Genomic DNA, 121,200 nt, shown 5'->3' on the forward strand with positions numbered 1-121,200 from the left:
ATACAACAGTCCCCTATTTGGTGTACAATGAGGGTAACCACAGCTATTCTTGCCATGTTGCCTCCAACAGATGGCGCTGTAGATTTGAAATGCAGACATAAGTAAACAATCCCATTAAGTGCCATATATGATAGCAATCCTGCTTTTGTCGAGAGATGCTGGGCAAATATGAGGAGCGATGCTTAGGAATAATACATGGCTGCTTTAACTGTACAATTTGGAGTTAAATAACACAATAAGATTAATATTAAATACATTAATTTGCCAGTAAACAGATGGATTTATGTAATGATGGCTTTTTTTTAATTCATGCAATAACTAGAAGAACTATCTAAACCAGAATTTGTTCAAGTGTGGTTCGACAAAATCAGTGATATTACACATTATTAACGTAAAGTGTCCGGTTTGTTTTCAAGATGACGCGTCTGTGTGAACTGTTTATCCAGTTAAGATAAATGTATGCATAAACCTAGATCTGTGTGTGTTTCATTATTATTTTCCAATTCTAATATTTTTACGGTTGATCCCGACTTTACAAAGTTATTCATATTTTCTTACTGTTGATGTTTTCTGTATCGCATATTGATTGCTGAGTTCGTGCTGAACAACATGTGTTCAAGCACTGACCCTGTCTGGCATTGTTGCACAATGACTTGGTTCAATTAGGGGAGAAAAAAAGAAAAAAAGCTGATGAAGAAGAGCGATGCTGGTGCAGCAGCAGCAGCAGCAGCAGCAGCATCGCTCAGCAGTTTTGACCTCCCACCGGAGGAGTGGCGTTGACAGAAGGACGGTCCGGCACAGAGACGGCAGCACAGTGAGTGCAGCCGCCGTGCAATGCCGTATACAAACTCATCCGAGCAGGGGAAGTAGACTTCTTTACCTTCATGCCACCGCAGAGGTGACAACGAGAGCCTTACAGAACCAAAGATCAAGATTACAGCGGTAGGTTCTTTACTCGTGTTCCCTCTTGAAGTTGTTGACGACAGAAACTCATTTTTTCAGACCTTGTGTCAAGAGGCGACTGGAACATGAATCACCTTAATTTCATTGTTCGCGTGTCACTGTTGCCTTCGGGAGCTTTTTTTTGTGCTTTATGTAAACTTTCACGTATTTCGAGTCATGCTTTCAGCGTAGTGTAAAGTTTTACTGAAACGCTTCAAATTTGATCACACGTTTGTTTGAAGGGTGGCTTGTGCGTAAAAGCGCATCTGGAGCGTGCTTTGTTTTGGTCACTCGGTTCATTGGGCCAGCTGGTGTGATTTATAACGCTGTTTCGCGGGCCTGTGCTGCTTAGACTTTTGTCTTCATATTATAAGCCTAAGATCTGTCGTTGCTCTGAAAGTGTCCTGACATTATATATATATTCTTTTTAGCGTGCCCGGAGTACTCCTGTTATCACAATTTGCATTACTGTATTTTTAAATGACCCACAGGTGGCCCATGCAAAGTTTACTGTCACACCCGTGCTGTGTAATACCCTTCAGTTTTTTCCATGGTCTTGTTGTAGCTGTTGTAGTCTTTCCTTTCAGTATGGCACTTTGGTTGTGACAGAGAGCAGAGAAATCACCTCCCTCATGTGTCACTTTGTCAGGTCGGACATCAGCAGCCGCTCCGGTGATCCACGCTGCTCAGCGCATTCGGTCAGGAGTTTTATCCCACGTAACCTGGAGAGATGAGTGGCAGCAAGAAGTAAGTGACAAGTTTTACACGAGTGCTTTTCGCACTACTCACACTGCGCAGAGCTATGTGAAGAATAGCCTTTGAACGCCTGCTGGTGTTTAATATTAGCAGGAATAAATATTTGTAGATCAGGTGCACTTCAGGAACAAGTGGTTAAGGAATGAGGTTGACAAATTACAACATGTGTTCTAACTACCAAGATTTCATTTATACTTTCAAACATTGCTTTGCAGACAAGGTGGGCTGAAGCTGACTTAAAATGATTTCAAATTTAAATCATAGCTGACTTAATTGTGAGCTACTCTATATATTTGCCTGAGGAAACTATGCAGGGTTATGACTTGACAACCTCCTTAAAGGTCATTTGAAGCTTGAACATGTTAAAGTTTAAGCATTAACACACAAACAGTCATGTAATTGCCTTGAAGAGATTCTTACTCTGGGGGAAAAACATACCACAGATACAATATTGTATAAACTAGAGTGACCCAGAACACACCGTCATTTTTTAATGCTACACAGTCACAGCAGTTTTATAGAAGCATGACCTGTTGGGTTTAGGAGGAAAACAGGTTGACACTTGATTTATTCATGCATCCTTAAAAATTGACTGCTACCAAACATGCAGGAAAGATTTTTTATCTCAGCAGCCAGGACCAAAATTTTGTCTCTTCTAAATAAAAGCACCAGCAAGGGTTTGAATTCAATCATCTGGATCCTGCTAATTTTTCTGATTTTGAAATACACAAAACATGCTTGTGTTCAAAAATTTAAGTCTACTGTTCCACCAATAATATGGATACCTTCGAATCAAGTGTGGCACAGAGGTCCAAAACACAAGAGAAAAGTTAACTACTAAGTAAAACTTGCCAATGTCCAAATCACAGTTAGAATAGCATCTATTGAGCAGTTCAGACAACTATTGGACATTCCAGGATGATAAATCCCAGAGGAATTCAGATAACTAGACAGATACATACATACACAGATAGATAGATGACTTTATTAATCCCCAGAGGGAAATCAGGTTGTCACCGCTGCTCGGTACATTCACATGCCAAACAACAGTACAAAAGTAAGATCAAAAGTAGTTATAAATAAAAATAGAATAAAGTACTTATAAATAAGATAAAGAGACAGAGAATCAGTCCTGTTCAGTGGTCACAGATCTGGCATGAGCAGATGAGTTGTAAAGCCTAAAGGCACTTTTTGCAGGAATGATTTGCTTTATCACCCCTTTAAGCAGCGGGGTTGAATGAGCCTGTTGCTGAAGCTGCTCTTACACTGTCCAGTGTTTTATGGATGAGGTGGGGTGTGTTGTTCATAATTGCCAGCAGCATTCTGTCCCTGACCACCTCCTCCCAGGTGACAAGCTCAGTGCCAACTACAGATATAGCATTTTAAATAAGTTTGTTCAGTCTGTGGGCGGCACGGTGGTGCAGTGGTTAGCACTGTCGCCTCATAGCAAGAGGGTTCCAGGTTCGAATCCCGGTCTGGGCCCTTCTATGTGGAGTTTGCATGTTCTCCCTGTGCCTGCGTGGGTTTTCTCCGGGTACTCCGGCTTCCTCCCACAATACCAAAAACATGCACTTTAGGTTAATTGGCTACTCTAAATTGCCCCTAGGTGTGAGTGTGAGAGTGTGTGGTTGTCTGTCTTTGTGTGTTGGCCCTGCGATTGACTGGCGACCAATCCAGGGTGAACCCCGCCTCTCGCCCGTAGTCAGCTGGGATAGGCTCCAGCTCCCCCGCGACCCTGACGGATAAGCGGTATAAAAAATGGATGGATGGATGGATGGATGTTCAGTCTGTTGGTGTCCTTTGCTCTGATGCCTGCACCCCAACTCAGCCCCGCGAAGAAGATGGTGCTTGCAACAACAGACTGGAAAAACATCCATAGCATCCTGTTGCATACGTTGAAGGACCTGAGCCTCCTCAGGAAGTAGAGCCAGCCCAAGCCATTTCTGTACACAGCAGACTACAGCAGACACTTAATACCACAACACAGTCCGGATGCCTTCAGTCTGTTGGATGTTTCCGAGGTTTGGTTACACAAATGACAGTTGCATGACCTCAGGTACAGAGATCACACTCTCCTCTCCAAGTAGATAGTGAATGTAGGCTACATGCAGAGTGCTGTAGGTCCTACAAGGACAGGAAGACTGATATGTTATCTGTGAAGTGAAAGACAGATAGCAGCTAATATGCAGTCAGGAGTACAAAGTAACAGCTTGTTAAGTTTTGATTAGTTGCACAGCTTGCAATAAGGTTGTTTGAAGGTTTAGCTATTGATTGTCAATATGTTTGTAAAATAAAATATTGATTAAAGGAAAAATCCACACTGAAATACTCCCCCTTTGTTCTTTTTTCACTTTCTTCTTTCTTTCACTTCAACATAATAGAAAGAATAGACTGTGCAGCTGTAAGAGATACTGATAACAGAAATTGTTTTTTATCATTACAATAAAATCAAGTCACAATAAAGTGAATTTCAAGGTCTGTTACCAGTCTTGGACTTCAGCATCTAATAAGCATCTAATCTAATAAGCAAGTAATACTGTATAGTTGATAGTCGAAGTGACTTGTAAGAAAACACAGTTCTGCCTCATAGATTTCAAAGTACATTAAGGTCACAAAGGTTGTTTAGCATAAAAAGCTGCTCTGCATTGAGACATTTTGATTTTCAAGAAGAGCAACAGATTTATTAAAAATCTTTTTGTGTTTTCTTTAACATTTTGTGGCACAAAATATTTTTGAACCGAAGTTGTGTACTGCAAAGCACCAGCCAATATTAGCAGCCTGCAGACTGCACAGACATTCAAAGATGTGATTTTGCTCAATACTGCTCAATCCGCCTCTTTTGTGTTACAGCCTTTGCATGCACAGCTTAGTAAAACAAATGGCAATCATTCACTAGCTTATATTTTAATATGCTGTTCTCGCTTCTGTTTTATTGCTTTTTATTTTTGTGGTACTAAAATGCCTCCCCAGACAGTCCCTGTTAGGATTTATTGTTTTGCCTCAAATTGAAATTCATTCTGGCCAAAAAGAATACAAGAGAAGGTACAGGTGATCACCAGTGAAATGTAACAACCTGAAGGTCAAAGCAAACTGCAAAGGATCTATTGTAAATTGTCTCCTGTGCAGTGTTTTGATTAAGTGGCAAAAGGCATTCTGGGAAATGTAGGAAAATATGTAATTACAGTTTCTTTTCATGACACAATAACTGTGGGAAGGCACATAACATCACACACGGGTGATATGCAATAACAAGAGTGGATTTATTCTCTTAATGTGTTATTATGTGTGGGTGGTCAGCTCAGGCAGAGGGGAGCTTGGCCTGTTATGTCCATGATTGTTCCATAGGTGGCAATGGAGCAAGTAGGAAAGCCAGTATTAGGAGGAGAACTGGTTGAAGGGGGTAAAAAAACAGTCTTTAACTGTGGCTGAATCATGATGCTGTTGCACTCTCTGCAAGTTGACCCAGAACAGACAGAGTTCCACTTCAGACCTAAAGCTTGACATGTGGGCGTATTCTTAATATGCCTTTGAGTAAAAAAATAAGTCTGCTGTACCTGAATTTTAGAAACCAAACATTCTCCAGAATCAAAATGTGGTATTTTTATCAGTATGTTGCCTTCTTTTTCTTTACATTGATGAAGGAATGCAAACTGAGTATATATGTTTAGTTTAGAGGAAAGATGTTTTCAGTTGGTAAAGTTGGTGTGTTCTAAAAAATGACCAAAAATAATATATTTCTAGAATAGCTGTAGTTTGTGTGTTTGAGAGCTCTTTCATCTAATTACATGAAGTGTTGAAGCGTTAATTATTATTTCACAAGTGTTGATTACAGAGTTATTTGTCCATACATAGAGCTGATGTGCTGACAGCGTGGCTGATCAAAGCTGTTAGCAAATGTTAAAACAACTCTGACTGCATGGAAATACTTCGTGTCAGAGTTAAAATAACAGTGATGATTTGACAGTGGTACGATTGTTGCAGACATACTTCCCTTCCTGCTCTGCCTTTGTGACTTGTAACAAAACAAGACACTGATGAACTGAATCTATTTGTATATGTGAAATGGAGATAAGGGGCCTGTGAGCAGAGAATGTCTTCTAATGCTGAGCAGGACGCTGAATCTCGACCAGCTGGAAGAGTATTGTTCTGTTCTGACCTTTGACCTCTGAGACCGCTGTGTCCAGGGTATGTACCCACCATGCTGTCCAGTCCCCTTTGACCTAGAAAGGACTACATTGCTGGAGGACATTACTGAAAATATTAATGATGTTATACTATCAAATGTGTATCTCTGCAGTTCTTGACACAGTAATATTAAATGACTGCCTCATTAAAAAATAAAGAATTATTAATATGTGAGTGGGTAAACAACTTTCCAATCAACATTTCACATTAATTCAAGTACTCCTCCTCTTGTTTTGTTTCATGTAAATATTTGAATTTGCAGCCACTCAGCTGGCATGCAAATAGCCGACTTACAACACTGTGTCGAGCCCTCCACAAAAACAAACAAGCTTCTATACAGCCGCTGAGCCAGTCTGAATGAAACATTTATTAATCCTTTTTCACGTCAGTGTTTGCTGGGAAACAGTATAAGGTGAGGATAAACGTGTGTGGAGGAGTCTCGGAGAGCAGAGGAGGCTCCGGCACGCCGGCCTGTCATGGACTTGTGTGCGTCTTGTCACTTAAGTAAAGCCAGCGTAATCCTGTAAGGGCGGATGAGTAGACAGACATGTGATGCCCCACTTGTTTCTTAGGTGGAGGGCACTGGAGGGGAGGGGGGCTGGCAGGCATTACCGACCAGATGGAGAGGCTTTGTATTGTGTGTGTGTGTTTTGTGTGTATGTGAGCGTGTGACTGATTATGTGACACAACACTAACTGATATTTTTTTCTATAATAAAACACAACACCTTGATTCAGTGTCAAACAGGTGAGACAGAGACAGATTCTGGCGGGTTCAAGTCTCAGTCAGTCGAGCGATTTCTACGCATGAGCAGCACCGCTCTGCCCATCACACTCAATTAACAGAGACTTCCTGTCTGCTCCCTCATCCCCCTCCGTCAGATTAAATCCATTACATCGTACCTATCGACTGCGCACTTTGCCCTCAAGGACGACGCGCATTCTCACACTTAGTTTATTCACTGAAAAGCAGGTCTTTAAAGGTGCTATCTCAGAGCTCTGAGGTCATCACATAGCCTGTCAATGAGTCTTTAATGGGTGGAGATGAGCGCCACCAGCAGCACCAGACTGAGCCCCAGTCCAAACTTACTGCAGGTGAACGAGCCGAAGCGCTATGGCTCCACGTTGTCACTGGAAGAGAAGTGTGAGCAGTCTTTCTTCCTCTTTTACTACTACAGGATGGAGGATGAGGCGGTGCTGGACCGCGGGGCGTCCTTACTCAAGCACATCTGTGACGAGGAGGAGGTAGAGGGTAAGTTTACTTGTTTCTGTACTTTTCTGTGTGTTTTCAGAAGAGTCTGTTTTTACCCCATGTGATGTAGACTGCAAAGCAATATTAACACAAATGCCAGGAAAGATTAAATATGATGTGTTTGTTCTCCAAGGTTCAACTTAGTTCATGAAATATTTTGTCAGTCCCAGAATCTCACCAACAATCACTTGTGTTGTAGACTTTATTCAAATTGGAGATTTTTTTTCTTCTTTTCCCCTAACAACTCAGTTCTTCTGAAAAGGTTTTTTTTCAGAGCAAATACTCTCCTTGAGAGAAACAGGAAGAGCATCATTTAGCCTTTTATAAACCGCCAAATTTCACGCACTTCCTGCATGTACACTGTGACGCTCACCTGTTTAACGAGCTGGCACGAGAAAGATGTAGAACACGAAGCGTGTGATTCTGTGTTTACCTCACTAATCTCTTCAAAGACCTACAGGACAACAAAGAGAAAGCAGAGGAAACCTTCCAGTACACTAAAATGTCTTAAACAACTGCCTGCTGATCATTTGTAAAGAGCTGAACTAATGTAGTAATATTCTAATTTTAATTTTACATGTCAAGCTTTTAAATGGATAAATTCCATCATTCAATGCACAGAAATTGAACTGCAAATATTTGAATTTCTCATCACACTGAAATATAATTTTTATGTGATAACTGAAGTGGAAAATCTTGTTTGTAGAGCAAATATCAAAATTGATTCAAAATAAGGGTGCACAGTGGTGCAGTGGTTAGCACTGTCGCCTCATAGCAAGAGGGTTCCAGGTTCCCGCGACCCTGATGGATAAGCGGTATAGAAAATGGATGGATGGATGGGATTCAAAATGAGCAGACAATTAAATTTAAGATCTCCCTTAATAACACAGAAAGGCATGTGGAGACTTTTTTTTGTAATTGCTTTAATATTTCTAAATATTCTATCTCTGTTGTATAGGACCCTGCTTTTCTTAACAATTTCTTGTAGCTTTTTCTTGAAAACTGTCCAGGGTCCAGGCATTTGTTTCACTATATCCCCAGCTGGCATATAGCCAGCTAATTGTAAACTGATTCACTGAGCCATTTCCATTTTTCAAACCTCTAACTCTCCTTGCTGCTCATGTTGCTTTTTGTTGGGTAGGAGCAAGGTAAGGTTTACATGGTGATGACATTAGCACCCAACATCACTAGTTTCTTGGTTCTAGTCGAGCAGATTAAAGTTTTACTATCCACGAACCTCATGCTGTACTAATTTGTTGTTGTCAATAAATTCCTCAAGTTTGCTTGAATAAACGGCTTTAGCTTTTCTACAGATAATTATTATATTATTATATATACATTTTTGCCCAAAAATCTGAAATGCAACGTGTAGCATTCAATTGTTTTTATGGGAAACCGTTGGCTCTCATCCATTTCATTAGAGTATGAGTCTGTTAGACTGAACCCATCACACTGAACCTAAAGTTTGTGTAATTTTTAAGTTACATCAGTGCATGCATATCATGGCATGATAATGCAGAGCTGACTTTTCAAATCAGACCATGCAGATGTATTGTAGAATTTTTGTATTCTGGCTGTGATGAATATTTAAGTCTGCTAACCGATTGTTTGTAAAAAAACGCAAGAGTAATACTAGCTGTCAGTTGTGCTTTAAGGTATACTAATTTATAATAAATTGGCTAAAGAAAGCTAAACCACTGGTATGATCTGTTAAGCAACTCTTCCATGAGGTCAACATTTTGTCAGGTGTCACCTCAGTTTGAACCCTGCTTCAATCTCTCTAACTTCCTGTTTGTAATCAAGTGTCTCAGCTGTGTCTGCGTGTGTCCTCAACTGCTGGCTAAATCTCTTTGGAGTCTCCACTGAGCTCAGTCTCCTCCCCGCTGCTCACTCAGAGCCGACTGCCTGACTCAGAGGCTGACTGATAAAGAGAAAGAGATGAGGTAGCTTGACATTTGTCACATTGTACACGATAAAGGTCTTTAAGAGGAGCTTTGCTCCAATGGCCACATTATCTTTATCTGACACTGATTAGTCTGCAGTGTCACTCAAGCAAAATATTTGGTATCTGAATTCTGCGTCACAGGCAGTATTAATGCTTAAGATAGACGATTGAGTTACGCGGTCCAGACTCCCCTTCCCCTAGACACTCATGTCAGGCATTCTCCTAAGTGAAAGTGATGCGTGTTTGCATTTCAGTGATATAAATCAAAGTTTCAAGATAATGCTTGTTATAGCAGAGTCAGAAGTAAACAAGGAGAATAACAGTGCCTTCAGACAAAAAGCCCAATGGTCACCATAATCCCCCCCACCCCCAACCCATGAGTATATGCTTTGAAGCTGTTTTGTATTACATTGCTGTCAGTGTTGTGTGGCATGCTGCCACTCTCCCCACTGGTCTGGGCAGGTTCCAGCAGCGCAGTTACTGGGGAAACTGGCGGTGGCGTTGCCTCTCCTCAGAAATCTAGTGGGTTAAACAAACCTCCCAGCATACACCAGGATTTTATTTCATTCAGTGTGTGTTTACGGGCAGCTCCAAAAGAACTTCTTCTTCCACACAAAAAAAGAAGAGGAAGTCGTTGCACAAAGCTGCTCTGGCAGTGTGCAAATCTCCCTTTCCAGCTCCTTGACTTGACTATTTTTTATTCTCTCTCCTTCATCACCGTCCTCTCATTCTCTCACCTTCTTTCTTTTCGTCGTTCAGTCTGTGCAAACGTCTTCACGCTTTGCTTTAGTGCTCATCTGCCAGCCCTAATAGCACTGTGGTCTTTATTTCTTTTTGCAGGTCTGTCTCTGTACTCGTTTATTGTTGCTGTTCAGCCTTCTACCTAATGTTGCTCAATAAATCAGTGCCAAGGTATATGTTAACACAGACTATACTGGGCATTTATGGGAAGGTATATTTTTTCCAAGGTCTAAGTTTGCATTGCTTACACTATGTTAATCTTTCCATTGGAAGGAAAGGAGAGATAAGCTGCTTATCTACAAGAGTTCTGAATTATTTACCTGTGAAAAATGACAGTGATGATGTTTTCGTAGCCTACATTAATTTTGCCTCAAAACTTACAGTACTATATTACAATAAACCAGAAATCTAAATCAAGGGCTTGAAATAAATCATATAATCTTGAAGACGAAAAGGATTCTGATGTTTAGTTTAAATCATGCACAGTTGACGTTGTTAAATACGCTTATATTGCACCGCAGAGATGTTTACTTGAGTTGCATGCTATCCAGCTAGCCCCGGCCTGTCCTGTTTTGTAATACAACTAGTTCGACAGCCCCTCCAGTTTCAACTAGGAGGTGTAACTAATGCTAACTCGACAAGGCAAACAAACTTCATTCAAGCTCAACTAAAATGATATATATTTCAACCAGAACTGTCTTGGTTTGTCTTTACACAATCTCATTCAGTTTGGTTGAAATAAATCCAATAAATCAGAGTAAGAAGGAAACATAATGTCAGTCTCCACACTGTATTCGCTTGCTTCTCTGCCTCACACTCCAGCTGTATTCCTATGGAGGCGTTTTCACTTAGTCCTGAGAAGTGGTCAAATCAGCCAAACCGTGGTGTTTGTAAAGACTGGGCTTGATTGACAACTCGTGCTCTCTCCTGTTTAATAGTGTAATAGCACGTGCTAAGGTAGGACAACTTGCACTTTAATCTCTAACTCCAAGGTATTGGTTTAGTCAGTCAAGTGGATGTAGTTTCTGCTCAATTTCAGTTTTGCACAAAAAGTGGCTCATGAATGCTTGGGCTGCATGTTAACAAAATACAGTAAAATTAAAATACTCTTATGTTCTGTGATGGTTCCCAAATGGAAAAGATCCTCTAGTATACGGTCTCTGTCAACACTCAAAGATAAAAAGGTTAAAGTTCAACACTACCTGCTGATTTCTTACAGGTGATGGAGATTCAGCATCAAACCTGGATCTCTAGGCCATCTGCACTGCATTTAAGTATGTTTTCTTGCCGTTGCTCTACAAACGGGACATTGCCCCGCCAAAACAGATTGCAGCCATTCTCATTACTGCATTATCTGTGGCTCAAATCCATACTGCAGGGGCTTTTAAATATTGTGGTGATTCACTTTAATGGGTGAAGTGAGTCATGGGCAAAATTACAGATATTAAAAACAGGTACAAAATCTGTAGTTTCAGAAGCAAAATGTTTGCATAAGCCTTCAAAAATGCATACTGATACAACCATTTGAATGATATGTATGGAAAGAATGAACGCAGTCCATATAGATTACAAGTACAACATGCCATTTATTCACTGATCCAGTCTCCAGTTTAATCTGCTGTCATCTGACTCAACTTTGGGCGACTATGAGTTTTGTTTCCTAAAGTAAATAAATTCAGCTTTTTTTCCCCTTTCTTTTTAGCTGATGATGCTGGCAGGATTTTAGCCTGATTGATCTAGTGTTTTTATGTTATCCCATAAACATGGGACAGGTACCATCTTTGTTGAACCAAAAGCCTAGTGTGCAGCAGCTAAGGTGTGGGTGATGCAGGTCTGTCTCCAACTGTTTGTCTGTTTTCTTCTGCAGAAATCCTGTGTCATTTGAGGGGCAAAGTTTTATAAAGTGCTCTGTGCTCGGGCCCTGCTGACTGATATTTGTTATCCGACAGGCAAATATCCTCTCGGTTTATCCTCACTCTGTAAAACCCTCACCCCATCCATTGAAAATTTTACCATCAATAGAGCAGCATAAAGCTTGAACAAACAAATATTCCCTCTGACTGAGAGTTCCCGTTCATGTCTTATGTAAGGCAGTTCAAAAAATTTTTAGATCTTCTTGGTCTCTGATGCTCGGCATTAACTTGGTGTGTTGAAACGTCGGTGTCTCTGAATATAGATGAACCCTTAAAAAACAAGGCATTGTGGTATGAGTGAATGATGCATACTGTTGTGGTTCAAGAGAGATCATTGTTTGTTGTGTCGAGGAGCTCAGTCGCTTCCTGGTTGGGTCATGTGCAGTGCTTGGCTCAGCATTACCCAACAAGCTCTAAAAGGCGACGTTAAACGCTGATTGCATAGAGCCTTTTGTTTTAGGAGGACATTTGATGTTTTCTCTGAAAGGTTGCTTTCTTTAGTTTTCCTCTGCTTTGGAAGGATAAATATGTGGAACCAATGAGACTTGGAGAGTTAAACTTAATGAAAAGTATCCAGTATTAGAGTAAAGGTGAAAAATTAATGAAGGTTATAATGATGATGATTGTTAGTGTTAGAACAAACCCTGAAATCTAGTAACAATCTAGAAGCCCATTTCAACTGCAGGAATTTTTCCAGGGTCCCAGGGACCATTTATCTTAACTGGAGAAAGCAAGGTCTAAATTTAATATTCCTGATGCCAGGAACACATGTGAACAAATTTGCATTGATGCATGTCACTGATTGGTCAGAGACAAAGTAATACACCTTGCATACAGCTTCCTTTACACAGCAAATAATTTTAAATTATGTTGAATAATAGTAAGAGGTGTTCCTAATATTATGTCAAACCCATTTATATCAGTGAGGGTAGAGTAAATAATACAAACGGCTCTCAGGATAAGGCAGTACAATTAATATATCTGAATCAATACCTTTCTAAAACATGAGTATTATAACCATTATGAAGAAAGGATTTATTGCAGTTTCTGTTGTATTAGACTGCAACAGTTGTAGCTATGTGTACAAACAAATTTGCAAACTAAGTGCATGCAAATTTTTTAACTTAACTGGAAATCAGTGAGTAATTGCATTGTTTGCATCTTTCCTCCCAAGTATGTTTATTATGTTTTGTCCTTTTTTTGCAAACAGAAAGCAATGACAAATTTGTCCCAAGTATATTATGAAAAAACATAGTACAAACAATATAACATGTAGGTGCTTTTTAACAAACAACCAAATAAATAAGAAAAAACAATGCATACTGACAAAAACACAAATGACAAAGAGAGAAGGTTTGCTTTGGTGAGAGTTTGGTCAGTTATGACACCAACAATATTCTTTATCTTTACCTTTTTTTAATCCTTGCATATGCAAGGATATTGTTCGGTCTGCCAGACTAGCAATAACACTTGAGGATTGACTCAGCTGACACCGGAACAAAGAGAGAGGGTTCATATGCAAAGACATACCACATATTTTTTCAGTATCTTGTAAAATATCCATCCAATATGCTTGGACCTTAGGACAGGATTTTGATATTCAATGTGTGATATGACAAGATATCTGTGCAACAGTCTACCACAGTTGCACTGATATCTTGTCATATCACATTTCTTTTACAATGTTTACGTTAAGTTCATTCTGCTGTGTGTACCACATCCTGCACATTCAGCACGTCAGTCTTTCTTAAGACGAGATGGATTTTTTAGTTGAACCAAAGAGAAATAACTGCTCTAATGCTGATGACATCGATATTGAAGGTAATTTTTGTAGTTATGAAATACAGAATCTGCAGCCACTTGAAAATTACAGGGAGATTACATTTTTCAACAACTTGAAGGATGCACGCTTAAATGAATGGTGACTGTCCTGACCCACCAAGTCAACCTGGAACAATCTTGGGATGAGACTCAAGAATCATCTGTCTCACACATTGCACTCTTCAAATATCTGATTTAATATAAGAGTAATAATAATAATATACAGGTACACCCAACTTCACATGGACCAATGAAATGGAAATGAAACTAGGAAATTAGTTGTTTCTCTGAGACTTCCCATTAACATATCTAGGGGTTAAGAGAAATTGATTTTGTAACCAGAAAAGGAGACAAACAGACTAATGATATCATCAAGATGTGGAATGCAAGTAAGAGGCTGGCACAAACAGCAAAGCATCATCTGCATAAAAGGTGTTTGGCTCTACCTAGATTCATATCCCTTTGTTTGCACAGTTCCAGTGCAAGAAAAATATTTCATTGTTTATAGAAATTGGTCTAATCACTCCTGCTGTGTAGCCCATGTCTTCTCTGTCCATCAATATACGTAGTATTTTTAATAATTCCTATACTACATATCTAATAATAATAATAATTGATTTGCTGCTTTATCATTAAATTGTTGATCCTAGCGGAGCTTCAAATCTTTGATATTGTCATAAAAGAAAGTGGGTTTCCAGTATGGTTCAACAAACTAACACAGTATATCAGCCAGGAGTGTGAGGATTAAATTGCACCTGGAATTTCACACCAAGATTAGTAATAAGTTAAAATAAAGTAAGTTAGAAATAAATGGCATGAAGCAGGTGTCATATCTAAATATCAGCCAAATTACCAGCATCTGTGAAAATAGATGTATAGACTGTTGGCACGAAATCCACATCCATCTGAATTTCATGTTATTAGCAAAGTGTCTGGTATGGATGAGATTATTGACCCTGCACCAGTCAGCTACATGTGAAACTGCATATCCTGTTGGCATTATGCCAACATACATAACAGGGATGTAGTTGTGCAAGCAGTCTTGGCATCTTCACTATTAAGTCTTACTTCTTTTTCTGTCCAAATATTTATTTTGACGGTGTACTGCAACCCCTATAACCCTGCCCTGCTATGCTGTCTTGAAGATGTGAGAATGTTCCTTGTTTAACTGAATTGACAAGTGGACAAGACTGTGTTAGGGTAGTGTTGTCTTTTACTTTCTTTGTAGATCTGTGGTGGCCACTTCATGACTTCCTAAATGTTGATGCTTCTGAATTTGTACTTCTGACAAGGATTGTGCAGTTCATGTTCTGTTTTGCTTTTTGCAGGTCACCACACCATTTACATTGGTGTGCATGTGCCCAAGAGCTATCGGCGTCGTAGGCGTCACCGTCGGAGAACCAGCCACAAGGACAGAAAGGAGAAGTTGACAGAGAACGCCTCTGACAAGTCGGACGCAGAAAACAATGATGAAGCCAGCAACAGCATCCTCAAACCTCTCAGTAAGTTCTGATGGACTCTCTGTCAAGGCTGGTTAGAGCCAATGTCTGTCTCTGCTGAAGGCTGCTCTCTTTTCCAGAAAAATGCCCCTGTAACTGCTGTTGACCCCACAGAAGTTGCTGAGTCCAGTTAGTGGCCAGAAATAGCCATGCTTGTCCAGCTGAGTGACAAGTCTGTTTCGACAGAGCAGAGTGATTTTTCATTGGAAGTAATGGCCACTCAGATGAAACTGTACCAGTGCTGATGTGAGTCTCTTGACTACAGTGTGCAAGTGCATGCCTCCCTGTGTATATGTCCTTGGTTGTAGACATAAGTGTGTCTGTCTTTGTGTGCGTGCGGTTGTGTTAGCATCTATATGTGTTAAGGCCGGCAATTCTTGCTTGGCTGGAGTGTAAAGTATGATTTGCCCCAAGGCGCAGCTGCTCCGATTTGCGGCTGCTTGGACAGAGAGCTCCGGCCAGTTCAGAGGAAACTTGACAAAAAAACGGACAAGAGAAAGGTTACACTGGGTGACTGTGATTTAAGATATAAGTTTAAGAGTAAGCCTAACTCTGATGTCAGTAGGATCTGTGTAACACTAAAAGTCCTATTTGCATTAATAAAACCTAACCCTTCAGTGATTTATAATATTACATCATATCATAGAGGCTTTAAAACTGTCTGAATTTGCACCTTCGATACAATTTATGACTGTAGTCTGAAGGTCTCACAAGGTAATTAAAATCTGAGAACCGCTTTCGAAAATCATAGATTCTTCTTTGATGTTAGGAATACTAGGAATCACAGGTGTCTTGATTCTAGTCAAGACAGACATCTTCTGATAACAATAATGGAGTTATTTTGGAGAAAAACAGAGGATAGAAGGTAAGTCTGTGCTTACACAAGGTCCATGTGTAACTTTAGTCTTCTCAGAATAAGGCTTAAAACATCCATGTATTCTGTCAAATCCTCTAATGAGGCAGGCCATTCTCATTTCTAGTGAATGATGTAATTTTACACATGCCTGTTCTTACATGAAGTGACAGGAGGACTAAAATACACCAGAACTGGATTTTACAATGTGGGGGATTTTCTTCAGGACATAAATCCAATCAGCGAATAGATTACAGACAACTCATCTGATTGTTGCTATGGACCATGGTGGTGCATGTTTAGCAAAAAAAATTGAGTTGTATAGATTTTTGGGTGTGCTTCTTGCTAACAGTCATAAAAAATGAGTTGTAGGTCTATAATAAACTTCCAAAGTGACTGTTATTGATGTTATAGATAGATGGATTGGATGGATGGATGGTTTCTAATTCTAATGAACCTACTATGTACAGTTTTAGTCGTACTCTAAGGAAGGCAATGCACAATTACGACATACTGATAGGTTCATCATATCCATCAGTTTTGAGCACTTCTCACATCATTTCACTTTGCTAACTTTTAAAGACAAGAAGGTAAACAAGAAGGCATAGATATTTTTTTTTCCAGAAGCAGTTTTACCCTCACATTTATCCTGTAACCTCTTGGGAGGGTCTTGATTCTCTTATTGGGATAACTGCTGCCACTACACAACAGAAAAGATATTAAAGAACACAGGTGACAGATGAAGTTGTTGTTTTGGAGGTACTCATCTGTCTTAATATTGGTTCTTTGCAGCTAGTAGATGTAGAGCCTTTGTTTGTATTTACTTTTTGTAACAGATTTTAGAGTCTTTGTTTTTCTTATTGAAAGTCTAACCATGAACCAAAATGTCTGGTTATTCAGCATTTACACTAACCTAGCACGGATGCATGAAGGCTGCATTTTCTGTTTGGTAAATATTTCAAGCTTCTGTGATTAAACCACACTACAGATACTCTTTGGCCTTCCCGGTTCCTTTGCTCACACTTGGTTGAACTGAAACTGGTGCCTGTATTTGGAAATGAGATGTCTCATATCCTGGACAACGTTGTCGAGGAGTTTGGATGTTGTTGTACTCTTATTGTGGTGGTGATCACGTGAAATCTAACCTTTCTGCATTTAATAAGTGCCCATATGATGAAGGATTGAACATGTAAAATTAACTCTTACATAACAGCTTGATTGATGCCTCTTATTTATGTTTTGATGTATTCTCCATTAATTATTACACATATGATAAACCTAAGGATTTGCAGTTGAAGAGAAATATATTCCAAATTCCAAATCAAAGCAAAAACAAGACCCAAATGATGTAAAAGTAGACTTTAAAGGCGTAATGTATAAGATCTGTCTAGAATTTTTGTTAAAAGCATTCAAAAAATGAACTAACATTATAAACAGAATATGAGAACAGTTTTGACATTATGCCAAAGACATCTATGTGTTGGGTTGCTTCTCCTGAAGTTAGCATGCTAAACAACTTTCTAGTCAGTCCTGTCTAGTAACACTTGAAGAGGCAGGTGTAGGTGGTTACTCTGGTGATATGCTGCCCCCATTTGTTTGGAGCAATCTTTGAATTCTGGCCATATCTTGCCTTTAAGTAGTGTGTGTGATATTTGAAATTTCTGATTATCCTGGAATTCAGTCTGTCATGGCTCTATCAGAACTTACCTTTGCAATCTACACCATTTTAAAACTTGAAACCCGAAGATGAAACTTCATCACATAATGCGAGGTAAGTATATGTGTCAAAGGGGAATAAAAAATTTGGTGAAGTCAAGTTAAGATGACAGAATGTGTGAAACCCGACACATCTCGGTTTGTTTACACCAACATTGGTAATTCTCCATTCATGGAAAATACGACTACGTTGGCAGGAGAATGTGAGCATTGACGTTTTGTTAACAGTCAACATTTGGGTATTCTGCTGGTTCATATGGGTGAAATAGCATATAGTTGTTGATGTTTTGTAAAAATCTGTCATGGAATTAATGTAGTGTGCCGTGAAATGGTACGACACAAATAGAGAGCAGACGGTACAATTGGTGTTGTTGTACAGTCAATGGTTCATTTGCTTCATTGTATGTAAACAGACTTTTGTACAACTTATATAGCATTTGATGTGAACCATTAAGATTATTTCCTTTTACGGTTATTTATTTAAGTGGTTTTTTCACAATCTGTGGCTTAGTATGATTGGAGAAAGAATTGTAGAATCGAGGAGTAGAATTACCAAGTGTCTCAAAGTGAATCAGCATGGTCTATGCATTGATTAAGACTCCTCCAGGCACACTTGTATTGGTAGAGAAAGGATAAAGAGTAACTACTGTGTTGCATACATGTTGCAAAACAATACACAAATCTGACTGTAAGCAGTATATCCTCTGCAACAGATTTTTCTGTCTTTTGCAGCAAACAAATATAAACAAGCCCCCCCCCCCCCCCCCCCCAAAAAAAAGAAAAATAGTACCTGCAGTGTGGTGGAACAAACTGTAGTTTTAGAAGAGGCAAACATTTCTTAGAGGAAAAGGCAGAAATAGTCCCTAAAACAAAGAGGGATTTAATTTATGGAGGATGGCAGGAAAGACTTGCAAACATTAATGCTATCAGGCAGCATAAGATAACAGTTTCCAGTGTTAGTAATAACAAGTGCAATTCACACACTGAATCAGTGTTAGAGTTGGGGTTAGCAGAGCTGATCATTGATGGTGTCAAGTATAGCTTTAGTAAAATATTAGAGAGTCTTTTAAGTACATGGACCTTACAGTAAAGGCAAATGGTTTGAGAGAATTGAGCTAATATCATAAAGTTAAAGTTATCAACCAAGCCATTTTAAATGGAAAAACTAATACAAAGTACTTTAGTAGGGTGTTGTGCCACTATGGGCCACCAGAAGAGTTTCAGTGTTGCTTGTTATATTAGCCAAGTCTCTAAACTGTACTGGAGAGATGACCGTCATTCTTCCAAAAGAGGCTCCTTTAAACGATGTTTTGGAAGTGGAGACTGCACTCATCTCACTCACATCTATAAAACTGCATTTTTTGCCATTTAGATTTTTGATGTACTGTTATATAATATATTCCAGTCATTTTTTTCAATATAGCCAACATAACTTGAAAACATCAGTTGTTTGTCGACTTCACCATTTGTGGCTCTGCCTTTCAGAACCGTTTTCACAACTAAAACTAGACTTTGCAGGCATCTTTCAGCCACGCAAAAACTGACAGGAATGCAGTGGGGGTATGTGTTATTCACTGCTCTCTTCCGTGTTACTCTCTCTGGGAAACAGGGCCGCCCCCAGGGGAAGGCCCTTGTCTGTTGGTCTGGACTGAAATCCTCTTGTTTGGTCAGATGGACGCTGCAGGGACTGCAAGTCCATCTTCATGGTTACGTGTGTGTCCACTGCAGGGCCATTTGACCCCTGCTCATTTTGACAAGCGTGGATTTTTTTGTTTGTTTGTTTTTTTTAAAGCTTTCCTCCCTCTTTGTGGAAGGATCAAATGTTCCCTCCATGTGGATTATGGAGATTACTTGAATACAAATAGGTTCAATTTCCCAGACTGCTGCGGTGAATGATCTTCCACTAAGCAAGATCAGCAAGGATTCCTGCTTCTCTCCAAATTGAAAGTACAATCCTGAGATTTATTAAGGCTTTCGAAAATGATTAGATAAATGCAAAGGTCGAGGTATAAACCTACCTGTTCTTCTTCTGGTTCCTGGAAAGCTGACATTTTGAAATTACCCACATAACATGGCAACAGAATATGTATTGCATATTTACAGTTATCACTTTGAAAGGAAACTCTACCCTTTGAAAGTTTTCAATGCTAGATATTCTCCATTTGGACCCAAATACTTTCCCTGAGAGTAATGAGGTCATTGTCACTGTGAAGTGAAAGTGTACATGCACTGACAAGGACACCGTTGATAAGTCTTCTTTGATGACTCTGGTTGGTGTTAGGAATTTAAACAGTCATTAATATCATATATCACAATCTATAAGATATTCTGTTAGGACAGTTTGGAAATAGGTCTGGAGTTATGAGATGAGACTGTCTTCAGAGCAACAGATTGTTTGAAATATTCTTCAGTGTCATAAGAAAAAATAAATCGGTAGAAAAGGTCTCTGGATATTGATTGGATAAATCAGTTAAACCCTTGAAAAGCCATCAGTTTTTTGACTTTGTCTTTATGGACATGGGTTATAATTATGATGAGTTAATTTTCATTGATTGACACTGATGATCTGTGTCCCTCGACATCCACAGCCTTTCCTGAACCTCCTTGCTGTTGTGTGCATACAAGTCTTTTCGCTTTATTGTCTGCTGCAGACAACCAAAATGGGACATTTTCTGATGTTTATGGATTAGCGTCAGTTCAAATGTCTGCTGCTCCTCGGTGGCTTGGTCCTGTTAGATTGTTGTCATTGGTGGAAATTTGTGCATCTGGGTGGACGGTGTTGCTGTTTGAACACATATACTCGATATAAACTGTCAAGAGTTTGGTTGAATCTTTTGGTTCTTGATGGGTCTTTGGGCACCTCCTCTGTTAAATTTCTTGTCCCCTGTCAGACAGTAAACAATCGGACATAGCCTGTTGTCATTTACCAGGCTCAGTTTCTTCAGCACGCAAATACTTTAATTTTACATAATAACTTTCCCTTATTACACTCAGAGCTGTCCTGGAGATCTCTGTTGATTCTGATCAATTGATTCGACCTAGCTAATAGAGATAGAGATAAGATATACGCTAACAAACAGTTCTTTACTCTGGTATATAGATCATTATCAAAGGCAATAAAGCAACTTCCTCTGTAACAGAAAGTGGCTCTAAAGACAAATGACCAGACCCAAAGTTAATCTCATTCATTTCTTCTGTCTGTAAAAGCATCAATAAAGAAACTAGGAAGAACTCCCACTCTTTTATACTTCAGCGTATGTAGGGGGCGCTCGCGAGATAGTCCAAAATGAATGGGGGTCTACGGAGCTGTAGACCCAAAATGTAACTTTCATGGTGCAAAACATTTTTTTCTGCTAATCTTATTTATGTTTTCGGTACGAGTGGTAGAGAGAATAGATACAGTCCTATTAAATTAAAATTTAGGGCCTTTTTTGTGATGAAATACCTTTTTGTATTATTATTTAAGTATTTGCAGCATGTTAACTTAACCAACATAACTTGGTTTCATGCATCAATCAAGCACAAGTTTGTGTTTTGTTTTAACCATGTTTCTAACATCTTCTGTAACTATCATTAGGAAAATGTATAAGGACTACAATACACAAAACTGAAACTGTATTATTGTGGTTATCTTCACGTAATGATAATTGAAGTTACCCTACTGTAATGCTGTTAGTTGTAAATTGCTAGTCATAAATCTTTAACTGACCAAACAGCATACACTAGCAGAATGCTAGCACTTTATTGGCAAAATCGTCAACCCTGTAAGAATGGCATTGGTATTTTTTTCTTTTCAATTTTGATATACAATCGGTGCTATATTTGCTAAAACTAAAATATGGCCGCCTTGGTCTAAAAGTAGGTGTAAATAATTATTTTAGCCACTTGGCTCCATTCACTCCCGTTCGTTGAGGACTATTTCACGAGTGCCCCCTAGGTGAACTGCAGCCAACTTTCGGTACAAGAGGTACAATAGGACAAGGGGTACAATAGGGAGGGGACAGGCTGTCCTTAGAAGAGCTGTGGCAGCAATTTCCCAACTGGCTGATTTTCAGATATCTTTTTTTTTTTTTTTTTTTTTAACTATGAACACATTTTGATTGGATTTGGATTTCAGCCTAACCGTTTATCTCTACTTACACAATTGTCCCAGTTCTGTTGTATTTCATGACATTATTCCTCTAATGATCTGATACATTTAAACATCAAATAAGCACCTTACCAATTTTGAGGGATTTTGTCCCTCGGTTCATTACACTCAAATTTTTACCACAACAGTCTTATTTTTCCTGCATGATCTGTTGCTAAATTTGGCTAATGTTAGCCAAAGGTAGCTATATGTTGTACAGCATAACTGACTTTTCTGAGGCAGCTGGCTCCACACTACTTTTGAGCCATGTTTTAGCATGTCAGAAGTAAAGCTCACATGAGTAAAAGTCCTGGGAAATGGACATTGTGCTGTTTACCGTAAAAGCACAGAGAATATGTGGTTGTATATTTGGCAAAGCTGTAGTAGTAATATCATTTTAGGTTCTGTCCCCCTAGCTGGGATTTGTTATATTCTCATCAGAACCTGCCCACCTCAGCTATCACAACAAAATACCAGAGCTTGGTGTTCTGGGTATAAATACTGCGCTTTCAATGAATCACCCTCTGGGTGTTACTCTGCATTCAACCTGGTCCCTGTTCTGCTGCCTGTGTGCTAGCTCCCCTGCATACTGAATGTCAGACTTTGTGGCATGGAAAACATTTCCTGATCTCTCAGTGTTCTTCTTTTTTGCTTTGAATGAGGCGACACAGTTTTATTTTCATTGCATGTACAGTCATTAACAATGAACTTGCTATTAGATCCCATGTAGCCGTTTACTGTGCTGAGTTTTACAAAAAGGTCAGAGAAGATAGAAGGTATTTGTGTAGGATGCATGTCAAGAGTGGGACTAAACAGGCCTTTAGTGGTAGCCACACTAAGCTTTGTGCCGGGCAGCGGGCATTCTTCCTCCATCCCCAATCCCATGAGCCTCTGCTGCTGGGACAAAGTCCTCTTTGTATGGCCATGGCTCTTGGCTAGAGCACACAGAGCTTTGAAATTGCGTTTGAACGATGGGATTTTCATCTCTATCCCTCCTTTTCGTGCTTGCTCTCACCCCTCTTTGCTTTCATGCTGAACTGAGCCTCACCCCCTGACTCTTCTCACCCACCCTCCCACCTTTCTCCTCTCTCTTAGCAACTACTCGAGTGGGACACCATTGCACTGACACCAACATTGTGCAGGTTTGCAGGGATTTCTGTTGGATAGCATGGATAAGTAGCATCACTTTGTCATGAAGAACATTTCTTCAATGTAAAAGTTTTATTGTTTTAAATGCCCGCTGTAAGATGAAGCATCAGAATAATCATTTCTAATTTCAGTTTTTTATTTTATTTTTTATTTCAAATGTGCACACATTTTGGATGTCCCTCAACAGGGCATGTTCTAGGTTCTTTCACTTCCTGCTTGTTCCTTAATTATGAAATTTTACAAATGCTGGATATCCATTTGTGGTTATTAATAACTTTTAAATGTAATGTTAAACTATAATGGTTTCAGTCTGGATTGGCTTACAGAAAGTAGTTGTTAGCAGTGGTTGTCAGGTATCTTGTCCCGATCCTGTGCCAATTTCTGCTAAGATAATGTGTTTCCTTCCTTTTGATTTCATGGGGGAGAAAATAACAATCAAGTATTTATGGATTGTTTTATTACAGTTGTGCTATTATGATAAAATACTCTTTGCTACTGTTTAAAGAGAATGTAGATTTACTACCCTGCTCTTACTGTATGTCTTTATTTCTTCTTTTTTAAATCACTGTATGCACCTTTATAAAAAATACAATATTACAGTAAGTGCTGTGAGTGAGACTACATCCCTGAGGCTTTGACTGTCGCTTGAACTGCTTGCTATCATTTGCATGTAGGTTCGGTCATATCGGTATTTAAAGCTTGTTTTAAATGTTTACTGTAATCAGTGTAAATTGCTGTGGATATGAGTGTCAGCTAAATGTGTGAAACGCATGTGTAAATTATTCCACCTAAGGTGTTATTAAACAGGTTGAGGTGACTTAAGCTAGTTGCAGCTTGTGGAAATGAGTGTGTGCGTGAGTGTGCATGTGTGTGTGCCGGCAGACAGTTTATCCCCCACCTAGTAATCTTACAGTAACTCGTCTGGCTCATACCTGCTGTTGTTGTTGTTATTGTGCTGCAGAAAACACAATAGTAGGAGACTTTGAGCCTTCACTTCATTTATTTTGGCCATTTACTGCTGAGTGAATGAAAGAATGAATGATGCAGTATGCTTCATGTCTAATAATATAATAATAATAATGTCATAAATTTCATCCGCAAAGGAAAGTCCAGTTAAAAACTCAACACTTAAGTTAACCTGCATTATTGTCCTTCCTTAAATGATAAATGAAGATATTACTTACAGTATAATTTCCATTCTCACCTTTTGAGTGGTCACTCTAGAGCCTACCATACATTTCATTTCTCTGGGAAGTTTTTCATCCATGATTATTTTTTTTTGTTTGACTGTTTTTAGACTGCCACAAAGGTCCACTGAAATACTGCCTAAACAAATAAAATAAAAATAAAACAAATAAATGATCAAATTTAAATATGTGTAATATTTATAGTCAACACTCTGGTGCTGCAGCGTTAGCAAACTGTTATGTAATCAGATCAGGCAGCTTTGTTATTATCACACACACGCGCGCACACATACATACACACACACACACACACACACACACACACGCGCGCGCACACACACATACACACACACACACTCAAAGTAGCACCCACAATAACATAGTGTATTACTTAACCTTGAACTTAACCATCACAAATACATGCCCAGACCCTAAACCCTAATTCTACCCCCAACCCTAAAACCAAGTTTTTACCCAAAACACAAAATGGCTTAACTTAAAGACGGTCCTCACAATGATAGATGTATGAGAACATACAAACAGTAAGAACAACACGTCAGTGATTTTGCCAGATGGAGCAACGCAATATATTCAAGCAGGTTTGGCCAATAACAGAACATTTAAGAAACAATTTTTACATTTAAGCAACAGTTCTTTGTGACCATTGCAAACTAATACTTCTATCCAATTGAGGCACGATTTCATGAAAATGAACTGATGCTGGTGTTTCTGCACTTCTTTTATGTCTTGTTTTCTTCTCGCTTTTCTGTTTGCTTTTTTGAAAGGAATTTGATAGATGTGCTTACATGCCTGAATAAATCAAAACACTATATTAACTATGTTTAAAATGATTAGATTACAGCACTTGGAAGCCAAAATGGAAAAAATATCAGCAATAAGATGAAATATATTGCATTACATAAACCAATGAATACACTTTCATAGGTATTTTATAGGGATTAAATCTATCTATTATTAATACAAAGCCAGAGTCAAGTGTCAGGTCCCTTTATACAACAAATTCTTTCATCACATCACCAGTGAATCATTTGTAAAAGCTCCTGTTTTCAGACCTCTCTGAATTGTGAACATATTAATTTCATCCAATTCAATAGGGCCTTTAGTTAAATTAGAACTATTTACAAACTGAAGGTGTTTGAAAATCATGACCATTTGTTAAAATTGAAATTTCAACAAATTTTTCTATATATTTTAAGAGTCAAGAGTCATTGAAATGAGAATTTCTGTCCATGACAGTAATGGCATTTCTATCTGGAATTAAATTTCCTCTAGTCATGGTGGACACAGCCCAGTAATGGTGACATTAACTTTAACTGACCTTTTCAAGAAAGACTTTCTGACTTGTCAAGGAATCAATAAAATTACACCACAATGACTTAAATGTACATGTAAACTGTTTTTCAGCTTACTGTTTGAATAAGTGATTTCACTTCAATTGCCATCTTGCTGCATGTGCACAAGAACTGAGCAATTTGCAGCTTTTATGCAGTCTCAGTCCTTAAGCAGACACGCCATTATTTCATTTATGTTTAGCCTTTTCAGGAACAGGCTGTAGCTCTAATGATGCACCATGCATTGTAGTTGTTCGCTAATGACAATAAACTACAGTTTTCTACATGCATGGGCCTGCTTTCATGCGAGGGGGTAGTGGTTATTTGGTGGCTCTCATTCAAAGCTCAAATATTGTTTCCTACTTGTTCGAACAAGCTGCGATGTGTCACCCATTTACAATATGTTTTGAAAAGCACTGGAAAGTATCACTGGTGTTGAAATTCTGTTTGTGTTGTTCTCTAAATATTCAAATGAGAAGACAAGGGAAGGAAAGCCAAGCCTCTGCTAAAGAATAGGCCAGTTTGTGAACCATTTCCTAATTGTTAATGAGGGGCTCCAGGGCAGTTTGCCAAGGCTGGAGGGCCAATGGCGAAGCCCTATTTGAACAGAGGGTGCAGAGAGGGAGAAGGGGCTAGCTGTTGGGACACTGTCACTGAGGGGACCCCTAAACCCCATTGGCCCCCTCCTACCTGGTTCACAAAGTGCTGGAGCAGGCAGTTGAGAGCCACTGTCACTTCCACCCCAGACTTCAATGAGGGTCTAGCTGCGACTTTGGGACTTTCGGTGAGCTTGTCTCACTTTTCTGGCTGCTATCTGAGAAGTAAACCCTGGGTCAGCTGATTGGGAGAGTACTGTGGAGGTCACTGAGGTTTTAAAGATGTCCAACAACAATAACCAAGAGGAAAAAGAGGAAAAGGAAGAGGACATGGAGGAAAAAGGAGAGGAGGTCAAGGTGAAAATTCCACCACCTCCACCTCCTCCTGAGGTCAACTGGAAGGGTCCAGCTGAGGACGGGAAGTCGGTATCCAAACCTTTGCCCAATGGCCACCACTGCCAGCCTGTGAACCGTAGTATTTTTCCTCTCTCCACAGTCTCACCGGCAGCTGAGAGGATCCGCTTCATCCTTGGGGAGGAGGATGACGGCCCAGCACCTCCACAACTCTTCACAGAGTTGGATGAACTTCTGTCAGTGGATGGACAGGAGATGGAGTGGAAGGAGACGGCCAGGTAAGGACTTCAGTCTCAGAGTTCAGTAAGCCTTTATGTGCTCCTTTAATTTTCCATTTGAAAGTATAACAATGATGATGCAATACAGTTGTGAAAAGTGATCTGCAGAGCAGAATTCTTGGTGTTTTTTTTAACTATGAAGACATACAAATCCGTTTCTTCAAGTTCTCCACAAAAACTGTTTATACTGTTTTAAATTTATGCTTTAGGTCATTCCTCCCAGAGGCAAATAACGCAACAAACAGTTGTCCACCTAGTTGGCAATCTACAAACAGTTACCTTAATATTACGGAATTTGATGTGTGCATTGAATTTGGAGCAGCATTAAAAGAAGTGTTTCAGAGGTTTCTTCTGTGAGGCCCACTTATGGGATGGGATGGTATGAGATGGAGATGGGACGATTGTTTATACATCATTAGCATTGGACGAGTGAAGCTCTCTCAGGGGGAAACTGGATCCCTGGGCTGCTGTTTGAGGCTACAAATGAGTTGATTTGTTATTCTAACCTCTGACCAACTGTACTGCAGATGAAAACTATATTTTTTCACTGTTGGTTGAATGAGGAACGCCACTTAAGAGCTTAGCTGCCAAAGTCTTTCAGTATACATTAAAAGGGCTTTTACTTTAACTCCAGATGACTTTATGTAGCTACGTTCTGTCTTTACTCATGTTGAAAGTTATGTAGAAATTTAGTTCTCTCTGATATTGATTTGAGGATACATTTGTCCAGCAGGATATTGATGTTAGATTGGAGAAAGATTAGTAGATGAGGTATTATATCAGAATTCAAAATGTGGCATTGTAGTTTGTCAGCCATCCAGAAACCAACTGGAAGCATGATTACATCTAAGTTTACCTGGATCAAATACCCATCAGTCCTAATGCAAATAAAATGTGTGCATTTGGTAAAGAGGACTGTGGTTCAGGACCTTTTGGAAAAAAGTGTCAGTTATTTATTTTTTAAGTTTTAAATACTTATATTTTGCTTACAAAATGTGAAATAAATCCTTCATCGTTTATGTCAAATGTATTATTCTGCAAATCACTGCAGAGATTAAGACCCTTTCCAATGTCTCACCAAGTGCTCTCAGGGAACTCAAAATGAATAAAACATCTCACAAGTGCTGGGTAGTGCTGGCAGTCAGCCAGCTGCAATTTTGGCAGCCAAACTGCCCAAATCAAACCCTGGTATAGAAACAACTGCTCTGTACCAGTTCAGTTTCTCATCTCCCTGACTCTGAGGGAGGGGGGAAGCGGGGTGATTAAAAAAATACATGAAAGAAAATAGAACTGATAGTACTGCTTGCGGATTTAAGAAGAGACCGTGCCACCTTAACCATAAACAACAGAAAGAAGTCAGGTAGCACTTTTCTGTCCACTACTCAACACCATAACTCCGGAACTGAAGGGAAAACTGTGACCATATTTCACCTTTGGTCAGATACTGAATTGGTGACACTAAACTTGGGTGTCCACCTTGTCAATGATAATGTGAACTACTATTTTAACTATTTTACTGGTGTGTGGTAATTCTAGGTCTATGCACATACTGGTTATGCATTAGACAAGACTTAAAGCAGCTTTAACGGTAAACAAGCGCTACTGTTAAAGTAGAAAAAAAAGATACATTTGGTTTTACCACTTATCTTCACCCACCACCCATTTTCCAGTAAAATGGTGTCTTTTTCTTTTTTGTCCACGCCATTTTCCCAACAATAAATGCCAAATTCATGCAATCTCAACACACATGAAAACAATAATTTGAAAATATTTTGCCAGGTTGTAAATCCTGAAACTAATTTTGAATTGTGCAGTGGTAATTACTCTTACATATACTGTGTATAGTGCTTACCCAAGATTATGCTATAAAATATATGAATATCAACCCCTCTTTAAATGTTTGCATGTCTTGTCATTGTCTGAGTTCCCTGTTTCATTGTGTCCTTTTTTCTCTGTTTTTCATCCCTCCAGGTGGATCAAATTTGAGGAGAAGGTGGAGAAAGGAGGTGAACGCTGGAGTAAGCCCCATGTGGCCACGCTGTCCTTACATAGCCTTTTTGAACTGCGGACGTGCATAGAGAAAGGCACCATCATGCTGGACATGGAAGCTTCCACTCTGCCTCAGGTTGTTGGTAAGTTTGCCACAGGTCACTAGTGAGCTTATATCTGAAATAAGATAAATTGCGTTAAAATGAGGTACAGCGAAATTGCATTGCCTGCTGCGTTACAGGAGGGAACTAATGCCATCCAGATTATGCTGATGTTGCGGCGAAATGCAGGAAGTGTGTTGACATTGTCAAATGCAGTGAAAAGTGATTAGTTGTTGGGTTTATGAAGCACATGATTTTTTACACTGGAGAACGAGGTCTCATAATCAGCTAAGACCAGATACATTGTGTTGAAGCCTTACTTAAGTTGGGTTACTTGCAAAAGACCAATTTTAAAGCGCAACACTCATCAGCATCAAAAGCAAAAAACTAAAGAAAACAAAAAAACAACCCAAAAACGTGGCCCTTTCCATAATGCAATACCTACCAATGTCATGATGTGTCATTTTTTTGGTTTTTGCCTGTACATAACCATAACAGTGATGCTTTACTTGGCAAGACCTGTTATTTGGTAAACAGGTACAAGTCTTGACAGATACATTAAAAAATCTTTACTGTTACAAAACAGTGACATTGATAAAGGTCAGTACCTCCCTGCCTGTGATACAAGTACCTATCTGCCAGTTTGATTTAATCTGCTCTGTGATGTACAAGACATTCAGAGCTGGTCTGTAGTGTTGCGTGCAGGTTTATGGATTGATGCACCACACACAGGACTCAGAGGGTTTCTTCCTTCCGCTTCTTCGTTTTAACAAGAGCAAAAAAGCCACTGCTCTGTCAGGCCCAGGCTATAATGCACTTTACTGTATATTAAAACACTGAGGGATCAAATAGTAGTTTGTAAATGCTCACACAAAAACTTCCTAATTTGAAAACAGCCAGCCCTCTTCATTTTTGTCTGCATGAGGGAGCAGGAGGAAGAGTTACCCCTTGGAGTGATTAATGTGAAGTAATTGACTGTGCTGCATGGAGTGTACAGGCTGAGTGGAGCTGGGCCTCTTGCTTTGAGGCCAGCCGACTTGACTGATGGGCCATTAACAGCACTACCCTCCACAAGAGGAGAAACTCCCTGAGGCTACTATCTGTCAGCATTCAGGCTTCTGACCTTCTTTTTAAAAATAGGCTAGACCTTTTGATTGAGTTATTTTATGATGCCACGAAGACTTTCATACAGGAACATTACAGTCTGGGAGGCACTAATTGAGTCCTTAAAAGAACGGTGCTTTCAAGTATTTACCTTGAATGATGTTGTTACTATCTTAAGGCCGTTGAGTAAAATGCTGCATGAAGGGAAATTATAGACCCAAATAGCAGAATTTAATTTTGGGAAATGTATGCGTGTTTCACAAAAGAATCTTTTGATATGTTTATTCATTTATATTCAAATTGTTTAGCCTTTAGAACTTGCTGTCCCAAAATTCTTAATGAATAGCCTGGGAACCCAGCGAACCACAACAAATTCGTGCTTCATCTACCCTCCCGTTCAGACAGCTTTCTCTGACCAATCACAACTGTTTATTTATGCAGCAGCGGTCCAGATTTAAAACAACGTCACACATTTTGCTGATCTGATTGGTTGTGGGTTTATCCAGTTGTCTCCAGGCTTGCAAAACTCAGATCAAACTATCAAAGATGGTGCTGATCAAAAATAAATCAAGATTCTGTTCTGATGTTTTGTTGTAAAATGTTCCTGCTTGAAAACACAAAAAGCACCACCCCAACTTGCACGCGTCACTCAGCGTGATGTCTCACGTTTCATTGCTGTTGCTTGTTGTAGGTCTATCAAGCTGCCAGCTGTCTAGAGGTATTTTGGTGTGCGCCTCTTGATAATAAAAATAATAAGTGTTAATCCACCCCTTGAGTTCCAGACTTATATTTGTTTGCAAATTTTTAATAAATTTTGTTTTTCTGACAAGCTAAGCAATTATAAGACAAGTTTCAAAAGTCTCCCCTCTCCTTTTCCCTCCCCTCCTTCCACATCTTCAGAGCTAATCACTGACAACCAGATAGAGATCGGCCAGCTGAAAGCGGACCTCAAGGACAAAGTGATGTACACATTGCTTCGGAAACATCGTCACCAGACCAAGAAGTCCAACCTGCGCTCTCTGGCTGACATCGGCAAGACGGTCTCCAGTGCAAGTAGGCTGTTTTCCAACCAGGAAAACGGTAATACTGATGCCAGTTTGGTGCAGTCTTCTTATCTTTATTTCAAATTTACATGAATGCATTAGAGGGTTTACCTTAGATTTTGTTTTTTTGTCATCTCAAGTTCAGACCGGAGGAGTACAGTGATTTTTGATGATTGTGTGCCATAAAGGACACACTGCTGTCCTCCTCCTGCGTGAAGCCCCTTAACGTGATACTTAATAGTCCAAAGTACCAGCTTCTCATTAACAGACACTTTATTTTGAAGGTGTTAACAAAAAAAACCCTTTGTATTAGTACGTGTATAGTGGTACTCCTTGCTCACTTAATCTGTCATGTTTGTAGATGTCTTTTTCTAATTCATCACAAACAACTGGTGTTATCACTCTAACAACACTCACTATTGGCTACTGTTCTGACTCACAGATTCATACGTTTTAAGTGATCATATCATATCAGTGATCATATATAAATTATCTCTGTACCTGTATTTCCAGGTGGAGCCAATTTCAAATTGACTTCAGCTATAAATTTCAACATTGACAAATTGAGTGCATGGATTTATCACTGTGCTGAGAAAAGTCCAGGGCCATGGGATATCATAAAACTTAACCCAGTGTTTTGATAGGATATGACTAATAGAAAAAAAATGATTAGTAGTTAAAACCTCTGAAGTTGCTCATACATGTTCACAAGATTCTCACTTAATCCATTTTTAATTCTTTTGAAATTACAGAGAACTCATGTTTTATTTACAGCAGAATGTAACACTTATTTTATGGCACAGGGTAGGCTGTCACTCTGTTTCACTGGAATTTATCCCAGACAAATGTTTACAAAGGGACCGAATTTAGATTGATGCACAACACACACAAAAGCCATGAATATTACCTTAATTGGCTTTGTTAATGAAATATTTTCCACAGTTAGTACCGAACTACAACTAAAAATTTTAATAAGTAGCAGCAAACAGCAGTTGTTTCAAACATGAGCAAAGTGACAGCCTGTGTGCACAATAATGTGTGTTAACAACATGTGTATGAGTGCTTTTATTGTAACACATTGACTAAATAGATGTTTCACAGTATTGACAATCCAATTAATCTGTTATCAGCCTTGGGTCTTTGGAAAGTGAAGCTATTTATTACCTGCTATTAGATTTATGAAACTACTTTATGACTCAATGAAACTCTCTGTTCATGATCTGCTTTGTTACAGTGTTCGTGACATAAAAGCCAGAGCCTCTTATCAAGATCGCAGCACTGAGATAGAGTTTCATTAATAAGAACTGATTCATTACAAGTTTGTAAGGATAAACAATCCAGTTTAATAAAACACAATTTGATTCCTGTTGAAGTATTCCTGTCCAGGGACCCATGTTGTTCTGATTTAATTACGCCGCTTCTCTCACCTCACAGTTTCTCTGCATAGCTTGATAAAATACAGATAAAATTTCGTCTGACAGATGTTTTAACAGACACTTCATTTTCCTCTTCTGACTAATCTCTTGCTTTGGCTTGATGGGCTTGTCTATCAACTCTGCTGCTGTCTCTCACTTTCATCTCTCGTACCTCCTTTGTTGCATCCCTGGATTGGGTTTGATAACCTGCTGCTACTACTAAAAGCTCGCAGTCCTCTTCAGAACTCTGTGACTTGCCTGTCGAGTCGCATATCAATGGAGGATTTGCAGTCCCAAAGGAGTACCAGCATGGACTGGCTTAGTAAGTTCACTGGACCAAGTCTACATTTACACTGCAGACCGCCGATCACTTCTGAATTATCACTCCTGTTTGAGGTCATATTTGTTCATACTTGAGTTTTGGCTAAACTGAGGCATCTATGGCTCAGCTTAACACTTGAACAGCCAGTCTGCCAAGACATCATGGTTGATATTTTTCTCATTCGGTGAATGTGAAGTGCTTCAGTATCACACTTTATAGCACATATTCAATCCATGTGGCTCTGAAAGAAATTGGAAAATGTGGCTGTGCAGCTTTTTGTTGCTGACACAGATTCACAAACTCAAGCTCTGTGTCACATGTGAGTAAAAACAGTCAGAACTGGAAAACTTTCAACTGCAGTTTGAATGTAGTCTTGACCAAACTAATTCAAAACGTTACCACACTTGTCATTTAGACCCGTTGTGTCAAGAACAGTAGAGCTCATTTTTATGTGAACAGTTTTTCACCAATCTTACTTTGGGCTATTTTTTTATATACAGTTTTTCCCCAGATTCTTTCATCTACATTTGGATAACATTTCTTATTTAATTCCTTATATAGTTCCCTTAAATTTAGTTGTTTTCCCCCTTTATTATTATAAATATATAATATATACTCTATGTAAGTAGTACACATTCATTATTTGCATTGGCTGCATCATACTGACAGGCATGATATTACCCATAATGCTCAGGGGGCAGATGTACGATATGAAAGGCTACAGTGGCGCCAGAGTTTGCACCCGTTGAGAGTCGCACCTCTCAGGATACCGTCTCTTAGCTCTGGCAGCCCAAGGACTGAATTAAGGTCAGATCTCTGATGCTGGAGTTGACAAGCTGAAACCAATAGTCAGCAGAGCATCACTCAGGGTCTGCTGTCTACCTGCTTCATGCGAGGAGAGCACTCAGTGCAAGACACTAATGTGAATAATAGACACTGAAGTGATAAGATATTCTCAACAATAAAGTAAGTTTTTTTTAGAGAGTAAGGATGAATGCAAAAATGTTTTTTAAAAATCCATCTTCCTCCACAAGCTGAACAAGCTCAGAGAGAAAGGTATTTGAAGGATAGCACTTTCATTAACCATTTTACTATTGTAGAATGGAGAACACTACAGCTGTGCAATTTGAGATCTTAAGTTGAAAACTGAAAATCATCTTTGGTGCTGTAGGTCATTAAATACTTGTAATATTGTACTAAGAGGTTTTAGTGTTCTAAGTTTCAGAGGAGCTACACTGACGCTGTGGGTGCTTTACATTCTGGTAAATTATTACCAACTCCTCAATTTGAATGGAACAGCATGAGTTTTGCTGATACAGGACTTTTTTAAGATTCAAGCAGTGATCAAGATGTAGTAAGCAATTTGTCCCCTGTTCAGCTCAACCCTTTTTTAAGTGGATGACGGTGACTGGAATTTTTGTTTCTGTCTGTGGATTGCATGAAGGTTGCTGTTGCTTTGTTATTCTTTTCTGCGCTGCATGTGGAGCAAACTGTCTGGGCCACTGTCTTTTCTCGGGTTTCTGCCTCCCTCTGTTTCCCACTCAGTTCTTAGATCCTGGTGAAGGTGAAGCTGATCTAACTGTTCAGGGTTGATTTGTTTTAACAGATAGTCCCACTACAACTCATCGGAACCTGACATCCAGCAGCCTGAATGACATTTCTGACAAACCTGAAAAAGACCAGGTGAGTCAATCTGACAATTTGATCATTTGGAAAGCCATTTTTCTCATCTTGATTTCATCAGTGTAGGTGTTTCAATACAGAGATTATTTTTCGGTTAAATACATAAATACACTTTAAAATGCTCTACAAAGCAAACAGTAAATATTTTATTTAAATTTGAAAATCTCTAAGAGAATTATTATATTATTGAATTATTGTAAGAATCAGATACATATCAGATAAAGTCTCCATGCAGCCTGCCATTGCAGAGCTGTTAGCCTTATGTAGCTTCATCCGCTGCAGAGATGGAGAATTCAGTCAGAGCAAACATGAACTATATTGTTTCGATCGCTGTCGTCATCACTCCAGCCTGCTGCAGCTGCACTGAACCTGCTGCTGCCAAGTCTCTAAAATTATCTTAAAGTTGCATATCTAATATCTTTACTAGGACTTTACTGAGAGTCTGCAGAAAAATATGAATATACTTCTCCTTTAATGTGTTGAAATTTTGGAGCTGCAGAGGCTGCAGCAGGGTTGAGGCACAAGCCTAGAAAAACATGCTCTTGTACTCTTCTTGTACCCTTATCCCATTTCCCCCAGGGATCAACACAGCATTTCTGATTGTGATTCTTTTCTTCCAGTCCTGCTTAGATGACTGTTTTTCTAGAAGGACATTGCTACATCAAATGCCTGCTTCTTTAAATGACACATGTAGCAGATGAAATATTGTAGCTCCCGCAAAATTTCCCATTCAGTCCGTGTGAATGTGTCAGAACGATCAACTATAAACTGTATGAAATGAAGTAGTTTGAAACTCCAGTCATAGGAAGGTGTTGGGTCAGTACTGTACTCATAATCATTGTTTGTTTTAATGTTTCAGTATGTGATGTTGAAACACTTCTGCAGGGATCAGTGCACAAACTGTTTTGCAATGCTTGTGAAGAGGCTTAATCACTATTAAATTTCTTGGTTCCCATTTAATTTTAAATTTGTGGCTTTTTATCATTCGTTATCATTTATTTGTTAGCAGAGAGGCAGTTTAGTTTACAAATCAGTTTTGTCAGCAGAAAGATGCCGTTGTAGCAAGCTGCTCTTGTTGATTTGCCACAGTGTTTTTCAGATTTGTTATATCACACTGCATTGATTGGAGCAGTATAATAGTAAGATACCCACAGTTCACAGCAGCTATTTGTTCACATCCCATCTCATCCCAGGCCAGACCTCTGGGAGACAAGAATTAGGTCAAGCCCATCCAGTAAATCCTCCTATGGGACAGATACAGTAGGAAAGAGACAACTGAACAGGAAGTACATACCCTAAACTGATGCTCTTCCACACCCACTCACCCTGCAAATACCATTCAGAAGTTTCCTATGTGGACAACTGATGATTTCCACACAGGCCACATGTCTGATAACTTGGTGCTTAGCGGCACAGAAAAGAGGCCAACAGATTCACAGTGATGTGAATTATCCACTTTAAAATTACATGTGTTCAAATCTTAGAAGTCGTACCTGCGTTATTGGTCTGTAAGCTCAGCGGGTTAGGTAATTAAAATACAACCTATGTTTTCACACCACACTGCAGTTTTGATTTCAAAGGGCTGGTTTATCTGAATGAGAAAACAAAACAAGGACAAAACAAGAAAAAAAGATGAGATTAGTTTAATGCTCTTGATCAAGGTACTGGCTTAGAACCAGTGTTGTTCCCCAGGTTCTGCACACTGCACCTCATACTCAGGGTGGACTCAGTGAATGTAGAATAACTTAAAAGGTTAGTTCAGATTTCTTTTTTTTTTTGAAATACGTTTGTATTAAAAAAAAAAAAACACTCATGTTACGCAGTGACACAAACTATCAGATTGAGGCAGTGATAGACCAGCAACTCCTATTTCTGTTTTTCTGCAAGGTAAAATTACTGTTTTTGTCAATCAGTCTGGTGGCTTTGGAAGGAGTGATATAACGGCTTTAGTTCCTCAACAGAAACGGCTGTCTGAGAGCAAGGTAAAGCAGTGAAAATATTCTAAATATAGTGTACACTTTCCAAACTGGTGTTGTGCCAACCATCTAATCGCCGACTATGGATAAGTACCTCAAACACCACTCACACAACCATGCTTGAAAAAATCCAAACCAACCCTAACTCAACTTATATATGAATATTTTGTCACATACCTCTACTGGTATTTAATAATACTGATAGTTTTACTTTTATTTGGTCAAGTTTTCAGGTGCCCATCTTTGAGATATCTGCCACCAGTCTTACATGACTGGTGTGAATAGTTTAACGTGATGCTCAAAGCACTGGAAACTTCCCCCACCAGGATTGGCTTCAAAAATATTTCTGATATCACAAATCATGATCATAAGCCCGTCTCTTTAAAAGGATATTATTGATGAGAAAATAAATTTCATCACTGAGTGTTACAACAACCCTTTAGTGTCAGACTCTGCACACGCATCATTTACAGAGCAAAGCTCAAGCCTTTAACTGTAGGAAGCAAGAAGGCTGTTAAAACATTCAACAGTAACATCTGTCTGAACTAGTGTACTCTTATCCACACAATGAAATACATCCAGTTTTGGAACTGCTTTTTAACTTGAAATAGCGCTTTGAGGAGGTAGCACTGAGCAGTGGCATTTTTTTACATCTCAGGTGTGCTTAACAATAAATTACACACAAACAACAATACGATTTCATATCTGAGCTAACTGACTTTTGCCTCATGCTAGTTCAGGAACAGGAAGAGATTCAGGTGCACATAGTTTATGGGGGCGGCGTGGTGTGGATTAACAGTGATCGGACACAGGGCAGGGTGCACGGTTACGTAGGTTTAACCTCTCGACTTAATCATTTACAGACAAAACCACTGCCAAGACAGCTCAACAGCCTCTGATTGGATCTGTTCGGATCTCACCAGTGGAAAGTCACTGGTTTATGGGATTTCAGTCCTCAGAGGTTGATGGCAGTGATCCTGCCAGTACATGAGCTTGGTATGGTGGGCATAATGACAAAAGATAGAAGGCCAGTCTCCACTTTAGTCTTTTACTGCTTATACTAACTGAGTTTTTATTTTCTTCCCTTCCTGTGATTGGTACCAAATAGGATAAAAATGAGGTCATTTCTCTTTATTAACAGTATCATCCTTCTTTTATCTTATTGCAGGTGATGAATGTATTTCAGAATGGTTAAACTGCTCTCTGACTATATTTTCTGTTTATACTGTAGGCCTATATGTTGTTTTGTTTACTAGCAGCCAGTCAGTGGTGTTTGTCAGTCAGTCATTTAATCCAATTTAAATCCTGGCACACATTAATTCAAAACCACATTTGAAATCAGCTGATATTTCTGCTCACTTTGGTGTCCTAAAACTTACGAGACCGTTCTCTGGACAGGTGATTCATGTCATGTCATTATAAGAAACCTAACCTACCGCAACCAAAAAAGACACACAGCACTGATGAGAAAGTAGATTGTTCTTAATCTCTTTAGTTCAGCAGGTAGTAGTTTGTCCTCAGGATTGCTAGTGAATTAAGGCTGAAAATAACTGGATTGAAGAGGTCTCCTTTTAATTTTCATCTGTAACATAATAAAATGCATTGTTCTTGTTTATGTGACTGTTGGAGCACAGATAGTGTAGCTCGCCAGTGGACATTTATCTCACAGATAACAACATCTGTCTTTAGATTAAGTTAAAATTAAAAAATGTTTAATTTACCCCTGGGAAACAGAATGCTCACATACATAAATACTGAACATCAACTGAGGAACCTGTGCAATTGTAACTGTAATTATTGACTGAATGGGATAGCAAGTCAAGTTTTTGTTTCTCCCAAACTTTTCTCCTTCAGACTTCTTGATCTCACGTTTTTTGACATTACCTGAATAGGTTTGAAAACTGTCTTAATTCATAAAAGCGCGTCTAATCCCTTAACTAATTTGAAATCATGAAAATCCTGACGTTTGGAAATGTTTACCCTGATGTTTGCCCCTGTGGCGTTTTGCACATTTTTAGTACAAGGCATTTATTTTTGTTACCATCAGTTTGCTGAAGAATATTTTGCATTGAGATGGTGATGATGGTTTTTGGGGAACAATCATTTTACTGATGTGGTGAAATACAGTGTAGTAAGAACTGAAGATTTGAACAGAAGATACAGCAGTTTGTGCAGACAGGATATCTAGTTGAGGACTGTTTTGAATGCTTTTGAGATGATTATACATTCAAAGCAGAAAACGACTGATGGGCTTTTTTAGTATTAAGTTGTTGTAGCTGTTCAGAATCAACTGTCATTGAGGTGTGAAGTTAAACCTTTATGATTCTCCCACAGTCTTGTGTAACAGAGGATAACAACACTGTCAGTAGACTTAATTTCTGGTTTGGGTTTAACTAATCAGTTGCTTCAGAAACAAGGTGTTTCATGTGTAGGTGCTGACGAGGACACAATAATTCAGTGACACTGGTGTAAAACATATTTCTTTGTGACATCCTGAGCAAAGAGGTCCAATGAACTGTCACTGGCTGTGACTTAGTAAATGTTTTCTGACTGCTCTTTGCTTTTTTGAAGTTAATATATAACACAGTAGTTTTCCATGACAATCTTATCTAGATATTTATGATTGTCTTTGAAGTTTTACTTATTAATGATTGCAATCTGGCACGATCTTTTTTTTTAATCACAAAGACATCTTTTATAGCAGATATGATTGCACCATGAAATGTAATGTGATTTAAAGCATGAGCTAACAGATCCTGGATTAAAAACATAGAAAAGTTAAATAGAATTTGTTGTGCAACCCAACCTGGAGTGTAAGAATGGATACCAATTGGCATCTGGGGGGCATTTATGGCAAGATGTGACAATAAAACAAATTTGAATCTCAAATTCTGTAAGTTGTCAGTCATGCTGACAGTTCAGTTGTCTCAATGTTTCAAGATAACCTGTTGGTGTTCAGGATTTGGAATTTCACTCTTAAATCCAATGTAAGTTTACTAACTGGTCTGGCAGTATCAAGAGGATATTAATCTACTAAAGAAAATATGTTGCCTCCATTGGATCACAGGTTTAACTTTTTTTTTTTTTAATGCAGATCGGTTCAGGTGTGCATCTTAAAATTGCTTCTCAAAGATTCTCAGTCCAGTTCTTACTGCAAACACAAGCTTAAAGAACAACCACATAATCCTCAACTATACATGGAGCACAGGCAGGGTGGCTAACGAGTACTTTTATTAACTAGATATTTCAACATGATTCTGGACTCTTAACAAAATATTTACACACCATTTTGTAGCATCTTCAGGATGCCTCGTGAGCCTCCATTAAAGTTGATTTTCTTTGTGTTTAACACCACAGCAAGATCTGTTTTTTTTTCATGACCAGCTCAGATTATCTGCGATCTGCAGTTCATAGACTTAAATGTGCAAAAAACAGTGGTGTGTTCCTTTAATCATGAACTCTGTGGCATCAGAGAGCTGTAGGAGAAACACAGGAAGTGCTTTTGACTGGTCTTAGATCCAACACTACGGATTAAGTGTTTGGCTTCCTAATTACACTGTTAGTTCACACAGCTGCACAGCAGTATTCCAGTTTATATAGTTTTGACACAAGCAGCTGTTCCTCAGACAGACAATGAAGAAAAAAAAAAACAAGCAAACAAAAAAGAGCTTCAACCCCCAAACAGTTTCTGAGAAACACAAGAATTGCAGGACCTGAATGTCCATTGGAGATGAAATGTTGAACGTGTGGAGCTCAGCAGGTGTCTGTTCTCCATCCTTGTACATCTCAGCATTGTGGCGACAGAAAGAATGACGGCTTTATTCAAACACTATGAGAGCTGCCTGGTTTGGTATTTAACTTGAATGGGATTGTCCCTTTTGAAATAGGTTGTTTAATTTGGTGTGCGCTGTATTGTGTAGCTTGCTGGTGTGAACATAACATTTAATGTCTCCTCTTCTTTTGTGCTTTTCAGCTGAGAAACAAGTTCATGAAGAAGTTGCCGAGAGACGCCGAGGCCTCCAATGTGCTGGTGGGGGAGGTGGACTTCCTGGACACGCCATTTGTGGCGTTTGTTCGTCTGCAACAAGCTGTGATGCTGGGAGCCTTGACAGAGGTTCCTGTTCCCACAAGGTGGCTGAGATTCATGTCTGACTCGTACTTATGAAATCCTGGGATTGAAAGTTCAATGCAGGAAGACACATCAGACCAGAATTTTACTGGAGCTGTAGTTGTCCAGTTGCAGCTCTGCCTTACACATATTGTATATTTGAAGATTTTCTAACTCTGACAGAATTCTGGGAAAAACACTTAATAATACACACACAAAAAAAAAACAAAGTCAGAAAATTTACAAGGAGTGGACACAGTAAAATTCCAAAATAAAGTCAGGTATGCATAATATTATGTTTTTCCTGTGTTCACCTTAAATAATACTAAAAATCTGGAACAACACTGTAATTTAAAGACACAAACTTTATGATGTATCCACCTACTGTTAATTCCCCAGCTGTTAATGAGTGTCATAAAGCTACAGGAGTGACACTGAACTGTGGTTTTGTTGTAAGCAAAGAGCCATAAAACCATTCAAGATCCTGTTTGTCTGGAAGGGTGTTTCGGTTCTGATGAAATAGTAAATGTTGTATATTACCATGTCTTCAGAGAATTTGTCTGTTATGGTGAAGTGTCTAATGTGTTACCATTATGGCCGTACTCCTAGTAACCACCCTTTAAGATTATTGTTGTAATATAGCTTAGAAATAAACTTATGAAGTATTGAATGGATGGCTGGTATATGCAGCAGCCTCCCTACAGTCAAAAGAGAATGTGTTTGTGCTTGCTTTGATTATGTATTTCCACAGCTGGGAAAGAGATGAAGTTAAAATGCTCAATACCTTGACTAGAATTTCATAATATCAAACCAGACGCATGACCAGATGTAAAAGGTGCCAATGATAAAAACTGAACTTTGAAGTGTATTTAATGCCTTTACAGTCTTGTTTTATTGTGGATTTATAGACAAACAAGCTTATTAATACAGGTGATTTTGTTCCCTTTGTAGATTTTTATTCATCTTGCTTGGACCCAAAGGCAAAGCCAAGTCGTACCATGAGATTGGCAGAGCGATCGCCACGCTGATGTCAGATGAGGTTGGACTGTTGTTAACACATTTTCTGTGTGTCGTATATGTCAGGGTCAGACGGACAACAGGACCCACAGAGCAGACCAGAGACTGACAGGTGTAGAGAGGCGGTTTATTAACGGTCCGGATTCGGTACACAAAAGGCAGTCAGCGGGGCAAAAGTACAAAAATCACAAGGCAAAAACGGGTCGAGGAAACAAACAGGGTTGGTGCACGAGGAAACAATACTGAAAACGCCAGAGAGTTACTTACAGGGAAGAAGACAATCTAACAAAGACACACTGGGAGAGACTGGCTTAAATACACATGAGGGGAGGAGCAAACGAGACACAGGTGAAAACAATAAGTAATCATAGGGAGTAAAGAAACCAAGAATGAACACGAAAAGGAAGTGAGGGCAACCAAAATAAAACAGGAAGTCTGTCCACAAACTAAAAGCCTGACAGTATATTTTAATGCTGACAGTGAAACTCTGATACAGGCGTCAAAATTAAATCTTCCATGTTACACAACATAACATCTTCTCTTGCAATATCTATGTTTAGACCTTCATCATTTTGCTTGTTCCCTATCAAAAATACAAAAAGGAACAGCTTACAACATTATGCAAGATATAGTGAAATTTGAGTTGCTTACTTCCTTTTCATTAGCATTTTTTGTTATGATCTGTGCATTCAAGCTTATTTCGTAACGTTGTTTACTTATTAATACTATTAATCTCTGATGTAAAGATTCAACTCAATAGACATTTAATCATTGCTGCAAAGAAGTGTCAAAGCTGTGAATAATGAGGATTGCTATACTTTACTTTTTGAGGATTTCTAGTGTGAGCATTTTTAGTTTGTATTTGCCATTACAGGCAAGTATACGGGTATTCTCCAGTTATTGTTTTTTCTCAAAATCAAAAGTGACAATGTGTTTGGACAGATACTGTAGGCTATGTATTAGCTCTCAGGGCTGTACAATATAGGAATGCCGCATTGCATACATATTTAACTGATAGAATGCGTCTTTGTTCATCTTCAGAGCGTTTGGGGTGATCTGGTCTACATTGCCTTAATATTGCACTTTGTTTTAGATGTATAGTGTGTGTAGGATCTCACTTTTTATCCCAAATGTTAATTCTCAGATTTCATATTACAGTTTTCATATTACATTGACTGATGTCTTTCACACTTGAATGCCTGCTGCCTCTCCCCTCGTGTTCAGGTGTTTCATGACATTGCGTATAAGGCCAAGGACAGGCAAGACCTGCTGGCTGGTATCGATGAGTTCCTGGATGAGGTGATCGTGCTTCCTCCCGGCGAGTGGGACCCAACCATTAGGATAGAGCCTCCGAAATCCCTCCCCTCCTCTGACAAAAGGTCTATAAAAGTTCATCTTTCTAGTGTGTGCTTACTGATTCCTGATATATAATATCATCATATGTGTGATATAATAATCTGTCTGCATACTGTGTTTCTCTCCACCAATTTCACTTTCCCTGGATAGTTCATAGCTGGGATGTCTAATCTTTTTAAAACATTTCCGAGGATTGTAAAAAGTAACAGTAGCCCAAAGGTGTAATCCCTTAATCCCTTGAGAGAGTTCATTGTTGTGATCTTATCTGAAACCACAAGTGTTTGGTGATTCTACAAGCACCTCACGCTCTATATTAGTCTGCTCGTCATTTATTAAACCCATTTACACACACACACACACACACACACACACACACACACACACACACACACACACACACACACACACACACACATGCACACACACACACACACACACACACACACACAGTGTAGGTTTTCATGCCTGATGGGGCCATTGCATAGACTTGCATTAATTTCCTGTAGACTCACTCTAACCGTCACCATTACTTGCCTAACCCTAACCTTTACCCTAACCTTAACCTTAATCTCAAACTCAAACTAACCTTAAATGAAGTCTTCAAGTGTAGCTGTGTAAACAGGTTTTTGTTCCCACAAGGTCAGAAACAAGTACACACACATCAGGTATTAAATATTAAAGAAACCACAGATCTGCTTCTGCTGTGTGTGCAGTAACTGCGTTATGTTATAGAAGAGCAGTGGTTGCAAAATCACTGAGGTGTGTCCAGGTGGACAGCACAGTGTTCAATTATGAAAGAGCAGCAATAGTTTTTTTTTTTTAAGCTGCAGTAAAGCAGAAGAATTTTAGCTTTCAAGAAGTCCTGACAACATGCTGACAGTTAAAACATTTTTTTCATGGCACCTCAAATGCTAAAAAAAACCCTGATGTCAACATTAGCACAAACTTGCACTGTTGACATGTATGACCTGAATCAGATAATTATTTCCATGAGATAAATTGGTAATCAGAGGTAAAGTGCCTGTCAGGCTGACCAACACTGTGTATTTTAGGAAAAACATGTATGCAGGAGGGGACTCTCAGATGAATGGAGATATGCCTTATGATGGAGGTCATGGAGGAGGAGGACACGCTGTCGGGGATGAGCTGAAGAAGACTGGAAGGTATGAAACCATGGACAAAACCAAATGCTTTTAAATAATAATTTTCCTAAGGAAATGGACAGCTGTTGGCTATCGAACTAAAACTGGACAACGTGTGACAACTCAAATACTAAAAATGGAAACGTTAATGTCCATTGTAGGCCATTGTAGGTCATTAATTTGAAAGAGCACTCAACTAATAAATGAGTGTTTAAATATAATGTACAATGAACTAAAGTGCAAGAAAAAAATCAGCACCCATACAGGTATCCAGAGAAAAATATAAAAAATGTAAAAAATGATTTTGTGTGGGCAGCACGGTGGTGCAGTGGTTAGCACTGTCGCCTCATAGCAAGAGGGTTCCAGGTTTGAATCCCGGTCTGGGCCCTTCTGTGTGGAGTTTGCATGTTCTCCCTGTGCCTGCGTGGGTTTTCTCCGGGTACTCCGGCTTCCTCCCACAATACCAAAAACATGCACATTAGGTTAACTGGCTACTCTAAATTGCCCCTTGGTGTGAGTGTGAGAGTGTGTGGTTGTCTGTCTTTGTGTGTTGGCCCTGTGATTGACTGGCGACCAGTCCAGGGTGAACCCCGCCTCTCGCCCGTAGTCAGCTGGGATAGGCTCCAGCTCCCCCGCGACCCTGACGGATAAGCGGTATAGAAAATGGATGGATGAATGATTTTGTGTCTGATTACACAGGAAGATTCAGTGGTCATGTTTTGTAAACTAAAATGCATAATATTGTAGTTCTCTGGGTCGGCACACTAGTGCTGTAATTACATATTCAAATGTTTGACAGCAACCATTTGTGTCTCTCCTTCCAGATTTTGTGGGGGTCTCATACTTGACATGAAAAGAAAAGCGCCTTTCTTTGTCAGTGACTTCACCGATGCATTTCACATTCAGGCCTTGTCGGCCATTTTGTTTATTTACCTGGGAACTGTGACAAACGCCATCACCTTTGGTGGTCTGCTGGGGGATGCTACGGAAAACATGCAGGTCAGACTGAGATTTGAAATTTTTCTTTATTGAATTTCAGACTGGATCCTATTCATGTTCGGAATTATACCCTGACTGCTCTCCTTTACCTGTGCAGGGTGTGTTAGAGAGTTTTCTGGGCACAGCGATCGCCGGTGGTGTATTCTGTCTGCTGGCAGGCCAGCCTCTCACCATCCTCAGCAGCACTGGGCCTGTTCTCGTGTTTGAGCGATTGCTCTTCAACTTCAGCAGGTACGTTCTTCTTTTTCTCAGTTCCCCAAAGTCCTGGTGACCAATAACAGAAGATTTGGGGCTTAAAAGGTCCTTCGTCATTACACTTAAATTACGTTGGTCCAAAACTCCGAAAGCACTTTCTGTCATGGTTCCCAAAATCTGTACCGTATAAACAATCATGTTTACACAAAATTATTTTGATGCCTGTCATGCCGGAGTATCAAAGCCACTGTTAAATAGGAAATTTTGTCTTTTGTCCTTTCACATATCTTTAAAGTTTAAATATTTTGAGGAAACAGTTGTATAATTTCAAGATTTTATACGACACAGTAGCTTTCATCTGTCAAAAATGGGATACTATATTGTGAATTTTGAAATATCCTCTTCTCTGAGAAACACTGAATTTTAACTTTAACTTTATCATAATAATAATAGTAATAATAATAATACAATTTTTTTGCTTAAAATATAACAATTTTAATTTTCTTTTCTCAAGCACTTTTTCATTATTCCAACCAGTGGCCCTAACACTCAAAGCATCAAACAGACTTTTAGACTCTTTTTGAATATTTTTTGTCTGATGTTTTTTAAAAAACACAGAGAAAATGACTTTGACTACCTGGAGTTCCGCCTGTGGATTGGCCTGTGGTCGGCGTTCTTCTGCCTGGCACTCGTGGCCACAGACGCCAGCTTCTTGGTTCAGTACTTCACCCGGTTCACTGAGGAAGGCTTCTCCTGTCTCATCAGCTTCATCTTCATCTATGATGCTTTCAAGAAGATGCTCAAATTAGCTCACCACTATCCCATCAACTCGGAGTTTAAGATGGATTATGTCACGCAGTATGACTGCCTCTGTATGGCTCCTACTATTCTAGGTGAGCCGTTCTTTCACCCTTAGGCCTTTAACTGACATTGTTGTGTGTGTTTCACCCGGTGATGCCGGTAAGACGCATCTCTATTGATTAACCCCTTGCTGATTGCAGGCTTTGACCCTTTCATGTTCATAAGACGATCACATTTAGGTCATTTTATTAGTTTAATGTGGGCGGCACGGTGGTGCAGTGGTTAGCACTGTCACTGTCGTGTGTGGTTGTTTGTCTTTGTGTGTCGGCCCTGCGATTGACTGGCGACCAGTCCAGGGTGAACCCCGCCTCTCGCCCGTAGTCAGCTGGGATAGGCTCCAGCTCCCCCGTGACCCTGACGGATAAGCGGTATAGAAAATGGATGGGTGGATATTAGTATAATGTGTAGCTACACTATTGGTAACTCCTTTTTTGAGCTTTAAATTCACATCAAACTGAATTTTATTTCTCTATTTTAAGGACATGTTCAAACATGATGGTGTTCAAAACTCAAGTGAGGCTTTTCTAAACCAATGAGATATCAGTTAGAAACACTGAGTTTAACTAGATTAGAGGAGTTAAATGAAACACTATTACATTTGTAATAGTGTTATTGTTGACTTAATGATGTCCTGACTAAGATTTGCCGTTTTTCATGGAACGTGTAGTTAGATGGATGGTATAATTAGTTACCTCAGCTTGTTTTGTTGTTAGGAGCTGCTGGACTGTTGAATTTTAGTATCTTGTTGTCTTCTTTTAGCATAAATAAACAGACACTTCTGTGGTGTGACAGTTACAATGAGCAAAAGGCATTTTTAGTTGTGACTATTAAGCAATGAACAAGCACTCTGAGGGAGGATGGGAGATCAAGAGGGGGCAGCGCTGAATTACTGGTAACCCCTTGCTGCTTTCCCTCTGACACACACCCTTACTTGCACAGGAATAAGCTATTCTGCATGTCGCTGCACACAGAGTACAGTGCATACCAGGGAAGGGGAAACAACAGATGCTTGCCTTTGTTGAGTGAGCAGCTGACACTTCATCAAAACAGGCTGATGTAACACTGACTGTAAGTTAGGCCCAGAGTGAAATATCATGCAGATTCTTTTTTTGGCCATTTTATGCTCTTTTTTAGAAGGTGCGAGAGAGAGATAAAGCAAAGGTCTGCAGCCAGACTTGGATAAAGACGCAGCGTACATGTTAACCACAAAGTCACAGGGTTGGTTGTCCACAGAGTGAAATACCTTGACTTGGATTGTCATGAAATTTGCTATAGACATTAATGGTACTTGAGTGTCTGGAATTGTAGCATGCTGAATAAGTGCTAAGTGATCATGTGAAGCTCACTCATTTAACACATTAGCATTTAAATCATGTCTGAATACAGCTGAGCTGAACTGCAGTACAGCGCAACTTCAGCCACGTGTGTCAACACAGAGCTGAGTTTGACAAGCTGAGCCATAAAGACGGTGTCCGTGTAAAGAATAAACTCGTTTTCACCATCCATTCAACAGTTTTGTTGTTATTGTGTATATTGTTGTATTGTGAGTATTATAGCCAAATGGGGTACCATGGCACGCTGTTCTGTTCTTACAATCTTGTTGCTTTGGAAACTTGTTGTTATGCATAACAAACAAAACTCATTGACGATAACTTGTGTAATGTGTAGTAATACAAAATGTATGTGGAACTAAGCTTTATTTGGTTTTTGCAGAGAACAGTTCAAGCATAATCGATGATACTGTGGAAGATACTTCAATCTGGTACTGGAACAACACTGGTCTGGTAAGTTTTCCTGTGAGGAAGAAAAACACATTTACATATCCTGCTTATTTGCCTTGAATGCAGAATTGTAATTATTGATAGTTTATGGGATACGTCATCCATGCTACTGTCTGCTGACGCAACCATAGTTCCATATAATACTTCATGGTACACTGTAGTGTACTATATACTGTATACATCACTGATTTACTTGAAGCACTGTTCACACTGAAGGACTTTGGTCTGGCAATCTTGAACAGACGAACTGCATACCAGCCACAAGTAGTGAGATAAGAGAAAACTGAAACAGACAGTTGTGTTTGTCAGTTCAACACTGTTAGATGGAAAATAAAACAGTCTGATAAGCGCATTGTTGTTTCCAATTTGAGGTTACTGTGGCACTGTAAGTTGGCTGGTCTTTATCTCATTTTACTCCAAAACATGGATGAGACACTTTCAGCCAGCTCTTCTCAGTCTCTTCAATACAGAAGTGACTTTACAGAACTACACCTGAGTGCCTTCCCTTGCATCTGTCATGGCTTCAGTGGGTCAGTGCATGCATGAATAACTGTTTGTTTATTATCCTGATGTTTCCTCTACACAGCCGATGAATGCCACATGGTCATCACTCACAAAGACTGAGTGCTTAAAGTACAACGGAGAGCTGGTGGGGAAGGCCTGTGACTTTGTCCCAGACATCAGCCTCATGTCCTTCATCCTGTTCTTTGGCACTTACACCTGCTCCATGTGTCTGAAGAAGTTCAAGACCAGCCCGTTCTTCCCCACCACCGTGAGTCACCGTCAGCTGCAATAAATTAATTTAATTCAACAGGTCAGCTTTAAGGAAAATAAATTAGTGTGTGTCCAACTGTTTGACCAGCAGGTTTCAGAAAAGTGTTTGTGTTAACTTGCACTCAGGTGAGGAAGCTGATCAGTGACTTTGCCATCATCCTGGCAATCCTCATCTTCTGTGGTGTTGACATGTTGGTAGGAGTTGATACTCCTAAACTCATTGTGCCAAGTGAATTCAAGGTGAGTCCCTCTGTGCTTTGTGAGTGCTCATGCCAGATGCACAACTCATGTGCATTTTGTTTTAGTGTATTTCTTCATAAAATGTATTAAATGTCCAGTAGAATCTTGCAGAAATGAAATCCAAAATACAAGCTTGCATTTACCATGTGATAGTAGTGAAACATAGAACCTGGAAAATAAATCTAACTGTTTGCTGTGATGGTTTACATTTTTCAAGCAAGTTTTAAGTTACTACAGTTTGCCTATAATATAATAAAATAACCCAAAAGCAGGGACTGTTTTAAAGGCAAGACGCAGCAACAGTATTAGTTTTAGGTGGTACAGTGAATGTAGTTAAATGTAGGGTTGTTGGTGTGAGCTGGGTTCTTCCTGTCTTCATGGCAAAAATAACCTGAGCAAGACATCAAACATCAAAAGTGGTCTATTCTGCGTAGAGAGAAAGTTTAAGTCACTCTGGACAAAAACATCAGCCAAATTAAGGTAATGAGAGGCCTGAGAAAAACAATCTAGTATTCATTTTCTAACTCTGATGGAAATTGTGTCCTCCCTGTGTTTGTGATTTAGGAACAGGTCAATAAACATCTTCAAGGATAATGTTTTAAGTTACTTTATTTTTCATCTGTAAGAAAGCAGTCAGGTTTCTTTTAAAAAACAAAACAAAACCTAGACCTAAGACCTAACCTCAGGCGAGAAAACAATTTAGCCAAAACTTGGATCACCACAGTTGATTTCTCACTTTCCCCTTAGGACTTCTGTAAATACAAATCAGTTAAACGTGTTTGGGAAAATGATCAGTAAAATTCTAAATTATTAATTTATAGTTTATGAGCAAACACAAACAGTAAAAGACATGAAGAGGAGAGCGACATTGTTGACCTCAAAAACAAACATCATGTTTTGGATGTCCTTAGAAGTGTCTGCTCGACACGTTGAATCTTCTGTCTTCCTCCCTCATAGCCAACAAGTCCTAACCGGGGTTGGTTTGTACCCCCCTTCGGAGGAAACCCCTGGTGGGTTTACCTGGCATCGGCTCTTCCTGCCCTGCTTGTCACCATACTGATCTTCATGGATCAACAGATTACTGCTGTGATTGTCAACCGGAAGGAGCACAAGTTGAAGGTAAATAAGAAATCTCACTCACTAGATGTGCAATGTGCGTAAATTCTTCTGATGCAGGAGGTGAAAGTCTATATGTTTCTCTGCAGCTCTGGTACCACTGAGAGAAAATCTCAGAACAAGACCACAATTTAGCGCATGATTTTGCAGAATAACTTGTTTAAATTAGTAATTCAACAAAAACATATGTTTTCATTGTGGTAAAAGGGTGAGGCTTTGGCATCTTTTCTCTCTGTTTGTCCTACCTGATTTATGTGAAGTCAGGATTTTCATGTGTTTCCCACAACAAACTGCAGTTTGTACAGGACACTGGCTACCTTCACACTAGAGTTAAATATTGTTGTCATACTTCTCATGGGAGTGAGAGATGTTCCATGCCAGCGACTGGGCACAGTTCAGTTCAAAAAGCAACTACTTCAGATGTTAAGACAGTTACGGCTAAAGTTGAGCAGTAATTTCTTTCCTTTAAAGATAACTGGCCAATAATTTCAAAGTATTTGTCCAAGTAAAGCACGGTTTTAGGTTGTTCTGTCCTGTCAGCACTGTGCATTGTGTTTATGACTGAGAATGCACATACACGATCTTCTGACCTTGTGTGTCGTCTGTACCAGAAAGGGGCAGGTTACCATCTGGATCTGTTCTGGGTGGCCATTCTCTTGGTGATTTGTTCCTTCATGGGTCTGCCGTGGTACGTTGCTGCCACTGTTATTTCTATCGCTCACATTGACAGTCTGAAGATGGAAACAGAAACATCAGCTCCTGGAGAGCAGCCCAAGTTTCTGGGTGTGAGGTAAGACTGCTACAATATGGAAGACAGTGCGAACCAAAAACTGCATTTTATTAATAGATAATGTTTTCATCTGCATGTGGGCCCTCATCAAAATACACATAATGACAATCAAGTTGATGACCTCTACAATATTTTAGAGAGGTACGGAATCCTGACTTGCAATATTAGAGCATTATGAATGAGTCAGATTCATAGTAAATAAAATCTACCCTGCTGCTGTAGCACCATCTATAGGTGAGATGCCGACAGATGTCACAGAATCTCTCTGAGAAGTTGTGTGCACTTGGCATCTAAGTTTGGTTGCAGTTTTAACGATTTAGTAGTAGTAGTAAGTGCTAGTAGGAAGCAATATAGCATATCAAAAGCACAAGTGGATCCATATAATTCGTCAATTCAACAAATTAGATGTGGATTGAAATACATTTAAAGAAGGATTACTGAAAAATGTTTTGCAATCAAATTTAAATGATGGACTGTTTTTTTAGGCAAGAAAAAAAAACATAGCTTTTACATTACAAAGTTTAGGAGTTATGAGCCAGTACATGAACTGCTCTGTAGATGGTCCGTATGAAAAATGCAATCCATTTAAATTAGTTAATTATTGTTTTTATGCATTTGACAGGTTTTTACCTTGTGTTTACTGATCACAATCACGCTCGACACGCTGCAACTGAAGAAAACACATGCAAATAGACAACAAAAAAGAAAACTGAAAATCTTCATCAGTTTGACATATATGAAGCATTTATAAATAAAAGGCTGTTTTCTGTATTTGGTTGTTTTCTATATTTACAGATGTTTCTGTGTGCTGTGTGTTTTGTCTATTTGGAGGTGTTTTCTTAAACACATTGTGATTTCCTTCCTGGTTTTCGAGGTTTTGGGGTGGGGGTTGCTGTTTGGGTTCAAGCCTGTTTGGTGACATCCTCCCAAGGCTCTTGATGTGTCAGCTGTAAGCTGAACTAACAAACTCTGGCAAGAACGCAGACTGAATAAGATCTGGAAAATGACTGACATCCACATGCAACATGCACCATTATTCAGACTGGAACTTTACTATTACTATTGTGGGGAAGAGTTCAAAAAATGCCCTAATCATGAAAATATAACAAACAGACTTTGATATTTTGTTCTTATGATGACATTGTTTTTCCCTTCCTTTATTTCTTTATTTTTTATTTTTGCAGAGAGCAGCGACTCACTGGTGTGTTTGTGTTCATCCTGACAGGACTGTCTGTATTTATGTCTCCCATTTTAAAGGTAATTAGAAGAGATTATCTGTTGGTTAGTTTGTTATCTTGAAAAGATTTTGAGACTGCTTTGTGACAGCTGTTGGAATCGAACACTAAAAAATATTTTAAGTGTCGCTAGACTGACTGACCTGCTTATTTACAGATTTAATCAAAGATTGACTTTAACTGCCTTAAATATTGTCAGGCTAACTGCAAACTGCCAGGTTTGTAGGTTTGTTGTAAGAGTTTAATCCATGAACCATAAAAGCACTTTTAAGAATAATAGCTATGTCAGAATACAGTAAGTAGAATAGCTTGAGACTGAGGCCCATAAAACATTTTGATCTGTTAGCAGTGGTCGCACATAACAGAACCAAATTTTTAATAATGAAGAGGACATAAAATGAAATGAAAATGACAAGGTAATTGACTATTTGCAGCCATTGTGGCTGTTTATTCTGGATGGTAACCTAATCAAGTGATTTTGTTGCCTTAAACTACCCAAACTGTGACTGTAAACTAACCCCCTTGAAGATATTAAGGTCTAATAATTATAAATAAACACCAGCTTTTGGCTTCATTTGTAATTCAAAGCCTGGCCTCCCATGCCAGACCCACTCATCCACCACTGTTCACCTATCAACTCCTCCTAACTGCAAGTATCTACACTCTGCTCATAGCACTGTTAGGCAGGGCTCAGCGAAACACTCTTGGAAAAAAATGATAACATGCAACAAGTTGCATGGTTCTGTCAGCTTACTAGCATCTTTTTATAGCATAAGTGATTTTAGCTGATCAGAATAGAATAAAGTTAAGAAACAAGCCCTATACAAGTCATATTAAAATGACAGTTGTGCATCAATAAATATCCCTTTTCCATTATAAATTTAAATGTTTTGCACATGCGCGCGGGTATGCTGATTTATTTATTTTTGACAATACAAGGCAGTTTCCTAGTTATTTCCTCCGAGGATGTGTTTTTTTGTGTATTTATTCTTTATTGTTGTGTTTGGGTTTTTGTGGTTTTTGTTGTTGTTTTTTTACCTAGTTTATCCCCATGCCTGTGCTGTATGGAGTCTTCCTATACATGGGTGTTGCCTCTCTCAATGGAGTGCAGGTAAATGTTGAGACCTTTTTTTTTCTATCATAAAATAAAAATAGTGATGTAGAATGCAGGGCAAATAATACTAACCTCAACGAATTTTGATGCTGACCTCCACAATTTAAACTAATAATCTTTGATTAATCCAAGAAACAATACAAGCCAATGACCAGTGGTTACTCTGTTATACTAATGCATACAGTGCATCCAGTCATGTGTGTATGTCACTTTTATCTGTCTGTAGTTTATGGATCGTCTCAAGCTGCTCCTGATGCCTGCGAAGCATCAACCAGACCTGATTTACCTGCGACACGTTCCCCTCAGAAAGGTCCACCTCTTCACCTTCATCCAGGTCCTGTGCTTGGCTCTGCTCTGGATTCTCAAGTCCACTGTGGCCGCTATTATATTCCCTGTCATGGTAAGAGACATTTATGTTTGAATTCACCCAGTACAGACTTGCATTAACTCTTGCACTTAATGGGAATGTATAAAAACTTTCAAATGTTTCTAGCGGCGTTCATCAGGAGCATGTGTTCAGTCAGTTAATGTGGTTCAGCTGTTATTACATGACCTCAGTGTGACAGGGTGCACATCTGTTAATGACGACCATGAAGCTTATCATGTGTGCTCAGAGGATTGCTTATGTGAGTGGTAAACCCAGTGACTGTTTTTGCATCATTCAGGGTCACAGATGCAGCTCTCAAGACTTTATTATGAGATTTTTTTGACTTTGTGTTATTGTTTGTAGGCAGGAAGTGATTCACAATCTGTAACTGACATTTGTTTCATGGATTAACAGGTTAACAGAGTATAAATGTTATTGTTATTGCTGTTGTTATGTAAGCTACCTAAAAAAACGTTTTTTTAAAAGTTTTATTATTGAAAAAGTTTTATTATTATATTATTGATTATTTTCAGTAACTTGTGTATATTTGTCCTAGTCCAAAGAATTTTGCACGTGATGAGTTTTGAACTATCAATAATCAGTTTATGATTTATGGCTTTTGAACTGCAGAAGTTTTAAAACAATGGGTTTGGACATTGGACATTCCCATTTGAGTGTAGGCGTAGGCAAGCTAGCACTGGACTCAGATGCCCATTGACTCAAATGTGACATGATCAGGTAACAGATTTAAAACAAAAACGGCAATGCTGCTTTGAGATCGTTGGACTTTTATTTTGATTTAGTTATCGCCATTCTGTCTTCCACATTTATGAAAGGTTGGCTATGAATGTTGTGACATATCTTACGAAACAGTAATGAATGCTTTGTGAGCAAGTTATGACAGCTGGTATGAATGTGTTATGTACTCACTCATCAAGTGAAGTGTTACCAAATAATGTATTTATTACCTGTCTTCACTGAAACATCAGCTATTTTTTAAAAAATGTTGCATACAGGAAACTTAAAAATGTACCATACATACAGTACTTTACTGTATTTAAACCCTTAAGACCCTTCATAGACTATACTGTCAAAAATAGACTCCCATTTCACCCTAATCCTCTTTTTCTTCTGTTTTTAGATTCTCGCTCTGGTAGCTGTCAGGAAAGCAATGGACTACATGTTCTCCCAGCATGAACTCAGCTTCCTGGATGATATTATCCCAGAGAAGGACAAGAAGAAGAAGGAGGACGAGAGGAAGAAAAAGAAAAAACGAGGCAGCATTGACAGCGACGGTGAAGATGTAAGGGTTTTCAGTTTATAGTTTCTGTCCCTCTTGAATGCAACAAGTTTGTATCATCAACCTCAAACTGAAGCAAATGCTGTTTTTTTCTCCAGTTTCTTTTACATGACAGCCCATTCCCAAGTCTGTCAACCTTACCAACAGCCTTTCTCCCAACTTTCAGTTTTCTTCCTTTGCAGCAGCTTGTATCATTTGAGGGTTTATCCACTGGTAACCAATATCCAGGTCTACAGATGTCAGAATCTATGTAACTTCTTTTCTCATGTTGTGAAGTTGTTTTTCCCTCATTTTCAATTGGTGTAAGTTAGTGAAGAAAATCCAGAAATTACTTGTCCTCAATAGAAATGAAGCACCTCCCATTGTGATTGTGATTTGTTTTATTGAAGTAACAAGAAATGAGCTTCTTTCATTTTTAATGCACTTGTTTATTTGACAGACGGAGCACAAGAATATTGCTGTATGTGTATGTTTCTTTTGAGTTTTGGCTCAGGTGACTTTAGAATGATTATGTCCATGTTGAAACAGTTGTCTAAAGTGAGCTAGACTTTACTCCTGGAGGTTTGGTGTTAGAATTTGAGTTTTAATTCTTTGAGCTTGAAAAATTGAAGTAGATTTCTTCATGGGTCCACTCATTCAGTTTCTAGAAACTCAGCCTGGGACCTAAATAAAATTTGGTTTAAGTGGGGTGGGAAGGGTCCCGTTTTATTGTGGCTTGTCTGTGTGTTAATGCATGAATCCAAACTGCTATTCCCTCAGCTACACGAATTTTGATACTATTGGTTGTATCTCTTTGTGTCCACTGCACTTTTGGACCCTCAGATCTGTTTGGATTTCATTGGGATTTCATGTGGACGTTACGTTTTGATGGTCTTGTTTCATGTTGGATCCAGACAGAGCAGTGAACTACTGGAAGTGGTTTAGATCATGACAATGTGACTTGTCGGCTATTATTTACAGTACCAGTCAAAAGTTTGGACAAACCTTCTCCTTTAGTGGTTTTACTTTATTTTTATTAATTTCAACATTGTACACCCAGTGTCCAGTTCAGTAAAGAGAAAAGACAGTCCATTGTTACTTTAAGAAGTGAAGTTCAGTCAATCTCAAGAACTTGATGAATGTATCCCCAAGTGCAGTCACCAAAATCGTCAAAAGCTATGGCTCTGGCTCTCATGAGGACCGTCCCAGGAAAGGAAGACCAAGAGCTATCTCTGCTGCAGAGGAGAAGTTTATTAGAATTACAAGGCTGAAGAAGCCCTTTGGGTGAGAGGTGAACCATCTTCAACAACCTAAAAAAAGATGTGCAGTTGTCTTCACTTCTTGCACTTCAGCTGCTATGACCTGGATGACTGAGAACCTACATGGACATTTCAGGTGGCTGCCTCATGAGGCTGACTGAGAGAACGCTGAGTGTGAAAAGCTGTCCAAATTTTGACTGGTAGTGTACATTAATTGAATTACTGAATAAACTGAATAAATTAAGTCTTATCAGTTGCCTGGCCCATTTTCAGTGGGTGCTTTAACAGAAATGACCCTTAAGAAGAGCCAAAAAGGTGGATCAGACAACTTGATTCTACACCTGAAATCTCAGTGTGATGTTGCATTATGTTTTTTACCTTTGGGAACCAGGAAAATATAAAATGGATCGAGACACTTCCTGTTTTATAATTAACTGTTTTTATTTTTCAGCGGAGGTGAAGGGGTTAGGGATTGAAGGTTGACATTGAAGGTCATAAACAGTTTGTTAATTAATCCGTGTGTGTGTGTGCTGATGCAGCGACACACCCAGAGGTCCCATCTCAGGATGTGTGTTTCCTTTCTCCAACAGTCTGACTATCCTTACAATGAGAATGTACCCAGCATTAAAATCCCCATGGACATGATGGAGCAGGAACCCTTCTTAGGTGATAAGGCCTCTGACAGTGAGTAAACCTGAACTACCTGCAGCACCGGAGGAAAACCACCTGTTCCTCCTGCTCCTGCCCGACTCTAATGCTCTGCATGTGGCTCTGATGACTTCTTCTTTTACTAAGAGTGGATGTCGTGTTGCCTGTTCCTTTCACTCACTACATGGTTTTCTTTGTTTCCTCTTCTTGTGTTCCAAACATGCATGAAAATAACTCACTTTCTTTTGTCTTTTTCTCTTGAATTGTGATGTCTTCAGATAATATTGATTTTTTTGTCTTTTTGCTTCTGAATTCTTACTTCTTTTGTCTAACGCTTTCTGTTTTAGCTAACAGTTTCATCAGACTTCTTTAAAATAGTCAATGTTGATTTCATGAATTTGTAAGCTTGTATAAAACAACTGTAGTAATGAGAATTCTAATTATGCTATATGGCTGCGAAGGACAAACATGAGGAGCTAACTGTACAGGTTAAACCTTTTGTTATGAAGTCTGCAATTTTGTCTTAACACTTCTAATTCATTATTCACAATTATACTAAACCTAAGAGGTACCGTCAAAACTAAACATTAACTGACTTTAAATCGATGATCTAATAGATACTGTGCATGAGTGTGCAGTCTCTCGATCCACTAAAACCCTTGTAGCAGTTGATTTCCTCCTCCTGGTTGAAATGATTTGTCAGTGAAGTCATCTTCTGTCCTTAACACATGTGGAAGTTTAAAGCATGTGTCAGAAATGACAGATCAGAAAATAGTAGCTCAGCTACATGCAAAGTAATGGTTGTTTGTTTTTCTTCCACAGGAGAGAAGTCCCCATCATTCCTTGAACGACACACATCGTGCTGAGCAGCTTCGCTATTACCAGGCCAACTGCTTGTCCAGGTGAGATTTAAGGCTGTACGTCCAGTATGCAGTTCAGAACCTGACAGCCACAGAGTCTCGCAAATCCACTTATCTACCAGGACGAATTACACCATAAAGAGGGAATGAAACTAAATATAACTGGCACTGATTTCCTTCCTGAATAAATTTATTACTGTGGCATCAAAGGTCAGAAAAGGTCAGAAGGCAAGCTAACTAGTTAACATATGATGCTGCTCTGAACTTTAAAGGTCAGCTGGGCTAATCAACTTATCTAAGGCTAAACTGCATTTTTTCAGTGCCTAGCAAAAGCAACATATTTCAGCTTCATCTCCTCCCTCATCTGTTGCTTCTTTCTCTCTGGGCTTAAACTGGCAATGGTTGATTTTTTTATTGGTCACTTTGGAGCAGCAGAAACAAGCTGTGGACACGATATTGACATATCTACACCTAAGTTTATATGGCAAATTTGTTAGCAAAGAGTCACTTACATCCAGGAGTTACATTTGTATCATGCTTACTAGCTGTCTGATGAATGCAAGTCCAATATTTAGTCTTTGTTTGGCTCTGTTTCAGCTTGCTAAATGCTCCACTATGTTAGCTACTTACCAGCTGATAGTGTATGGTGAGAGTGAACCATAACAGTGAAGTTTCAGCCTGATAGCTAAACAATGAGCTGCAACTCTGCAGATTCAGGTGATAACTCCCTGACACTGTGAAAGGTGTCACCTGAGTCATGAAGCCGCACGTTGTTTTCACATTGTCGGTTGATGGATTCTTATATTGTATTCCTATTATTACTAATCACTGATTATTAGTCTCTTTAGGCCTTTGCTCAGACTTCATTAGTGTCTGTTTCACATACATCACATGTATATGACAAACCCTAACAAACCAGGAAACTCCTTTATTTATGCTTGTTTTGGATGAATGTAATTTTGCTATACCTTCATATGAGAAAAAAAATAACAATAAATATTCTATAATGCAGCTCAGAAGGGTGCACATAGAAAGAAACCTTGTAGAATATTAATTGCATTTTAAACTATTAATTTACAATGTACATTTACACGTAACTTAGTGATTATTTATTTGACTTTAATTTAATCTTGAAACTTCTTTTGACAGTCAGCATCTGGCGCTGAAGATTTTAGGTTTATTGCAGATTTAAATGGCATTCAAACAAAAATCTGAACATTAACACATATTTAAAGTGTGGTCTAAAATGAATCTGTGTATGTCTCACCTTCACTGGATCAAAATGAGTGCATGTTCCATGTGCGCTGTGCTTTACTAATATGAGCTTTAGAGGGGACAATCTCAAAGAGGCAGAACAATCCTTGTTTTTCATGGCAAATATTTAGGGCGATGATCACAAATGTTCAAGAAGAGATTATGTTTCTTCGTCATGCCCACAACCTCTCCTGATGACCAGGATCCATGGGTCGCGTACACAGGGTCACATTTTGTTCCTGTATTACCCCATCTGCTCTACAATTGTTGGAACAGTGCTGACAGAGGAGGATTAGTGTTAGGGACGATGTGTGAAAAGCAGCTGTGATCACAGCACATCTGTGATGCCAACAAACAGTTTACAAGATTAATTTTTCTAACTGGTTGACTGATGGGTTGGCTTTTGTTCACATCGCTGGTCACTAAAAACATATTCCACTGACTGTGCTGGAGGAAGTATTCACATCTTTTATCTACGATGCCATAATATTTCATATATGTTGGTAGTTTAATCCTGAACTGTATATCATTCTAGAAAATTGTATCTGATTACAAAAGTAAGTAATTAGATAAATGTAAAAAGTACAATATTCAGTTACTTTCCTATATGAACTTACTCAAAAATGTTTCTTCAAAATGAATTAATTAAATTTATTACTTACTTTTGAAGTACTTTATTATTCTTAATGTCTGGCACACACTTAATAATGATAGCTGTAAATAGTCTACACGCTGGTGAAAAAACAGCTTTAATCTCCTGTCCTGACTGAAGTGCTGTTGAAATGTTTGATCTCATGTAACTTTTAAGACCTGAGGCCTGTCAGTGGCCCGGGCACGTGTCCATTAAAGTCAGTGACATTCAGACAGGGCATGAACTGCAGTGATGCTGTGGTAGTGATGACAGTACGCTGCCCCCCGCTCCCTCTAAAACTAATCCTGTCCCTGCTAAGACTGAAGCCAAATTGCTTTGAGCTCTCATGACCTCAGGAACCATCAAACCATGATCACTGGTTGTATTTCTGCTAGGAGAAACTAAAAAACACAGTGTTGCAATGCATAATGATTTATCTCTATAATTCATTCATTAACACGCCATTTCATACACTGCACAGCAGCAATTACAATTATTACAAACACTCAGATACCATAACAGCCTACACTAAGCAACATGTTCAGCCCCTGAGGCTCAGCTCAATCAATGCGACTAAATTACTTAATACAAGCAGCACTGTCAAAGAAATGCTTGTAGATTTGAAACTTCAATCTGCCCTGAGCTGATTCTCCCCTTTTGATCTTTAAGAAGAAGTTGTATGTTAACAACAGTACATCACCTACACAAGCAGGGGATTTGACACTAACTGACCCGCGGCAATGTTTCTGCGGTAAGAATACAGAGGGAGATGTGTTTTTCTAAAAGTGCAGAGATGAATGTATCTGTTTAATCTTATGTAACTCATGTCTGAGTAAGATAAGATAAGATGAACTTTATTGATCCCGCAGTGGGGAAATTCACCTGTTGTGGCAGCTCACAAGGACAGCAAGAGGAGTGCAAAAAGCAAAGAGTGTGCAAAAACAGTTACAAGAGAGTGTAGAGGTAAAATAAATTAACAATATACAAGGTAAGTAAAAATAGTACACTATAATGCTATATACAAGTCCTCGTAAGGGAAGAAAGAGGACTAGACCATAGAATTATACAGTCTAACAGCAGTGGGAATGAAAGACCTGCGGTAGCTCCTTCCTACACTGAGGGTGTAGCAGTCTGCCGCTGAAGGAGCTGCTCGAGTAGCTTGTAGCTACAGCTGGCAGACTATAAGTAAAACAATGGATAACCTGGCACTGTAGCAAAAGGCACTGACAAACACGTCTTAAGTTCTTCAGTAAATTGACAAACAGTGACTTCCTGGAGACTGGAGTCCACTGTTCAGGAAAGAAGTGAACACTTTTTAACCATGTACAGTGACAGGCTAGCTGTTTCTTCATGCAGTATGCTAAGCTAAGCTAGCCATTAATTTAAAACTACAGTGCACACCCAGAAACATTCTCACGAGAGATGTATTTGTGTTTCAGCCCTGAGATGAGTCCACTGAAGTCTGTGCCTCAGATTAGAATAGACATGGACCCAGACGATGATAATTCTTTCTACTGGAGGAGCAGAGGATCTGAAACGTCTCTGTAGGGCCCCGAAACACCACCAGGCCAATCCTGCAGCACCAACAAGACAACTCTCCCTCTTGTCCTTGATTTCTTTAATCTTTTTTAACTTTCTTAACTTTTTAACTCTTTCCACAGTTTTAAGACTTTGTGTGGTAGAAATGAATAAAGGGAACGCACTAAGAGAAAAAAAAAAACAAAACAAATGCAGACTGAATTTTTTTCCCTCAGAATTGTGTCTTGGTATTTTTCTCACGGCTCCACAGTAAACAGTTTTTGTTTTCTGACTCAAAACACTGTTAAATGTAACTCCTTACTGCTCTTCTATGCAACTCATCCCACATATTGATGACCAACAGTAAATGCTGCAGCTCTTTCTGACCATGCATGGAAGGCTCTCCCTGCTCTTTTTATATAAATATATCATCTGTCTGATACATACATACATACATATATATAAATATATATGTGTGTGTGTGTATGAGATTACTCTAATAACATTTTCCTGTAGCAGGAAAATTATGTTTTTATAGCTCTACCTCTTGTTTTAGATCAAATGCTCATGATGAACAAATGCAACATGTTGATTTTTGACGCAGCGTGGGGTTTTGATATTCCTCTCTGTCCTCTTGTAGAGTTGAAATGATTTAAGAGATTCGTTGTATTATAGGTGTGAAGGAAATGTGTGCAAATAGGTCTTTTAAGTTAACAGTTAATTAATGCATAATTGTAAGTGCAGATGAGGCAAATATTTTTATTATCACTATTGATGCAGTTTTGATTGCTTCTCCTTCTCTTTCTTATTTTTTCAGTCTTTCTTTCACATGTTCAGTTCAAAGCTTTTGTTACTTGTTAAAATGAAATCGTACGTTTCTTTAAATTTGTTTTTTAATGATTCTGTTGTGTGCATGATGGTAACCTTTTCTTGTGTCTTTCACTTTTGTTTCTTTGTGGGTAGAAAACAGTTCAGCAATACATAATCATCCAATTTTCCTCAGCCAAACTGAAAATCTCACTAGGAGTGCATATCATATATTTGCTTGTTCTGCACAAACTACTTTACCTAAGTGGCTTATGAGAGATTGATCCAGACTGAAATTCTTTTGGTAACAATATGACAAATTCAAAGGGAAATCAAATCCATGTAAGCTCTGTGCAGTGGGACAGCTTCAGTCCACAGTTTATTTCTTTATGTCACAGCTGCTGTTGGAATTATCTGATGTGAAAACAGGATTAGCTTTGATTTTCTTTTTTTGTTTTATACATGAAATGATTTGGATTCTTTTCAAGTCTCTTTTAATATAATGCTTGCATGCCATACTCTGTGTTCAGAGTGTTATTGGTTGCTGTTATCATTGTGCCACCACATGATCCTTTAGTGGAGCCATTAAGCTGAAAGTTATGGGGACAAAATTCACAGTGTGTATTCTGAACAAGCCCGAAGTTTGCAGTTTGTTTAAGTCGAACACTTGCTCAAATTGGACACTTATTTTCTGACTGACACATGCTGAAACACTTAATTGTGGTTGTTCATGCATTGTTTTTCTGCATGTTAAATTATTTATCAAAAGGTTCACAGACCTTTCAGTATTTTTGCATTGTTTATTGGAGCAGAAGAAAACTATGAGCCATCAGTGACCAACAACTCTCTGTCTACATATGTGTGAGTGTGTGAGGACTATCTTAACATAGACGTTCATAGAATAAAATCTCTGCAGTTGTTTTTAGGACTTACTCTTCTGTAAAATGAGGCAGAGGATGCACAAATGTCATATTCATTTCATTTTCACAAACAGAAAAAATCGAGTCTCTCAAATCAGACAGCTTGACTTTTATTGGCCAGTATTACGTGCAGTTACCACAAGCCAGAATGGCTTCTTTAGCGCTGTTTGTGATCAAGCCATCACTAGAGGGCACACTGAAGCACTTTCTCGCTTGGGTTTTTAAGTCCAACTGGGTGGCAGAATTAATTTTAAGCTGGAAGGCCTCCCTGTCATCATTACCACTATATACATCATTTGAAACTGTGATAAATTAGCCGCCTTCTTCCTGTTCAAACTATATACATACAGTAAAGGCACGTCGGCCCAAACCAAAATGCAGCAGGTTACTTTGTACCGTCATGGTCATTGTGTTCAGTTTGCTTTTTGTCTGTTTCATTCAGTTCGTCAGCCGAAGTAACCATTTGATTTAAGCTCCACGTCAGTGTTTGTTGCCATCAACAGCAGAGGGTGGAAACAAGTGTGACTCAATGTCTGAGACATTTTATGTGTGGAGTTGTTAGTTTATAGTGTGTTGTACTGTGTAAGCATGGACAAAAATCTGCAACATAAAAGGAACAACTTGTTAATTTTAGCATACAGAACACTGATATATTACTTTGATTAACTTTTTGTGACTTTTTAGAACAGGTGAGATGGTTTATTTTAGAATTTATATTTTTCAAATGAAATGTATATTGAAAATAAACAGAATGATCAAAACATGATGGCATGCAGTCTGTGTGGAATTTTGTAAACAGTTCACATAACCTTGTGCTATAATTTGGATAACAAAGTAATAGAATTTAATGGCTCTATCTCAGTTATACAAATGTATTCACTTTTTTGATGCAATATGATAAATTTTAGTCATAGAGCCAAAACAATTAGTTGAGCAAACATTTTTTATAATTGATGAATAACTCAATAAGTCATTCTTCAAATGAAAAAACAAACAATCAAAATAATCTCAGTTTCGACCCTTTGTCATGGAGCATTAGCGTTTTTTCTTTATTTCCAGTTATTTTTTTGTTCCATGATTAACTGACTAATTGTTTCAGCTACAGTTTAATTTATAAAAAGCATATTTTATAAGCTCTAAAATCTGCCAGATAAACATAGGTGAGTAAATATTGTTGTGTGCAATATTTCCCTAGTAGTAACAATAGGTAAAATCAGTAACAGAATAGTGAAATAAATACTAAAGCATCCCTGTTTTTAAGTAAAGTTTCACTGTGCACACTAGAACATGTTCAATTTAGTGTTAATGATCCAGTGCCTCCCTCTAGTGGCTGTCAGCTGCATTACAACCAACACAAACAGGAGCCAATCAGACGTTACTGTTCGTGCTCCATGATGACGTTCTTAATTCAAGTTCACATCACTTCAGATTATCAACTGTAAGTCTGACTGCAGTCAGGTTTGAGAGCATATTTTCAAAACTCCATGGTTACTCCTCCACATGTGAGTGCAGGAAGTTAACAGGAAGGGAAACTGATCACCATTATGATTTTTCTTCAGGTTGTAATACTTGCTTTAAATGCAACTCAAATTGCAGCAAACCTCGCTCTAAAACTAAAGCAGTGGTGTAATCAACCAAAAAGAATAAAACCACCTCCAGGCTCAAGCACTTTGTTTAAAAGTGCCTACATTTTCTTCAGACGCTCACTGAAATGTGCTCCTTTCATAATCACGACAACAAAATGGACATAGTTTCAAAGAAGGTCAAAGTGGCTTTAAATTGCCCAAAAATTGCTCATGCTAAATATATTCAAAGTAAATACTCAAATATCACTCATGCAGACACAAAACTGTGAAATTTACTAAATGATACCATAGAAGCAGTGTAGATAAGCATCAGCGGTAGATTAGTTCCACCATTCACATTCACATTCACTGATATAAATGTGAACTGTTCATTGTTTCCACTAGAGGACTCACAAGAGCTGTGTAAGAGAGATACTGTGTTTTTGCACTTGGACCTGGAGAAAGCGATCATTTTCTCTAGTCCTCACATCTCTGCAGACATGTTTGAGGTGAAATTAGGTTCAGCTTAGAATTAAACTGCAGGGGTATTCGCTCGCACACAATCCTGTGTTTTAATGGTTCACAAGTCACAAAAGGCTCCAAACTACAGCAGCAATCAACTTCTGCACTCAAGAGACATGATTGGGCCTCTGCTGGCTGGAGACGTGTGTGTTTGTGAAGCAGCGATCTGAGGTATGGGTACACACCGCTGATTAATTAAAGTGGCCTGAAAAATAAATAATGAATTGAATAATGAACGGAAAAGGAAATAATAGAATACAAGACAATACTACAGAAAAGCACTCCCGCTGACAGGATAAGTATAAACACTATAGATATGAACCGTATCATTAAGCTGCTGTGTCTCTCACAGCTCAACACTGTGTGTGATTAATCACAGTGGTGGAGCCTGTGCTCACTTACTGACGTCATGTGACATCAGTGCTGTAAGAGTGCGGGCCAACACTGACAGGCAGGTGGGTGAAAGATATTTTCCAATGAGCTCACATATAATTGTTGTGAAGCCATTTTGCAGGGGCTGAACTAACGAATTACATTTCTAGTTACTTTAACAAAGTCGTTAATTTTGGGTTTTACTTTTACTTGAGTATCTTTGATGTCAAGCATTGCACTTGAACAACTGTACTGTTCATGTCAGGTCACAGCTGTTACACAGTAAAACCAAGACTCACATGAAAAAAGAGAACAGAAGGAAGAAGGCAAATCATCAGCTGCACTACACTCTGCAGCATATACATGTTCTACATCTACTGTATCTGCATATTTTATAGTACAGGCCCACTGACAGCTGTGACAAAAAAAAAAAACAACCTTTTTTTTCACCTGTTTTCATGGATGTTAAAAAAAAGAAAGAATGATCTTAGACAGACATAGAAAATGTATTTTTTTATTTTTTATTTTTTCACGAAATAAAGGAGATAAAATACAATGGAAATATTTCCTGGATATTCCAGTCATAATGATTGAGCTGCAGTCTTGAGAGCAGCTTTGCTTCTTTTATCTTCCCTCTCAGCTCTGTGCTCTGCCATTGCAAATGGACTGCAGCTCACAATATACTGCACTGCTTTTCCCACATCCTCTCGTCCTCTGCGAAGAGGTAGCATCAAGTTCAATGTCCAAAAACACAGCAGGACTGGCCGACCAGAGGACTGACCCAGAGAGCAAACACGGTCTCATTACAATTTTTTTCTTTAATCTTACGCCTCTACAGCTTTGAACCCACAGTGAGCTGGCTGAAGCCGCAGTGATATCAAACCAATGAGATGAACAGATGCGCATCAGTCCAGCATTATGACACTTCACATACAGCAGGAAGAGCTAACCCTCACTTCTATCCAGGGAAAGACCTTGTTTTTGGATAAGAAATAAGCAGCTTTAAACATACATCACAGTTACATACATCACATCACAGCAAGTGACGAATGAAATTCATTTTTATATAACAATAATTATAATTCTATAGATTTCTTGAGTGTTGGATGTGGCATTGGGGTATAATCATCAGGCAATAATGTTTTGGCCTTCAGAAAATCAGTTTCTTCTCGTGTATGAAATGTAACCTTGAGGACCGCTGGTCTTTCCAATTCAACTCGGATTAAGCTTTCAATTCTGTGTGCCATTTACTGGTGAAAAATCCATTTCAGCGTAATATTACCTCAAAATTCCTTTCTCTCAGATACACTATAACGTGCATCGCTACTATTACCAACAATTTGATGAAATTTAGGGTAAGGTCTTTTGGTTAAGGACAGCATCCATCCATGCTATGTGTTTGTCATCTTTTTCATAAGGAGTTATTGAAATTGTCGGCACTTGGACATGCCTTGCCAGTCTAAAGAAAGGAAAGTAATATTTTGCTCAGCCTCAGATCAAAGTCAAATGCTGTGCTTTTTGTGATAACTATGTGGTATCAGTTGCCATTGTAGGGTGAATTAATGTTGTGCAGCATGAAAACAATTACAGGCTAGTCAGATCTGTCAGGAGAACTACTAAAACTGAAAACACTCATAGAGTTGATTAGGTATTGTGACATATCTATAAAAAAGGCAAAGTCAAACACACCCTCACACAGCAGATACAATAATGTGATGTTGTTCATTAAGTTGTGATGTAATGGGTGACAATAAATGCGTGTGAAAACGTATTGACATTTGATCCCCTCTGGTGTCAGCCTGTTCATCAGACCGGCTGTGACAAAGCCAATCTGTCACTTCACCGTTCACGTGTTTCCAGCAGGACGTCATCGGGTCTGATTTATCCAAATGCTGAACAGAAACTGGAAGGAAATGATTGTGAATGAAATAAGTGGTGCTTTTCACTGCAGGTTACTGCACTGGTTGAGAAATGAACACAGTGAAGTGAAATGAAATTCACAAATTAGTCTTCAAATACTAGTTGGATAGTCTTTATTTCCCATTTTGCCAGGATTGGTTGTTTTATCATTTTGCCCCAGTATTTAGTGTCTTCTTCATGGAGTAACCAAAGAATCCCCACACTGTTGATGACTCGCACTCATTTTATAAAGAAAATTTCAGTGTGTGGGTTTCCATTCACAATTCGCCCTGCCTTTCCACTTTACCTTTCCATACAGCAGTGAATGTGCATCAGTAGTGTGGATGCATCTTTACAATGAAGCTGAACTCTTACTGCACACACTGATGGAGCTGCTGAGTAACAAGAAGCCTGAAATGAGGCAGTGAATTAATCATTTATGACCTCCACTGTAAATTTGTAATATACTTTCACTCTCTTTTCAGTTGACAATGATGATTAAATCTAGAGGTGCTTGTAACATTGAGTGTTAGATTGTCGCTGTGTTCCAGATTTTTCCATGAAAACAGGTTATTATGTATGGAAAAGAAAGACACAAGTACATCCATCTGCAGCTGTACAGAATCCATAGAAGAGATGCATTGATTTATTACAAATATCCTCCCTTAACACCAACTGAGTATGGCTGCAGTGGGTAACTGCGATATAAGCCATTAGAGCAGAGAGCAGTAAGTGCTCTGACAGACAAGAAAAAACAGTAGCATCTCTTTTTCATCCTAATACTCTTATTGACTGGAAGCTTATTTGTTATTTCGGGAGCGAAATGTAGAAAAGATTACTCTGAAGGACTCCGGCTGCTAGTCATTTAAGACACAAATCCTGAAGGCACAGAGTCTCCTGATTCTATTTTGAAATGGAATTTGTTAGCCTGATCAAACTCACAAGGACCCTAAGGGCATTTGTTCTTGTCTGCACATCAAAATGTTTTGTGAGTTCTTTTCCATTTCATTTGTCTTTTCCATGGGGGTCTTCCATCTACAACAGCAACACAGTTGGCAAATGATAAAGATCAAGGAGAGGTCCTCCTCATTGGCGTATTAAATAAGAGAATATCGGAGCAGTGCGGTGTGCGAGCTGTTCATCTGTTTTACAATCTTCATTTTTTTAGGGAGATTGCAGTCAGCTGACAGATCCCATAGCCACATCTGAACGGACTGCCAAAACCCTGTGATAACATGAATTCTAGCACAATAAGAAGTCATGCTAATTTATGCTGCAATCTGTATGATAAAGAGATAAAAGCTGAGGAGAATGTCAAATTTAGATAAGATAGTAGACGGATAAGTGAGGGAAACATGGGCTGTACACTCTTTACTGCTATTAGTTAGAAATAGATCATAAGATGATGAAAGCATTTCACACAAGTTAAATCTGTATATGATGTTGTTAACTCGTTCACATAATTTAATATTCTTTGGTATAAAGGAAGTGCCCGAGAGAAGTATGAAAACCTGGGGTTGAATTATTTGAGGGTTTTCAATGATTTTGTGGTGTGTGATGTGGTCCAGGGACAGAAACACATATAATCAATAATATAGATGAAACCTAATTACCTAGAAAGCGAGAAGCAGCCCTGAGAAGCCTGACACACTACAACTTGTTGTCTTTTATGTTCTACATTAGAGAAAACATGGATTTCAGTCAGCATTGATATAGTCTCTGTAGTTGTTTATACCTCCTTTTCAACATTTTCAGTCATTTTGGGGGAAGTTTTGTACAGAAATTCTGTTTTAGGCACAGTATGAACCACTTGCTGCAAAGCCATTAAAATTAAATGACAACAAAAATATTTAATTAGTTGGTGTAAAGAGAAGGATGAGAATTGCTGAAAAATTGTGATTCAGTCTCTTTACATGTGGATAGAATTAGATGAAATATTGTATTTTGTAAGTGTGTGTGTGTGTGCGTGTTTGTGTGTGTTGAAAAGTTGAATGTGATGTTGTAAATTCTTTGTTTTCCTGTGCATCTTTCCAATGTATTTGGAGTAAATATTGTGTCTGATAATACTGCTTTCTATTGCTACACCTGATATCATACATGCAACTTATTTAAAACAGAAAATGTTTTGAAGGAAATCTAATGCCAGCTGGACTATATTATGTAATCACATTATGTATCACAACAAAGGAATGTTGAGTCAATCATAATGTCAATAATGAATGCATGCTCAAAACTTATGTCATTTGTTTTCCACCAAAACATCTAATCTGTCAATACAATGTCCATTCATAGTGGCTACACCTTTATCAAACCTTTTACATGGTACTGTTTAGGCATTGGCAGAAGGGTTGAGGCTGAGGATAGATCACAGCCTCTTCAGCCCGTTCTCCCTCCCAAAGTTTTGAATATATGGTGTTTAAATAGTCTCAGAACCTAAGCACATCAAAACCAAGCGAGTGCACATTTTATAAGCAAACACATCAGTAATTGTGGGTGGGGAAGCATCCTGCCAATAGAGCATTTCCACTCTGCAAGCACATGACGAGCACACGTTTGACCCTCCCTACATGCTTGCAACTGCACAACACGCTTGCTTGGTTGCACAGTTGATGTTTCAGAATTTTGAGACTCAAAATAAGAAGCCCGTTGACTTATACCAGACAGCAGTTTAGGTTTGCCTACATAATATAGCTGACAATATATTGAGAAAATGACAACAAATTAATATTATATGAAATGAATTTCTATTTGTTTAATTTTGACATTTTGCTTGTGAAGCTCTCATAGGTCTGCAGCTTCAGATTCTTAAAGTTTTGGTAGTTAAAGTTAAAAGTAGTTTCACTAGCTATATAGCAATGTCTAAGAGAACATGGTTGGATAAAAACTAAGTTGGCATTAACATTCCTCAGAAGGACTTTTAGACCATCAAAGGGAGGCCGCATGTTTGTTTTAATTATTCATTAATTTTTCCGAACACAAAAGATCATGACCTTTTGGTGTTTGCAAGAGCGGAACAGAACTGCATCATCCTCAGACATACATCACGAATTTGCTTATCAGTCGTTAGTGGAATTGGATTTTCTGACGAAAATGTTGCTGTTAAGTAGAGAGTTGCCTGGAAGAACTACAAAGGCACAGAGAGAGGAACATCAACAACATATTAATTCTTACTGACTACTTCTTCTATTCTTTAAGGAGATGTTCTAGACCACCGTGTTTATGCAAGAAGCTTGACTTCATCTTAATATTTAGGGTCTTTCGTTTGTAAATGCATCTGTGCCAAAACAAACAAACAAACAACCCCCCCCCCCCCCACCCCCCCAAAATTTAGCTTTCCGGTTGATTTTTGGGTGTACTGTAGAATGATGATCAAACTTTACGCACATTTAAACCTAAACTACATGAAGCAGATGACATTTTTGCACTATTTTCTTTGATTTTTAAATCTGAGCAAAGGTGGTGTGATTTTGAAATATTATGTTGAATGCCTGCAACGCTCCCGAGTGTTCCTCTCAGGGACTGGATGCCCTCAGATTTCTGCTCTCTGCTAAATTTACACAACCTGAAGGCAATGCCCCTGCACGAGCACATGTATTCAGAAACACTTGCTGGAATACTGAGCTGCCTCTTGGCTCTGAAATCCTCAAACATGATCATGTCGCTTGTCACAAAAGTCTAGACTGAAAATGAAAAGGTGACCGTGACTTTGCCACACACACTTCCTGAATAAGGGTCAGTGTGTTTGTACTATGTAGCATCTTGAAATTCCTCACTTCTGAATTTCTTTTTTCAAATGACAGAGTGCCGCATGATTTGGTTTTTTGTATTTCTTTTCTTTTTGCCTACTGTTATGTAACCAGTTTTATTCAACAGTTTGATCATTTCAGAAATAACCTAGTGTTGCCATACAGCAGCAATTTGTGAAACAGCTTTGAAAAGTGACAAAAAAAAACGTAACTTTTCCCTCTTATTATTTTGTGCACACAAGCTTATCTAATATGAGCCGCACCTCAAACAAGATGCTGTTGAATAACCCTACTGTGGGGATGAGAGGTGAGAGCCGATATCCAAGAAAAGGTTGCCTTCCAGTGGGATTCAGGTGCATCATATCTAACAGTTCTTACTTTCTAATTGCCCCCCTGGCTTTTATATTGAAGTATGCATTTCAAAGGTTCACAGCAGAACAACTGGGTTACAGCAGAACAAGTCACGTTAGTTTGTATACCAGGGATGCTGAGATAGCACCTGTAGTACAATTTACCTTTGCTTTCAAAGAGGCTTATGAGAGAGCTGCAGACTGTTCCAGCTGTGAGATAAGCACCAAAGCCGTGCCAATCTGCACAGAGCAGATCAAGCTAGAATGGCAAAGAGCATTCAGTCAATCGTCAAAATAAATCAAATTAAAATAAACTCAATTGTAAAAACAGGCACACACACACACACACACACTCAGAAAGAAAAAAAGATTAATTATGTTGCCTACTTATCCATGGTAGAAACACAAAGAAAGCACTTTCCTGTAGGGCATGACTCTGTGACAGAAGAGTCAAAGGCATGACATCATAGAGATGTGCCCAGAGGAAACAAGATGCTTCAGTGCAATTAAATCAACAAGAACATTGTGTTATTTTTAGTTTCTTTGTTTTTCTTTGAAGAGTCTCAAGATCTGGAAAAAATGCCTCCTTTTTTTTCTTGTTCAAGTACTATTCATGTAGCCTAGCTACAATACCTTTTGCCATATTGCATTTCATGCAGTGATGTAATAAAAATGGTTTGAGCATAGCGCAGTTTCCTTTTGGTATGTGAGTTTGTGTGCACATGGTAAAGCAAGCAGACAATATAATCCTTTAGACAGGTTGCAATGAGAAAGTGTTTGGAGGAATCTACTCTTGTGATATATTCATCGGTATATTTAGTCTTTTTAAACACTTAAGCTTCTTAAGGAGGAATCCCAAAAACAGCTCCAACTTTCTGTCAAAAAGTAATCAGACTTGTACGGCTGTTTATAAAGGTTGAGACTGTTGACATTTTTTTCTAACCGTCAACAAATCCCATAGAAAGACCAAAACCAACAATGAATTGATCTGACTAACAAGTATTATCTGTGTTTCTTAGCTTGGTATATCTTATTCCTCTGTACCCAAGAGCTCCACACAAAAATTACTGAACACATCAGAGTCAATTCACACATACACCATCCTATGACACTACATACAGAGTCAGTCAAAATAATGTATACACACATCAGGAAAAGAAAAACATGCATAAATATTTAATTAATTTAAGCTGCCAGTAGTCTACCGCCCTCCAAGGTCATTCATTTCTTTTTTTTTAATTTTAACATTTCCATGCTAAAAAATGCAGACCATGTTTCTCCAGGATTTGCATCCATTTAAATGTGATAACTTTGCATGCTCTAATATATCAATTTCTTCATCAAGGCGCTTTGCTATCCATGCCTCCACATGACTCTGTTTGAAGTAGCAGAATAACTGAAGCATTTTTTGTAATTATGTTTTTAGTATTTTATATTGCATTAAATGTCCATGTATGCTGGACCTTATAAGCATCCATCCATCCATTTTCTATACCGCTTATCCGTCAGGGTCGCGGGGGAGCTGGAGCCTATCCCAGCTGACTACGGGCAAGAGGCGGGGTTCATCCTGGACTGGTCGCCAGTCAATCACAGGGCCAACACACAAAGACAGACAACCACACACTCTCACACTCACACCTAGGGGCAATGTAGAGTAGCCAGTTAACCTAATGTGCATGTTTTTGGTATTGTGGGAGGAAGCCGGAGTACCCGGAGAAAACCCACGCAGGCACAGGGAGAACATGCAAACTCCACATAGAAGGGCCCAGACCGGGATTCGAACCTGGAACCCTCTTGCTATGAGGCGACAGTGCTCACCACTGCACCACCGTGCCGCCCCCTTATAAGAATTTTTTTTGTAAATCAGTGAACTGAAGATAATTGGCCTTAGAAAATAATGTTGTGTTTTATTTATTTCTATTTATGGCCACATTTCACAAAATCAATCTGCGACCTTAGCAAGCAGGATCACATGTCCATACTGTGCTCAGATGATGTTGATTGTTACTCACAAACTGATAAATCTTTAAGTCCTCTTGCGAGTTCATGCACAGATCACATCTGACATTTTGATTTATGAAACATGTCAAAACAAGCGACAGCAAATGATTTTATGTAATTGATTTCCAGCTTGAAGGTTGTAAATCCGGTGTAATGGGTCCCTGTTATGGTGGCCTGTAAAATCAGTAAAGTTATACAATCAAGCATCCAGCACATATTTCTTACAAGCAAAAAGTGCTCAAACTGATAAAATGAATTAAATACTATATTTAAAATAAAACTAAATAATCTGGAAGTTTTTAACACAAGTATGAGGATTTTTAGTTTTTGCGCCTTCATTCTTGTGCTGGTGACTCACTTGTCACGCAACACTGAGCAACTGAGAAAGCTGTGACACCCCCTTAAAAACACTCAAGTCAATAGCAAAAGGGAATATTCTGAAAAACCCTCAAATCCACATCAAGGTAGGAGTTTCCTCCTTCCTGTGAATTACATCTTGCTGCCTGACTCTTGAAACATTTGGGACTCTGCCAGCTCAGAGGACTTGTGCTGACACCATACAGCCAGACACAGAAGGATTTCTGAGAGAGTCCCCAGCCAGTTCCAAAACTCAGAACTCATGAAGTGACCCTGCGGGGTAAAGCAGTCACTGTGATTAGCATCCTGTCTGCACTGTCACTGGAGATAAACACTCTGCTGTGTGTACAATACTTCAGAGGGAAAAATGTCTTACTGTTGCTTTGTTGTTACTTGTTGTTCCTTTAAGTTAGGAGTTAGAAGTGTCTTTCTCTCAATCAATTAGTAACATTCACTACTTGGCCAAAAGGCAGCAAATTAATCTCAGAAGATCAACATGCTTAAATAGGGGATGAACTGGACCGAATTAATTCTCCCAATTCAGCTAATGGTCTTAAACAGAAGCACAAATTAGACCAAAAGCTGACAGTTTGTTTTGTTTATTTTGCTGTCTTCAATAAAACAGATTCAGATTTAGAGCAGCAAATAAGTAAGCATTATATTACTGGTCAAATGTATTCTTTTAAATATTCCATAGATCATACCTCAAAAAGTCACACCCCGCCTATCCTTACGATGTTGGTTTCTTTCAAAAGTTGCAGATGAAATCAGTTCATCTGTAACATCTAAGCACACAGCAGCTCTGTTGGGCATCAGGGCTGGAGGACTTGTTGGCTGTCACACTCTCTCTGACAGTTAACACTTTCTTTTTGAGCTTCTTTTCATCCATGGCAGCAGTAAGTCTTAGCTTTTTGACAGATGATTCAGTGGCAGTTGTCAGACATTTCAAACATCTCAGACATTTCAGGTAAATGATGGAATCTATGCAGTTCTGTTTTGGTTGTAACATTAGGTGAAGACACATCTACTGGAGTTAAGAATATTTCTTTGTGAGAAAATTCCCAAGGTTTAAGAATCAACTCTGTGAACATCCAAAAAGGAAAGAGACAGCCTGAAGGAAAATACCTGACACAGCTCGGGTTATTAATACGCTGTTTGACCATCCAGTGGCTGTTTGTGATAAATAAAGACTGGCTGCAAAAGCAGTCCACTGATCATATTTGTGCCAATTAAGTGAGATAAAAATCAGCTTCCAGTTAACACACCTGAAGGTATCCGTTGTTAGCTGTGGTTCATACATAATGTAGAAGAGAATTGGGTGAGATGCACCGCTGAGGCCTCTTTAAAGCAACAGGAGCAGAATCAGTCTGCCGGACGAGCAGGAAAAATTTGGGTGTAGTGGAGTGATTAATGAGAAAAATGCCCCCCTGCCTCCATTAGCCGGCTGATGTGCCCTTGAGCAAGGCACTTAACCCCCAGGTTGCTCCCCGGACGCCTGACAGTACTGTCCACTGCTCCTGTGTGTTTCACTGCATGTCATTTGCTGGATGTTGCATGTGTGTGTTCAACTAAGGATGGGTCAAATGCAGAAGACGAATTCAGTGTGTGTATGTAAAAATATATATATATTGTGAATAAAAGCTGATTCTTCTTCATGAAAGACATAGACATTATTTTACAATGTCCAACATTATTGGAAATCCTCCATAATCTTTTGTAACAAAACAGCATGGATCTGTTTTCTCTGAAGCCAGAGATCCTCTGAGTCACAGCCCTCTGGTGAATAAAAGGTCACCTTACTGCGCCACATGTAAGCTAGTTCTATAGCTGTCCTGCTGATCTTCCTCCGTCATGTTTCTCATGCTAGCCAAAAGCTATACATGTTAATTAGCTTTTCCAGCTGACCTCTCATGACTGCGTGATGGAAATTTTGTATGCTTTGTAGTAACAAAGTGTGTATAGTGTTATAGTGACCAAATAATGACCTGGTGAACTGACTGTTATAGCCCCCTTATAAATAACACCCTGGATAAAGCAAAGAGCAGAAGAAAAACTCCTGGCAAAGCATGGCATGGCAAGGCAAGGCAAGGCAAGGCAAGGCAAGGCAAAAAGGTTTCCTGGAAGGAACACACAGGCATACAAGAGGCAATATAACACACTGACAAAAGGTGACTGGGAAGACCAGGACTAAATAGACACGACAACGAGACACAGGTGACGCACATTAGGAGGGAGAAAGCAATCAGGAAAACCAAAAGCAAAGTAACACGAAAACAGGACACACAGGGGAAGAGACGCTTTCAGAGTAAAACAGGACATGACATAACCCACAAACATGAAACATGGCACGTGTACTGAAATCAAAAGACAAAGCATAACAAAAAACACCAGGCATGACACTCTCTTACTTAACTTAACTGACTTCTAAAAGACTCTTGAAAAGTTAAGAGCCTATCGCCTGTTTCATCCTGTTCTCTCTCATCTGTTCAACAGTGACGCTGCTTTTTATTAAGGTGGAGTGACAGGGACCAGGGAAATTAACCAAATCGACTCAGATGAAAAGATAAATTGCTGTAGCCTATTTTAAATTAAAGTATCGGGACTGAATTGATTTGGGTAATTAAAAATGACCTGCTCTTTGATTGCCAAGAAGATAACGTCCACTCATTCCTCTTTGGTGTGCCAGGTGTGGCAGTATGTCTTCTTATGGGGGATAACAGCCATTAAATGATATGTAGCAAGAAATTCGTGCAATGCCTTCACACTGGGATTTTTACTTCCTCTCTCAGTGTTTCCAGTACAGCATGTTTCACCGAAGAGCTTCACAGTGAGAGAGCTAGCAGGTGTCCTCTAGACCTACACTACCCACACGGTAACATTGATAATGACCTAAAACAATTAACGGATTCTAAAATTTGAGGCAAATTCTTTTTCTGTTGATCAGCTAATTGAATGATCAATAACAAGTCCAGCTCATTAGCCTTTTCTAACGTTATGGTCTACAAAGAGAGTAAACTGGGAGATGAAGGATACAGATGCACTCCACCATACAGGATTTAAAGTGAAACAGTGACTGTGAAGTTGAAGCTCTGACTCATAGCTCTAATTTGAAGCTGTCTGATTATTATAATGATGATGATTATGTGATGATACATTGGCATATTGGCACTGAGCCTCTGTACCTGACTGTAAGGCAAGTGCCTGTCAGGATTGTATCTCTCCTGATGTCTTTCCACCCTCCTCCCCCTTGCCCTGTTTCTGTGTGTGTGTGTGATCCAGAGTGAAACTGGGCAGTCTTACCTGCTGTGCACCTGTCCTGAGTTCTCTGCAATCAACTCCACCCTAAACTCAGCCTTCTTAAGACTGGCCTTCCCCTGCCCTCATCCCCAGATTGTTCCTGCACTTGTGCAGTAGAGTATCGGCTCCATTTTGTCTCTGGATCTCTGTCTCATGCTGTTTGGAAACCTACCTTTTGTCTTTTTGTGCTACGGTTCACCAGTTTGCGTCTGCCAGTCTGTTCAGCTCAGTTCCTGCCTTTGTTTTCCCAGCCTTTGTTTCAGACTCACCGGTCTTCAGCTCTGGTGGAAAATCATTTTTTGTTCATAGGGACCATGTGCACTCACCTGCTGCCCCTTCGACTTGGATTGTAGTAGAAGGGCTCTTGTTAGTTAGTCTTAAGACTATGTTTTTGTGAAATGATTTTTGCACAAGCCTAAGTAAAAGCTTTAATTTCACTTTAACTTTGGTTTCAAGCATCTGCTTTTGGGATCTTATTATGAGAAAAGCATAGCAGCGCCACTATGACCATCATCATACACCCAGGACAAAATAATGACAGTGGTATGTAAATTCTTCAAGAGTGGCTGAGGACAGTCAGGAGACTGGGACATTATCTGTGTACAATGGATTTATGTCACAGGTAAAATAATCAGTGAGTTAAACTGATAATTGAAAAATATCCTGTTCATACCTGGATTGCACACTGGATTTGTCAAACTTCAAATGCTATGAAAGTACAAAAGATGAAGATGGCCAAATGTGAAACAAGTTTTTTACATTTAGAGTTATGCTGGAGAGTGAAATAATGGAGGGATAGTAATGCTGTAATGAGGTGTTCTCATGATTTTGAGATTATGTTGGGAAGGGTGAGAGAATCAAAAGATTTGTTGATGTTTTGAATTTATAGACAAACCATAAAAATGTTAGTCTTTGTAAAGTTCAGATAATTTGTAATTAACTATCTTTTATTTATTTATCCTTTTTTTTTTGAAAAAAACCTGGGTAACTCAGGGAAACCAAAATTTATTGTGATGTGAATTTATCTGCAAGCAGAGAGAGAGAGAGAGAGAGAGAGAGAGAGAGAGAGAGAGAGAGAGAGAGAGAGAGAGCAGGAAGTTGTTGTTTTTGCCCCTGCTCTCTATAGGCCATGTGGATATAAGGCTCCACAATACGATGCAAGTCTCATGCTGTGTTCACACTGTAGAATAAAGAAGTCACCTGGTGCCACTGCAGGATGTCTATCATGTGTGATGTCAGACTTCCTCCTTGTTACCATAGTGACTTTCAGAAGCGCATGAACTAAGAGGGGCACAACGTTCCAGTGTGTAAACCAGGAGCTTCCACAACACACACACGCAGATATTCAGTGGGACGCGGTTTGTATCTCCCTCAATAAGATAAATGAGCAACTAGTTGGCTTAAGTTCAGTCCTAGACAATAAAACTTTGGTAAAAACAAAAATTCAAACACAGTCTTAACTTTTAAAATGATTACATATACACACTTGAGTGTGTGAACATAATAGTTACATTATGTTTTGTGCAAAAGCACTTTGGAAAGAAAAACTGTGCATTAAAAGATTAACTTCAGACCTTTTATGGACCTAATGTGCTGTAAAAATAAATAAATAGATGCATGGAAACAACAAGGGCAAGCACATTCAAACAGACATAATACTTAAGTACAATGTACATCATTTTAATGAGCAAATACTGCGTACTGGACAGTTTTCTCTCAGTCACAACACATACTAAACCGCACACAGAGGACCATATAGGCCACAAGCTATAGCTTGGTTATTCAGAATATATGCCTATTCACTCTGTATACTGATTATATATCCTGGCAGGCCATTTAATCACTGGTTTAAAGGTTAGACTCAGGTTCCCTCCTGCAGAAACAAAAATATTTTCCCTTTATTATTCAGCTCTTTCTGTAAATGTCACAAGCAGCACTGTGACCAATTTTCATTGCCCAAATATAGTTTTATGTCTTCTCTTTTTTATGCCTTGTATAACTGTCTTGTTGGGAAAACTTACTGCAGAAATGATTCCTACTTTAGTCTTAAATTTGTTCACATTTTCAGATAATATGTCTTTATTGGTGTTTATTAGTCATAACCACAGCACACAGCCCCAAAGACAACTTCAGTAACCAAGGTAAATTCATTTATGCTGCACTTGCTATACATAAGATAAGAAAAGATAAGAACTTTATTGATCCCTCAGGAAATTGTTGTGCCAGGGTTGCAATGCAAAGAAATAGACATAAAGGTAATTTAAAGTGCTTCACATAAAATAAATAAATATATAAATCATTGTCTAAGTTTGATTATATAAATATAAATGATTACTTAAATAAATTATAATACAACACAGAAAGCTTGAATGACAAAATGTATTAAAGGAATGAAAAGGTTGAAGTAGTTTAAAAATAGTTACAAGGTTAAAAGCATAGACATGAATGATATGAAATGCATGAATGGTGCTCAGACGGGTTTACAATTCAGTTCAAGGGGACCTCGTGCATGCAAACTGCATAAAGTCCACTTGACCAGTGTACACCCCCTTTGGCTGGCCCTGCCTGCCGTCCGATGGCAGACTCTTCACTGACAGAAGATTTTGGAGGTGACAGCAGACGTCTAAATCTCTTATCCAGCAGCAGCAGCATATTTCTTTCTCCACTCCAAGCTCATTTTGGCTAAAAGGGACAATGCACGTATGCAAGTGAAAAGAAAAATCACAAATGCCAGCAGTATAAAAGCCTAGGCAGCTACTGCATGGACTTCATGATGAGATTATTTTGTTGAAAAATAGGTGTTTTTTTGTCTTGTGCCTTCATAAACAATTATTATTATTAAAGCATCATGGTAGTTCAAGGAACTATGTGGTTAAATTAAGAAAACGATCAATCTCGTTGTTTAATAGAAAGCAGTGTTGTCTTTATGAGCCACATGTTTTGTGTGCCTGACCATCCATGTCTGACTACTTATTAGTTTTTTATGGCCACACTCCTAGTCGAGGTGAAAACATGGGTGTCACAGAGAGGGGACAGAGAAACAATAATTGTTGGGGTGGACAATTTAGCGCATTCTTTCCAGGAAGGCATTCATAGTGTTGCTGTTTTTGTATTTAAGGACATGTGAAAGGCAAAAGAGAGCGTGACTCAGAAGTCCCCTGTTTACTTTCTTGCCACTGTACAGCTGGCCAAAACTCAAGACTTACACAGCTGTGATTTCTGGATTATCGGGTCAGGAAAGTTAGAAAAACTGTAAGCAGCAGCCTGACTTAAGGTGCGGGGTTTCAGAGAGCGTTTAACCATGTGTCAAGTACTTCGTTTGAAGCATACTGACAACTTAAGTGCACACTGACACACTGAGCTGCATTTTGTGAGGACAAAATAAATGGTGCTGAAGGATGGTGACACAGCAGCTGTCTGCAGGCTGCACAAAGGCTGCAATGGTTGGTTATGGCTAGTTTGTTTGTGGCAAAGAAAAAAATAGATCCAGAAAAGAAAGCTCCACATGCAAATCCACTGAGATTCTGTTGCGTTTAAATCCACCGCTACTGTACCTCTGCACGTTGCTTGTCAGAAGAGCATAATTAAAGGTTGTTTGAAGTGTGTGAACAAATTGCCAGTTCTGTTGCCTTTCTGGTAAGGATGGTCTTGGTACTCAATGTAAGCACTGATTGTAATATACCAAGTTAAACAATTACACAAATACAATAAAAAGTATTCTCAGTAGCTTGGCTTGATTGCTCGCTCGTGCACCTCAACTTGCCTGATAAGGTATACTGGGAAAATTAAAGTAGCAATCAACTACTTTCTCTTGGGTGGCACTCATTTGCACTGTTACTAACAGAACACCAGAACGCTCTGAATTGCTCAGTGTTGTTTTAAGTGTTAAAATGGGTTTCAATCAAACAACATAAATATTGGGTTCAGTGGAGACTCTTTGTTCTTTTGCAAACGTGAGCATTTGTGTCTTTGTCAATGTTTTAGCCTTTTGATGGGAGCCTGACAGCCTGTCCCATGTGTTTCCCTTCAGCCTGACTTGCTCCAACAATCCGTGACCTTCAGATGAATCCAGGTCGACTTGATCTCCTTGGTGCAAAGACAACAAAACCAAGCTGTCAGTCTCTCTGATAGAAAAAAATAAGAAGTGTTCCACACTGTGCCAGTTGCCCCTCTGCTGCATCTGCGTTTATGATAACTTCTTAATGACACAGTCGCTTAAACTACTTGGTACGATGCCTGTCAGATGTCTGTAACACTGGTCCATCGGGGCAAAGTCTGAGGTGTCTATACTAAAATCTTAAACAAATAAATAAAATAAAAAATAAATCAAAAAGGAGGCAAAAAAAAACAACTAAAGCTTATAGGAAGATAATAGGAATAATAGGAGGATAGTAAAAGTACAAAATAAAGGCAGCAGAGCATAAAATAATGCAGTTAAAAGATCATGAATTAACATGAAGGTTTAAAAATGACAAAAAGAAGGTAGAGAAATTATGTAAATGAAGAAGAAGCCACGCGTGAAGTTGAAACTCAGCCGGGCCTAAATCTGGTGCCTTTTTCTTCCTCCTGCACACTTTGTTATTTTATTATTTCCTCTCAAATTAGTATTCGAATCCATGGGGAAAGTTTGAGAACTCTGCTCTACTTGTCTCTAACCTGCAGGTATGACTTTATTCCTTAAAACAACATGAATGTGAATGCATCATGTTTTGAGTAAACAAAACCAGAGCTTTGTACTTTACTACACATATAAATACCTGTATTTTTTTTTAGATTTATACTTATCTTGTTGCTTATCCTATTTGTATGTCTTTCACTTTCTTTCTTGGTCAGGAGAACTGCAAGTGCAATGTCTGTACAAAAATGAATTTCCCCTCTGGGAGAAATAAAGGAATTCTGATTCTAATTGACTCGCGCCCTCTTTGGGTGAAGGTGTTTTCAGAGGCTTTTACACGTCACAGTTCAGAGAGCTCACTTAACAACTTGTTTGTCCTGCTCCCTCTGGGCCACCTCCCTCTGGAATTAGTTTTCAAACTTTTTTTCAGGTGTAACATACCACAGAGATAACAGAGGCAGATCAGGGACCCCCCGTCTGCGCTCGCGCCTCAAGTGCCCACTTAAGTTTACTTCAAGATGCCAATAGCAGCAAAGTAATCCAGAGGAGAACTGAGACAAATAAACCTTGTTACATCACTTGTGAGCGATGACGCCGTTCAAGGTTTTAAGCTTAGGTTATGAAACTATGCTGACAAAATCCCTTTCACATTCTGATGGTTTCAGAAACAAAACTTTGTATTTAACTAAGTTGAACCACTTTCAGATGACAGTGTTTGGAGTAGTTGCTGATGCTGTGCCTAGTGTTTTTCCACATTTGAAACGTTATAAATTCATTATTCAACGACAGCTGGTAAGAGATGTTCAGACAAAAAGCTGTTCTGAAATCGACAACAGAACAATAAAAACACTTTGCTTTAGTCCCATTAAGACTTTGTGAGAGCACATCCTGCCAAGTCTTATTGGAACTATTTTGATGAAGTTATACTTTTGAGCAAATTCAGATTTGTCACCACATAAGATTTCTATTAGATTTAAGAGGAATCTAATAAGATGTTTCCCAGGTTTTTCATCATTTCCAGAATAATGCCAATAATAAGAGCACTCTTCGTGGGGAAGACTAATGGTGCATTTTTTTTTTTTTTGGAATAGTCTGTATACAGCAGTGCTCACAATGGAAATGATTTTCTATTCATTTCAATTTCAGCTAATGAATAAGTAATTAGGAACTAATGAGTCATCAGTTTGTGCCACTCGGCAGTACGTTAATCAGGACAGCTCATGAATAAATTGGTCAGTATGATCAGTTCACAGATATTCATGAACTGATCATCACCTGATGATTCATTAAGATAGGATGCGATTCTTGCTGTTTTTTAATTAATTGATCTTTAGCTGCTCTATAAAATTTGACTGAGGGTTACTCGTTAACTAATGGTTTTAATGAGCAGTCAGTTCCCGATTAGTTGCTCATTTTCCAGTTAACTATAGGGAGCAAATTTATTGACCTTATTTTAAAGTGTAACCCAATAATCAAGTCTGGATGAAACAAAAGCATACATTCAGATTTCTTCATCAGTCATGGACAGAAAAGACCCATTTTTAGCTGTGGAAGCAGAAAATTACTCTCTTTTTCTTTTAGTATGACACACACATACACAGGAATTTGCTGAGTGAACAAAAGTCACAGCTTGGAAGACTGCAGCCTGTCCTATGCAGGATTCATGTGTTTCTGCAAAAGCACTGTTAGAAGTTGTATTCTCCAGCACAACAGTGGTGATAGAGAGAGAGAGAGAGCGGCACTGGTCAGGCGAGACAGAGAGTGAATGAAGAGAGTGTTGAAGAGAACAAAGCAGTGGATCACCAAAATATTTTTTAAATAGTTTCTTAGCAGTTATGTTCTAAAGTACAAAAACAACCCTGTGGAAATGTGCTGTAATGCCAGATTTTGTGTGAATTCAGCCGAAGCACACACTTTATCGTCTCTGCTGTGTGTGGCCGCTGTAATGCCATAATAGGTACCCCTGCCATGAAAAGTCCCTGCACAGAAAAGAACCAGATAACACTGGTTGGGTCTGGGCATGAGGAGTGAGACTGGCTAAGAATATCAAGGAAAGCCAATCGGAGACAGGGGATGCTTCTCATGGCAGGGGTGCTTATCCAAGGACAACTCAGGCTCTCTGCTGCTTTGTCTGTGTGTGTATGTGTGTGTGTAGTTCCTCAGAAAAACAGACACACAAACCTGAAGCTCTCAGTCATGAAGACGAGAAGCACATTAGACAGGCTGTGGGGTTTATACGCAGCAACGTTACCCTACAGACACTTACATCAGGTCACGTGGGATAGAGGTTTTAGGAGGGCTTAGGAAGATAGCATTGTGACCCTAAAACATATGTAGTCTACTTCCTCTAAAATTTTAATTTTTCAACACACCACTGAAGAGCTACAGAATGATGTAAAAACCTAAAAAAAGGGACCACAAACAATGGTGGACCTGTCCTTTAAGCAAAGTGCTGACTGCAGCCATTCATCGACATCCCTCAGCCTCACAGCCCAACCTGTCCACATCTCTGTGTCACATTTATAAGATCTCTGAAAGTGACCACAGCTAATGCAGCCAGACACAGGTGTGATTCTGCTCAGCATTTCGTCTGCCTTTCAGGATTTATAATATATAAAATTCAATTAATTATATCATCATGATGTCAATCTGTTCAATAGTAGTTTTTAAAATTAAACGAAATATCTAGAAAGCTATAAATACAGTTCCTCAAAATGGAATTTCATCATTTAAATTACAGATATTGTTTCACTTAATATTAACGACATTTCACGTAATCGATGTGAGGGTTTCTTTTCTGTAGCCCGATACTGGGAAGAGTGATTCGGTGTGGGCTCAATTGATGGGGTTATTGTGCAACTAATTGAATTCATTTTTAATTATTCTGTCAGCGGCTCTGGATTGAGGTGTACATCCATGTGTGTTTATCCTGTGTGTAGCTTGGGCCCCAGTGCTGTTGCGACGGGCGGTAACTCTGGTGAATACAGTCAGACCCAGAGGATTGTGCAGCAGCAGTGCGCTGCGCAGAGCCGACCATCTGGGAGCTGCCGTCGTCACCATCGGCGTCACATTTGGCTCTTTTCACAGAGCGCACTCAAGGCATTTCAGAGGCAGCAACTGAAAGAGTTCATGGGGAATGTGATTCACCTATTGGCCTGTTCGTCCAGCTCTCATCCCACCCCCTTCACTCCCAACGTCACAGCATGAAATACGGACGGATCCGACTCTGAATCCTCCACTCGGCTGAGCGCGCCTTGTGCCACATGAAGCGCTTTTCGGCGACGCGCGTGAAACCGGACTGATACTGAACACAGCGGGAGAGACGGAGTTTGGCTATTTCTTTTTCCCTTTTCCTGTTCTCGTGAGCATCTTTCTCTTTGATCCGCGTATGTCTTTTTTTTTCCCAGAGTCAAAGTGGAGATTTTTTGACTTTTCTTTTCCTCAGAACACAGCCCATCGTCAGCCTGATATGAAATAAACCGAGGTAAGTCATTTACTGTCAAAACAGTACAGGTGACGAAAAGTCAGGTGCCACGGGTGTTTTTACAGGTGGATGTGTATCTGTGAAATTGAATACTAGAAACAATTTTTATTTTATTTTAATTTTTTTTTTAGTTCTTAGTTTGAATTGGACTCGATGCAGCCAATACTCAGTAAGTGCGTGTTTTAGGCACAGAGTTTTTCAGGTCATTAAGTAAGTTGAGCGACCACACAACTCTTCATCCTGCTCTCCGGAGAGCCAGTTTCCTTCGCTTTGTTGCACTGATGTCCGTTTGGACACAGAAACCTCTTTGTCCAGGAGCGGCCAGTCATGCGTGTTTTCAGGCGCGGTCAGCTCCTCAAGTTTACATGCCGACCGATCACTATCACGAGCTGAAGTTCTCAGAAGAGCAGAACAATCTGAAGCAAGATAGCCCGATTTGCACATCATTTCCCGTGAACGCGCGTGAAGTGCAGTGACGGCTACGCGCGCAATCTTGGCACAAAATGGACATGTGTTGTCTGATCTGTACCTTGATCCGCTGGTGCATGACACGTTTGCACTGACAGAAGTGGATCCGGAAAATGTTCCCCTTCGTGCTGTTGAGGGGAAATCAGATACGGCAGCCTGCTTGCTGGGCACTGAGGAAAGTCTAGGGAAAACATGATGAACTGCAATACAGTATAATAATAAAAATATCAAAGAAAACGAAGTACTCATACTCCAGTGCCTCTAAGGAAATCATTGTCTATGTCTTAAACGAGATGTACATGTCATGCAATTAGTCTCTGAACATCCGCTGGCCTCCCCTGACCGTTTTCTCCATGTGTCACGCAGGCAGTTGAAGTGGAAAAAAAAGAGCAGATTTCAAACTGAAGACAAGCAAGCTCACCGTAGCTTTGAAAAACACACACAGCAATATCAACTGTAAAGAAAGAAAATGACGCAACAATGAAATAAAGTGAAATAAAATTTGGATGAAGATTGAGTTCTGTGATTTCCCTGCTGTCTTCCGTTTTCTTGTGGGTTAAATGTATCTGAAGATTTAATTGCAGATGAGTGGTGGATTATTCATGTTATTAGGTGCCTCTCTTTTGTTATCTTGATTATGACATCTTGTCAACATGAGTCACAAGGGAAGCCTCTCGGAGTTGATCTAACATTATGGATAAGGTCTAACTGATTAGCAGGTTGTGATTAGTTTAAGTCCCTTTCGGCTTCATCCTGCATGGGTGTATCTTTGTAGGTCACCAACGTGAACTTCAATCAAAATTCCATTAACTAATAAATGTCATATTTTGCAGTACATGATTTTTGTGGATAATTGAATTGTTTGCATTTTTAGACAGTCTCAAGCACAATATATTTACGCCTTTGTGCTGGCAGTGGCCATAGCTGGAGGCAGCATGTGTTTGGGTTGCTCAAAAACATAAGATTATGACCATATTTTGTCCCTTCCTGAGAATGTTTAGAGAATTTCTTCATTATCTTCATGATTAAGCACAAACCTCCACACGGATTCGACGAGGAAAACCGGAGAATTTAGACACCAATTATGCCAGAATTTCAAACAGATGTCTAATGAGTTAAAATGATGAAGAGATGATATTTTATATCCAAAATCACAATATTTTTTGTCCATTATTCAACAGCATAAGTCAGTAACAAAGGAGCAGATTGTGATCATATCGTGATCATATTCTGATTGTATAGATCCTCTGTGCTGCCAGGTTGAAGATGTGTATGAAGCACCCACACTTTAGAATTTGTAGCTTCTTCACGGTCTCTCAGAATCAGCTTTACTGGCCAAGCATGTGAGCACATACTGAGCTTCAGGTGTTTGTTGTTTCATCGTGTGACAAAGCTTACATACAGCCTCTCAGTGAAGACAGAATGGTTTTTTTGCACTGGATATTATTCACTGAAATCTTGCATGTCAATGCAGTGATAACTTCAGTTTTGCCAGGACATTTTGATTTGTGACTCCTTCAGAATCTTCACGACATACACGAGTCTGGACAGACAGGAACGGAACTACAATTTCACTGTTGCATGGGGGCATACAGCTGGAAGGTGGTGATTCCAGTTGCATGCTGCGGTAATCTGACATGTGGTAAATATTTCATTCATTAAGTCAAACTGATACCAGGATTATGTCTCCAACATACTGATCTCACATGTCCCTTCCTAATTAGAGTAACAATGCATGTGAGCTCTGATAAAAACAGGAGCCATCATTAACTCTGGACAAGCATGCCAACGCTGTCAGGTTTAGCATGAACAATGTCACGAATCAGAGTTAGTGTCTGAAATTGCCTGTAGACTTTCCCTGGGCACTAATGACTTTCATTAAAGCCCTGGAATGAATAATGTTGGCTGTGCTTTCAGGGATAGATGCGCTTCTGAAAGAGGAAGAGCTACTACAATACACTACAACGACTCCTCTCTGGTCAAACCATTTTAGTTCACCAGTGTTGTGTGAAAGAGGAACTTCCATCATACTGGCAGTGGACCCCGGAGGCAATTTGCTGAATCTTATGAATAAAATATGAATAAGGTGAAAGATGCGATTTCTTCAATCAAGGCTTTTGCGTTCAGTACACAGATTTGGAGATCAAGACTGTGCGCTGTGGATGTAATTTGGTTAGGCTCATTATATGTCTGCACATTAAAGAGAAACAGACAAAAAGGTAGACATATTGCATTGCTTCTTATGTTTACCACTCCGTTAAACTCCAAAGTCACCAATACGACACTGTATGTCTCTCTAAACTTACAAGTTGGGTAATCCATAGTAAACCTTGCAGTTGTGTCTATCATACCAATACGGCTTAAGCACTTCCGGGCACACTAATTCTAGTAGATCTGACTTAAACCCTTAGGATCATGCAAGTAAAGCAAATCCTTTTAGGTTTTTAAGAATTTAAGCCAGTGTCAGGACAAGGGTATGTGTTCAACCATAAAATTTTGATTAGAAAAAAGTCTACTGAAACCATCTGTCACCCCAGGTTCAACACCAGATCTGAGATATCAGAATTAGGCCAGAGATGAAGAGAAATAGGTGAAATGTGGTTGAATCCCACAGTGTGTTACTTGATTCAAAGGAATATTATGAATGTACCACATCCCTGCGGTTTGCACAAATCACACACAGCACGTTTTATGGTCTTTCATTTACTGTCTGAAAAGACTTATGCTTAAGCTTTTTTCTCCTTTTTGGCACATTTTGCTCCTCTCTGCAAGAAACCAGGGCTGTTTCTGTATAAAATTGTTAAACATTATTCTGTTTATGGTATTTGATGCAGAAGAAAGAGGAAAAGTATTTGTGGAGTCTCAGAATTCTTGCTTGTGAGGCCCTCTGATCATGCCTGTGATCATATTCAATTTTTATATCGGGTTCATTTTGCAGATATTGTCTTTCCTGAAGTTTCCAGGCTGTATATAAATATGCTTTTGAAAGCAGGCAGAAAGAATAAAACAAAGAAACACCATGAACTCGTGGTCATAGGATAAAGCGAGCTTATTTGAGCTTTCAGAAGAAAAGGATTGTAATTGAAATCTCCAGTCAGTCCATTGATTTTCAGACAAGACATTCCATTTAAAGACTATCAGGACAAATGTACGTTTCTATAAGTAAGTCATTAAAACTGCAGAGTTGGATGCACATTAAATAGCTTTCAAAGTCCATTCCTCCCCAGTTCCTTAGCCACCCGTGCCCTCTGTTTGCCCAGTCATGTTTTATTCACACTTATCTTTTACTCAACTCATTCACACGGAGAAAGCAGAGGTAAGCATATAGTGCAGTTTAGTCAACTGTAGGTTTATTGCTGTCAGTGTAAATCAGCGTAACAGGTAACAAATACATTTTCTTCCATCTAAATATTACTTGCACTCAAGCATTGCCACATGAATAATGTTCAATCGTAATTACACACAGTTATCATCATAATGAGCAGAATTCATAACTTCGTAATTTCACAGGTAGATACAATCACAGCTGTGTTCTTGCTCTTGATTTGTTTCCAGTGGAGTCAGACAGTGAGTGATGATTCATAATGGACTACACACAAGGACTACAAACAAAAACCATGAAAAAGACATGGTCATGCATTTTCAGATTCCTGAAATAAGAGTTAATGTTGACTATTTTGAATGATTGCATTACTTACATTAGTAACCTCTAAAATGCACTGAACATCACAGATTTGATGTTCAGATGATGATGATGATGATGATGTTAGAGCACAAAGAGCAGTGCTCCATCTGGCTGACTGTGCTAAATCATTCGTCTTTTCTGAACTTTGCACTATTAGTACAAATGTTAAACCTTTTTCATGTATTCATTTGCTGACATCAGTTTGCTGAAATGTATAAATGTAATTTTCATAACTGATGTTAACTTTCTGGCCTTAGATCTCTTACTTTCCCCTGTTGTGTAAGGCAGTCACTGTAGTCCGACAGACTGATGTGAAAGGCCCTACTGTACCCGATGTGCTCAAACACATGGCTTTCTGCGACCATAATAAGAACATGTCATACGGTCATGGATTTTAATGGGTGCCTTGGCATAATCATTTGACTTTTGACCTGTCAGGGTTCAAAAAATACGGTACCTTTACAGTGAAGAGATGTGTCATGAACTGAGACTGTATATGATTACCATGTAAGTGCTGGTGAGCTCAGGCATTGTCATTATAATGGTTTATGCATGCTCTCTATATAAATGGAAATGTTGGGACTACATTATACTATAGCTAAAAATGGCTTTCAGTTCAACCTTGAACCTGCACCGTATTTTATTTTAGCAGTAGGTTAAAGGAAACATGTATTGTGAGGTGAGGGGGTCGCTCACAGTGACAAACATACAAAGAGCTATAGTATAGCATCTCTTAGCTCATGATTTTGGTTTTACTGTTTTGTTTTATTCTTTATTTATCATATATATATATGCCACCTAATGAATAATGTAGTTGAGATTTCAGAGCTGAAGGAAAAAATATTAATTCATCAAGTGGACACAAACATGACTCCAAATTGTTTTTCTGTATGTGTAAATAAATAACCCTTTGTTAACACAGTTGCAAAATCATCGATATGATGATGATGATGATGATGATGATGATGATGATGATATGTTTACACTTTTCTGTGGTTTCAAGAGGAAAAAAGAAAATCTGTGAATTAGTTAAGCTTGATGTAATTATTTTAACCTGGCTACATTACATAAGCCAAGAACAGCTGTGGGTGCACATGTTTTTAATGCTGTTAGTTCATTTACGATCATAAATTAATTATTGTGTTGTCTTGAGTTAGCTAAACTTGTGAGTTGCGATGCCATATGCTGGTGGCATCTTGACAACTGTAGCAATTAATTTAAGCTGAAGATTTCACATCAAGGAGTATTCATTAGTGATCAAAGCATCAGTCTTGTACCCTGTAATCATGCTTATTTATTTATGAATACCCACGGCCCGCTGACAAGAAAATAATCTCTGGATCAATAAAGGACAAAGCTGTGTTCCAAGGAAGTCATTTTTAATCATTTGCGTGTGTGAGAGAAAAAAAACAGACAAAATTTATGTCATTAATGAAGGATTAGGTTTTTCGCTGCTACTCAATAATAATGAACACAGTTTGGAACAATTGGTCTGTTTATTCAATCTAAATCTCCCCACCACCATAGGCAGGGGAGAAAGTGAAAAATTGAGAAATTGAGAAAGAGAGAGAGCAGGAGGTGCAACACCTTGGTCAGTCACTCTTGTCTTAATCCTGATGATTTGACCAATATAACCCATGAAGTTGCCACTTTTGGATCAGCTCAGGTTTTCGTGGTTGGTTAGTGCACATTTTGGGGGTCAAGTGCTACTAATTGGCTCTCATAATGGCCGCCCCATATGACGTTGGTGCGGTAGCAAAAGTCCCTGCCCAGAGCATCACTACTCCACACGATACAGAATGATAATTTAAGCATTTTCAGCTGCTTATACCTTCATTAAATCTGTCACCACTTTACACACGAAAGGCAGCTATTCCGCACGTGTCTCACATGAAAAGGTCAGTGTGGAAACAAGCACCACCTAACAATACTGCTGTTACACCTACCCTTAGAGTAATTAGCCATAATGTAAATAAACTTATAGCAAAAGGGAAAAGTTCCTAAGGAGCTCATAAAGAAGTGGGATTAAAAAAATAATTGCACCTATGGTTGTTCTTGGAACAAGATGAAGACACGTTCAAAATGCTCCAAAAACTCAGCCCTGTTTCAAATAATCTGATCATTTAGAGTTTTGATCTGAAATTCTGCCAGCAGAATGCAATAATGTTATCTTTACTGTCACTTTTAATGTGGTTTTTAGTTTAAGAAATGTTTCCTTCTTCTGTCAACCATTAAGTAGAAAAGTTAAGGGGATTTCAGTCGAAGAATATGAAAAATCTCATGTTTTTGCATGTCTTTTCTCAAGTCTTTAGATGTTTACTAGTTTCCCAGTCTTTGAATTTGAAACACAAAGTAAGCTGATTCAAGAGGTCAATGGTTCATTTTTTATCTTTCAGGTTTAAAATGAACGAAGGATTTGAGAACAACTTGACTCAACTGTATGACAACTGGACATTGTACAACTCCTCTGTGGAGTCTGTCATACCCAGGAACAACATCACCTATGTTGGATTTTACCTGCATCAGCCATCCACAGCGGCCATCTTCATCGTTTCCTACCTGCTTATCTTCCTCGTGTGCATGGTGGGAAATGGAGTGGTGTGTTTCATTGTGCTCAGGAGCAAAAACATGCGGACTGTCACAAACTTGTTCATCCTCAACCTTGCAGTCAGTGACCTCCTGGTTGGGATTTTCTGCATGCCCACCACCCTTCTCGACAACATAATTACAGGTAAGCGGAACATTAATTAAAAGCTTTCCATGAACTTTTTTGTGTCAGAAAAATGAATTTTTAAGGCTGGCTGTGTGGTCATACTGCTGTCAGTCGGTCATTTCAGTACTTTTGTTCAGACTGATATATCTCAGTGACTATGAAATGGATTGCTGTGAAATTTGGTAAGATATCCATGGTCTCCAGAGGATGAAACAGAATGAATCTGGTGAACCAATGAAACCCTGACTTTTAGTGCCCCTATCAAGCTGACATTTGACTACTTTATAGACGGCTCTGAAATTACAGCCATCTAGGCGAAATTCAGGATGTAACAACTTTGTTGATACTCTGGCTTTTGTTCTTGTGCCACCAACAGGTCACATTTCCACTTGAACTTTCCACCTCAGTTCTGGTTTATTGATTGAAATATACATAAGCACATATTCTGTACCAAACATCAGCAACTAATCAGGCAAATTTTTGATTAATTGGCTTGGTTATTTTGCAATCCAAGCATTACTGCACACATGCAAACACTGTAACACTCCTGTTTGGAATATCCTAATCAGTAGTATTTTAGCATGCTAGCATTGAGAGAAAAATGTATTGACATACATTTCTGGGCTTTTTGAGATCTGATGCAGTTTGGAGAGTCAGCTTGAAAATAGCAAATGAAGCCCATGAGAATGTCTCTCTTTCGTTAACCATGAGGATGTCAATTAATTGACTTAAGATTTTGTTGTGATTGCAGTGTGGATCAACTAAACTGCCTTATCTCCTCCAGAGATTTTTTAATGATTAAATTTATCTTTAATTATAATTATGCACCAATTATCCATCTATTGCCTTTTCACAAGAGCAGCAAAAACAACGCAATCAGTCATTATTGTCTGAAACCAGCAGAGTCAGACACTGACATGGAGCATGAAATACAGCTGGCAGAGAGCTTTGCATGTTTAAATCCCTGCTGCAATGACATAACAAAAGCTGGGAAGCTTAAAGCTATCAAAAGTAAACACAAATGAAAGCTTATTAGTGCTGCAGCAGATTATTAAATTTAGAATCTCTTTGACAGAGAGTAGTCAGGAAAACTCTGGTGAGCAATCTCAAACTCATGGCATGGCATGGCGTGCATAAGTGTTAAAATGAAACTGTTGCATCTAAATTAAATCTAGAGGTTTATTAATATATAACCTGCTGAGCACAAAATAACTTTTGGTGGAACAACCAGACCAGTCATTTTCACACTTCTATCAGCCACAAACTTTGGAACTGACATTTTAGAACAGTGTTGAAAGACATCCATCTATCCATTTTCTATACCGCTCATCCGTCAGGGTAGCGGGGGAGCTGGAGCCTATCCCAGCTGACTACGGGCGAGAGGTGGGGTACACCCTGGACTGGTCGCCAGTCAATCACAGGGCCTACACACAAAGACACCTATGTTGGACATTCACACCTAGTATTCACACCATTTTACCTAGGGGCAATTTAGAGTAGCCAATTAACCTAATGTGCATGTTTTTGGTATTGTGGGAGGAAGCCGGAGTACCCGGAGAAAACCCACGCAGGCACAGGGAGAACATGCAAACTCCACATAGAAGGGCCCAGACCGGGATTCGAACCTGGAACCCTCTTGCTATGAGGCGACAGTGCTAACCACTGCACCACCGTGCCGGTGTTGAAAGACATAACAGGGTTATTGTGATCTTACTGACCGACCTATAAAACCATGATGAAAAACTAGCAAGAATAATATGACCTAAAATCATATATAATAATCGCTTTTTTTAAATTCTTGGCAGTACATATTAAAATCTCCCAATAACATAGTAAAAAATAAGTGAAGAAACAAACAAAAAAAAATCAATTTGGCCATAATCTTAGTTTAAAAGATTCATAAAATAAACTAATAAACAGAATGTGAAGAAACAACAGTGCTGATGTTACGTCAGCTACTGAATTGAGTAACTGAGTAACGTAGCAGAGTCCCATTGATACTCAGCATTTACACCCATTCATACAGCCTCCTGTGAGCACAGTCTGTCCTCTTTCACATCATACAGTCTCCTGACAGCCTGCAATCAAATACAACCAACATTTTACCTAGCATTACTGTCTCAGGAAGGAAGGAGAGAACAGGCATTTACAAAGACTTTTTAAGGCCTTCTTTGAGTGAAATAAATGCATATACTTTTAAGAAAGGCAGATGAGCTGTGTGTCTCATCATTACTAATGAAAAAAACTCAAAGGTATTGCTCTTACAAAGTAATATCCACATTGAAGTGGTAAGCAATAAATGCCTAGTATTTCGGCTTGGTTATTAGTTTAATGAAATGAAATGTATTTCTGTGGGCCAAAGTCGTGCTTGGACACCACTAGTTAAAAACAAAACAAACAAAACAAAACAGCACAACACTTAATTTTTAGAAAAGAGTAGAAGACAAACCAACACTATGATCTTCACAAAATGAGCTACAAATATAAACTGTTTTATCACCAAGCATTAATGTATTTTGCATTTTACAGTTTTCCCAGAATTTATTTTTATATATATTCATAACTTTGACACAGACAATCGTTTGTAAAATCAAACGTGATCAACTGATATTCAGTTTTGTTTTGTTTTTTTTTTCGGCCGATGGTCACAACGAGATAAAACACAGCATGTGTCCATTCAAAGGTCCCACAGGTGCCTGAGCTGGTTAGCGTAGAAACTGTCAAATAGAAACTAGAAAGGCATCAAACTGAAGAGAAATTTTCTGAAGTCCTGAGATTTCAAAACAGCACAACAGGCTTCATCAGTAAATAAATGTAAATAGGGTTATTCTGATATGAGATTTCAAATACTGAAATGATTATATTGGGCTAGAATAAGAAAACAATGAACTTTGCTGTCAGCACTGAATGCACCAAATCATCAAAGGAATTCATTCAAGTTGATGTTGGTGTTTCCCTGTTGCGGAACATTGGGGATGCACTTCACAAAACATTTTTAAATGCAAATTTTTTATAACAGGGGAAAAGGTTTTAGAAACTGCTCACTATGACTACCACACTTTTTCCTCTTGCTAGATATCACATGTTCCTGAGCTGCCAGAAAAGAGAAAAAGAGAAAAAAAAGATAATGAAAGAATGAAAGAAGCCATCAAACAACCATCCATCCATCCATTTTCTATACCGCTTATCCGTCAGGGTCGCGGGGGAGCTGGAGCCTATCCCAGCTGACTACGGGCGAGAGGCGGGGTTCACCCTGGACTGGTCGCCAGTCAATCACAGGGCCAACACACAAAGACAGACAACCACACACCCTCACTGTCACACCTAGGGGCAATTTAGAGTAGCCAATCAACCTAATGTGCATGTTTTTGGTATTGTGGGAGGAAGCCGGAGAACCCGGAGAAAACCCACGCAGGCACAGGGAGAACATGCAAACTCCACATAGAAGGGCCCAGACCGGGATTCAAACCTGGAACCCTCTTGCTATGAGGCGACAGTGCTAACCACTGCACCACCGTGCCGCCCCCATCAAACAACCATGAAATGGAATGGATGGAGAAAATAAGACCTTGTAACATAACACTGAACATGTGTTTAGTTGCATGTTTTAGATAGATGCACTTACATTTCTGATGACTACTCACTCATGTTCCTATCAAGATTGATACATTCTGTGTCTGCAAGAAGAATGTGATGTAGTGTAATGCACAGCATGACAATAGCAGTCCCCCTACGCTGACAAATGTATATTTCCTCCTGCTGCTTCAGTTGGATGTATGACCAGCTGCACACTAATGTTCGTGCAGAGTATGACAACAACAAGACTGTTGCTGAAGGAAAGTTTCTCTGAGCTAACCATAAATCAGCTGACAATAGCCTGTGGGTTTGGAAATCAATCATGCTTCAGTAGGAAACAAGTGTGATGTAGAACCAAGAAATGTCCAGCACATCTTGTGTCCAGTAGTTGAACAAACATTTTTTAAAAAAACAGACTATAAACTTTAATTTTGTTGTGCAACGCTGTAAGGAGAAAGAAATTACCCTGAATCATTGGAGTCAGTCCTTGAAGGAATATTGGAATGTTCTGAATTTTTAAATGAGTGCAAGAAGAAATAGATGTGCTTTTCAGCTTTTTTAATTGGCTAACATTTGAGGGAAAAAAGACAAATTATTCAGAAGAAGAATATTTTTGTGTTCAAATGTTTATAGAGCTTGACCAAGTTATTATTTACTGCTGCCTATTGTGCGATCACTTGTTATGCATTCTGTCCACTTCCAGTATGTTATGTGGCATATCCATGTGGAGAGGCAGATAATAGGGAAAGGGAATGTACCATCAGTCGTTGTAGCTCACTGGCACATGGAAGACCTTCCTCAGGGAGGAGACAGAGAAGCAAAGGGTCACAGACAAGGAAACAAAACAAAGCGACTACAGCTGCAAAGAGCGATCCCGCTGGAAGAACAACAGTCAGAGGAGCACTTCACAAATCTGAGCAACAGAGAAAGTGCTGCCTGGAACATGAAAAGTTCAGAGAGCAGGAGGAGAAGCTGAAGTCAATCAGCTGCAACACAGAGCACTGTGTCAATCAGGCACCGGGCAGAACTCATCACCAGTCCACTGGCATCCCCACCAGGATGCTCTGTATTGACATGCCTCATGCTGTGCTGTGCTGTGGTTTTCTGTGGCAGGGAGTGTAAAACACGGACCGTAATGTGACATGGTAGGTGATGAATCATAATATAACAGGACAGTGACGCTGAGCAGTGACGCTGAGCGGATTGCTGGATACTGGATACCAGTCATAGGAACAAGTGCTGGTCTAAAGTACATCTTCTAGACTTCAGGGCCGTACTAATGGAGTGATATCAGAAGATTTGCTCTAGACATGTTTTATGTTGTTTATGAAAGCCCAAGATGAGAGATCGGTTACATGGCACATTATGTGTTTCTTTATTTGGCTGCATTGTCATGGGCCTTTTGTTTGGACTCTGTTAGGACTGGGCAGCCAGCAATCTGCCATTGGCTGTCAAAGAAAGCTTTCATCAAATGCACCATTAGGAAGTTTAGACTGCATAAAGCTTAATTGATGATGATGGGGGCTTTGTGATCTGCATCAATGCAGATTGGCCCCTTGCAATTTGTGAAGCACATGAAAGAAAAATCAGAAGGAGATGATAGCGACAGTGTCACCCCAAAGAGTTCTCTGTATCTACTCAACATCAGTCAGTTTTAATGAGATACTGTGTGTAATGGAAATGCACATCACACTGCATGAATCTTGCAAACTTAAAAAAGCATCACATTAACCCATTCCAGTGTAAAACCGTGTGGGTTGTGATACCTGACATGCAGTTAGTAGTCAGCTCAAGATGCGTCAGAGCCTTAGGCCATGGTAATCCATGTTTTCTGCTAAAGAACACGTTTATACAAAGGAATCTGGTTGTGCTGCAAAGGCAGGTTTCCGTTTTGACAGAGGCTTAAGAAATCAACATAATTCCAACATAATACAGATAATAGTCTTGTATGTAGAAAAAGAAGTGAAAACATAAACAACAGTGAGAGAAAAAACTAGGAGCTGACATTTGTTATGATGACGTTGGTCACAGTGATAGCAAGTTGAGCTTGATGCCGACACATCATCACATCATTTACATAATTGATACAGAAGCATTGTGTAAAATCATACTAAAGAAATGCCCACACATACCTTAAAATGAGACCAGTCTTTCTCCAGAAACTCAGACATGATATCTCTGCCTCAGGGCCTCCGATTGGACATTGACACAAATAAACTGTTTTCAAAGAAAGATTCCAAAAAGTGTGATCGAAATCAAAAGAGCAGAAGGTGAGACATCCTGCATCTCACTGTCTCAGTGTCAATAACTGAAACTCCAAAGGGCTGGAAAATACAAGAAGAAGAAGAAGAAGAAAAGAAAGACAAAAAAGGAAAGAAAGGGAAGTTTGGTATTGAGCAAACTGAGCCTCCATGCCAAATGATCCCCAGACACCCCACCTGCCCCTCTGAGTAGTACTGACTGCTCATGTCAAGCGAACTCACCTTTTGTCTAAAATTACTGGTGCAACACAACATCTTACTTCTCGGATTCAGTCATACAATTAATAACAACAACTAAATGTGACCCTTTCAGATTTCATTATAAAAGTGTATAATAATTAAGCACTAGTACATCACAGAGGCAAACGGTTATGCTGATGACAGCCTGCAGTCTGTGATTATTTGAGTGAGCCACATTAACACACCTACACTGTCAGCACCTCTGTCACCAGCAGCCCTGATCTTGTAACACTAAGAAAGGAATAGTTCAAGTTTCTTAAATAGGATATCATGTGGCATATCCAGCCATCTTCTCTTCCTGTGCTAATATATTTGTGGATGTGAATCTGTTTGATGCAGTCTAAGTTCGTACATGAACTGCTGTTCTGTTGGAACTTGTTTAAGTAGTAACTCAGATGAATGCATCTTTCCCTTCATTAGGATGGCCTTTTGGAAGCCTGGTCTGCAAAATGAGCGGCATGGTTCAAGGGATCTCTGTGTCAGCATCTGTATTCACTCTGGTCGCTATTGCTGTTGACAGGTATGGTGGCTGTATTTTACTGTTTTACTATTATTGCATAGTATCAAACAACCTTCCCTTTTTGCAGTGCCTTTCACACTTGAATTGTACCTCACAAAATTCTTAGTGTGCGAAAGAAAACCCAAAACCACCTGGACAGCAATCTTATTAATATTTAGGATAAAATATAAACTCAAACTCAAGGTTCACTTACTTTTTCAGTGATTTTATCTTGTGAAGCTCCACAAAAGCACTAATGTGAACACAGTCTGAAAATACATTATAAGATTAAAGCTGTGTTCATTCCTACTTGTCAAACAATTTTTATTATTTAGTTTTTTTAAGTTTTAATTAAAATTTCCACAAAAAAAAAATCCACCCTAAAATTACTTTTTGGAAATTTGAAGTAGTGGTTTGGTGTCTTATTATTTTTCCGCAACAGGGCACGCAATTGGCCACGTGGACAGAGTATTTTAAGAACATCCCCTACTGGAGTGAAAGATATGGCCTTATGTTCTCATACACTGAGAATCTTTTAATTGATTCATTATATTCATTACATTGGATGCAGCTGATCCCAGACATTCTTAGTAAGTGGACCTTGACCTAGCACAGATATGTGTTCCCTGTCAGTGAGTAAACCTCCCTGCTCAACTTAATACAAATTATGTTTAGAAATGTTCAATCTACATCTGATTCCAGATCTGCATCAAAATACTAATTCTTTTTATTAAAGACATTTAAACAATTTATGAAAAAATATCTAAAGTGTGCAATCTCATGATGTCAAGAAATCTTGATAAACAAATCTGTGTCAAATCAAGTCACTTGTTCTTTGGTCTGCTTCAAAGCACTGATAAAGAAAACAATGAGCAGGACTGTTCAGCTTTCTCATCTTCATCTGCTACTTGTCCTATTTTGAACAAATGAATTGAATAAACTGCAGAATTGCTATTCATCAAGATGACAACAGTAGGATATTAATCCTGTTTAATGACTCTATAAACCTTTGGAGGAGGCTACAGAATCTGGAGGGAAATGCAGTTTGTTGCTGACACTAGAGCCCAGCGTATACACGGATCCAGTGGAGTTACAACAGGTCTCCAAGCTGTAAAATGACAGAGCTGGTATTTTATTATTGCCCGGTCTCCAGACACTACACATGCTGTTACATCACTTTGTCTCAGTTTGAAATCATCGGAGGGTGTCTACGCCTTTGGAAAGGACATATGGAGGCTGAAATGCTCTGACATCCGACAGTCAAAGTCACCTTATATCTTTCAGACATGATTAGAATTTGATTTGAATGGGTGAGGAGGTAAAGCTCTTGTCTACCAGATAAGCCAGAATAGTTTGCAGTTTGCAAAACTTATCCAGTTTTTTTTCTTTTTTCTTTTGCAGATTCAGATGCATTGTCTACCCATTCAAGCAAAAGCTGACTATATCCACAGCTTCGTTGATAATAGCCATTATCTGGGTTCTGGCCATATCCATTATGTGTCCCTCTGGGGTGATGCTACAAGTGACCAAGGAGCAAACCATTCGGGTGCTACTGGGCTATGACAACAAAACAAGCCCGTTTTATTGGTGCAGAGAGAACTGGCCAAACCAGGAGATGAGGAAGATTTACACCACTGTCCTGTTTGCAAATATTTATCTTGCTCCTCTTTCCCTCATCGTGATCATGTACGCCCGGATTGGCATTACGCTTTTCAAAACAGCAGTCCCAACAGGAGGAAAGCCGGGCCACGACAGCCGCCACACCGTATCAAAGAAAAAGCAAAGGGTGATTAAAATGCTTCTAATAGTTGCTTTGCTTTTCATCCTTTCCTGGCTGCCTCTATGGACCCTCATGATGTTGAGCGACTATGCCAGCCTGACTGAGCAGCAGTACAGAATCATCAACATTTACATTTACCCCTTTGCCCACTGGCTAGCCTTCTTCAACAGCAGCGTCAACCCCATCATCTACGGTTTCTTCAATGAAAATTTCCGCAGAGGATTTCAAGCTGTGTTCAAGTTCAGCCTGTGCACAGCGGATGGACAGCGGAGAAAAACATACTCGCATAGGCTGCAGGGAAACTCTGTGCTCCCAGCTAATAATGCACAAACCTCACTGGAGCCTATTTCTCTCAACAGCCTAGATAAGAACTCTTCCAGGCGACTCAACCATGTTACTGAACAAGACCTAGTCATGGAGGACCTAGAGAAGGCATCGTGCAGCAGCGGGGGTGTGACAGCAGTGTCGATTTGAAGAGACACACAGAGACATTCTTCTATGTGATAAGCAAAGGTGTTCACATTTCAAGAAAATTACCCTTGTGATTCAAACTCAAGTAATCCACTGAGTTGAAGTCAACCACAAGACTTATATGAATAGATCTTAGAAGCTGACGTTTATGTATAATTTGCTCAAGGCAATTTTAACACTGTCAAAATAGACAGGACAGACATGGGGAAAAATACATGTAAAGCAGGAATTTATCCTTTTGAGTATTCTGCACCACTTACAAACAATAAATGCAGCAACAGTGACACCTCACAGTGTTTTCTGCTGAAACAAATACATGTTTGAAATGAACTTTTAAATTACCAGCCTGGTTGGTGATTTTTATTTATCACCTTTAAGGCACACAATGTATTTTGCACATATTGTGCCATGTTAAAAATGGAAGCAGGTTGTGCTTTTAGAACTGTAGTTATCAACAAAAAGAACACAGGTCTCGTTTGCTTGTGCATAATTGACCTGTTCTGACTGATTGATATTGCATTGATCACAGGCTATTGTTCTGCTTTTTATGACACTCCTTATAAAACCTGTATGTATAAATGTAAAAAGATGCATCAAACATGCATGTGCTGTGATGTTTGCAGAGCAGTTTTCAAAAATGAAGTCATGTAATGTTCTTGTTCATTGTTAGATTTAGGGATGCACCATATGCATTGGTGCGATAATGGCTATCAGCAAGAAACAAAATTACACCGAGTAAATAGAACCGATAATACAAAGCAAGATTGCATTCATTGACTTGACAAGCACAGAACCGCTGTTGCAAATGTGGACGTTTTTCACATTTTCAGAGGAAGATAACATGATTGCTCCCATCTTCCCTCACTCATGAACAAGACCCCAAGATACTTAAACTCCTCCACATGAACAAGATCCCAAGATACTTAACTCCTCCACTTGAGGCAGGAGCTCTCCTCCGACCCGGAGGGGGCAGACCACCTTTTTCCGGTTGAGAACCATGGCCTCGGATTTGGAGGTGTTGATTCTCATCCCAGCTGCTTCGCACTCGGCTGCAAACCTCCCCAGTGCATGCTGAAGGTCCTGGCTCGAAGAAGCCAACAGGACAACATCATCCGCAAAAAGCAGAGATGAAAGGCAAGGATCTCGTTTTATCAGTCAAGCTACATTCCTACCCTCACCTATGGTTATGGACTTTGGGTCATGACCAAAAGAATGAGATCTTGGATACAAGCAGCCGAAATAAGCTTCCTCCGCAGGGTGGCGGGGCGCTCCTTTAGAGATAGGGTGAGGAGGTCTGTCACCCAGGAGGAGCTCAGAGTAGAGCTGCTGCTCCTCCACATTGAGAGGAGCCAATTGAGGTGGCTCGGACATCTGTTTCAGATGCCTCCTGGACGCCTGCCAGGGGAGGTGTTCTGGGCATCCCTCACCAGGAGGAGGCCCCGAAGAAGACCCAGGACACGCCGGAGGGCTATGTCACTCGGCTGGCCTGGGCACGCCTTGGGGTCCACCCGGGGTCTGTCTTTGCTCACAACAGCTTAATATTTCTTACCCTCAGGTATGCATAACCTACAGACTACGAAGCAGATAATTATTGGTTATTGGTATTGGCTGAAAAAAAATCTATCATTTATCCCCAGTCACATCCGATGGGACAAACTTTTACCTGAGAGTCAGAAATGCATAAGGCACTTTCAACCCTCGAATAGAAAAGCTTCAGTCAAAATGAAGTCATGTCACTAATTTAAGAAGCAGCTTAAAAAAATTGTAAACACAGTGTTGGTGCAGTGACAGAAGTTATACGGGTCCTAGCAGTCTTTCACTTGTCTTAGCTGGTCATACGGTACCACAACTTTTACAGAACAAAACTCAGAACTGCAGAAGGATGCAAACTTAAAACACCTATCAAGGTGAGATCATTATATCATGGTCTTATCAGCTTGTCAAACCACATAGAATGAGTCCACCTTTCAGTGACAGACAAATGGTACCCCTAAAAGGGACAACAACGAGGACAACGAAACCCTAGAAATGAAAATCGGTCTTTAGTGGGTCTGCGGCTTGCAAAGAAAATGTACTGTATAGCTTTTTAGGCTACCTATATTGCTGTACACTAGAATACTGAATGACTTGTTTGATAAATTTAAGTTTCCTATGAAAGTATGAGGAAATGTACCAGTCAAACGAGTTTGGCCATTGCTTATAAAGAAGATCTTCAGTCTCTTCAGAAGATTTCCAGTATTTCTGGAAAGCGGAAAGCTGTACCTGTAGTTTCTTGTTTGTATTATAGGATAAGTTACTATCTGGCAATGTACAGACAACTTGGACATTAGGAAATTTGAACTGTCATTTTAACAAAGATTACTTGACTAACTATATGTAACTATAGCACATGAGGCTTTGACAGCATGCCAATAGCTAAGACTCATTATGATGACCAATGTGTTAGGCTAATTAACACTTGGAACGATTACTCTAAGAAGAAGCTATGGAAGCTCTCGAAGCAGTTAGCTTTACATTTGTAATGTCGATACAAGAAATTTGTGGAGTTATTTCTGTGAGTCGACAGTAATCTGTACAGCAGTGTCAATCTCATGGGCATTTTTCCTGTCCCTATTTGTCTCTGATTGGCCCAATTGTGTACCCAACCAGGGAAAAAAGCCATCAAGTACAACACCAGTCCTATTTGTGCTTTTTTTTCCCCCAGTGATTTGTAAGGTTTGGAACAAAGCTCAAAAAATTCAGTAAATATGACTTCAAGGCAGTGGCTGATAAAAGCTGCTAATTGTCTCACTTTTGGTCTGCTTTGCTGATGTCTAACAGTTAATATGGTAATGAATTGTTGGTGTTAAAATGTGAGATCCTTTCATCATCATAGTTTATTGAAATACTTCAATGCTACCATTAAAATTATAGTGACCATATATAGTAACTATAGTACATATAGGAAATTATATATATATATATATTAGTTGAAAAGTCTTTTTTTGCAGGGGAGAAAAAAAAAGCTATAAATGTATGTAAGCCATCTAAATAATAATTTTATTCAGGTTTTAATTCTGAAATCTAATCACAAAAGGAGGTATGATGCTGAATCTAATATTTATTCATGAGCCCGTTATGAATACGCCATGTAAACCTCTGATAAGTGTTTTGCTGTTGTTTTATTTTTTCTCTCTAGGAAGAATCCTGTGCAGTTAATCTGTATAGTAAATAGGGATAAAAGAGGGCCAGCATTGACCCCAAAACATGTATTGTCCGCTGTATGTATATGTTACTGAGTCTAAAGCTTAGATTACAAGTGATAATGTGAATTTGTCTTTGTGATCCGACTATTAGGAAATTTTTGGATGGTTGAGTACTAAACAACCTTCAGCTGAAAGGTATTTTACTTACTTTAAATATCTGCTGTTGCTGGTGTCTGTTTTTAAAGGGGCCGATTTTGAAAATTTGTATAGCAAATATGTAAAAGCTGTATTAAATAACACACATTCATACAATAACGTGAACAAGAATCAAGGTTAAAAAAAGTCTTTAATACTGTATAAGAGGCATTCCCTGGTGGCCATATTGGATGACCTTACCTCATCTATTTTTGTTCAATTGCAGTGTGAGCCTGTCCTGTTCATAAGAATTTTTACACCCACGTTTGTAAAAGTGACAACGGCATGTATGAAACAGCAGCACTTAACTGACACTTAAACTAAATGAATGTAAAATAATTGAAACAAATAAGTTGTTTAGACTAAGGCTGTGTTTGTGCATAGAGCTACGAAGAGAAAAGAAGCAACAGGAAGTCGGTTTAAGTGGAAACCGGCCACAGTATGCCAGAAGAAAATAGTCTCAGAGGGTTGAAGTTGAAAAAAAGTTGAACTTTCTCTGAAATGCGAGAGCTAAATCTCTGAACAAAGGGTGGTGGAGACTGGACACTTCGAATGACAATCTGTTTGCTTCATCTAATTTATTGTCAGTTTTTCTTTTTGGCAAACTGTAAGACTACCATTAGTGATGTCATACATTAGGGGCAAATGAGAGAGAAAATCTATGTGTGTTGATAGAAGTAGTGAAAGACTATGAGCTAGGCTAACACTAACTGCTGTTAGTAAGTGACAGTTTCCCTTCGACAGTAAAATCTACAAAACTCAGAAACTTTTTCTGAAAACTTGAAATGTGCCATACAGTATCTATATATCTCTGTATACACCATATATACACAGTATCTGGCTACACCAAGCTCCGGCTGTGCTTTGGTACTGTTGGGGTTTCATTGTCCACTAGAAATGTTTCAGAAGTTGAATATGTGTTTTGATTGGTCATGGTTGACATTTTTAACAGAAATACAGGGGCTCATTTTCATAGATGTAATTGATTATGATGACCTTTTGTTGCTTCTTTCTCTGTAGTCTCTCATTTTGAATGTCAGTGAAGTTGATGTCACAGCACAGCTGCTGTTATTAACATCTAATTTTGTTGTCACAATTATAAAATAATGATTTTATCTGCAGCTCAGCAGCTTGTTAATGATTTCGAGTCAACAAAGTATTTACAATTTCATACTCATTCCATTATCTAACAGTAACATATGGTCTGCAAATCAAAAAACCTGCCAGTATATTATTTGCTTGCATTAAAACCAAATAATATGCTGCATAACAGGACTGTACAGAGAGAGGTTATATCCTGTGGTTGCTTTATTCCTTCTGTCTCTGTAACCAGAACTTGTGCTGTGTGTATGTGAAGACAAATCAGAAGGTAATGAAATATAATATGAATTTCCGAGAAATTCATGCAATATATATATATAGTCAAAAGTATTAGGATTGGGCTGCTTTTCAGGAGTTGGGCTCAGTCCCTTACTCCCACTGAAGGGAAATCTTAATGCTTCAACATACCAAGACATTTTGGACAATAATATGCTTCCAACTTTATGGCAACAGTGTGGGGAAGGTCTTTTTCTATTCTAGTGCACAAAGCAAAGTCCATAAAGACATGGCTGGATGAGATTGGTGTGGAAGAACTTAACTGGCCCACACAGAGTCCTGACGTCAGTACTATCCAACACCTTTGGAATGCACTTGAACAGAGATTGCTAGCCAGGCGTTTTCATCCAACATCAGTGGCTGACCTGATAAATGCTCCGCTGCATGAAGGGGCAAATATTCCCACTGAAACACTCCAAAATCTTGTGGAAAGCCTTCCCAGATGAGTGGAAGCTGTTATAGCTGCAAAGCTGTCTATGTGTTTAAAATACCATGTCATTAAAATCACATGTAATGGCCAGATGCCCCAGTACTTTTGTCTATACAGTGAACATTCTCTACTGAGAGGTGAGCTGCTTTGGCAAAAATAACCTTACAGCAAGTCTTCATCCCAATATTTAATGATTTACGTTGAAGGACTTGTGTTTTGTCCCCATAAGTAAGGCTGGTCCTCACAATGTGACTGTGTAAACAAAAGTGGTTTATCCCTACGACTACTGGATTACATACACACACACAGACATTTGCATGCAAACAGACATCAGCTAGAATGGCAGTTGAATGTGTCCAACAGCTATGAAATGGCCAGATGCTGTGTACAGGGGCCGTTTTATGAAGAGAATATGAAGTACTTCAACACCAAATTTAATTTTTTTTTCCGTCCCTGAGAGTTCTACACTGAGATCACTGCCACTGTTGCAGCCATAGCCACAACAATATGGCTCAGCCAGCACTTTAACGATTTTAACCACATCATAATCTTGAAAAGTTGTCCATTAAGATGCATCGCTCCCTCAGGCATTCTAACCCCTGTGTGATACTTTGGTGTCACAAAGGACTTAATATAGTTAGGTATAACACAAAGTCAATGTCATTGCTTACAAAAATGAAATGAAATTTAAGTTTTGTGATATGTGTGATACGTCAGGTATTGCAAAACAAGCTTTCACTTCTAAAGGGGACGTCTGAAATGGCATCAGACATGGTTTTTTTTTTTTCTGACACCCATTAGCCTCTACACTCACACCATTGTTTTTCGTACTTGTCACTCATTTTGCCATGCAGTGTTGATGGATCCAGCACTGAGACCCTGGCCTCTCCCCTGAAAAGGGGCCATGTCTTGCTTTTGAGTTTGTCCCTGTGATATGTTAGGACAAGCAGTAGCAAGACATTTCACACTCAATACTGCCACTCACTTGGGGTGAAAGCTATGTATTTATAAGTAATGACAGATTTTATCTTGCTGTTATTTTCTGTCTGAGTGACCATCTGCAAATCTTGTTCACATATCCTGTTTATAATTAGATGTGATTCCTATAGGCTACTGAAGATAATGAGTGCATCTGTGACTACTGTGTGTGCTACAGAGCTTTGTGGACTGTAGGCCTAAGTCATGGTTGGGTTTGATAGCATTAAATGTGAATCAGTATTGAATCTGAACTCTCAAGAATCCACAAAATGCAGCTGAAAAATCCAGCCTCATTTACAAGCTTAATTTTGGAAAGAGTTGCAGCATAAAAACATCAAAAGGTAATGCCAATTTTTTTTTACTCAAAACCTTCTGATACTCGGTGCTAAAACCATGCCAGGCAGTACTCATACCGTATTGAGGTTCCAGGCCCAACTCTTTTCACAACTTCAGGTTCTAATTCAGAATTTCCTACAACACAGTAAAACAACAACAACAACAACAAAAAAAACCTGAGAATCATTAAAATGTAAATTTAATTTTGTTGAAATTGTCAGGTTGTTTTCTAAGAGCTGTGGTGTTTTGCTGATTTTTAAGTAGCCATGTGCATTGATTTATTCCTGCCAAAGAAGTCAGGAGATCTAAAATACAATAATTTATAACACTATAAAACCCATGTTAACATTTGAGACATTGTTTTTGAGACATTTGCCACAAACAAGATGTTGAGTATGACACTCCAGCATTGAATGTAATGTTTTGTACTTTTTGTGCCTGTGGTAAAAAAAGAAAAAAAAAATGTTTTCAGACAAGTATAGGTGAATTACTGTGAACTTCTTTGTATAGTCTACATGTGAATATCTTGTGTACTAGCACGTGTGGTGTTTGCCATGTGATCTCATGGGATGGCATATAAATAGCACATCACTTTTAAGATTTTGCATGTTATGTCACACCTTTTAAACTTTTCGCATGTAATTTCATGAGTTTTGAATGTACAGGAAAGGACAAAGTCATACATCCTTTGTCATGTTACCTCCACTGTCATAATAAGGTGACCTTTGTCCTCATGGTAACAATGATAAACACATATTTAACATTGAGATACAGTTGCAGTTTGATTAGACCGAGGAAATGATCATGATTTGGCTTAATTTCTTTTTCTTTTTTTTTTTTTTTTTAAACAGAGGTGGCCTAACTTACATTAAACGAAATAAGTTAGCTACACTGTTGAAGTTAAAATAGGTCAGCACTGACTTTTGCTTTCACATTGAACACAAACACTGATTGCCTGGGTTAAAGTCTTGCGTTTGTTTGACCCATCAACCATCCAAACCATATGCTGACTTTCTGGCATTTTTTTCTATGATATCCTCACCTAAAACGATGTGAAAAAGCTTAATCTGGACAGCATTAAAAGACACATGAAATGCAAAAATGTGCTGTGATAACATGCAATATAACTTCAGACATTGGTGAGTTATTTGTATGCCATTTGGTGAAAATAGGCTGACTTCTTGTGTCTGCACCTATATGTTCTTAAAAAATGTTATACAATAGTTGTAAAGATTTGTTTGTTGGGGCACAAATTCTGATTGCAGTTTTTACAGACAGCTAAGTAGTAGGCTTTTATAGAAAGTGAGGAAGTAAATAGTGTCCTTTTAAATTGTGAAGGGCTATTCATCACATTATCTATTACCTCTGTGATTGTCTGCACAAAATATAACTGCAAGGTTTATAGTGGAGATTCCAAGTCTTAACAAAGGCTTGTTAATGCCACCGCTTTGTGGCATTAGTGGTATAATGACTATTGTCTTTGCACACAATCTGCTATGGAGTGGGTTGTACACTTAATTAGTAGAAGATTTAAAATGATGAAATCTGCTGTGCCTCTGGGAAAAAGCATACTGCCATAATGAAATAAATTTCACACAGATTTTTTCCCAGATCTTTGATACACTATGGAATACAAAGTTGGCCCAGTTACAGCACTTACATACAGTACATGAACTATAAATTTATATACACCTGACTGAGGGAACAAAATAAATATGAAGAAAATAAAGAATTTAATTTAATTAAAGAGTTTGGTCTAGACCTACTCTATTTGGAAAGTGTCATGAGATAACTTTTGTTGTGAATTGGCGCTAAATAAATAAACTGAACTGAACTGAATTTTCTGACTATGTTTATGATTACCTTTTTTGTAACATACAGTGCATCCGGAAAGTATTCACACCGTTTCACTTTTTGCACATTTTGTTATGTTACAGTCTCATTCCAAAATGGATTAAATCAGTGACGGCTGGTATAAATGGGCTAGTGGGGCTAAGTCCTCCCTACGTTATGGAATAAAGATGAGAAAGTTATTGTCTAAATAACACAAAAGATTGTTATACATTTAAGGTTTAGTTTTAGTGAAACCCAAAGTGACAACAGCACCAAATAGTTAAAAGAATAACACAGGATATCTCTAAATGGGCTAATTTTATGCAGCGCAAGCGCATCAAATCTGTTTTTACTAATTTTCTGGGTGTAAATGTTTGACGGGTATCATGTTCTGTCCTCTTCATTTACTGACCATTTGGGCTGACTTCATGTAGCCCACAGGCCAATCAGTTCTGACCAATCAGCAGCGAGCAGGCACCGGTTAAATGATTGACAGGTGTTGTTTGACGCCCTGTGATTTAGTTGTCATTTGGGCCGATTTTATTTAGCCCAACACCACTGTAAGAAGAAAAAGAAGAAGAAAATGGCAGGCGCAAACATGAATTAGGTGGATCATATTCTTAATAATCCATTTTCTTCAATGTCCTCCGAAGAAAAAATTTGTCAAAACAGTGCGTGTGTTTGTACGTGCACATGTGCACGTACAAACACACGCACTGTTTTGACAATATATATACATATATATATATATATATATATATATATATATACGCTATATATATACGCTATATATATATATATATATATATATATATATATATATATATATATATATATTTATTTGTTAGCCCACCCAATCAATTTCAGCACCAGCCGCCGGATTAAATTTCTTTTTTTCCCTCAAAATTCTATACAAAATAGCCCGTAATGACAAATTGAAACAGGTTTGCTTGAATTTTTTGTAAATTTATTAAATATATATATATATATATATATATATCACACACATAAGTATTCACACCCTGTGATCAGTACTTTGTTTAAGCCCCTTCAGTAGTAATTACAGCCTCAGTCTTCTTGAGTCTGATCCTATAAGCTTGGCACACTTATTTTTGGGCAGTTTCTCCCAGTCTTCAATGCAGAACCTCCCAAGCTCCATCAGATTGGATGGGGAGCATCAGTGCATATCCATTTTCAGATCTCTCCAGAGATGCTCAATAGGGTTCAAGTCTGGGCTCTGGCTGGGCCACTCAAGGACATTCACAGAGTTGTCCTGAAGCCACTCCTTTGTGATGCTGGCTGTGTGCTGAGGGTCGTTGTCCTGTTGGAAGATAAACCTTCGCCCCAGTCTGAAGTCCAGTCTGGAGCAGGTTGTCAGCAAGGATGTCTTTGTATGTTTCTGCAGTCATCTTTCCCTCAACCCTTACTAGTCTCCCAGTTCCTGCTGCCGCAAACCATCCCCACAGCATGATGCTACCACCACCATGCTTCACAGTAGGAATGGTATTGGCCAGGTGATGAGCAGTGCCTGATTTTCTCCAGACATAACACTTGTCATTCATGCCAAAGAGTTCAATCTTTTCAATCCTGTCTCAGAGGCCTACAGACAATTCTTTTGACTTCATGGCTTGGTTTGTGCTCTGACGTGTGCTGTCAACTGTGAGGGTTTATATAGACTGGTGTGTGCCTTTCCAAATCATGCCCAATCAACTGAATTTACCACAGGTGGACTCAACTCAAGTTGTAGAAACCTCTGAAGGATGATCAATGGAAACAGGATGCACCTGAGCTCAACTTTGAGTGTCATGGCATGTACATTTTACATTTTTTGTTTTTCATTTTTAATAAATTTGCAAAAAATTCAAGCAAACTTGTTTCACTTTGTCATTATGAGGTATTTTATGTAGAATTTTGAGGGAGAAATTTAATTTAATCCATTTTGGAATTAGACTGTAACATAACAAAATGTGGAAAAAGAGAAGCGGTGTGAATACTCTCTGGATGCACTGTATATAAGAACATACACCCTGCAGTCTCCGTGCTGTCAAGTAAGGAGATTGCTAGGTGTTTGTTCTAACATAGTGTGGATTCAGATCACAAACAGCCCTGCATTAAAACATTGCAGGTGGCTGCGATGGTTGTTTAGGGACAGGAGAGACAATAAAATACAGTTTACTAAGTCCATTTTGGAGTATTAGATGCTAAAACACTGCACAACAGTTTGTATCGTAGAAATACATGATTTTACAACTCTGGAAACAATGGCCACAGTGGAAAACAGAAGAAATATGGCCATATCTTATGAGATGTAGTCATTTATTTATTTATTTTTTGCTGGAGCCCTCTGCATTGGCACCCATGCTTGGTCAATTAACTACTGGCTCAAATGAATGGTCTCAGGTCATTTTGAATGTGGCCTTACAGTGGTTGCATCATGAAAACTAACTCTAATTTACTTACAACTAGCATAAAAAACGGAGCATTAGGGGTAAAATACTCCATAGCTGACTTTACAATGACAGAGGGGCTGCTGTGTAAGTAATGCACAATATGGGGTTCTGTTTCAGATGAAATCGATTATTGCTCCTATTTTGTGGCCAGTGACCAAGGAAAAAGTTGCTGACTGTTTTAAAACTGTCAAGCATTTTTAAAGTTTGTAGTTGGTTTACCACTGTGAGTCAAACTAGCCATGTAGTAATGGTGAACCTTTGGTTGTATGTCTGCAGTTTAAACAAATCACTATCAAAAGCACAGTTAAGACCAATTAGATCAGAACATTTAAATTGGGATGTTAGTGGAATATTTCAAAACAAGGTTTTAATTCAGAAAACTGTCAGTACTCAGAATGGGTTACCTCGGGCCTGTGGAAGTCCTCTAACCTGTAGGTTGACAGTTCTAGAAACGAAGCATTTATTAATGAAATTATTTTAAAGATGACTAACCTTAAATTTACATTATACTTCTTATTATACTTACCACTTAGATGTTTCTTTTGACATCATAGCAACAACTAAATTTGGTCTGTCGAATAATTGAATGGACTTGTACTGTTCAGATATTGAGCTCTGTCATCTACTACTAAGGGCTACCTCTCAATCCACAATCTTAAGTAACAGAAAAAGAATGGGATGTCTGAATGAACCGTCCCCTTTCTCTTGTATCTGAGTGCATTACTACTTTCTGATAATATGTAAGTGTATTGAATCGGTGGAAAAAAGTTGCAATTGTATTTAAGCTTTTAAAAATTGTCAAGCTTATCTCTGTCTTGCCTCTGTATCAAGAGATATTTCAATGTGCCCAAACTGTGCGAGGGTGCATCTGTGCTTTTGTGAACAGAAAACTGTCCAAATGGTCATTAATAAAGATATTGGTCTTAATTCATTAAAAATAAAAGTACTAAATTCTCTCTTTGGTACAGCAAATGGTTGCAGTGTAGGCAGAGAAGGACAATCCTATGCAAGAAACTATGCAACATCTCGCATTCTTACAGTCATTTATAGATTTCAGTAACTGCTAACAGAACCATTTTAAATTCTTTGTGTCATGATTTTACATTTGTAAAAGTTTCCCAGAGCCCAGAAAAGCTATTTGTTTATTTGTGACATCATGCCAGTCTCAGGTCTGGGCAAAGTATGTGCTGGTTTTGTTTCTAAGGCTTGGAAAATTTGGCAAACTAGACTGAATAACACACACATACTACGCTATGAGAATATTTTATTGAAAACATGCTGAATGCACTATTTTATTTTACACATATTTTTCTATTATTTGTATATTTGATCTCACAACCATGAACATGGAAACTGACTGCCAGTCTTTTACTCATAATGATGCAAGATACTAAAGTGATCAGAAGACAAACCACCCACATAAGTATATTTTTGCTGTTGGGGACATAATTTAGTTAGTCATTACTTTAGCAATATTTCTGTTGAAGTTGTGCAGATTTTGCAGTTCAACATTCTTATGGTCAGTTTGAAAATTCATCAACATTAAGGTAAAAGAAAAATCTATGTACAAGTATGTTTGCAGTTGCAGCTGTGTCAGCAGTACAAAGAGCCATTTTTGAGTCTGGCATCCAGTTCTTGTAATACATCCATGGCATTTAGTCAAACTCCAAAGTACTGAACAAACTGAAACAAACATTCATAACACTGCAATAACCATACTATACTCTAAAACAGATGCAGACAACTTCTTTCTACATATAGACATAGGTGTCTATATAATACTGTAAAGAGGAATTAGAAAATGTAGCGTAACCTCTCTTCAAAACAAGTGTCTTTAATGATTTTCTAGTGTACTGGTATGTGCGGTTAGTATGTCTGTACAGTTCCGACATTAGAGAGAACATCACATAAAGACTTAAGAATAAATGAAAAAAATGTAAAAAAGAATACATTTGCCTTAAATTGCATATTTTCAGAAATAGGAACATACAGCCTTGGATTCTGAGAAATTGTTATTTTTCAGTACTATAGAGGCTAGATTAAACAGAATATAATTGAAAACTCAGCTGTTCATCAAAATAATCTTTAGTTGCTTCCCTTCCCCATGTAAAATGTCTTTCTGTGTTTGCAAATAAGCTGTTAAACTAATTACCATAATAGCCTGACTGAAATAATGTTATTCTGTCTTGGTGGATTTAAATCCCGTTGACACTGAGGATCCAGTGGCCTCTGCCCACCCGGTGCCTTGCTTACAAAGACAGCTGCTCTGATTGCTCTGACAGGTGCTCTGATTTCTTTCTACAATCCAAAGACATACAGGTTAGATCTGAAATCTCTAAACTGTCTGTACATACATGGCTACGTAATAACGGACTAGTAAACTGTGATATAATGGTGAACTCTTCAGAGTGCACTCTGCGTATTGCTAAATGCATGTTGGGATAGGTTTCAGCCACCTGCGACCCTGAACATGAATACCCATCTAAAAATGAAAGAATGTATGAATGTATAGATTATAATTTCTGCCCTGGACTGTGCAACACTGGTTAATTAATAATGCTAATGACTGTTGCTACATTAAATTAAGGCAATGCAGCATGGTATAGCAACATATGTCTAATTGCAAGTTCCTTAGGCTGATTTTGGAGCGTCTGCGCTATCAAATGGACAATAAAAACTGTGGTTCATTATCACCCATCCCCCTTTCTGAGACTGTGCACTGGAACATAGGAAGTTAGTGATAAAACAGCTGAAGCAAATATGGTTGTATGGTTGTATATGGCTGTCTAAAATAAGACTGTCAACAGCATTTCTAACCAAAATTCAGTCGACTCAGCTGTTCCTCAATTTTGCAGGAGCCAGACCACAGTTCTGAGGAGGATATAAAGCCACGAGTCAACGAGCTTCCCTGGGGGAAGAGTACTTAAAGGGCAGCAGCTCACTGTGCTGGATGTGTAGATATTGCCCAGCCATGCCTGCAGAATCTGCACTGAGATGCCAAAAGAATGGGACTGTGCACAGTGACCACATGCACAGAATAACAGTGATCATTGTTTTACTTGTCATTGGTGTTTTGGAAACATTTTGAGTTGATGTGACACCAAAAACATTGCTAAAGGGAAGATTTAAGCTGGTATGTGAGAGTAAATGACGGAAATTCCCTGCTACAATTTGCTGGCAAATATGGAAACTGAGGCAAACTTTTCATAACTTTTGAAGAATCACTAAACTTGAAAATTGTAAGACAAAATGTTCTCTAACAACTGCCTGCAATAAATTACATGAATACAAAGATAGTGTTTTCATCAGTAATTTGTATTTTGTGAAAGACAATCACCCTACAACAAAAGACTGTCAAAAAAAGGAGCTCAACCAGAACACAATTTGACTAAACAAGGACTGTCTCGATCTGAAAAAAGATTTCATTTCATCCCTTTGAAGAGTTTGAAGAATTTTTGTCATCCTATGAAAGAATGGAAATTTGTCATAATCTAAGACCTTTTCATTTTGGTAACACAACTCAGTTCATCATTTGGTACTATGGGTTTTCTGGCAGGAATGGTTTGAGAAGTTTTGATACTTAAGGAATCAACAATAATAAGGAATCAACCTTCTGTTATCAATGTTTATATAAAATACAGCAGGAAATAATCACTGGATATGAGCCAGTCATAAAGAGAGTTAGCTTGTGCAATAGTGTTTCCCACTTATTTACTGTATGACTTTCATCCTCTGTAAAGGTATGACGTCAGCTACAGATTTACCTTCTGTTGCTGTATAATTATCTCTTCCAACATGTACCTCAACATTTAAGTCTGAGTATATATTTTTTTTCAAGCTAAAATTAGCGGCTTACTTGGACACAAGTTACTTGGCTGTGGATTAATGTAGACATCGAGCCACAGTGAATTTACAATTAGGGTGACAGCATGTATACGACATGGATGTAAATTATCCACATGTACAGACCCCTGCATGGCTTCGCAAATCAGAGACAAAAGGATAATGAAATTCCCAGTTACACATAATTCATGTTGTACAGTAGCTTTATTTTCTATTTTTATTGTGAAATTTGAAAGGTAGCTTCACTAAATTTGCTTCCTGGTTCCTGTGTATGCTTCTTTATAGTTAAAATAAGGAACATCCTTTCTCAGAGTGATGCTAGGAAATTGGTTCATGCATTCATCACTTCTAGGCTGGACCAGTGTAATTCTCTCTTGTCAGGATGTTCTAAAAACTCTCCGAAGAGTCTTCAGTTGGTCCAGAATGCTGCAGCGAGAGTATTGACAAGAGTTAATAGGAGAGTGCATATCTCTAGAAGAAGCAGAACACTTCGCTCCCAGAATGCAGGTCTGCTAGTGGTTCCCAGTATCTCTAAAAACAGACTGGGAGATAGACCCTTCAGCTCCCATGCTCCACTACTCTGGAATCAACTCTCTCCATGGGTCAGAGAGGCAAACACTCTCTCCACATTTAAGTCCAGGCTAAAAACATTCCTCTGTGATAGAGCTTTTAGTTAGGGCTGGCTCAGATAACTCTGAACCATTTTGTAGCTATGCTGCTATAGGCTTAGACTGCTGGAGGACTCATCAGGATACAGGGAGCCATCTACTCTCCTCTCCTCTCCTTTTGGGCTTGGTGCCTCGCACTCTTTCTGTGTCTTCACAGATTTCTCCAGAGCTCCATCAACCTCCACCTGCACCTCCCTGTGCTTCTACCCTGCCTGCCGTCCCTGCTCATTAACCATTCTGCTGCTCCTGCTTTCCCTGTTCACAGCCCAGCCTGCCCACCAACAGCTGCCTCCATCAGCTCTCCCCTGACTGAACATTGTCCATCTATCCCTTATCTCATGTTGTTAACTGCTTTCCTGCCTGTACAACATCCATTGCACGCCCGCCCGTCCTGGGTGAGGGATCCCTCCTCTGTTGCTCACCCTAAGGTTTCTCCCATATTTTCCCTGTTAAAGGTTTTTTCTGGGAGTTTTTTCCTTTGTCGATGTGAAGGTCTAAGGGCAGAGAATGTTGCTATGATGTTATGTAAAGCCCTTTGAGACAAACTGCTTGTAAAAACGATACAATGATACAAATAAAGTTGTCTTGTGCTGTCTTGTCTTTATTTTATCCCCATTTGAGTCAACAAAGGGCCAAACTGGAAGATCTGGGCAACGTTAAAAACAGGAATTCAAGCACCACTGTGCAACTTTTGCAAAGACAAACTGGGCCCTCCCTCCAACTATGTATTCAGACTTCCCCTTGATAGATTCATGGTAATATCAACTCAAAGTTTCAAAATGGCAGTTCACAGACAAGTGGTTGACATTACGGTGGTTTTTTTTACTTGGGTTGGACCCATTCATCCACCCTTACTTCCTCCATTTGCAGAGTACAATGTCATCTGACTTCCTCCTTTGCTCCTATCATAATTACTATTCGACTGGAGATTGGCGCCTATAAACCTAAATATGATTAGTAATAGCCTGCCTGCACAAATGACGTATACAGTTGTATAGGAGACTGTCATTCAGTGAAGTAAGCATGCAAAGAATAGCAGCAAAATATAACTGCTCCTAATGCGCACAGATGTTCATCTCATTGTAAACACGCAGTATAGCAGATGCATTTGTATTTTTACAGCCATAATCCATCAATCTCTCCACATCTGTCCACCACATTTTGTCAGCCCTTTATTTCTTATCTCTTGCACAAGTCATCCTTAACAGTCAGACTGACTGAATTTTGACTATGGCATTGTTAATGTAAACTGTCATCAAGAATGGATTCTCCTCTGGAAAAAAAAAAAACAAACTGAACGCACTTATTTGTAGGTGATTAACAAACAGTCCTGAGGAGTGGAGAAACAAATATTTTCATTAATGCTGCACCACTCAAGGACCCACTTACAACTCTGTACTGCTGTGTGTCACATCAAATAATGAAATATCAAGAGACTGAGAGGTTGGAAAACATTAATTCCCCAAGACACCTTCCAACCAATCACATTTCATAACTTCAGAAATCTGCAGAAGCTGATGCTTTTTTGCACAGTTTGCAAAGGAATGCACAAATACTGTACATATCCATACACTGTAAATGTACTTTGTACTTTGAAACCAGTTCAATGGATAGATGACCACAGTCTTGCTGGAAACATTTCTTCTGCAGTGTGGTAGCCTAAATCCCTTTAACAAACAATAAATAATTAAAATATGCTCAAACATAAAATTAAAACATGTTCAAACATGGGGTACATCACAGGGTTGTCACTACTACAGAACTCACCCAAGTAACTCCTCCAAGTAAAAAATTTTAACAGACTTAGATTATCTAAGTCTGTATCTAAGTTAGATACGGTATAGTGGCATAGCTCACTACAGTTTGTCTACTAAAGCAAATTAGAGAGAAGTTAAATGCTGTGGGGAATAGTGAGGCATGCAGTGAAGCTGAATTAATAAACTAGGCAAATGAGCACATGCTCTAATGGTGTGAAGTCAGAGCAGCCATGCACACAGGATCCACAAAACAGCTGATACTCCAGTACAGACCAAGCCTTTTTCAGGATCAGGAGTGGAGTTTACATCCCAGCAGACACAAGTCAGCTTTGGTAAGCCAGGGCTCGCAATGGAAACGGTGAAATGCACAAATGGTCAGCATCAACTGTAGGAAATGTTACACCAAGTAATACTTGCTTTGATGCTCATACAAGCATCTAACGACTGTTTAAAGGTTTGTGAACCTGTCTTTCCATTGAGAGATTGACAGAAATGATCAAGTGAGACAATGGACCAAAGTATGTTACAATTTAGCAGTGGAACAACGTGCCTGAGTGCAGTCAATAAGGCCACATGCAGAGGGTTGTAACCCTTCATACTTCTCCCACCACAGAACCACAGGGAGGTGACTAATGGGAGATCCCAGATTATTGTCAATTCAAATTATTTATATAGCTCCAAATCACAACAAAAGTTGCCATGACACTTTCCAATTAGAGAAGGTCTAGAACAAACTCTTTAATTTGATTTGTGAAACAGGAAGACCCAACAAAACCTGCATGAGCAAGCACTTGGTGACAGTGTGAAGGAAAAACTTCCCTTTAGAAGGCAAAAACCTAAAAGCAGATCCCGGGTCAATGTGGGCAGCCATTTGCCTTGACCGGTTGGGTTGTGAGTAAGCAAAAGAGAGAGGGCACATAGACAGAGATGCATAGCAACAGCAATAACAATGTAAACAGAGTGTTGGAATGACAATGACTGCATTAACAATAATGGTAATGGTGGTAGTAGCAGTAGTAGTAGTAGTAATGTAGAAATACAACAGGTGATAATAACAGTCATCGGTGTCAAGCAAGAACCACATCAGGAGGTCCAAACATGATCCATGAGGATCTGAGAGACAAGAAAGCACAAAGGGAAGAAGTCAAATTAGTGACACGCATTGATAGGGCATGAATATCTATGGAAGAAGAATTAGAGGAGGAGAGAAAAACTCAGTGCATCATGGGAGATCCTCAGCAGTCTGAGCTTATAGCAACATAATTAGGGGCTAGCCTAAGCCAGCCCTAACTATAAGCTTAATCAAAGAGGAAGGTCTGTTCTTGACGTAGAGAGGGTGCCTGCCTCCCGGACTGAAACCAGAAGATGATTCCATAAGAAGGGAGCTTTTGATTACTAAAAGCTCTGGTTCCTGTTCTACTTGGCTTAGGAACCACAAGTAATCCTGCATCCTGGTAGCGTAGCTCTTTAAGATAAGATGGCCCTTGACCATTTAGGGCTTTGTATATGAGGAGGAGAATTTTAAACTCTGTTCGGAATTTTTCTTACGGTGGGGCTGGACGCCAAGGTAATGCCATCCAAAGTAGCTATATCACAAAATAATTTGTTTCTAAGATATTTAGGGCTAGTACAATAACTTCAGTTTTGTGTGAATTTAGAGGTAGAAAATTGCATCATCCAGGATTTAATGTCTTTAAGACAAGCCTGAGGTTTGGTTAGCTGATTGGCTTCATCTGGTTTCATTGATAAATATGATTGTGTGTCATCTGTATGTATCGAGTGCTCCCCGATAATGTCACCAATGGGATAGTGTGAATAATACTGGTCCAAGCACAGAACCTTGGGGGACTCTGTGACTAACCTTTGTGTATAAGGAGGATTCATCATTAACATGAACGAACTGAGATTGATCTGATAAATAGGACTGAAACCAGCTTAATGCAGTCCCTTTAATGTCAATTAAGTGTTCCAATCTGTCTAATAAAATATAATGGTCAATAGTATCAAATGCAGTGCTGAGGTCAAGACTCTTGTCTGAGATGCAAGTAAAAGATCATTTGTGACTTTGACTAGTGCCGTCTCTGTGCTGTGATGAGCTCTAAAACCAGAATGGAAAACCTCAAATAAACTACTACTATGTAGGAAGCCATGCAGCTGATTAGTAACTGCTTTCTCATGGATCTTACAGAGGTCTGTATTTGCCCAAAATCTCTGGATCAAATAGAGAAGGCTTTTTAAGGAGAGGTTTGATTACAGCTAATTTAAAGCACTGTGGTACATACCCTGTTATTAGAGACAGATTTTTTTTATGTCTAGTAGGGAAGTGCTAAGTGGGGCTAAAATTTCTGGGAAATGGTAGAAAATCAGTCTAGCTAATTATCTGGTCCTATAGCTGTTTCCAAAGCTTCTGCATTTGAAGGTAGGTCAGTACCAGTTGAAGTTAGGAGATGTTGAATTTTGTCTCTAATGAGTAAGATTTTGTCATTAAAAAGGTCATAAAATTGTTACTCCTAAGGGTTACAGGAATACAGGACTCAATAGCTCTATGACTCTCTGTCAGCCTGGCTTCAGTGCTGAAGAGAAACCTGGGGTTGTTCTTATTTTCTTCAATTGAGACAGAGTGATAGGCTGTATTCTGTAGGGTCTTTCTGTATGATTTGAGGCTATTGTGCCAGATCAGGCGAAATTCTTCTAGTTTGGTGGAATGTCATTTCTTGTCGAGTTTTTGTGTTTTTTACTTTAATTTGCGGATCTCAGAGTTGTACCCTCGCAAAGAATTATGATTGTTGCATGTCAGTGAACATGAGAGTAAACACTTCTCCTCATTGATTCATTTATTTCTTGATTGGAGCAACTTGTATAATTTTTCTGATGAGGAAAATCCATACAGTATGTTATCAGTTTGTGATGCCTAGAGCATGCCTAAGAATTAGCTTATAATGAAGAGCTGTAATTTATTACTATAGGCCACTACATCAGTTTCTGATTTCCTACATTAATCTCCCTGAATGAAATTTGACTCCCACATTGATATGAATGGTTAATTTACAAAGTCGCTGATGTACTTGCAGCCATATCTTATGCATTACACTGGCTGAGGCTACTGTCTGTGAAGAAATGAATATGAAGGATTACTGACTGCTGGTCAATGTCAGGAAATGCAAGCTTGTTGTAAAATATTTTACATATTTCATCTTAAACACGGTCGAAAAAAATGGCCTTCCTGCAGAGCCCTAAAGACATCCTGTGTTGTGCAGGGTGGATCAGAGATTAATACCAAGAGAGAAAGCTGCCTTTTGGAGGATGGGGAGATGCCATATTGTCATGTTAGATTGTCAAACTTCCTCTGAGTTTACAGGAGCTCCCATGATGTGACTGAGAACATTCCATCATTACTCTTAATGCTACTGCTCATGCAAATCTTTTGGGCTCCCGAAGGCACTGGGGTTGAAAACAGTAATTTATAAAGGAACTTCTTCTTTTCCTGTTTCTGAATCTCTATATGGACATGAGCAGATTTTTAAAGTTAGAAAAATAAGTGTTACATAATCATCATTATTGCTCTTTCAACTTACATGAACAGATGATAACAAACATGTCTGTTTTGGAAAAAATAGCCTCTCTCCAACACCAATTGAGAATGCCACTTGCAGAGCAAAAAGAACCTGTCAGTCTG

At 38.9% G+C, this 121,200-nt stretch overlaps 2 protein-coding genes and 2 long non-coding RNA genes across 6 annotated transcripts; all 4 read left to right on the forward strand.

Moving 5' to 3' along the window:
- Positions 1–756: 756 nt before the first annotated feature.
- Positions 757–63,337, forward strand: slc4a4a (solute carrier family 4 member 4a). 3 transcript variants are annotated; one of them, XM_046385972.1, is made up of 28 exons: positions 757–942; positions 1,592–1,689; positions 7,061–7,134; positions 14,883–15,056; positions 26,532–26,667; positions 28,639–28,799; positions 30,762–30,941; positions 32,546–32,641; positions 34,248–34,324; positions 40,274–40,431; positions 41,360–41,447; positions 42,650–42,804; positions 43,834–43,944; positions 44,748–44,922; positions 45,020–45,153; positions 45,736–46,010; positions 47,692–47,762; positions 48,346–48,531; positions 48,660–48,773; positions 49,731–49,892; positions 50,501–50,679; positions 51,864–51,936; positions 52,957–53,025; positions 53,255–53,428; positions 54,537–54,698; positions 56,524–56,617; positions 57,404–57,483; positions 60,766–63,337. In XM_046385972.1, the coding sequence occupies exons 2-27, from the start codon at positions 1,673–1,675 to the stop codon at positions 57,445–57,447; spliced, it is 3,339 nt and encodes a 1,112-aa protein (XP_046241928.1). In that variant the 5' UTR covers positions 757–942; positions 1,592–1,672; the 3' UTR covers positions 57,448–57,483; positions 60,766–63,337. The 3 variants fall into 3 exon arrangements, with proteins under 3 accessions (XP_046241928.1, XP_046241929.1, XP_046241930.1); XM_046385973.1 differs by lacking the exon at positions 32,546–32,641 and having other exon boundaries at positions 758–942; XM_046385974.1 differs by lacking the exon at positions 32,546–32,641 and having other exon boundaries at positions 759–942; positions 30,762–30,914.
- Positions 63,338–75,837: 12,500 nt separating this feature from the next.
- On the forward strand, positions 75,838–77,893 carry LOC124057817. The gene is made up of 3 exons (XR_006843163.1): positions 75,838–76,069; positions 76,173–76,255; positions 76,663–77,893. It is a non-coding gene; the product is annotated as an uncharacterized LOC124057817 (long non-coding RNA).
- Positions 77,894–84,259: 6,366 nt separating this feature from the next.
- LOC124057823 lies at positions 84,260–85,758 on the forward strand. Its single transcript, XR_006843165.1, has 2 exons — positions 84,260–84,779; positions 85,614–85,758. It is a non-coding gene; the product is annotated as an uncharacterized LOC124057823 (long non-coding RNA).
- Positions 85,759–91,335: 5,577 nt separating this feature from the next.
- npffr2a (neuropeptide FF receptor 2a) lies at positions 91,336–101,469 on the forward strand. Its single transcript, XM_046385975.1, has 3 exons — positions 91,336–91,663; positions 98,143–98,242; positions 99,623–101,469. Exons 1-3 carry the CDS (start codon positions 91,336–91,338, stop codon positions 100,473–100,475), a joined length of 1,281 nt encoding a protein of 426 aa, XP_046241931.1. The 3' UTR covers positions 100,476–101,469.
- Positions 101,470–121,200: the final 19,731 nt, after the last annotated feature.

Source organism: Scatophagus argus, chromosome 4, assembly GCF_020382885.2.
Source record: "Scatophagus argus isolate fScaArg1 chromosome 4, fScaArg1.pri, whole genome shotgun sequence".
Lineage (NCBI taxonomy): Eukaryota > Metazoa > Chordata > Actinopteri > Scatophagidae > Scatophagus > Scatophagus argus.

What these genes read in the sequence shown, in the direction of transcription:
- slc4a4a (XM_046385972.1), top strand. An exon ending in TACCAGCATGGACTGGCTTA is followed by an intron (nt 32,642 to 34,247) that starts GTAAGTTCACTG and finishes TTGTTTTAACAG; the next exon opens with ATAGTCCCACTACAACTCAT. An exon ending in CCCAAGTTTCTGGGTGTGAG is followed by an intron (nt 50,680 to 51,863) that starts GTAAGACTGCTA and finishes TTATTTTTGCAG; the next exon opens with AGAGCAGCGACTCACTGGTG.
- npffr2a (XM_046385975.1), top strand. Translation starts at nt 91,336, where the DNA reads ATGAACGAAGGATTTGAGAACAACTTGACTCAACTGTATGACAACTGG. An exon ending in TCTCGACAACATAATTACAG is followed by an intron (nt 91,664 to 98,142) that starts GTAAGCGGAACA and finishes TCCCTTCATTAG; the next exon opens with GATGGCCTTTTGGAAGCCTG. An exon ending in GTCGCTATTGCTGTTGACAG is followed by an intron (nt 98,243 to 99,622) that starts GTATGGTGGCTG and finishes TTTCTTTTGCAG; the next exon opens with ATTCAGATGCATTGTCTACC.